Here is a 144179-nt window from a genome sequence, read left to right as displayed (position 1 = left end):
GGCAATCTAGACTTTCTGGCTCAGTGCCAACAGAAAGGAACACAGCAGAGTCTTCTGAGCAGTTCATGGTAACCATGTATAAGTCCTTCAGAACCTTTGTAACAATCCTTAATTCTATGGGAGTCATCAGTGTTGTTGTACACTCTCAAAAAAAAAGCCAGAATTCTTAGGCGTCATTAGTGGAAACATGGCTTCCCAAACTCAAGTTGGAAAAATTCTGAACAAAACATAGTGAATGAATTAGTCCATACTTATTTTTCACAGTTTCTGTATTTGTGAATTCACTTACTAAGATTAGTAACCCCCAAATCAAAACTAATGGCCTGTTCATGGGTATGTGCATGTGCAGAGCAGCAAAAAAATTTTGTCATCTGACATGTATAATCCCTGATGAAGTGGAACAAGGTGACACCTTATCTTGCCTCAGTTCTCATACTGTAAACTAGTGTCCTTTTCAGGATATATTTAGTGTGGTTTTTGCAATTTTGTGCTTTTTTTGGGTGATTTTGCTCTTTAAAATGGTCTCTAAGTATGGTGCTGTGTATTGTTCCTAAGTACCTGACAGAGAAAATATGTGTTAGATAAGATTCATTCAGGCTATGAATTATAGTTCTGTTGGCCATGAGTTCAATGTTAGTAAATGAATGACAGATATTAAATAAGGTATCTTAAAATAAGGTGACACCCTAAGGTTATGTAGTCATCAGTTGGTGACAATAATGTGACCAGAGTTTTGCAGAAACCTAATTCTGTATTTCTCCTAGGGACAATGATATAGTATTCACTAATTCAGTGTTTGAGAAACTTTAAAGAACATAACTACCACCAGTAACAAAAATCAACTAGATGTAGATATGTAGCAGTGAACTAAAAAATTAGAATCTATAATGGAATAATGTGTGCTATTACAGACTTTTTTATAGTTTGCAAATTATAAGTTAAAAAAAAATTAGTACAAAGATAAAAGACCCTCCTGCTCATTATTCAACTCAAAGTATAGGGTTGACTGTAGTGCTTTTTTTTTAGACCAAATTAAAATTTAATATGACACCAAGTTGCCACCAAACATGTAAATATCAGTTATTTAATTAACACCCGAACCTGATTAGACAGGGCTACTTAGAGAAATACTCCAGAAGACAGGCATACAACTCAAGTTCACAACAATGACCTCATTGAAGGGTGAGTGAGCCCTGCTGTAAAGCTCCTGCAACTGGTTACTGGTAGGTCCAGTCACAGGGGAGAAAGCAGCTGGGTCTCTGGCTGGTTCCCATCCCTTGGACAAGTCCTGTTTCTGGGTGTCTGGACAGGAGATTGGAAAGTAGAGGGAGCCATAGAGAGAGACAGTGACAGAAACAGACATAGAGGGAGAGGGAGAAGGGGAGAGAGAGAGAGAGAAATAAACTGAGAAGCTAAGGCCTAAATAGAGTCAAAGAAGCAGAAATACAGACAGGAAGATATCAAGCAGGAAGAGAGAACATACAGAAGAAGATAGAGTCAACAGAGAGAGACAGAGAAAGAATGAGGAAGCCAGACTTATTTTTAAAAGGAGAGAGAGTTAATCCAGGAGAGAAGATGACAGGTAAGGACACAGAAAGAAATAAAAACCAAGAGAACAGGGAGATGGCAAGACAGATCAAGAGATACAGAGAGGTAGAGAGAGAGTCAAAGAGAAATACAGAAGGAGAGGCATCCCTCTGACCCAGGGATGCCTGCTGTCAACATCCTGCAGTGCCCTGGGCTCCCTGGAGGACCACTGGCCCATTCACACCTGGAACTAAGTGCTCTCTGACTGGCCAGCCAAGGCTGAGTCACCTGGGCCCCAACACTGGGGCCCATCCTTACCCAGCCCCATTTAAGCTGCATTCCCAGGGCTCTTCCAGGTATCTGGCATGTAATAGATACTCAACAGATGGAAGAAAGGGGGAGAGAGAGGGATAGAGAAACAGAGAAACACAAAGAAAAGGGATTCTCACAAACTCCTGGGTGGGAGGCCACTTGCCCATCCCACTTTGTGAAGGAGCTGAGGTTCAGAGGGGCTTGATTATCTGTCCCCAAGTCATATGGTGGGTGAGTCACACATATTCCAATCCTTGGGCAGATGAGATGCACACACTTTCTTCAACCATTCATGTTTCATTAGATTTCTCTCTCTTTCCAGACACTTCTTCTTGGAAGTGCCTTATTTTTGATGTTTAATTCAGTTGGAACTATAAATCTAAATATTCCATTCCTCTGTAACACCTACCCATCAAATATAGGTGTGGCCCTTAAGGTTTAACCTCCTTTCCTTTTTTCTTCTATTTCCTATCATTCTTTCCAGGGTGATTTCTCATGGCCTCAAATACCACCTTTAAGTCAGAAAACTAAAACTGAAATTTCCAATCATGACATCTCTTCTGGCTCTGGACCTGAATCTCTAAATACCTGTCTGACTTACCCACAAATGTCCCTGTCACAAATCATGCTCAACATGTTACAAACAAAACTCATTTTACCCTGCATGAGCCATTTTTTTTCTGCAATATGTAACTTACCTGAAGTAATGAGCTTTCTTCCTTATTATATAAAGTTTATCCTCACAACAATCTTCTAAGTAGGTGTTGTAGTATGGATGAGGGCAGGATTGTACAGATGACATGAATTAGTCTTGAAATTATATTTGGTTCTGATACTTACTGTGTGGTCTTAAGCCAATTACTTTTTTTTTTTTGAGCCTCACTTTCATGGACAGTAGATACAATATAGGTTTTATTATTGTTCTGCTTGAAAGTGTGGTAGGTACCCAAAGTGGCAGCATCAACAACCCACAGGGGCTTTCAAAAAATACAGAATATCAACTTTACCCTAAACTTGGTGAATCAATACCTGCGACTTAATATGATCTCCCCAGGCAAATGGTTTGCATATTTAAATTTGAGCATCGATGGTCTTGCCCACCCTTGCTAATACAAGGGTGTCATCACCTTCAGGGGAGTAGATCATTCAAGAATAGAAAAAGTCCTGTCTATAACTTACTAGAGCTACTCTTCCAAGTATTGCCAATGCTCCTGTTTATCCACCCATTATCAACTATATATAGCTGCTGTAAATGGATCTTTGATTTTATCCAGAAACCTTGAAATATCTAATTTAAATCTACTCCATGTTTATTTTATTCACTAGAGAAAGGTTCATTCTTCCTTTACCATTTTAAATTGTACTCCCTCAACACTTTAAAATTTGGATTGTTCAATGAAGTTTTCTTTGTGTCCCATCCTTACAAGGAAAAATAGAAGTACCAGTCCTCACCTGAAATATTTGGAAAGTGCAACCAAATCTTTGATTCAAATAGGGATGCTTCAATAGCTTACAATTCAAGCACAAAATCTCTCATACAACAACACTGCTTAAGCAAAACTGTTTCTAGATTCTAATACTACTTAACATTTATTAAACATTCATAATATACAATGCACTGTGTGAACTGAGAAGGCTTATAGATGCTTAATAATACATTTTATAATCTAATCTTGTGTTGCTATTACCCTGACATACCACATTTCTAACAAACTCCCAGGCAATGCTTATGCTGCTTTTCTGAGGACGATACTTTTCAATAAAAAGATTGTGGAGCAAGAAGTATTACATGGAAGTCTGAGAAAGGAAGAACAAAAACAGTGATGGGGAGGAGGGCAGTAGGTGGTGGTGAGAGAAGAGAATTTGGCTTCTCTCTCTTTGAGAGTCAACTGTTAGCTCCTTAGAATCCATTATGGTAAAATTCAGTTGGGAAAAATCTGTCACTAAGAAGTTAACCATGGCACTTAGAATAGCTTATATTGAAGTAAATCCACTACTTAGAATTGGAAGGTAGCAAAATTTAGAAAGTCCAGTAACTATGTCTTTCCTAGGTGCATATTCCATTCTTCATCTAGTGTTTTTATTCCTAGTTCCTTGACTTTTGTACATCCATCCCATAACATAAAACTCATAATGTCCTTATTGTTGCAGATCCTAAATTATCACATTTATTATAATCTCCTCTTTGACCCAAAGGTAATTCATAACATTAAAAAATTCCAAATATGTGATTTTTCAGCATTTGAACTTAGTTCCTAGGCTTTTTTGCAATGTGATCATTTGTGCTTTCTAGAGATATATTAAAGTTTTCCCTGCACCTTAGTGTAAGTCACTTAGATATGTTTCAGGAAAATCTGAAAAGAATGCAAATACACACACACCTCTGAACTACTTAACTACTCTTTAACTATCTCATCTTCTCATTTACTTGACTTATTAAAGATTGTAAGTACTGAAGTCATAGTCCAACAATTTTTGCCATGTGTATTTTCTTTAATTAAAGGATTACTTTATTAATTTTAAGTACATAAAATGTACTAATTTTAAATGTACAATTTTTTAAAACATATATACATCAGTAAAACTATCACTCACAAGAAGGTATTGAACATTTATTTTACATATGAATGCTATGTTATTTGCCACATAAAGCCTCTTAAATATTACCACCTGTACTGTATGTTTTATAAATACGTTATAGCTTGAGTTCTAATAAAAATATTGCTCCCTACTTCCATTTCTATGACTTATTGTTTCCATTATCTTTAAACTCTTTTATCCTTTGCTTTATACAAATGTGAGTATCCAGGGTTATAGATTGATTTTTGACGCAATTTTAATCTCTTTAAATAGGACTATTTAACCTGTTTACGAGTGTGATGACTCATCAGTACCTGTGTCAATCTATCTTATGCCAATTTTAATGCTTCCTTGTTGTTTTTCACCACTTCCTCTACAATCCAAACAATTGGAATATGTGCCCTATTTTTATTTGTAACACATCTCATTGTCAAATTTACTTACAATGATCTACTACTACATGAAGCAGTAGGTATTGATTTTCTATAGGCAAGATGCACATAAAACAAGGTTTTAATTCATGATCTCTCCAATGAGTAATTAAAAAATTTTTTTTACACTACCAGTATTAGCATTACAGACAAATTTGCTACTTTCCCCCCTTCTATAATTAAAACTAGGGAAAAGAAAACTGTACTGACTAGTTTTCCCATTTTGCCAGATTAACATTTGGTATGCCTTTATTCTACAGTTTCTGTGCACAGTGACACAGTCCTTTTATTTTACTTATGTTTAGCTTAAGAACATGAATATCTTTATCTACATTGCATGCTAAAAATAAAACAGTATTTATTTGCTCTATATATTGAACGCTTAGCATGCCTTTTTACAGTTTATAAACTGAAATTTTAGACCCAAATTAAAAATTTTAGCATTTAGTTTTATAACTCTACCTAACAATGTAACCTTAATGCTGTTTAACTAATGCTTACCACTAATTTTTTCATACAATTGCCTCCTTTTAAGTTATTTTAATTCATGTTCTTTGTTGGCTGCAGTACATTATTCAGCAAATTTTTCAAGGATGGTACTTGAAAGATATACTTTCTCAACCCCTGTGTATCTGTGAATGACTTCCAGTTGCCTTGGTACAGAAATAATTTGGCAGGGTATATAATTGGTTTAAAATTATTTTCCCTTAAAACTGTAGATATTGTTCTACTATTTTCTGGCATTTACAGTTGCAAGAGAAAAATCTGAGGTCAGCCTAACTTTGCGCCTTTATAAGTAACTTGCCTTTTCTGTCTGGGATACTTGTAGAATTTTTTATTTATCCTTCCAATTAAAAAATATTACCAGGATATGTCTGGGTGTTGCTTTCTTTTCATTAAATTTTAATGGTACCCTGTGAACTTTTTCAATTTGCAGATCTAGCTCCTTCTTCAATTCTGGACATTTTTCTGAAGTTAGCTCCTTATAGTTTCAGCTTCATTTGCTTTGTCCTCTGTTTCAGGTATTCCTATTCTACCGTAGATTTTATCTCCTGGGCAGGTGCTCTAGGTCTCTCTTCTCTTTACTTGATTTCTTTTCCCTTTTTTTCTGCATGAAAATTTCTCTTGTTTTGCGTTAACTTCAGTAATTCCATTTTGTGCCCTATGAGGCTTGCACATTTCTGTTATCTCTGTCAGTTTCCTGATACTTTTCAACCTCTCTGGCAATAGCTTCTTTATCATTGAGCATAGGTCTTTAGGCTCCTGTGTGATAAGATAATCAATCCTTACTACCTCATCTATTTCCACCGCTATATTCAAGAGGCGGCATTTTCTCAATTACTTAGTTGTCTTTCTTCCGAACTGCGGTATTACGACCTTGAAAATAATAAACAGAACTTAATTCCCTAATGTTTGATTGAATCAGGACAAATATTCTCACTGATAATTATTCACGGTTTTATTGAAATTTTTTTTAATTTTTCCTTCTTACTTTTGAATAGTACTTAGCAATGGGACCAAAAGTGGTCCCGTTAAAGTAGATGCTCCGAAGTACCGAACAAAACAAAACAAACGTCCAAAACAGTTCCCCTACGTCATCTCTGCCCGCCTCACGTCAGGGCCAATAGACTGGTGTAGCTTTATTGCTGAAGGGGCTGTAGCGCGGATCAATTGCAATGCTGCAAACTTCAGCCTGCTAAGCCAAACCCCAGCACGCCATCGCGCTCCACCCCCGCCCCGCCCCGCCCTGCCGCTCCCTGCCGCGCCCTGCCGCATCAGGGCGGGTCACGGGAGTGCGCACGCGCAGCATCCGGTTCTTCTTCCTCCTCTCTCCGATGACTCAGCTTAGATCCGGTACCGCCTTGAAGGCGGGGCTGGATCCTAACTGCGGCCAATGGCGCACGGGGTGAGGGTTGAAGGGTGGAAGGTGCTCCTAGCCGGTTGTGCTGGTTCCTTTCGGCAGCTGTGCTGGGTTACCTGGTTGTCATGGAGGCAGTCTTGACTGAGGAGCTTGATGAGGAGGAGCAGCTGGTGAGAAGGCATCGCAAAGAGAAGAAGGAGTTGCAAGGTGACGGGGGAATGGGAACCTAGAAGTCGCCAGGACCCAGGGAAGGGTGCGTGGCGGGTCGCTTCTGGGAAATCTTGAGGGGTATCTGATCTGGATCCTCCTAAGCTCCAAAGTAGCCAGTGGTCTCTTCCCTCCCGCCTTTCCAAGGTCCCTTAATCCCCCAGACCTTCAGAAGCTTCCTCTTCTCCGGTCCGCCGCGTTCCCCCTACCCCGCGCCGCCGCCCGGGTGTGGGTGGGTTTCTGAAAACACCGCGAAGCCACCGTCTTGGACCCAGACCCCCTTTCCTGTCTCCCCTGCCTGTTCCTACCCTACTTGCCGACACTTGCCCTACTCGGTGCGTTTTGAAATATCTCACCTAAATTTTGAGGACTCGGAAGGGGTACTTGAAAGATTTAAAATTTTACTTTTTTTTTTTTTTAAGTTTTTCCTCCTCCCACACCAAACAAACTCACGGTTATGTTAATAATTTTTTTCTTTTCTTTTTTTTTTTTGAGGGGGTGTCTTAGCTTCATCTGGACCCTTCTCTGTAACTATCTGTTGTGTAATTACTCTTGCTTTCATAATTACTTTTTCTATACTCTTCTCCGTTTACCATCCCCTTATTGTTACTATTTCATATTTTTACTTAATCCCTGGGTTTATGACTTAATGGTTTTGGTGGCTTTTCAGCCAAAATTCAGGGTATGAAGAATGCTGTCCCCAAGAATGACAAAAAGAGGAGGAAGCAACTTACTGAAGATGTAACTAAGTTAGAAGCAGAAATGGAACAGAAACATAAAGAGGAGCTGGAACAATTGAAGCTGACTTCTAAGGAGAGTAAAGTAGGTGAAGTAATGTTTCTTTTTGTCTACCTTTGAAAGCAACTGCCACTTCTACTACACTGTTTATTATATAAAATCATAAAATCGGAGGGAAAGAAGTCACTTAGTCACGCTCATGCCATCACTTTTCATTGATATTTTTCCAACCAGGTTTACATGGTAGTGTGTTTTTTAAGGAAGGCCAGCAAAGAAAAGTCCACTATCTTAACTGTTGCCCCAAAGATGAACAGATTGGTAAAATGGACTAGAGGAAGCTTTACCAAATGAAAGTTGGAAGACCAGTCTCCTAGTCTCAGAATTGCCATTAACTAGGATTGTAACCTGGGCAAATTTACTTAATCTTCTTGAGCATAAGTTCTTCACATATCATATGATACAAATACTACTGCTGTTTAAGCACAAGATTTTTTTAAAGAAATGGGATAACAAATGTGAAATCATTTTTTAAGTTAAAAGTGCTTTATGAACAAGTTGTAATAAATGGAAATTTACTGATGTTTCTTGGGTAAATTGTAGCATGTTAACTGTCATCATTTTAGCTAATATTTATTTCATCATTGTAGCCATACACAATGTGTTGTATGCCACACACTTTGTTTAATATATTAATTTTCTCATAATTCTCATAATAACACACTATGAAGTATTACCTCTGAAGTAAGTGTAGATAATCCCATCTTTCAAATGGGAAACAGACTCAGAGAGATTTAAAACTTTGTTCTAAATTTATAACAGCCATTGAGTACCACAGCCTGAATTCAAAATGACAGCTGTCTTACTCCAGAATGTGAATACTGAATTCTGTTATAATTTTATCTAGAGTGGTAGCTTATTACATGGGTTTTAGATACCAAAGATCATAGACTCCATAACCTCATTCTCATTATTGATAGTTAGAAAGTTCTTATGTCTATGCAAAATTTTATCTACCATAAATAAATTTTATTTTATTTGGTTCATTTTTGGTCTGCTGTTGACAGGGAAAACAGCTTGTCTGTACTGATTTACAGTTATTGTATTAAACATAGTTTTATTTTCTTTAACTTTTTTTTCAAGAGCCTGGCTTTCCGTGACTTTTATTTCCAAGTAACAAGGCATGATGCTCTAGGTGTTTGTGTTGTTACGATCCTGGTATTCCTAATTGTCTCCCTATCTTTTCTATTAGTGAGATAGTTTTGTTTGCTCTCTCAGGCCTTTCAATTTTGAGATTTCTTTCCTAGGTTTCCAAGGACAAAAATGTTTAATTGTTAAGCTACATATTGTGCAACTGTTAAAATACAAACTCTCATTTTACTTTATCTTTTTTTTCTTAAACTGAAGCCTGTTTTCTTTCTGAATGTCACCTGAATTCTTTTGTCACTGCTTTCTCCTTTTTTTTCCAGATGCTTTTTTGTATCTTGCCTCTTGTCAGTATGGCAGTTTGTAAAATTAGCACATTCCTGTGAAAAATATAAGAATCCTAATTTCACTAAAGTTGATAACTGCTCTTTGAAGTCTTAATCTGATTTTGATATTTTGATCATTTGGTCCATAGCCTTAGGGACTGCTGACTCTGGTATTAGAGGCCTTGATATGTTTCATGTATGTGTCATACTAAAAACTAGCTTAACTTATACTTGTGGTAATAAAATATTAGCTACTAATCCTGATAGTTGTAAGTCTAGCATTTTATTCTTTAGCAAACACAAAACAGCCATTTGGTGATTAAGATTAGTTGTAATATCTTAACAATAATTATAGATTAAATTTTCTACCTAAAAGTTTTTCAGTTTGTAGATGGGAAGGGATAGAAAAATCTCAACTTCCTACCGGGGTCAAGAAGCAGTGCTCATCAGGTTCTGGCTAATTAAGATAGAGAAAGGCCTTTGCCACCACATTTGAGGTTATGAAAGTAGTAATGACAGAACCTTACATATACTATAAGTATAACATTTAGAGAAGGGAAGGGTGGAATGCTGAATGAGTTGTGGCCCTTATAGGAAGTATTTAGATGAATGGAGTAGGCATTCTAAGAAGGAAGGAAACCATGCAGGAATGAGCTTTGTCTTTGAAGAGCTATAAGGAAAGTTCCTGGGAATCTGACAGTTCTCCCTTAAATACAGAGAAAGTAGACAGAACCGTGTCTCATTTAGTATTGTGCTGTATCTATTGCTGTTACTCAAATTTGAATTGTGGGATGACACATATTTGTGACTTTTGATAATAATTTAATAATCTAATACTTTGAATAATAACTTAAAGGTCATTAACTTGTTAATGTTTTTTGTTTCCCTCAGGTAGATTGTGTTGCTGTCAATATTTCAAACTTGGTTCTTGAGACTCAGCCATTCCGGATATCAAAAGCACAAAAGAGACGGGTATGAAAGTCACCTAGTGTTTGTTAGTGCTGTGTGTGTAATACTATCTTAGGTGTTTTATTGGAAGTGAATAGAAAAAATACGGAGTTCCTTGCCAGAGGACCTGAAGTAACATTTATTAGGCTTTAGATTATATGAAATCTCATTTAGTCCCGACAGTAATCCTGTGGAGTAGGATTTCTTATCCCCACTTTATAGAGAAGAAAATAGCACTGAAGCAGTATAAAATAACATGTCCAATTTGCAGTTCTCATAGGAAGGTGGGGCTAGGAAAGGGGGTGTGCAAAGGATTTTTTTTTTTTTTTTTGCTGTACACGGGCCTCTCACTGTTGGGGCCTCTCCCATTGCGGAGCACAGGCTCTGGACGCACAGGCTCTGGACGCGCAGGCTCAGCGGCCATGGCTCACGGGCCTATCAGCTCCGCGGCATGTGGGATCTTCCCAGACCGGGGCACGAACCCGTGTCCCCTGCATCGGCAGGCAGACTCTCAACCACTGCGCCACCCGGGAAGCCTGCAAAGGATATTTTTTACAAATATATTATTCCAGACTTAATAATTCAGAGTTTGAAGAGTGTAAGCCCAGGTGATACTGATATATAGCTTTGGTTAAGAACTATGGTATTAAGTGGTAAAATAAGAATTTGAATCTAGAAGTTAAGCAAGATATAAAAATATCAGAATTATGTAGTTATATATGTGTTGGTTAGTTGTGATGAAAATTCAGAGAAGGAAAAACTCATTGTGCTGTGTTACATAGTTGGTATTTAAGGAAATATAGTTATTTAGTTAGGATATTTAAAGTCAGTGAAACAGCATGCACAAAAACAAATATGAGATTGAAATTTTGCATGATCAAAGAGCTGTAAGGAAACTGATTTATTGGACGTAATAAGTTTATGGTATCAAAATTATGGGTGTGATATTACGGTAAGGGCTTTTTGAAAAAGAACAAGGGGTTTAAATCCAACCTTTCTTTCCCAGATATTGTTTTATTAACACTTGATGTTTTCTAGGATTTAAATGTTTAAAGTAGCTTTGCATCTTATAATTTAGTAGTACATAATTTAATAGAGCATGGAATTTGGTGTCAGTCAGAGGGAGGCTTTAATCCCATTGTCGTGGCTTTGGGTAAGATTCTTAACCTTTTTAAGCCTCAGTTTCACATGTATAGAATGGGGGAAAATAATACCTACTTCATAGAGTTATTGTGAATATTAAATAATTTACTGTTTCCAAAACCCTAAAACAACATTTTTACTATCATTTGGGTCAACAAATGATAGTATTGTTCACTGTGTTAAATACTGCATAGTACACCTCTTAAGGAATTCAACCTAAGACAAGTTTTTTTGTTTGTTTGCTTGAAAGTTGCTTAAGTTGCAAATTGTCAAACATTTCTCATACTATTGTAAAATTTTGTTCTTGAGTAATTATTATAATTGTGAATTTCATAGACTGATGAAATTTAGGTTTCATGGTATTTTGGAGGTTATTTAGTTCACTAACTCTATACTTATGATATGTATTCTGTTATAGCCTTATTATTGTCATCTATTTTCTATATATCAAAAGTGAAAGGCAGAAGTTTTGCTTGGCAGAAACATAACAAAATATTTGTTGCAGTTGCCTCTACCTAGTAGTTGCTATATCTTAGAGTAGCAACTATTTAATTCTGGCAAACATGACACAACTCTTTCCTGTCCTTATCAACACTTGTTCCCCCTAGCTGGTCCCTTAGGCAACAAAACAAACTAATTCCCTTACCGTTCTCAAACATTTTGTTACTTTTCTCCTAAAATATTGCATAGCTGAAATGCATACCTTTTCCAGCTATACTCTCAAAAAATGTAGTATCTTTTATAGTCAGCTGCTTGGCAACACTTCTCTGCTGAGTCAACACTTGGCAGAGAAAACACCCTATAAGTAATGCCCAAAGTTTCTTATTGCTTTGTTATATTAATAGGATTTTGGGACAGAAAACACTGAAAGTTTATAGTATTTAAGAGAATGGAACCTGAAGACAGGGTAGATAATTGGGTATTAGACTTATGCCGAACCACTTTTTTTTTCCCCCAGAGGCACCAAGGAATAAAAAGTCAGTTAACTAATGATGTTATCTTTGGGAGAGATACAATTCTCTGGTAGAAAAACATGACAAAACTTCATGAAGATTTATTATTGGAATATTGTAGAGCAAATCCCGTATTTTCAATCTAGAAAAGCATGTGGAGTATTTTATTTACTTCAGAGAACTTCAGTGAAAACTTATTGGTATGGTGGAAAGAGCCCCAAGTAGAACTTAGAAGAACTGGGTTCCAAAAATATGAAATTTGAGAGCTGGAATGAGATCTAGTTCAATTTCTTTATTTTATAAATGAGAAAGCTGAGGCCCAGGTTGTCTCAGTGGCATGCTGAAAGTTTAATACAACCCCTGCACTAGTACCCAGCTCTTAAGATTTCTCTTCAGAGTTGTTTTTGCTGTATTACTATACTATTACTACATGACTCTAGTTTTACTGACAATGTATTTATGATTTATGTGCTATTTTCATCGTACATATATTTTCATTAGAATTTATTGGTGTCATTCTACCTCCAGGACTAGGGTTGTAGAAAGGAAGGTGCCTCATGCCACTGGAAAACTCTGCATGGTTGGGAAAACAATCCAATGTGTTTCTCACCTAGTGCCCTGAAAAGGAAATACAGTTGCTTTGTAATATTGAAGCAGAGCATGAGGGAAAAAATGAAATGACTGGATTAGTATTTTAGAGGTTTAAATTAAGGTTTTACAGATAGTATAAAGTTCCACTCTTCCAGTAACTAGTACCTGACATCATTAACTCCAGCTCCCATCTACTCCAACTTTTATTCTGATTCAGGTGCCTGGATAGAAGGAGCTCTCTGTGTTGTCCTTGGTCCCTACTCTGCTTCTAACCAGCTGTATGGCCTTTGGAAATCTTTCTGCGTGCTGTTTCCTCAGAAGAGGAAAATGAGGGGTTTTGGATTAGATGATATTCAAGGTGCTTATCCTTCCTCTCCCCTCTGAAAATGTTTTTTATAGTCTTTAAAAAAGTAACAGTGCCATCTTGTGTTTTAAGATTTTATGCCACTGTGATCCACAGTTGTAGGTATGCAGTGAAATAAATTGTTTCATGGTATTTCTGGCATGGTTGGAGTTGGGAAGAAAAAGCAAATAGGTTTATGTTTTATTAAGAAGATAATACTGCTTTTGATTCAGGTAACTTAGAAATCACTTTAGGTTTATCTGGCACGGCACATAACAGGCATGTAGTAGAAGCAGGTGGCATTAAGTGAAATTGAAATTTGCCTTTCCATTCACATCTTCTGTCCTAAGGAAAGGTTAGAGCTGGGGAAATAAAAATCTTTACCTTTTCCTTCTTTTTCTTGGTTTATCTAAATCCTTCACTGTAGTTTGCTACCAATATCAAGATTTATATTGATAGAATGTAGTTTAACTATTTTTATTCTCTTAAATTGAAAAGCACTTGCTCCCAGTATACAAGTAAAACATACCATAGAGAGTTAGAAAGATGTTCACACACACACACATGCAGGCACACACACAAAGCAAAATAAAACTTATTTTGTAATCCTACCATCCAGAGAAAAGCACTGTAAATATTTTGTGTATATCCTTCTAGTGTTGTTTTTTAAACTATGTAGGCATAGACTTAATATATATTAACTGTATACCATCTTTTTTGCCCCCCAACCTCATCTCTTGACACTTTTCTCTGGTACTCTAGCTATATGAACCGTGTTCAGCTGTGAAACATATAGTGCTTTCTGTCTTTTTCCTTGCTATTCCAAGTGTCAGGAGTTTTTTCTCTTTTTTCCCAACCTTCCCACTCTACTTCTTATCCACCCTTCATGTCACAAATCTCTCATTACCCTCTCCCCATCACATTATAACATTTGAATAAGGAAAGCAAGCTGCAGAGTGTAATGTATAATAGGACTTTTGTTAAAATACTGTTTTCTGTACATTTTCTATGAGTACATCTGTATTTATTAAAATACATAGAAAAAAAATCTAGAAGGATACACATCAGACCTCTAGAGCAGGCACTGGGATTGGCAGGGGAACTTTAGATTATCTGTAATATTTTAACTTTTTATAGCGAAGAATATTTTTATCTGTTACTTTAGTTAAATGTGTGTGTGTTTGTATGTACACATTTTTTTTTTTTTTTTAAAGCTGGATATATAGAGCTCCTATACCCTTCTAAAGACCTTAGCCATTTAATGCCTCGCTGGTGAGCTGGTGATTTAGCACATTAAGACCTCACTGGTGGAGTGATAAGTTAAAAAGTTTGGATTAGCTTGGACTTAAGTATGACAATGATGTTGCTTTAAGGCCTAGGACAACTCAGTCCTAAGATAGTACTTTGAAATCGGTAAGTAAAGTTTTTAGATACTTGGCATATAGTTTTTTTTTTTTTTTTTTTTAAAGAAGATGTTGGGGGTAGGAGTTTATTTATTTATTTATTTATTTATTTATTTATTTATGCTGTGTTGGGTCTTCATTTCTGTGCAAGGGCTATCTCTAGTTGTGGCAAGAAGGGGCCACTCTTCATCGCAGTGCTCGGGCCTCTCACTATCGCGGCCTCTCTTGTTGCGGAGCACAGGCTCCAGACGTGCAGGCTCAGTAGTTGTGGCTCACGGGCCTAGTTGCTCCACGGCATGTGGGATCCTCCCAGACCAGGGCTCGAACCCGTGTCCCCTGCATTAGCAGGCAGATTCTCAACCACTGCGCCACCAGGGAAGCCCGGCATGTAGTTTTTAAGTGGACTTCAAATAAAAATTTGGGGGCTTTCTTTTTTTTTTTTTTTTTTTTTTTTTTTTTTTTTTTTTTGCGGTATGCGGGCCTCTCACTGTTGTGGCCTCTCCCGTTGCGGAGCACAGGCTCCGGATGCGCAGGCCCAGCGGCCATGGCTCACGGGCCCAGCCGCTCCGCAGCATATGGGATCCTCCCAGACCGGGGCACGAACCCGTATCCCCTGCATCGGCAGGCGGACTCTCAACCACTGCGCCACCAGGGAGGCCCCTGGGGGCTTTCTTTTGTCGTAGTACAGAGATAGGTGCTGTACACACAGATGAGAAATAATATTTGCCTTTAAAGGAGTTCACAATATAGAAAATTCTACAAGTGATGAGATCATCAATATGAATGCTTGTGGGAGAAGGGAGAAAAATGTTTTTGAGAATCTTATATTTCATCCCCATAATAAATGTAAATTAGTCCTAATTATTAGGAATTAACTTTCCTACACTGTCCTCTTCATAGGACAAAAAAGCTGCACTGGAAAAGGAGCGGGAAGAAAGGATAGCTGAAGCTGAAATTGAAAACTTAACTGGAGCTAGACATGTAGAAAGTGAAAAACTTGCTCAAATATTGGCAGCTAGACAGTTGGAAATTAAACAGATTCCATCTGATGGCCACTGTATGTATAGAGCCATTGAAGATCAACTGAAAGAACAGGACTACAGTCTGACTGTGGCTGCCTTAAGAAGTCGGACTGCTGACTATATGCAAAGCCACGTGGAAGACTTTCTGCCATTTTTAACAAATCCTAATACAGGAGATATGTATACTTCAGGTAATTTATTTTTCTTTACTATGTCTTGTTGTGGTTGTGGTGGTTGTTAAATAAAGTGCCTCCTGGAACTGATAATAAAAATAACCTGAATGGTCCTTATGGGGGAAAAGAATCTCAACATCTGGGCAAAATTATTTTCTATAACTTTAATAGATACTAGCACATTTTGGTTTATTAAGATCTTTTAAGTACTTAACTATTTTGTAGTTAATTAATCTTTTATATATTAATCGTTTATATAAGATAGGAATAGGATTCATTATTAATATTTTAAAAAGTGTGTTAATAAGTTCTATTTCACAAAGTTAAGCTTTGACTAGTCTCTGGAAGTATAGGGCCTGAAGACCACCAGTATAGAATGATTAGGAAAACTAATTCCTCCTTTTATCCTGTAGTTTGGGAGATTTAATTTTATTCTCAATAAGCTATGATATTCAGGCAAAATTTGACTTTGCAAAACCAAAAACAGATGAGTTAATAATCTGCCTTATTATTGTCTATAATACCTTTGATAGTTGGGAAGGTAAAAAAAAAATGTACAACTAGCAAATAAAGGAGAGAGCAAGTGAAAATCTGAAAAAGTTTCTTAAAGAGAAAGGGGAGTAAGGGAGAAAATTAGTCCTTGAGATAAGTCAGCAGGTGTGTCAGTATCTACTGGGAGCAAGTCATATGGCCAGGATGTATTGAAGAGGGAGGGGATGGTTAAGGTTGACTTGTTTAATGGAGTCCCCAACTGCTAGTTGTAGGGCAGTGGAGAGGAGGTGGCAACTCAGCATGGTGAATCAGAGAAAAAGTCAAAAGACTTAATTACCTTCATTCCTTTAGACAATATTTATTGAAGGCTACAGTGTGGCAAGAACTACTCTAGGCACTATTCTGAGCAATGGATCTGAGACAGTGACTGAGACAGATACACAGGACATATTTTCTCCTAGATGCCCATAATTCTTTCCCCTTCCTCTAAACAGGAAGTTAGAGGTGTTAGTTTCCCATGTTAACTTTCTGTATAAAAGTGTGTATGCTCAAAATATGCCATTAAACTCTGCAATTAGGTCTTTTATGTCCTCTCAGGACTGATGTAGGAAGACCTTTCTTTGGCTAGAACTGATACTGATAACAAATAAAGTAAACGTTTCCAAAACATGTGAAGGCACTATTTGATGCTATCACTGGGAAAGGAGTTTCAACTCATTTTACTTTTACTCTGATTCTCTTCTCACATTTCTTACAGTGTCTTATAGTGAACCTGATATTATAAAGGATGCATTTTTAGTCTTTCAGCATATTCTTTCAGATGCAGATTTGGACTTTAAAATGTGAATATGGTGGCAATTTTGGGGTCATTGCTTGGGTCAAGAGACAGGTAGGATTGTAATGTAGTTGAGGTCGCTGGGCCTTAGGCTGAGGGAGAGAAGCAGAGATTTATTGCTTTGCTCTTCGATGGAAAGTTTGAGTGAATTAAGTTTGGATTGGGAAATGGATTAAATTCTAAAGAATATAGGTAGAGAAGGAGGAAGTTCATAACTTGGGCAGTTTCATCAGAAAGTGTGGGAGGTACAAAAGGGATCTAACATGAGTTCTAAAAATTATTAAGTACTATATTCTGATCTATTTTCTGCAGAAGAGTTTGGAAAGTACTGTGATGATATCATAAACACCACTGCATGGGGAGGTCAGCTTGAGGTAAGTTTGTTATTCATAGTGGCATTGTTAAATTATTTTTAAAAATCCCTTCTGTAGTTTTCAGACATATTTTTCAGATGATCCAAATTTCCCTTTCAAGATTCCTTTTCTTTATATATTTGCTGTTTCTCTACTGATGAAGCATTGAAAAAGGGAGTTAATATTCTTAGGCCTTTAATTTAAGTATGTACCTTTGGGAACTGAAGCACTATTTCATTTTAAATAGCCCAGTGTTTGATCATTGTGTTGCTGAGGCTAGTGTTGCATCTGCCTATTTCCATTTGTGATATTGCTACTGGCCGTGTATTTGAATTTATGGACATATGAAAGTGAAGATTTTACTCAAGTACAGTAAAATTTACCCAAGTGGCTCAACTGATGAAAATCACTATTGGAAAAGTAACATCTCTTACCTCAGAAATAGAAAACAATATTTTAATGTGAGAATACACATCAAATCCTCCCACAATACATCAATTACAATTGTGTCTTGAGTTCCTAGTTGATACTTACTGACTTGAAAGCAGTATTTGATGCATTAAAATTCACTTGTAAGAAAACAATATATTTAGTCACTTGTAGGGAGTTAATCACGATTTTTTTTAAGCTCTAATTATTTATCTTACTGTTAACTTTGTCTCATTAAAGCAAAATAAAACACCTAAGTGGTCCAAGTGGTGATAAGATAGCCTGGGGTATTAGAAATCAGGGAGTAAGAGGGAAAGACTTGGCGCTAGGTCGTGGTTTGTTTTTTGTTTTTATTTTTGCGGGTACGCGGGCCTCTCACTGTTGCGGAGCACAGGCTCTGGATACGCAGGCTCAGCGGCCATGGCTCACAGGCCTATCCGCTCCCCGGCATGTGGGATCTTCCTGGACCGGGGCATGAACCCGTGTCCCCTGCATCGGCAGGCAGACTCTCAACTGCGCCACCAGGGAAGCCCTAGGTCGTGGTTTTTCCTTGTACTTCTCAGTTTTGTGACTTTGGGGGAGTCAGCCAACCTCCTGAGCTCCATTTTCCTTACTGAATGGGGATAATAAAACCCCTATGTGTATATGGTAGGCTATTTGTGGATATGAAATAAGGCAAAGAGTATATGCATGGAAGTTTGTAAGCTAAAGTGCCAGATAGATGAATCTAGCAGTATAATTAATATTGTGTAATTATGATTAGTCATCTTAAATAGTTTGTGGCTCTGACTTTCACTTCAAGAACTATGTTGTTTGGAGATATGACATAATTGCTTCTTCGAAGTCTTTTTCTTAGCAGTACTATATTTGTACCTCTTCTGAGCCACCAGAGGGAACTGTGTCCACTTGTTTTGTATGCCTCTCCTGGGTCTCTGAAACTGGGGAAGGTTAGCTTTGTGACTACATTAGGAGTAATTAAAGATGCTTGAACCTTTTAATAAGAATCTCAAATTAATTTGAGTTCTAGAGACCTAAGTGACTCTTTTTAAATTGAGAAAAACCTTTTAAAACATCTTTTGAAGGATATTTTCTCATAAATTGTTTGTGAATTCATTTGAAATAAGAGTTGCTGTTTTCACAATGGGGTACATTTAAATTATTAAAGAGAAATTCTTTGTATGATTTCTGCAGACTTAGATGGGATATTAAGATTTCCAGAGCTTGTTTTACACCCTCCATTCCATGCTAGCTTTTAAAAAATGTTATTTTAGGTATAAGAAAAAGGTGCCTCAAAGGAATATTTTACGAGATGGAACATAGGATTAAATTTGCTACTGTGTAGCACAGAACCTTTTCCATATTCTTGAATTAATTTCTTACCTTCGTTTAAAATTTCCTAAAGGTCCATGTTCTGTTATAGTGGGGCAAATAAACAGATCAGGGCATTATGACTGAAAACTGTTAAATGATTAATTTGTGTATGAACTTGAGCTCTAGAGTCAGACTTCTCAGTTCAGTTGCAAGTCATTTTGTTTCCTTGTGCTTGACTTCTCTTAACCTTTCTCTACCTGTAATTATAGTCTTTAAAACGTATAACAGTAGTACCTGTTCCGTAAGGTTATTGTGAGGATTGGATGCATTAATACACATAAAGCACTTAGAGTGCTTGGTCAAAGTAAGTCTAAAAAAATGTTACTACCAATATTCATTATTAACTATTATTCATCCAACTTTAAGCTCTAATTTTATATCATGTGGCATGAACTTAAAATTGTATGTTAATCAGTTGGAAATTCATGAAAGGATAGTACAGTTCATAACCTAACTCATTCTACTCATGCCTTGAAAACTATAGAGCAGTTGTTCTCAACATTAGTACAGTAGAGTCATCTGAAAAGCTTTTTAAAAAAATAAACCTCCTATTCTTTCCTGCTTCCTCTGTCCTTCCCCCAGCTCCTCTCAATTGTAATTGATTTGATCTGGTGCCTGAGTAACAGTATTTTTAAAAATCCTTTATTATGGAAATTTTCAAGACATATTCAAAAGTAGAGAGACTAGTATAACGAACTCAATTTACTCATCCCCTTGCTTCATTAACTATGGCATAGATATTTCCAAAAAGCTGTTGTACATCCAGGGCTTGAAACTTATGCATTTGGTTTAGTAAACATTATATTTATTTGATTTTTAATAAATATGTATTAAGTGCCCACTATGTGCCGGGCTCTTGGTGTACATTAAGGAGCAAGAGTAGATCCCTGCTTTGACTGGGAACAGTTATTCATGCATAAATTCAGTAGTTTATGATTTGAATAAGATTTACCTCTTTATTTCCCTTACTAATATATATATATATTTGTTTGTTTGTTTTTTGGTTTTACATTTTCTCTTTTATAGCTAAGAGCCCTGTCTCACATTTTACGAACACCCATAGAGATAATACAGGCAGATTCTCCTCCTCTTGTAGTTGGTGAAGAATATCCAAAAAAACCATTAATACTTGTGTAAGTACCTAGAAATTCCTACTGTTAGTATTTTTCATGATTAAGACAAAAAGGATTATGAAAAAAATTTAGGTTATAAATGTTGATTAATCAAAACAAGTCATCTTCAGCAGCATTAATTATGCTTATTTTATGTAAAAGGCAATTACAGAATTAGAAGGCATTGACAAAATATGTGATTTAAATACTTGTTTAAACCTCTAGTGATTTAATCTTGTATATGAGTTAAGAATAAAGTCATCTCTAAAGGTTACAAAATTTTAGGATTAGTTCTCATGTTGTTCTGGTTTGACAGTAATGCTAAAAGTTTCAACAGGTATAAAAGCTGAAATACATTCATGTTGCCTGATTGTTTATTCCTTAGAGATTTTTTTTTCATATTGTAAAAACATGTTACATAATTGAGAGTTCTCTGAAACAGCATGGAGAGTTTGCCATTGGCTTTAGTGTTCATTAGCTAAGCCTACTAAGGTAGTCATTAATGGCTTGGGTTTAGGTAATAATTTAAGCTTGTTGAGCACTCAGCACCTCAGTTTTTCCTTTTTCACTCCAATGATTGTGTTTTACCTGACAAACTCAGCAGACAGAGTTATTGAACCAGATCTTACTGACTGCTGATGCTTTTCAAATGGTGTTGAACTTTTAAGTAATGAAGTCTATTGAATGATACCCTGTGAAGTGATTAATTCAAAATACTTGGTTTTATATACATAATAAACATTTATATACAATGAATTGAATTACTTTTATCTAAATTACTTATTTCTCCTTTTTTTATTTCAGTTATATGAGACATGCATATGGCTTAGGAGAACACTACAATTCTGTTAAACGGTTGGTGAACACAGCTAGTGAAAATTGCAGCTAGTCTATAAAATGTTGCTGTTATGTTTTAGAACAGTGTGCTGATCTGAGTATTAATACCAAGTGTTGGATTGTTCTAAATGTTTCTGAAAAAAATAACTACCTTAAATCAGTTTTATGGCAAAGCTACTAACAGGTTTTTAAAAAATGTGTCAAAGATAAACTTTCACCAGTGTCCCCTTAGTGGTGTTTTAAAAACACTTGTAAGTCCCTTGTGGAGAACATCATTTATAGACCAAGATGGTACCCTGTTTGCTGATATTTTTATTAAATATAGGATCCTGAACATTCTGTTCTGCGTTGAAATAGTTAAAAAAATTTTTTCTCCCTATTACTGAAAGCTTTCAGTAACCGTGTCAGTGTAATTTTTCTTGAAGAAGTGAAATGACTCAGTCTCTTTGACATTGCAATAATGTGGTGATGGTGATAGCAAATTTAATGAATGCTTATAACTGAACGTGATTTCAGTAACTTTGGTGTTGATGGGATTAATGCTCTGAAGCTTTTTATATAACCCCATCAAAGTGCAGCTAAGAAGCTTGCTTTAATAAAGAATTTAAAAATATTTATCCAGATGGGAATCAGTTGTTATGTTTTAAGAAATGAGACAAATTCATAGGTAAATATGTTTCCAATCAGATTTAAACCTCTGAAGAAGTACAGATGTCTTTTATTTGTATATAACTTAAAAAGACTCAGCAGATTATTGCCTTTCTAATTCATTTCTTATTTCTTTCTGTTTCTTAACTTCAGAATGGTTGCACCATCATCTCTTGATTATCTTAACTATAAATTTTTATATCTTTGTTGTATTTTCTCCATCACTACTCAGCTACTTTGCTTTACTTACAGTCTTTTCCACTAAGAAATAGTTTTTAGTTTCTCTTATTCTTTAACTTGTGAAAATTGAAGGAGTAGCAATATGAAAGGGTCCAAGGCCAAATTTACTTCAAATTCTTCCTCTTTTACAATTTGTCTTACAAGATCTCTCCCTTTGCTTCATTCTCTAGGATTAGAGAATGCCTTTGTTAACTTATTTTGTTAGCCTTATTAATGTCACCTTTCCTCGAATATTTGAGAATATTTGTCTCAAGTATTTGGGCATTTTTTATGTGGCTGAAAGCCACTGTTGAGCCAAGACTGTCTAATAAAATCAGTACAATACTTTTCAGTTGTATGATTTGTCTAGCTCAGATTTTAGGTTACTTGTAACAATATTCTAAGAAGATAGTACCCATATGTACAAATGTGTCTGATAATTTGTTATGTAATTTGTTATAAAAATGAGACCTTTCTGGTTTGATCTGTTTTTCTCAAATAAGAAAATAACTAGTAAGATTTTGCATCAAGTTTATAAAATTTGAATTTTTGAATTTTTTCTCCATGAATGCAACTAATTTTTATAAGTAAATATTGGGTTTTATAATATTAAAAACAGGGTATCAGTATCACATGCCCAGCAGGTGACTGTGTGGGAACCTGGCAGGAGCTGTTGTGGTCATCTAGAGCAAATAAGTACTACCTGAAGGTATTCAACTGCCAAAGATTAAAACCATTCTGCTTGCCAAACAAAATATATTCTGAAGGCTGCTTGCTTTGAAATCCTTGATCTGAATTTTTTGGGGGGTCTGAAATTTATAAAAGAATGAAATTGTAAAATACTAAGCAGCTTGGCTTTATTTTGAAGTAATCTGTTACTTTAAAAGAGAAGCATTAAGAAGTAATAAAACAAGATACAAAGAAATCTAGTTACTATAAATTCCATCTATATTTAAAGTATTCTAAAATAACTTATTGGTAGCTATTTTTTTTTCTAGCAGGATGAGTAGAATTTTCTTGATTGTAGATATATTTTTTAATTTTTATTATTTTTTATTTTTTAAATGGCCAATATGGTAATGAACAGGGTTTGTATGGTCAGCTTCTCTTCTTTCTTAAAACTTGAGATAAAAATTATATTAGCTGTAACCTAAATACTAAAATTAAAGTCTTTAAAAAATGGCAGATGTTAACTTAATAGCAGCATATACTAATTTAATTTGCTGTATGATGCTGGTCTCTTAGGGAAGTTTGATAAGCTTTCTTTTGTCCTAACTCAGAAAAGTATGTGTCAGAGTTCTGGAATATGTCTTTAGCCAAGAATTTTATCCACTTAAATATGTTTTTTTAACTTATATAAAGCAAAAAAGAATGTGTGTAACTATAGTGAGCAATAAAATTTTGTTCATATTATCTGATGTTTGCTAAAAGAAAAATAAAAGTTGAATGAATTAAATCAACATTTGTTCAAATTGTTATTCTTTAATAATTTTAGAATTTAGAAGTAGAGAAAACTTTTGTTTTAGAATTTTATTCAGCCTTTATTTTGTCCTCATATATAATTGAAAATAATAGTCACAGATTCTAATATTTATAACATTTATATTATTTTAAAATAATGAAAGGCAAATTAATTAGAAAAATATCTAAAACTCTTGGGTGTTAAAGAAGAAAAGAAAAATGAATAAACATTTGTGTGTAAGAATATGAAGCAGTAAGAAGGAAATCTGTGCAAATTAGTTCTGCCACATATTTGTTAATACATTGTCTTGGTATAGGTTGTCATGAACTAGCTGAAGGACAGTTTTTTTCTGAAAATTTAGTTTGTAATTTCATACTGTTTTTACTTTTACTGAACAAATGAGAGAGAGATGTTTCTTCATGTCCGTGTGTTTTTACATACATTGATTCTTCTAAGTCTTGTTTGAAATATAGCTTTCTCTATCTTATGGAAAAAGTGGAACTCACAGGGTTTCTAATTCATTTTTTAAAGTAAGTTTTAGAAACATCAGTTCTTGTTCTTTACCCCTTCTTGTTCCCTCCTGTAAGGCCTTTGAACTGACATTCGGAGTTGGGTGCAACATGCTTCAACCTAGCTTACTGTCCTGGTCTCAGCTTGAATAGCACTGACCTAGGTAAGCTCCCCAGAGTTCTCCTACCTGGGCTGGGTTAGGTACCCCACTTGATGCATGTTGCTTTCTAGTAACTATACACTTAGAATTAGTTATTTACATTTAGTTGTTTATTATTGTTGTTGTTATTATTTCCCCTTAGTCTTTAAGTGCTTAGAAACAAGGACTTGCTGATTACTATTAAAATATCTAGCACATTGCTTGGCCTATATATTAAGTGCTTAATGTTTGTTGATAGTTGTAAGATCAGCTGAGGGGATAGGATATGACTCTGAGGAGTTTCATTAGGCTAATGGGCCATTAAGAATAGAACAAGACAGTGACTTAGAATTCTGCTTGCTCACAGAAGGGCTGCTTTCTAATTTATATTACCCTTGGATGAATTCTTAAGTCTTCTGGTTAGTTGAAAGGAAGAATGGAACCCAAGAGAGCTTTCTTTTTTCTTAACTCCTGATAGTGTGAGCTTTCTTTTTTCTTAACTTCTGATAGTGTGTTACAGTTAATTTACCTTCATGTGTCAATTAGGACAATTTGATTTTAACGAATCTAAAAAATATAATGGTCCTCTAAAATAAGTATATGGACCAAAAAAAAGGAAAAGAAAACCTTGGTTAATATACTGACCAGGAAGAAGATTACAGTTGTCTTATTTCAGTGTAATCAGGATGACTAGTATACCTTACTGAAACAAATTACTGCCTTTGTACAAGCCTGCTGAATTTATTATTTTTCTGAACAGGAATGACTTATAATCTTTCTCCTGATTTTGCTTAAAATACGAACCCCTGCCTTCTGTAAGGACTAAATAAGTACACTTATATAAAGAATTTAGTACACTGCCTGACACAGTAAATTCTCAGTAAAGGTAGTTATGTTTTCTTTTGTACAGCTTCACATAGACATTTAAATCAAGATCTTCACCTTTTGTTAAATGTAAAGTGTGCAAGGACTACTCTTGGGGCTGATAGAAGGTGCTAACATATGCCTCTTGCACCAAGGGCTTGTCTCCCTGCTGTGTGTTAGGTTGAAGTAGTGGTGGATAAGGAAGAGGATAGTGGAGCTAAGGTCCAGCAGGGGTTGGTATGCCCAATACCCTGTTTTCATAGATAATGGGGATGAGACTTGAAGAGGTTAAGAATGAATAACTTGCTAAACCATACAGCTAGTAAACGGCAAGGCTGACCATAGAAGGCAGGCCTTTGAGAATCCAAAACCCTTTAAATCAAAACTTCCATTTCCATATTTAAACAGAATACCAAGAGAAATCCAATACCCTTGTTTATTACAGAAGAGAGAATTACAGTAGATTTCTAATACATGAAGCATCTGCTTATGTTTGGAAACTTCTACCTTGGGACTATCTGTGCCCCAAGTCTCAGACCACATTTTAATCACAAAATAAGCTTGCCAAAACAAATCAAATAAGTATTGGTTTCTGCCATAAACTGTATTTATGAACTCCAGTTTTCCATGCTTTTTTGTAGCATTCAAAGCCTTTTTAATTTGTCATAGGGACCCCTATAAGAGTAGGAATTACCCAGGTTCTCCGTATTATAGAGTATTAATAAATGGAACAAGCCCTCGCTGTGTTAATAAAATTAGTGAATTTTTTTTACTTTAAGGTCCTTGAGATTCTAGAATGCTATATGGTTTAGCATTCTTATAGCACTTTATACTTCCACAGTAGTTTACAGTCATTAGTTAGATATTTCTCACACATCTCAGTGGAATAGTTTGGTATTCTTTCTTGTTTTACTGATGACAAGACAGATACAGCTTAGTTTGACTGACTTACTTAAGTTTCCATAATAAGTCAGTTGCTCCGTTTGGATTAACATTCAATTTAAGGTTCCTGTCCTGTGCTGAATTCACAGGATGATGCTGTCTCAAAACCTGGTAATTTTTCATCAGATTATCCTGCCAAATAGATTGATTTCTGGTTGCTAGGAAAGCTCTGGATGCTGACATTCCACAAAGCTAACACATACAGCAAAGAGATTAGTGACCCTTTCAGCTGGGCTTCCGTAGGGAATGCATTTAAGATGCAGGTCAAAACTCAAAACGTTGAAATGGTAAACCCCATCTCCTTTTTCACTTTTCCTATGTCTTCATAAAGCTGGACCTGTGCCACAGCCTGACCGTGCCCAACTCTCATTTCCCCGCTCACATCCTAAATTATGGTTCATCCCATCTAATGTACCTATGAGATCAGGTTCTAGTCACAGTCTCACCCACATTATGCTTTATCATTTCCTCTCTATCCCTTTTTCTCTTTCACCTAGAAGAGTACAGAAGCCTCATAATTGCTGTCCCTCCTCCAGTCTTAACTCTCATAAACTCTCCCTTCATGCTGTTGTGAACTGCCAGAAATGCAAATCTGGCTACTGTTTTCCCTACCTAAACTTTCCAGTGGCTCCCCATTCCTATGGGATGAAGTCCACATTCCTTATTGTGGCATTTAAAACAGGTCCTTCACGACTGGTCCTCATACCTCTCCAGCATCAACTTCCATCACTCCTTTCTTTAGACTTATGCACTAGAATTATTTATATTCCCCATGGCCCTGTGTATTTCATGCCGTGAACATTTTTCCATGCTCCTTTTATTTAAATTCTTTCACATTTACTTCATCAACTAGTTAGTCCTTTTAAACACATTATGAGTGGACTCAGCAGTCAACAGCAGGAAATCTTCCTTGAACCAACAAATCAGGTTCTTTGCCACTTTGTGTATTTATTTAAATTAGCATTTATTATATTGAAATGTTGGCTTCATGAAAGAAATGACCTATCTTGTTCCTTACTATGTCCCCCATGCTGCAGTGCTATAATGCTGCCTAGGCATGTAATGGGCACTTGATAAATATGTGATTATTGTAATATTTGCAACATATACGTATACCAAAGCATTATGTTGTACACCTTAAACTAATACAATGTTAACTGGAAAAACTGGAGGCATCTAGTGTTAATATCACTCATCCTGTTGCTAGTCTACTGGCTCACTTCACTAGTGTGAATTAACAGTTGAGCCTGTAGCTTCTCCCACTTCTGTTGGATTTTTTTCCTTAAGCATCTCAATTCTGGGGCAGGCATAGCACCAGACACAAAAGCAACAGACCTACACAGATGGTTTAACCAGCTTCTATAATTACCTAAGGTCAAAGTCTATATGATTCCTAGTTGGTCTTTTTCTCTGATTGAACCCTGATACAGAATTTGCTGCTATAACAGATTATCTAAACCACGTAATGGGCTTTGGGTCTGGGCCTCGGGTGTAAGTAAGAAAGGCCTTGAAGAGATTGTTAGCAGGGGCCTGTTGTCAGTTCAGGAGGCTGTTGGTGAGGGTTTAAAGGGATATGAGGAAAATGTTATTGGAACCGGGAAGAAAGGTGACTACTCTTACATAGTAGAAGAAAGTTTAGCAGTGATGCCAGCAGCATTAACATGGAAAATAAGAAGTATATCTCATCAACTGGATGATCTACCTAAGTAACTATCTGGATTCTTCTAGCTGCCTATAGTAAATGACGGGAAAGGCAAGCAAGAGGACAGATTATTAAATATAAATGAGCCACAAATTTTGGGGTTTGAAAAACAAAACAAAACTTTCTCATTCCTAGCCTCTCCAGACAGTAAATGATGCTAAAATTAAGGAATGAATTCCAGATAGGGAACTGTCACGAAAATGACCTCCAAATATTAAGGCAAAGGCATGACTGTAAAACGCTTTGTTAAGACCTCAGGAAGATTAAAGACATTTTCTAAACAACAGATGAGAGAGTTTCTAAAATTCTTAAGGCTATTGTCCCACAGTAGTTTCACATGGGAACCCAGAATAGAGAAAGGCTATTGCAAAGAGATTTTTGGGTGTTGTTTTGTCTGATGGAGTGAATTATGAACTGTTTCAAGGCAAACATACAAAGTTTTTAAAGGGATTGTATCGGTTTGGGTCAAAAGTGACAGTATAAAGTGAAAAGATGAACCCTCATATATTGCTGGTAGCAATATAAACTGATGCAGCCACTTTGGGAAACAGTCTGGCAGTTCCTCAAAGGGTACCATATGACCTCTCCTATATATATGCCCAAGAGAATTGTACACAAATATTCATAGCATTATTTGTAATAGCCAAAAAGTATAAACAATCTAAATGTAAGTCAACTGATAAGTGGATAAATATAGTATAGCCATATGATTGAATATTTTTAGTCAATAAAAAGGACTGAAGTACTGGTACATGCTATAACATGGATGAACCTTGACAATGTTATGTTGAATAAAAGACATATTATATGATTCATCTATATAAAATGCCCAGAATAGGCAAATATATAGAGACAGAAAGGAGAGTAGTGGTTACTAGGGCTGGGTGGACGGGAAGAATGGGCAAGTGATTGCTAAAGGATCCAGGGTTTCTTTTTGGAGTAATAAGAATATTCTAAAACTGATTGTGGTGATGGTTGAACAACTTGGTGAATATACTTAAACCAGTGAATTATACATTTAAATGGCTGAATTGTATGATATGTGAATTATAATTCAAAGTTGTTACCAAAAAAGAAAAAAATGAAGAGAAGCCTTTGGACTCTTCTATGGACAGGAAGCAGTCTGAGGAAATTCAGCAAACATGGGCTGTGTTTTATGGAAAGAGACAACTCAAGAGCCCAGAAAGGGGAACCAAGAGCTAGTCCCAGGCAGTAGGACTGAACGCTAATCAAGGAACTGACAGCATATATCTAGCTGGGTTCCAGAATTGCTATGATCCAGTGGCTGCTTTGTGCCTCTAATTTTCTCCTTTTTTGAGTGGAACTGTCTATTGCCTGTTCCATGTTTCACCAGTTGTTAAATTCTGGTTATGTGGGGACAGATATCTTGTCTCTTTAGCTCATAGGTCTCCAGATCAAGATGAACTGTACTTGAGCTGGACTTAAGGAACTGCCCCCTGAGAAGCCACATTCACTTTGTACCTGATTTAGATGACAAGATTTTGGGATTTGATGCTCTAAATAACTGAAACTTTTGGGGAGGTGGGCTCTTGGTAGAAAGCAACTCTATTTTGTGTGTTGGAGGAATGTATGTAACTCATGGCCAGGGATTAGACTTTTGGGTTTTAAGACATGTCTACTTACCATCAAGAGGCTGGGTCTAATTCTTCTTCCTTTGAATATGGGCTGGCCTCAGTGACTTGTTTCTAATGAATAGAATGTGGCAGAAGTGATGCCACATGACTTCTGAAGCTAGGGTAATATAACTTCTGCTCCACTTGCTCTTGGGATGCTCTCCATTAGAACCAAGCCACTGTGTTGGGAGGAAGCTCAGGCCACATAGGAGAGGCTACAGGTAGGTGTTCTGGCTAACTGCCCTAAAGTTCCAACCAACAACCAGCACCTACCACCAGATATGGGTGAATGAGCCTTTAATTTCTGCCCCAGACCCCAGCTGTCACCAAGAGGAACATTGACAAGCTGTCCCCGTTGAGCCCTGCCTAAATTGTAATTTGTGAATAAAATAAATGTTTTAAGCCATTAAGTTTCACAGTAGTTTGTTATTCAGCAATAACTGGAACAGGCAGTATTAATAGGATTGATTGCATATTGGAAGTAAGACAGGAGGAGGAATTAAGAATGTTTACCAGATTTTCTATGTTAAACAAATTAATAGAAAAGCAGTATTTGATGGTGGTGGCCTCTTTACCCATTTAAAGCAGGAAGAAATCACCAGTGTTTAGATAGTGTCAGCTGGGGTACAGGCCATACCGTGTTACTTTAGAGGAAATGAGTGTCCATGAGACTTTTTTAAAAAAAAAAAGAACCAAAGCTTTATGATCACTTTGTTTAGATAGTAACAGCATGATTGTTCTTAGGAAACTAAAAGAATATCAAAATAAAGACATTGGAAGATAGGTTTGGAAGAGATAAATAGAGCAGTGATTAAGTATCTGAAAAATGATTTTATCATTTTAGCAATTGGAAATCTATTAATCAGAACCTCTTTTTTTACTGTTATGATATTGATGTTCATTATAATGGCCTGTTATAAATTTAATGATTCTTCTTTAGGACTTTGGCACTTGCTTTGCCCTCTTATTGGAAAAGCTCCTGTCTCTGATAGTACTCTCGCAGTAAAGCCTTCTCAGGTCATCCTAAAATTGCAAACTCCTCACTCCCACACTTCCTAGTTTTTTTTTTACCTGTTTTTATTATTTTTTCCTAAGCACCCAACGCCATCTAATGTACTAAGTTTACTTGTTTATCTTGCTTGCTTTTCTCCCCTTTCTAGAATGTAATTTCATTGAGAGAGGGGTTTTTGTCATTTTAATTCACTCCTCTATCTCCAGTGCCTGGAACAGTGTCACACATAGTAGCTACTCCTAAATGTTTGTTGAATGAATGAATAAAGGGATTTGTGAATTACAAAGGAAGATGGAATTGTGTTCTGACTACTTTCAATGTGGAATACATTTTACAGTATTCATGTTTTTGAAAATCAGCAGTCTAAATGTGATATATATATGTAGCCCAAATGCCTCCAAGCCTCATAACTGGCCCAAATGGGGTTCTAGTCAAATATCATTGGCTTCATCTCCTCTCCCTTACTCTTTTGTCTTTGTCCGAATCTTTCACTTGGAAATTTTCAAATATTATACAAAATATAATAAGAATAGTATAATCAACCCCTATGTACCCATTACTGAGCATCAATAATTAACAATGTTTGGTCAATCTTATTTGATCTGTTTCTTCCACCCACGTTTCTGCCCTGCTTATTTAAAAAAAAATTCAAGACATCATGGCTTTTCACTTGAAAATTCAGATGCATTTCTAAATGTTAGGTACATTAAAAAAAATACTACCACCATGTAATTATTACACATAACAGAATTAGCAATTCCTATCATCTAATACCCAGTCCATGATCAAATTTCCTCAGTCGACTTAGAAATATTTTTATTCAAATAAGGATCCAAACAAGATTCACAGATTGCATTTGACTGTTATTTTTCTTAAGTCTCACTTCATAACAGTTTCCCCTTCTTTTTATTAATGACATTGATTTGTTGGTTAAACATTGTGTCATTTGCCTTGCAGAATTTCCCATGTTCTAGATTTGGCTGACTGCTTGTCTGAGATTAATTTAGCTTGTTTTCTAGTCCTCATATTTTCTGTAAATGGTATTTAGATATAGAAGCATGATTAACTCAGATTCAGTTTTTAGGCAAGAATATTTTATAGGTGGCACTGTGTAATTTTTATTGTATGACATCATGAGACTTAAAAAAATATGTGATTGTCTCAATTTTAGTGGTGCTAAAATTGATTAGTAGGTTAAGTTATTAGCCTGATTTCTTACTTGCAAATTTCCTCATCAACCTTTCACCTAATGCTTTTAGCACCCAATTATGATCTTTACGTATATCCATTATTTTATTAGATTTACCAAAATGGTGATTTTTTCTAAATCTGTTTTTTTTCTTCCTCATTTATTGGCTTCTATTTTTCTATGAGTAAGAACTTTATTAGGTTACACCAAAATGCAGTTTGTACTGGAAAAGCAGAATGAATGCTTCATTTTTTTTTCCTTTATCATTTTTCAGTCTTATGAGTTGGTTCCCTAGCAAGTCCCAAGATAGTCAATGGGTTTCTTTTATTTTTATAATACCATTATGAATTCTTAGATTTTAATTATTTTGATGTTTCGGTCCACTCATCATTCTTTCTGATTCTCAAATATTCCCATTTTAGACTAGTGGGAGCCCTTAGAAGTGGCTTCTGTGTCCTTTGATGTAATCTCATTAGTCCTTGGTAACTTTTGTCTCTGGCACAAGATATTCTAGGCTCATCTTGTACATTTCCTGCCCCAAACCCGGAATCAGTTATTTTCCTTCCATACCTTATACACAGGAAACTATCTAATGCCTCCCACCTTCAACATGGTAAATCTCAGAATGTTTTTGTTTCCATGACACACCAATTCTGCAATTAGAGGTTCTAAAGATGCGTAATAAAGAAGGTATTTCTCTTCCAAGCCCATGGCTGAAAGGTTGTTAATAAGAGCACTGAAGGGCGATAAAAGCACTAAAATTGTTAACTTAAATGGAAAGAACATGACAAAGGTGCCCTCAATGTTAGAAAAACTGCCTGGCTTGAAGACTCTAGACCTTCAGAAAAACCGAATCCCCAAAGTGTGCCCAGAGATAAGCACCTTGACCCAGGTGAGGAACAGCATTATCTTTTTCAATTGAGGATGGAAAATAGGAAGAGAGAAAAGAGTTGAGAAAACAAGAAGCCTTCAATCTCTGGAGACTTAGCTCCCTGAAGACTTAAAGTGGATGGTTGCTGGAAAGGGATCAGAAGGTTTTCTCCCTTAGTGAATTACATATGGTAGGGAGAGAAGATGTTTCAACTTATCCATGTGTTCTGTGACCCACATTTGGAATCAGAGGGTTAGGTCTCTGCCACACTCATCTTTCTGGAGGCTGTCATCTGGAAAGGGGTTGGGAGCCTGGATCTACTTGTCTACCTTGGGGGTTCCATCTGTAAGTGGGTTTGAGGATCCTGGAGATGCTGTTCACCCTAGGGACTATCCTGAAGCTTTTGCATATGGAATGAAGAGCTATGTCTGATGTAAGAAAGGAGTTCTTTTCAATCTCCTAGAGCAGGCTGAACATTGAAATGGAGTGTTGGCAGGAAATGGGAAGGAAGGAACATTCATTTCTTCTGAAGTAGTCTTTAAAAGAAGGTTAGTATTTTAAATAAAGAATATCCTTAAAGAGCAACAGAATGAATCCCAGATGCTTGTGTTAAACATTTCTGCTGAACAATGTGAAACTCCAGCTGCTAAAATCTTGAGGTTGGGAGAAGGCAAGGGATATTAACTTTGCAGTTTTCTTTTTCTTCACTTCTAAACTGTCATCAGTGCTGCAACAACCTTATAACCAGCCAAGTCACTGTAGTTCATTACTCTTGAGTTCAGAGTTATATATAAAAAAAAAAAAAAACTATTTTCTTACCTTCACCAACCTCATTTCCTCTTAGGTTTACCAAAATTATTTGAGTCTGTAGTCTGTGGCCATATCTTTCCAAGAAATACGGTAATACTCAAAAAATCCCCCTTTAATAATAGCTTCCAAAAGTGCATTTGTAGAACAGATTTGGACTTTTTCTTCCCTGAATTTTATTTATTTATTTTTATACAGCAGGTTCTTATTAGTTATCTATTTTATACATATTAGTATATATATGTCAATCCCAATCTCCCACCACCACCACCACCCCCTGCTTTCCCCCTTTGGTGTCCATAAGTTTGTTCTCTACATCTGTGTCTCTATTTCTGCCTTGAAAACCAGTTCACCATTACCATTTTTCTAGATTCCACATATACACGTTAATATATGATATTTGTTTTTCTCTTTCTGACTTACTTCACTCTGTATGACAGTCTCTACATCCATCCACGTCTCTACAAATGACCCAATTTCATTCCTTTTTATGGCTGAGTAATATTCCACTGTATGTATGTACCACATCTTTATCCATTCATCTATTGATAGGCATTTAGGTTGCTTCCATGACCTGGCTATTGTAAATAGTGCTGCAATGAACATTGGGGTGCATGTGTCTTTTTGAATTATGTTTTTCTCAGGTTATATGCTCAGGGGTGGGATTGCTGGGTCATATGGTAGTTCTATTTTTAGTTTTTAAAGGAACTTCCATACTGTTCTACACAGTGGCTGTATTGGTTTACATTCCCATTAACAGTGCAAGAGGGTTCCCTTTTTTCCACACTGTCTCCAGCAATTAGTTTTACTAGATTTTTTGGTGATGGCCATTCTGACCTGTGTGAGGTGATACCTCATTGTAGTTTTGATTTGCATTTCTCTAAATATTAGTGATGTTGAGCAGCTTTTCATGTGCCTCTTGGGCATCTATATGTCTTCTTTGGAGAAATGTCTATTTAGGTCTTCTGCCCATTGTTTGATTGGGTTGTTTGTTTTTTTTGATATTGAGCAACATGAGCTATTTATTTACTTTGGAGGTTAATCCTTTGTCTGTTGATTCATTAGCAAATATTTTCTCCCATTCTGAAGGTTGTATTTTCATATTGTTTTATGGTTTTCTTTGCTGTGCAAAGCTTTTAAGTTTTATTAGGTCCCATTTGTTTATTTTTGTTTTTATTTCTGTTACCCTAGGCAGTGGGTCAAAAAAGATCTTGCATGATTTATGTCAAAGAGTGTTCTTCCTATGTTTTCCTCTAAGAGTTTTATAGTGTCCGGTCTTACATTTAGGTCTTACATTTAGGTCATTTTGAGTTTATTTTTGTGTACAGTGTTAGGGAGTGTTCTAATTTCATTCTTTCACATGTAGCTGTCCAGTTTTCCCAGCACCAATTATTGAAGAGACTGTCCTTTCTCCATTGTATATGCTTGCCTGCTTTGTCATAGATTAGTTGACCATAGGTGCATGGGTTTATCTCTGGGCTTTCTATCCTGTTCCATTGATCTATATTTCTGTTTTTGTACTGGTACCATATTGTCTTGATTACTGTAGCTTTGCAGTATAGTCTGAAGTCAGGGAGGCTGAGTCCTCCTGCTCCATTTTGTTCCCTCAAGATTGCTTTGGCTATTTGGAGTCTTTTCTGTCTCCATACAATCTTCAAGATATTTTTGTTCTAGTTCTGTAAAAAATGCCATTGGTAATTTGATAGGGATTGCACTGAAACTGTAGATTGCTTTGGGTAGAATAGTCATTTTCACAATATTGATTCTTCTAATCTAAGAACATGGTATATCTCTCCATCTGTTTGTGTCATCTTTGATTTCTTTCATCAGTGTCTTATAGTTTTCTGAGTACAGGTCTTTTACCTCCTTAGGTAGGTTTATTCCTAGGTATTTTATTCTTTTTGCTGCAGTGGTGCATGGGATTGTTTCCTTAATTTCTCTTTCTGATCTTTCTTGGTTAGTGTATAGGAATGCATGAGATTTCTGTGCATTCATTTTGTATCCTGAAACTTTACCAAATTCATTAATTATCTCTAGTAGTTTTCTGATGGCATCTTTAGGATTCTCTATGTATAGTATCATGTCATCTGAAAACAGTGACAGTTTTACTTCTTCTTTTCCAATTTGTATTCCTTTTATTTCTTTTTCTTTTCTGATTGCCGTGGCTAGGAGTTCCAAAACTATATTGAATAATACTGGTAAGAGTGGACATCCTTGAGATATGGACTTTTCTAATGAGACAGAGGAGTTTCTTTGCAAAGGAATTTAAAATTTGACTGAACCAAGAGCCAATTCTCCACCTCTGCTTGAATTTTTTTTCCATTAAAATAACAGTGCATTGTTTTAAGAAAATCAAATAATATAAACGGTTTATAATAAAAAGTAACTCTCTTCTGTTCCACTCCCCCTCACCCACAATTTTGACCTTTATTTATAACCACTTTTAATTCTTTTGTTTTCTTGATTTGTCCATTTTCGATATCATGCTTCTTCATCTTCCAAATATGTTTGTATTAATATGTTTAGTTTCTCCATAGTTATCTTTTGAATTTAATATTATTACACCTTTGTTTCTTTTTTTAAGTTAATTTTTATTGGAGTATAGTTGATTTACAATGTTGTATTATTTTCTGCTGACAGCAAAGTTAATCAGATATACATATGCCCACTCTTTTTTAGATTCTTTTCCCATCTGGGTAATTACAGAGTATCAAGTAGAGTTCCCTGTGCTATACTGTAGGTTTTTATTTCTTATCTGTTTTACATATAGTAGTGTGTATGTGTCAATCCCAATCTCCCAACCTTTGTTTCTTTTTTCATCAACTACAATCTCTTTTTATTCCCCACTTAGTAAGATGGCAATGTTGGCATCTGTAATCCACTTTCAGCTCTCCTTCCCTCTTCCTCTTCACAAATTATAAACTTCTTACTTTTATGAGATGTATAGTATTTATAATCTATTCAGTTATCACCATGATTAAATCTTTGTCTCATGGAGAATTCTAAGACGTATACTGTTAATAAGTAAATATCATTTATATGGAACCAATTAATGTACTGTGATTATACTTTCTTCCTCATATACCATTTTTGTTCCCTTGAAGTTTCTAATTGTCTTTCACTTATTCTTGTGCCTTTTGCCTTTATCATGGCCTCATTTTATTTTAAACGTGATCATATTACATACCCTATCAAATGTGCTTTTTCCTTGAGTAACTTCCTTCCAGGAGCCTCTGTCTTCCTGCCCCAATTTAAGCTGATTACTATCTAGGTTTGCTGGATACTGTCAGCCTGGATATCCCTTTGTGGCTCCAGAATTGGACCCACTGCTTCCTGGAACCATGTTTTCCCTCTTTTTTGTTTTACTCACTTACTTTGTAGAAATAACTCTCCAGATAGCACCCTAGTCTAGATATGTGGTAATTAAATTTTTTGAACTCTTGCATATCTGAAAACATGTATCCTTCTCTCCTGTTTAATAGTTGTTTAGTAAAAAAGTTACAGATTGTAAAATATACTCCCTCAGGAAAAAAAGCTGAAGAGTCTGATCATTATAATTTTGTCTTCTTGTGGATACCCCATTACTCTCCTCCTCATCATTTGACTATTTAGAAGAGACCCTAAATTTTGACTTCCCAATTCAATTTCCTTAAACAGGGTGTTGGCACAGCTCAGCCCTTATTTTGAAAGAAGAAGTCACGTTTTACTTTTAAAGAAGAATTCAACTGATTAGAAACTAGGCTTCTTGTGGTCTATCTTTAAAGTGCTTTACAAGTCAGACTCGGGCTAATGGCATTATTGTTTCACTGCTATGAACTAGCAATTTTTTTCATGTAGAGTTTCTAATGTTGTGGAGTTTTGAAAAAAATCTGTTTTCCCTTTATAATGGGAGTTCTAGAAGCAGCTTGAATAAAATGTGCTAGAAACCCTCAAAAGATGGATAGAGATTATTTACACAGTTCAGAAATGCTGCTCATTCTCCCAGCTGCAAATAGAAAGGGAAGACAAAACTTTCAGAAAAGAGAGAGCTTAGAGAGCTGCAAAGAGCCCTGGAAGAGTGTCTGCAAGTCCTGGTACTTCAACCTTTTCAGCCACTCACCAACTAAACAAGATATTTAATCTCACTGGGCCTCAATTTCTGCCTTCATTTATTCAAAGCCACACTTAAGTATTGAGCACCATCTGTGTCTCTGGTAATTTGGCAATTAAAAGAAAAAACAAATGAAAATACCTGCCTTCATGGAGCTATGTTCTAGTCAGAAGAGATGCAAGAAAGAAACATGCAAAACAAGTGGGATGTGAGGTAGTATTAGTACTAAGGAGAAAAATATAGCAGATAAAGCAGGCAGGGTGCATTGTGGCATTCAGCTGAAATGCTGCCAAGTGTCCTTGTGGTCTTCATATCTTGGTGATACTTATGTCATACTTATGTCATGGTGATACATGATCATTCAAAGATGATCATGATTCTTGCTCTAACAATTTTCTATAAAATCCCCGAATGTGTTTTTTAAAAGTTAGTTTGAATTCTTTCTTGTGGTGCTACAGGTCGTGCTTTTAATAATGACTGAAACTCCCCCTATCTATTTTTTTTTTCTTTTAGGTCTATACTGTGCTTGACTTTTAGTGTTAGTCTTTCTTTTATCATTATAGGAAGTCCAGTTTGCCCCCAATATACTGATTTTTTGGGTTATATTTGCCACAGAATGCACAGAATTAAAATAGTCTTGATATTTAACTTCCTAAAACAAAAGTAATACTTAGAAAATTTTTGCACTCACAAAATGGTATCAAATAGAATAACAGCATCCACCATACTCTGAGAGCTAGGCACAATGCTAGGAACTCTTTGTTCATTTTCAAGGAAGTTATAATTATCACTCTCATATGGTTAATAAAATTTATGATTCAGAAAGATTAAGTCATTTGCCAAGGTCAACCAGTGAATACAAGTATAAAATGCGGTCTCTCTTTTTTTTTTTTTTTTTTTTTTTTTTGCGGTACGCGGGCCTCTCACTGTTGTGGCCTCTCCCGTTGCGGAGCACAGGCTCCGGATGCGCAGGCTCAGCGGCCATGGCTCACGGGCCCAGCCACTCTGCAGCATCTCCGCCACTCCGTGGGATCTTCCCGGACCGGGGCACGAACCCGTGTCCCCTGCATCGGCAGGCGGACTCTTAACCACTGCGCCACCAGGGAAGTCCTGAGGTCTCTTTTGAGGTTATTTTCAGCTGTATTGTCTTATTATTCTATACACTTAGTGAAATTCACCAGGGTGTGTTGTTCAATTTATAGTTCCTAAAAACAAAAATTGGATTGCCTAAAGGTGGCAGGTTTGAACAATACATGAATTGTTCCCACTCTCCATTTGTTTACTATCCATTCTTTTGACAAATATTTACCATTCATCTTCTTGTGTCTATGGTGGTCCTGAGGACACAGATGTGAAAAAAAAAGTAAGGTCTTTGTCTTCATTTGGGAATTAAATTAAATGTTAATATATGTAAGCTCAATGCCTGACATTGAAACTTTGAAATAAATTAGAGTTGCTATTGTGGTCTAACTAGCAACAATGATAAAATGGAAGGAGATTCTTTAGAGAATACAGATTCTATTCTTTTTTTCTTTGCTAATTTGACTAATGAAACTGGAAATTTTCAGTCACTTCTAATGACATGAAAAAAAATGGATTAATGTCCTATAAGTTATGGTGAATGCATTTGGCCTAGGACTAATGAAGTGCTGGTATATCAACAATTTTCAAAGATGCACTTTATTATAACTCTTGAGGGTGGAGACCTTGTCTTGTCCCTAGTGATCATGATAGGTTTAAAATCTCCAAAGAAACAAATAGCCATTATCTCTAATTGTGTACAACATTGTTGACATGCATCATAAAGTCCAATGGTAGTACAGCAATGTTCACCTTAAGTGGTTCACACGTGTAGCTGCCCAGGACAAAGATGTGGTCTGCCATAGCTTTTTATTTGACCGTAAACAATTGACAGTAAACAAAGGCAACTCTAAGCAGAGTTGGGTAGTTTGTAAATTGTTATTGCGTCCCTAGTCTCTCCTTTTCATACTTTTACTGTCCTTTTGGATGACCCCCTAACCCAATCACCCCCCTCCCTTACTCCTTCCCTCCCTCCCTCCCTTCCTGCCTTCCTTCTTTTCTATGTTTAACAAATAGTTATTGTGCCTGCTAGGAGTAGACTAGCAGTCTGCTAGATGCTGATAATACAAAAAAGAATGAAAACATCATGTGTCCCTACTCTCAGGTTTAGTGGGGAAAGGTAATCAAATATACAAATATATGTAAAATTATAATTGTGAAAAGTGTCATGAAGAAGAATTATATTGTGTTATGAGGAGTTGTAGTCAGAGAAATCAGGGAAGGTAGACCTGAGAAGTGCAACTGAGGTAAGATCTGAAGGATGGGAGTTATACAGAGGAACACAAGAGGAAAAGCATATGCAGCAACTTTCCCCATCTCTCCCTCCTTGGGCATTCTGGGTCTCACTAAGTCTGGCAGAACAGAAAGGATCTGACATCGTTTGTACTGTTTGTCAGCATCAAGCCTGTCCTTTCTCCTGTCCCATCCATTGGAAATGTGCTCTTCCTCCATCAAGTAGGTAATGCCTCCTGTTTTCTAAGCCTGGCTTTGCTATAAAAACAGGGCTTTCTTATACTTGTTTATTGTATCCTGTCCTGGCACACAGGCACCTAGTGAATTCATTCTACACTACTTTCATTCCTCCTTTGCCTCTGCTTGTATGCCCAAGCTTGCATTAAGCCTCTTGAACCCCTACTGGAACTTTTGCTTCTTCCTCTAGCTGTCAGATGTCTTGAAGAGCCCCAACCCTCTTCTCTCACTTGCCAACTGAGCACATAATCTCTCTGTGCCTCCCTTGATTTATCTCATATATAGTGTCTTAACCATGTTGGTTACTCAGAAAATTTTAACCTCTACCCCGACTCAAACATAGAAATGCGTAGTTCTTCCAAACACTTGAAAGTTTTACATTTTACTTGAATGAGTTTTGTGTTGCAATTCCCCTTTTCCAAGATTTAGAACTCTTATACTTGCTTCTTTAGTCTTTCCTTTAGAAGATTCTGACAGGATGCTAAAGGGTAATGCCTTGTTAATGCTTCTGCTGTGAATGCCAGAGATTCCTTGTAATACTGTTGAGTAGGAAGTGCCAATTTCATGACACTGGGATTAATTTTGGGCTCTAAGGGAGCAGGTCTTAGAGGTCACAGGGATTCTCTAGAGATTAGTTGGACCTTGAAACTATTTCCAATGAAACTATAATTGTTTTGAGAAATCTGACTTGATGTATTGGGTTGGCCAAACAGCTCTTTCATTTTTTTTTTTTTCTGTAAGGTGACTCTAGTAGCACTTAGTTGTCTTTAACTTCATTCAAAACAACTTTGTTAGACTGTATTGTGACAACTGTAATATCAGCGTGCATTAAAAAAAAATACTTATCAAAATTGGTGAATTTTTACCCTCAGAATGGGAGAAAATATTTGCAAATGAATCAATGGACAAAGGATTAATCTCCAAAATATATAAACAGCTCATGCAGCTCAATATTAAAAAAAAAACAAATAACCCAATCAAAAAATGGGCAGAAGACCTAAATAGACATTTCCCCAAAGAAGACATACAGATGTCCAAGAGGCACATGAAAAGCTGCTCAACATCACTAATTATTAGGGAAATGCAAATCAAAACTACAATGAGGTATCACCTAACACCGGTTAGAATGGGCATCATCAGAAAATCTACAAACAACAAATGTTGGAGAGGGTGTGGAGAAAAGGGAATCCTCCTGCACTGTTAGTGGGAATGTAAATTGATACAGCCACTATGGAGAACAGTATGGAGGTTCCTTAAAAAACTAAAAATAGAATTACCATATGACCCAGCAATCCCACTACTGGGCATATACCCAGAGAAAACCATAATTGTAAAAGAGTCATGTACCACAATGTTCATTGCAGCACTATTTACAATAGCCAGGTCATGGAAGCAACCATTGACAGACGAATGGATAAAGAAGATGTGGTACATATATACAATGGAATATTACTCAGCCATAAAAGGAATGAAATCGGAGCATTTGTAGAGACGTGGATGGACCTAGAGACTGTCATACAGAGTGAAGTAAGTCAGAAAGAGAAAAACAAACAAATATCGTATATTAACGCATATATGTGGAATCTAGAAAAATGGTACAGATGAACTGGTTTGCAAGGCAGAAATAGAGACACAGATGTAGAGAACAAATGTATGGACATCAAAGGGGGAAAGCGGGGGTGGGGTGGTTGTGGTGGTGGTGGTGGGATGAATTGGGAGATTGGGATTGACATATATACACTAATATGTATAAAATAGATAAGTAATAAGAAAGTACTGTATACAAATATTAAATTAAATTTTAAAAATTGGTGAATTTTTGTATAGCTATTTTAATATTGAAGATGGAAGAAAAAAGCAACATTTTCAGCATAGTATGCTTTATTATTTCAAGAAAGGTAAAAATGAAACTGAAACACAAAAAAAGATATGTGAAGTATATGGTGAAGGTGCTGTGACTGATCAAATGTGTCAAAAGTGGTTTGGTGAAGTTTCGTGCTGGAGATTTCTTGATGATGCTCCACAGTCAGGTAGACTAGTTGAAGTTGATAGTGATCAAATCAAGACATTAATTGAGAACACTCAATGTTAAACAACATGGGAGATAGCCGACATACTCAAAATATCCAAATCAAGCGTTGAAGATCATTTGCACCAGCTTGGTTATGTTAATTGCTTTGATGTTTGGTTTCCACATAAGCTAAAACAACCTTCTTGACCATATTTTTGCATGCGATTTTCTACTTAAACATAACGAAAATATTCCGTTTTTAAAACAAATTGTGACGGGCGATGAAAAGTGGATACTATACAATAATGTGGAAAGGAAGAGATCGTGGGGCAAGCGAGATGAACCACCATCAACCACACCAAAGGCTGGTCTTCATCCAAAGAAGGTGATGTTTTGTATATGGTGGGGTTGGAAGGGAGTCCTCTATTATGAGCTCCTTCCGGAAAACCAAACAAGTAATTCCAAGAACTGCTCCAAATTAGACCAACTGAAAGCAGCACTTGATGAAAAGCATCTGGAATTAGTAAACAGAAAATGCATAATCTTCCATCAGGAAACACAAGACTGCATGTGTCTTTGATGACCAGGCAAAAACTATTACAGCTTGGCTGGGAAGTTCTGATTCATCCGCTGTATTCACCAGTTATTGCACCTTCGGATTTCCATTTATTTCAGTCTTTACAAAATTCCTCTTATGGAAAAAAATTCAATTCCCTGGAAGACTGTAAAAGGTACCTGGAACAGTTCTTTGCTCAAAAAGATAAAAAAAAGTTTTGGGAAGATGGAATTATGAAGTTGCCTGAAAAATGGAAGAAGGTAGTGGAATAAAACGATGAATATGTTGTTCAGTAAAGTGCTTGGTGAAAATGACAAATGTCTTTTATTTTTACTTAAAAACCGAAGGAACTTTTTGGCCAACCCAATATTAAGAATTAAGAAGTTACTGAAAAATTAGGGCTTCCCTGGTGGCGCAGTGGTTGAGAGTCCTCCTGCCAATGCAGGGGACACGGGTTCGTGACCCAGTCCGGGAGGATCCCACATGCCGCGGAGTGGCTGGGCCCGTGAGCCATGGCCACTGAGCCTGCGTGTCCGGAGCCTGTGCTTCACAACGGGAGGGGCCACAGCAGTGAGAGGCCTGCGTACTGCAAAGAAAAAAAAAGTTACTGAAAAATAATAGTTTTGAAATTAGCCAAGTTATTCAAATAAATTCTTTCAGGACCAGCTGGACTCAGAAGATGCATTTGGCAATTGTACTGCACTGCAGTGCTAGATTCCTAAAAAAAACGGTATTTATAAGAATAAGCATGTAGAAAACAAACTATGATTACCAGGGGGGAGGGGGGAGGGATAAATTGGGAGATTAGGATTGACATATGCACACTACTATATATAAAGTAGATAACAGGGAACTCTACTCAATACTCTGTAATGGCCTATATGGGAAAAGAATCTAAAAAAGAGTGGATGTACATATATGTATAAGATTCACTTTGCTGTACACATGAAACTAACACAACATTGTAAATCAACTATACTCCAATAAAATTTTTTTAAAAAATTGTCCATTAAAAAAAAAAGAATTAGCAGAGTGAGCCCTAATGCTGCTCTGTCCCACATACCTTGGCCATATACATAACTAATTAAAAAATGTAAAAGTCTTATTTTTCTTTTATTAATTTGATTCAATTATTATTTTTTTAACTAGTTTACAGAATGTGACACTGTATTATGTACTATTTAGGTACAGTGAATGGAAATATTCCCTGTCTTTTAAGGAACTTAAGGATTAATATTTCAAATACCAGCTCAAACATATTTGTACATGTTACAGGTGAATGATTTAATAGTTTGTTCCAAAATGGTATCACCAAGCCATAATTTATTTTAGAAAGACTTTCCGATAAAAATGGACATTTGAGCTGGTATTTTTTACATAAAAAAAAAATTATCCAAGTTAGTCATGGAAATCATTTTAAAAATCAAAAAACTAATTGAAAGATAAAATAAAGAGCATAGAGTTTTCTAGTGATAATTAATAGCTACAAGCACAGCATAATTAAATGTTAGGATAAGTTGCCTGGCTCAAGTCCTAGGCATACATATGATAGGCATCACATTGAATTGATTATAGGGGTTATTGAGAATGAGCAGATGGTTAGAATAAAGAAGGCATGCAGCCCATTAGAAGAAAGTGAATCCAGCTGGGTAGATTGGCACTGACTGAGCTCAATAGATACTTGATTTTGAAAAAAGACAAATGATATGGAGCCATAATGAGTATCTTCACAGTTTGAACCATTAGCTTATTAAAGAAATGGTCTAAGCAGACAGCATTCAACTAATATTTATTGAACAGCTATTGTATTCCAGACACTGTTTTTTTGTATGCTGGATGAATTACAGAGACCCTATCATTGCAAAATTTCCAACTTTATAGTAAAGGTAAGATATATACATGAGTCACTATAATACACAGCAGAAGATAATAATTGGTCATAGAAAGTACACAGTGTTATGCAACTACAAAAGGAGGATGGCTTCCAGGAGAAAGTGATATATGCCAAGGGGGAGCATTAAACACAGAAATCCATTATAATAATTGGAGAACCAAGGTATAGTGATAGTTTAATGGAAAGAGGATCCTGAGCACATTATCACTGTAGAAATAATTTTTAAAAATCCAGCAAAATTAACTGATTAACAGAAAGTCATTATTCCTGTGGCCAACAGAATAACAGAGGTAATTTTCTCTTTCCTGAAAATGTCATTCATAAGTGGCTGTGAATTTAGAAATCTTTGAAAAAAAGGAGTTAGAAATCATTAAGAAAACAGGTTTAAAAATTGAAAACTGAGTCGAAGTGTCAACATATATACTATATGAAGCATTCCTAACATCTTGTTCCATGGTCTTCTCCTGAGTCTAAAAGATTATAGTTAGCATTTCATAATATCCACTATTTGCCAGGTACTTCATTATATTGTCTCTAATCCTTAAGGCAGCCCTGAGAAGTTGATGCTAGTATCTCCATTTAAAAAAAAAGAAAGAGAGACAGGAATTTGAGTGACTTTCTTGAGATCCCATAGTGAGTACATTGCATAGCAGATGGTCTCCAAAGCGTGTGCTTTTGCCTATTGCAAAATACTGACTAAATGGTATAACCCACAGAACAAGAATATTTAAAATGAGAAATCCATATATTGCATACAATTCTATTGTGTGTGTTAATGGGTGTATGTGTGTATGAATGAATGTATATATTATGTGCATATATATGATCATTCTGAGCAACAATAAATTCTTTTTATAAATAGTTTAAAGTAAATAGTGTAATGAAGAAATTAGGAGTATAGGCCATTTAGTGAAGCTATGTTATTTCACCGTAAATCACAGCTTGTACCTCAGATCCCTTTTCTGTAAATTAGGGGTAACTTGAAGTCCACCTGAGGCAATGTACAAGGTTGCATGGCACAGTATTTGGCACATATTATATTCTATTTAGATGTTAGTCATTAGTATTAATAAGTTAATCAGTATTTTTTCTTCTCAAACTTCTTATCCTCTTCTCTCTTTATCCAAAGATTGCTACACATTAAATCTAGAGTCTATAACCCAAAGGCATCAATGGACACTGACATGCTTACCTCATATCCAAGATGTAAGAGGAAAGACACACATCCATTTCAAGGCAGGCTACAGACAGGTTATAACTTAGAAGTATGAGTAGGCCAATGCAATTAAATAAATCAAATCAAATTTAGGACGAGTTGCGATACACAGACACTATTTGGGACAAGCATACAAAGATGTGGAAAAGGCTACAGGGAGCCAAGAAACATTTAGGACATACTAAGTAGGGAAATTCCTCATGGACTGATTATTTGGGCAACTCTTTAGATATAATCCAGTAGGACAGGTAAAAGGAGTTTAAATGATAAAATAGTCCATTCTTTACATTCTTAAGTTAGGTAATGCTACAGGCAGCCAGTAATGAGGACTAGTGTTAGGGTAATTGCAATGAGAGTTGGAAAAGTTGCATCTAAGAGGCATTTTAAGAATAGGACTTGGTTACTGATTGAATTTAGGTGGCGAGAGAGAGAGAGAGAGAGAGAGAGAGAGAGAGAGAGAGAGAGAGAGAGAAGTTCTAGGTGATTCCAAAGTTTGGCTACCATATGATTATGAGAAAGATGAGTGCATTAGCCAAAGTGGGGAGGGGAAAAACAGATCTCATTTGTCCACTGACATTGTCTAGTTTAGATTCTGAACTTAGAGTGACAACATCACATCCACTTACGTCTTTTGAGCCAAAACCAACAAGATGAAATTTTTACAGGGATAACTGTAAATTCCTACATTTAAGTTAAGAAAAGCATTCAATTGCACAAGTTCAGGATGTGAGTTATCTCCTTGACAGTAGGTTTTTCTTGGCCACAGACAAAATTAATTATGTACCAACCATGTGCCGCATTTCTGAAAGAGTGCATGTTGTAGCCATGTTAGGCTGCAACAGAAGTGTAGTCATCTGCCTGAGGCAGATTCCATGGTCCAAACGGATCTATGTTATGAGATCACATTTCCTGTCTCACTCTAGGTACCATGTTTCTAGAGAGGAGTACTTAGAAAAATTAGAGTGTAACCAGGATGGTAAAGGGTCTGGAAGTTATGTCCTGAGGGAAATGGTTAAGGAAGAATGGAACAAATTCAAGGGGAAGTTCCTTCTCTCATCCAGGGCTATCACCCATTTGTATTTTGGATCCTATCCTTGCTCGTCTACTAAAGGATTTTGATTCTGCAATTATCCCTGTCCTTGTATCATTAGTTTCTCACTATCTACAAGATTATTTTCATCAGCATATAAATAAGCTGCACTATATTTTATTTTAAACAAAATACAAACCCTCCAGCTCCCTCCTAATTTTCTAGTGTCCCTTCATAACAAAAGTTCTTTAAAGAATTGTATTTTAGTCATTGTCTTCACTTTCTCACATTTTCTCCACAGCATACTTCAGTTTCCTCCTCAGCACTTCACCCCTGTTATCAAGGTCACCAATAACTTTCTTGTTGCTAAGTCCAGTGGTTACTTGTATGCTTTTATTTTACTTAACCTTCCTTTAAGATTTGACTCGAATCTTCCTCCTTAAAATAGGGGTGTGTTGGGGACCCCTGGATTAGAGGATCTAGAGGATCTTTCTAACTCCTTTTATGTGTGGTCCTTCCTATGTCTGACCAATCTGATGTTAGTAGGTACATAGGGCAGATCTTCCCTGCCCTACCATATCATGTCAATAGTTTCTCTTATGAACTTTGTGATCACAGAGTGATGTTAAAGGCCTCCCTCCCACCCCACCCCCATCCATGTATTATAGAAATCTTATTGGCCTAAGTGAAAAAGCTCATTTGGGATTAGTATGACAGAAGGACCTCAGATCTTCAGCTAATTTCTGATTTCAGGAAATTAGCCCCTTTGCTGAATTTTTAATGTTAGGATACTCCTGAGTTGCTCAAGTGACTTATGAATGGATCATTAATTATGTTTTTGAATACCTGTGAAATGGTTTGTAATACAATTTTAATGAAGTTAAGTACTTTAATTGAGAATTAAATTGTGCTTAAATTAACATAAAGTGTTTGAACATGAACTCAAATGACCTTTATTTATATAGATAATTTTAGGTACATGTGAAATAATTAAGATTATGTTGATTTTTTTAGGTTATATGTATCTCAGCAAAGGGGCTTAATTATTTCTTTTTTCTCATGTAAAGTGGATAATGTATGAGTTCATTAAATCTCTATATGTTTGCAGTTGACAGCACTAAATCTGGGAAACAACCTTTTGGAAGAAGTTCCAGAAGAGATGAAATACCTTACATCCTTGAAGAAGCTCCATTTATTTGGAAATAAGATTCATAGATTTGCATCTGGAGTATGTGGTTAATCAAAGAAGAGCATAATTATAGTGTCAAACTTAATTTCCTTATATTGAACAATTTGAAAGTAAAGTGAAAAAGGAATTTTACGTTTTAATCTTTTTTGCTTGGAGATATTTACACTTGAAATTAGGGAATTTGTGTAACAACTTTTTTTCTGACTACCATATTATATATTTCTTTACATATAGATTTAAGAAAATAAGTAAGCATTAGTGTTAGTAAATTTTCCCCTTTTCAGAATCAGTGTACATTTAGACTCTCAAATCTGGACACCCTTTCTCTGGGCCAGAGAGAAAACTAGTTGAAAATCAAATCAAGAAAAGCTCTACACAGCTCTCCTCGTTCTTTATACTTTTTACACTGTCTCAAACACTAAGTCACAATCTTTGCTCAAGATGTTAAGCTTAAATCAACTTGGGGAGAATTTTAAAGAAAAGATATGAGATTCAATAAATGGCATTTTTTTCTTTGTGTTTCCCTTAAACTAATAATTTCTCCATTTAATATGACATTTTTCCTATTTAATATAGGTAGAGTATGCTTAAGAACAGAACACATGACAGAGATCCAGATAATTTTTATAGGTTCATTAACTCATGTAAGGCATTTTACTACTTTGTGTCCCCAATAGTAAAATTAGAACTATATAATGGAATTTATAAAGTTCTGTGAACTTTTGAGGCATGGGTGCTATATATCATCATTGTTATCATTGAGCAGCATTTATTAAGGGTATTATTTCATGGGTCCTCAGTTAGAGGTATATAGGAAAGAGCACAAGCAGATTCTGGTACTATCTCTTTAAAGTACTTTAAAATATTAGCTCATGTATCTTGCAAAAATATTTTTCCACAAAAAATGAAACTCAAGTGCATAGTCCCCTAGTACATCGACTTTGTCTTGAGCTCCCTGCAGAAGCTGGTGACCCAAGAGGACCTGTTCCCCACTAAATACATCAGAGAATTCCCGAACTCCGTCCAGTCTCCGGTGAAGAAGATCAGCAAGTAGCTGTTTCACGCACCAGCGCCCATATACTCCTTCCACTTCAAGGAGACTCTGGCTCTGGAATAGAGTTGAACACACTCTACGTCCACTCCACCCTCTTCGCCAGGGAGTTGTGGGCCGTGGTGTGTTGGGCTGGTTTCCCGTGTGGTTTTCCTATTTGGTGGATGAGTTCGGCTTGTCAGGAAGACTCTTTGGACGTCATTCATGCATTTCGCAAACATTTATGGGACTACGGTTCTGAGTTTCAAAAACAAAACTAAAACCCTAGGTTCCAGTGCCTTTTATAATAGTTTCCGGTTCCAGTTTGTGGTGAGTTTGGCTGTACCGCTCTATCCTCAGGTGCCAAGACTTAGCTTTCTAACTGGGATAAACTATGCCTTTTTGATTAAGTTAATCTGAGAGGGTATCAGTTACCAGCAACCCAAAGAGCCTCGGCCAAGGCAAGAAACCAGAAGGAAAACAAAGGTGTACAGAAAAGTGACTAAAATTATTTTCTAACAGATGGCTTACAAAATTTGATCCTGCTTAATCTGAACAACAATCAGCTTACAAGGATTCCTCAAGAAATCGGCAGGTAATTTTGTTTTTACTGAGAGCTGGTTACCACTACTCCCCCCCATGCCCTCCCCACCAAACTGCCATTTCTCCCCATCCTGGTCATTTGAACACGGTATGCCTAGCCTCAAGTCCTTGTGGGATTTATACATAACAAAGAGGCACCTGAAGGACTGAGGCAAGCCACTGATTTTAAGCAGATGATTCTTTAAACACTTCAGAGAAATGAGAAACAGCATGACTTGGTAGTCTAAGTATGAAAGTGAGGGTTTGAAACAAAGTTCTAAAGTTGATTGTGTTATTGATTTCCTAACTGGGGAGTTCTTGGAGCTTGCTCTGCTACAGAATTGGGGACATTAAACTTTACTGTAAAGCATTTTCAGCTTGATGGAAAAGGTAATATGAAAGCAAAGACTTTAAAACCTATATGTCGTTTTCATAAAAAAAACACATTTTATTATCATTAACAAAAACAAAAACAAAATGCTATTTTTCCTTACCCTGCACATTTGCACAGATGGGCTGCTGTTACAGTGACTCTCTGGAGCCAGCTGAGGGCCTTGTCCTTCTGCAGGCAAAACACCCTCTTGGGCTTTTCTTTTGACAGATGGAGACAGAACCCTACTCAGGTTTACTTTGGAGACTCTCTTTATTGCCTATCAAACAGAAACAGATGTATTACAACATAAGAACATCCAGATTTTTAAAGGATACAAAACTTAAATAGTTCTCAACAAAGGGCTTTCTGCAACACCTAAAGTTTATTCCAATTTACTTGTCTATAACTCTAGCTAATGTATTTTTCCCCAAATAGATTTTTACAGAAAAAGTAATGTTTTAAATCAGAGCAACTAGAAAAAATTTTGAAGCTATCTAATTTATGAAGAAGAGGAATATTTATGGTAATGAAAATGCCAATAGTTGTCTGCTTGCTTTTTCAATCATTCAGCTTATCAACTGATTTATGTGTTGGTCATGTAATGAAAAAAGGACACCTTGGAAGATCTGGTGAACTAGGTTCAGATCATAACTTTGTGCAACTAGCCTTATGACCTTGGCCAAGTAATTTAACTGTCTTGGACCTTGGTTTTCTCATCTCTAAAGGAAGAATTGTGAGGAGATGAACTTTGAAATTCTTGCAGCTATAACATGATTTCACAATTTAGTAAGCATAGAGCTCCGTTTGGAGAACAAAGTACAATATTGTCTTTTGTTAAATGTATTCTTAACAATTTTAAGTGTTTTTTTATGTTATTGTAAATGGAATTTTGAAAACTTTTATTTTCAGTTGTTAGTGGCTACAATATAGACATAAAATAGATGTTTTAATAGTGACTTTGTAGTCTGTGACCCTGCTTTTAGTTCTAGTAGGTTTGTTTGGTTTTTTTTTGCAGTACCTCTCTTTAACATTTTAACATTTTGATTTTTAATTTTGAAATACTCTCCTCTCATACCTTTAGAAATTCCTTGTTAACCAGGTTCATCTATTTTTCTGCTCATGCCTTCTCTGGGTGCCTTTGGTTTTTGTTTGTTTGTTTGTTTGTTTGTCAGATGTTCATATTTCTCAAGAATCTTTTCATCTGCTTCCTCTCTATCTCCTTCTGTTCTTTTGTTGTTGTTATTCTTTCTTTCAGTCTCATGTATTCACATGGCTTCCACGATCGAGTTCATAGAATCTTCCCCCAAATCTCTTTCACTAGCACTGACTATTGTCGTAAGCAACAGTCCCCCATTTTAAACTGTCTAGAAATGTCACCTCATTATGTTACTAATTTAACTTCAACAGCTTGAGTGCATTATAAATCTTGATTCTTAGCTTTGCAAGAAGACACATCTGCATTTGAATCTTTACATGGTTTTCTGATGTTTAAGTTGGGCAAGTTATTCACTGCTTCTGATCCTTTATTTTCCTCATTTCTGGATTAAGGGTAATAACTCCAGCCTTAGGGTTGTGCTGTAGATTAAATTTAATGCACAAGTACATAGTTGGTGCTCAGTAGTGCTAATTTGTTCCTGCTTCTTTATTCAAAATGCTAATATTTTCTCAGTTCACTATGTCTTCCTGTTGCCCTAATTTTACAGGTTCTATTATTCAAGGCCAAGTTCAAAATGTTGGTTCTTCCAAAATGCTTGTGAGGGGCCTCAGGTACTATATCTGCAATTATAGACTCAAATCTTAACCCTTTTCTCCTTGTTTGTTGGCATTTTCTATCCTCATTTTATGGCTCTATCTAATATCTCCTTCTAGACAATGATATACATAAAGGGAGAATTTGTGGCTGATCTGTCTTTGCATCTTCTGTAGCAACTAAGTGGTACAGGATGTATAATCTATATCTAAATCTATACCTATCTATATCCATGTGTGTGTATATGTTCTCCTTTGTCCTCTGGCTTCCTCTTCAGTATAGCTACTGTATATGTACAAAGAATGAAGATAGAATTTTCTTTTTCTTAAATCTAAGTTTTGATTAGATAAAATTTTAACTTTTAACATAAACCATCTGATTATAAAATATCTTTAAAAGTTAAATTACAACAAAGTTTTTTATGCTCAAATGATTCATAGTAGTTGTGAACACTTGACTGAAGAAAAGCTCAGGTGAGCTACAAAAAATATGAATTGATACGTGGCTCTGATAAGTGGGGTCTGTACAATGGGCTTTCTTATTCTTGTGAATTTCATTCATACACTTTGTTTATTTTTTAGATTAAAAAGCCTTACATATCTGAGTATAAATCATAACCAGCTAGCCAGCATTCCTAGAGAACTTTGTTTCCTTGAGAATCTTTCTGACCTTCAACTTAACTACAATCAGCTCATTTGCATACCCAAAGAGATTAATTTCTTGAAGAAGCTCCAGAAACTTCTTTTGGTCAGGAACAACATTGAATCTTTGCCAGAGGTAAGCAAAAGATGGAACCAAATTTTCTTTTGTTGGTGAAGAACTCATTACACCATGATAAGGAGCAGTTGTAGAATAGATTTGGGCATCTGAGTACAAGAGGGCATTTGCTTTCCGTCTGATTAGGTATAATCAGTTCCCAAATCCCTATGACAAAGGAAGGTTATAACTTGGATTTTTTCACAAAGCTAGGGATGCCAGATTTAGTAAATAAAAATACAGAATGCTTAAATCTGAATTTCAGATTACCGATGAAGAAATATTTTTAGTATAAGTATGTTCCAAATACTGCATGGGACATTCTTATATGATTTAAAAATCTTATTTTTTTTTTGTCTGAAATTTAAATTTAAGTGAGTGTCCTGTATTTTATCTGGCAACTCTATATACAGCACAAAATATTAGTACTTTTTGGTTTTCAAGTATGTGCTAGTTATCTTCCATTTTTTCTTTACATCCACTCTCCCTCCTTTTCCACCCTGCTCTGTGCCTGGGAGACTGACCCGTATGGGCATCAATGAGCTCCTTTGTCCTCAGGCTTCCTCTAGGATATGGCCAATGAGGGGAAATAGCAGGAGGTGAAAGGGCAGGGGGATATTGAGTACCATATAGTTTTCCTCTGGTGTTCTCTCTAATAGGGTGCTGTGAGTTACCTTCATGCTTTTCTGGAGGATCATAGCAAATGTCAGGTGATCCTCAATGGACATTATTACATTCCCTTGACTCTTTAGGCCTGTGGTATTAAAGAACTCCCTGCTGTTGCTAGCTTTTGGGAACCTTGTGGTTTTAGGGAACTACCTTTCTTGGTTTAGGGAACCTTGTTGATTTCCCTGAACCCTGTCAAACTTTTATAAATAGTGGCTTTATTAAACTCTCCTCAAATTTCCCAGTTTAAAAGTACCGTTTCCTGTTAAGAACCTGTCAACTGAGCCTGCGTGCTCTGGAGACTGTGCGCCACAACTAGAGAGAAGCCCGTGTGCTGCAATGAAGAGCCTGCACTGCAACTAAGACCCGATGCAGCCAAATAAATGAATACATTTTTTAAAAAAAGAATATATTCCCTTTAAAAAGTCTGGGCACCCTGTAATGTGATATGTAAAAATATACCAAGGTATAGGCTATAAATAAGTATATTTCAAAAATTTTATTATTATATTCCTTAAAAATTCGACTTACTATGAACAAGTAAGAAAATGTCTTGGAATTACAGATTAAACCTATTAAAAGCATGTCTCCCTTATTTGAGGGAAAAGCAATAACAGCAGCAATATGATCATCATGAAGCATTATATTATTTAGTGTTCATAACGACTTTATAATGTATCTCTTATTATACCCATTTTAGAATAAATATCAGAGAGGTTATGTGACTTGAACATAGTTTGCAAAAGTCAGGAAAATAGCTCAGATCCATGTCTGTCTAACTTAAACGTCCATATTTCAAATCAATAGTCTTACCACAATTTTATAAATCCAAGGCGTTTAGACTTTAAAAAATTTGCATGCTAGTAAGTCCTGTCCTGAATTATCATGTAAAGAATGCCTATAATCATTTATGTCCTAGTACATTTAATACGATTCAGTCTCATTGTTCTTTTCAGTCTGAATTATAAATGATAAGGCATTACAGAAAATACTCATTATTTTTTGTTACTGAACATATTATGAATCATTTTCTGGTACATTATAAATTATGTGTATGTCTGCACACATGCATATGAAGGTATATGCCCATCCAGTTACATTGGGCATGTGGCTAGACTAACAGATTTCCCTTATAAGGAAAGGGTTGTGTTAGCACAATGCCACACAAAAGGTGGATGTGAAATAAATGCCAGTGGAATTGTTGATAGAAATAGCTTTCTAAGATTACGTCTGTGCTCTGTCTCCCAAAGGTTCTTTCTGTTTTAATGATAGAAATGTTTACTAAGTGCTCACTATGTATTAAGCCCTTTAGTAAGTACTTTTGATTAGTAATTTATTTAATGCATTCAGCATCCATATTGAAGATAGTGGCTTCCATGAACATTTCCATGTTACAAATGGAGAAACTAAAGTACAAAGATTAAGAAATTTGCCTATAGATATATAGTAAATGTTGGAGGTGAATTTGAACCTACAAATAGTTACTAGAAATAGTCTAGTTCTTGGTCACCATGTTATGTTACCCTGGAGTGGTCAGAGGAAATGGAGAATTGAAAGAATCTGGTGATCCAGACATAGTGATCTCCCTGGGGAGATATACTGAAGAATTGACCAGGTAATTAGGAAAGGTGGTCAACTGCATCAAGTTTAAACTTACAAGAAATGTTTGTGATTCTATATATTAGACTTTTAAAAAGCTCTCTCCCTCTTTTGTTTCCTGACACAGGGACTTTGTGATCTTTTCAACCTAAGGATCCTAGACATAGCTGGAAATGTTATTCAGATGTTTCCACCAGGAGTAAGTAGAGTCTACTTGAAATATAATTGAAAAATAATTTTTTTTATGCTATTGGGAATAGAAAAAATAGGCAACCAGTAAAACCTATAGTAACTGGAACCTTGAATTATACAGATAACTCAAAGATTTGCTTTGTTCTAGAATTTCAAGACCTGTTCTTTCCCATTCCTTCCTTTGTGTTCTGTGCCTGCTGAACTTGTTTGAACTGAGTGAACTCTGACTGTTATCATAAATATTTTAATATATTAGTTATGGTTAAATTTTTTTTTTAAATCATATACTGTTTTTGGTTACCTCAGACTTTTTGAAAATAATATGTTCCAGAGCATAAATTTTTATCCCTTGCAATTAATCCAAAAGAGACACTTCTATTAGTTGTTTTTAAGCCATAAACAATGAAAAATGAACTTTTTTTTTTTCATTTGGAGATGAATTTTGACTTTGCTTTATTTCAAATAACTGAGAAGTAGTTGGTCTTAGCAACTTTTAACTTCTGGGAAAGAAATGGCAGTTTTTCATGTTGGGGTGAGCATGTTTCCACTGCAAAGTAATAATTAGAAGCCCATCAATCCACAAGGTATTCAATAAATAGTTGTCGATCCATTAATCACTTTTTATGATTGATCAACACAAAATTGAGATTTCAGTCCTTTTAACCCACTGAGCAATATTTTACACTGAAGATGACTCAAATAGGAAAAATGAGTGTAATTTCTGTGTTTCAGAAAAAATGTAGAGTTTTTTTGTGGTAAATTATACATAACATAAAATTTACCATTTTAACCATTTTTAAGTGTGGCACTATGTATATTCATGTTGTTGCACAACCATCATCACCACCTATCTCCAGAAGTTTTCTATCTTTTCAACTGAAACTGGACCCATTAAACACTATAACTTCCCATTCCTCCCTCCCTCTAACACCTGGCAACCACCATTCTACTTCTTGTCTCTAAGAATTTGAGCACTCTAGGAATCTCATATGAATAGGATCATACAATATTTGTCCTTTTGTGACTGGCATATTTCACATAGTATAATGTCTTCAAAGTCTGTCTATGTTATAGCCTGTGTCAGATTTCCCTCTTTTTTATGGCTGAATAATATTCCATTGTATGTATATGCCACATTTTGTATATTCATTCATCTGCCCATGATCAATTGGGTTGCTTCCTCCTTTTGGCTATTGAGAATAATGCTGCTTTGAACATGGGGTACAAATATCTGTTCCAGTCCCTCCTTTCACTTCTTTTGGGTATATACCCAGCAGTGGAATTGCTGAGTCATATGGTAATTTCATGTTGTAATTTTTTTAAGGAATTGCCAAACTGTTTTCCAAAAATACAGTTTTGAATGTTTAATAAGCACTGGATGTTGTTAATGTTGACCTGGTAAATTCTGCAATATTTTATTCATCCTGCTACAAGATATTATTCATGTCTTAGTTTAACTCTTTTTCTGCCCTATGATGTCTTCTCTGATTGCCAAAGCAGCCTTCTGATGCTAATTCTTCTCTGGTACCATTATAGTTTGTACATACCACAAAGTAGAGTAAGTCTTTTCAAGTCTGTCTTCCCATTAGACTGTAATCTTACAGAGGAAGGGAGTACTCTTTTTAACCTTTATACCTGCAGTGTCTTAAATTTCAATTGAATAAATGTTAAACAAATAAAAATAATGTTCTTAAACTACATTCAGTGTTTGCCTTAGTAGTATCGTGAATTCACAGTTTCTTCTACAGTGATTCTGTACTTACAATTTTGATTAAAAAAACATTATTTAGATCCCATTAATTTAGAGTAATTTTGGCAGAATCTGAGTTAGTATCACCTTTGTAACATCTATTTCAGAATTTTCTGAAAACTCTGAAGTAAGATATTCTGTGAATTCATCTGAGCTTTGGTCCAACTGGTTCAAGTTAATAAAATTTCCAATAGGCAGAACACTCTATGACATTAATCACAGCAAGATCCTTTTGGACCCACCTCCTAGAGAAATGGAAATAAAGACAAAAATAAACACATGGGACCTAATGAAACTTCAAAGCTTTTGCACAGCAAAGGAAACCATAAACAAGACCAAAAGACAACCCTCAGAATGGGAGAAAATATTTGCAAATGAAGCAACTGACAAAGGATTAATCTCCAAAATTTATAAGCAGCTCATGCAGCTCAATAACAAAAAAACAAACAACCCAATCCAAAAATGGGCAGAAGACCTAAATAGACATTTCTCCACAGAAGATATACAGACTGCCAACAAACACATGAAAGGATGCTCAACATCTTTACTCATTAGAGAAATGCAAATCAAAACTACAATGAGATATCATCTCACACCAGTCAGAATGGCCATCATCAAAAAATCTAGAAACAATAAATGCTGGAGAGGGTGTGGAAAAAAGGGAACACTCTTGCACTGCTGGTGGGAATGTGAATTGGTACAGCCGCTATGGAGAACGGTATGGAGGTTCCTTAAAAAACTACAAATAGAACTACCATATGACCCAGCAATCCCACTACTGGGCATATACCCTGAGAAAACCATAATTCAAAAAGAGACATGTACCAAAATGTTCATAGCAGCCCTATTTACAATAGCCCAGAGATGGAAACAACCTAAGTGTCCATCATTGGATGAATGGATAAAGAAGATGTGGCACATATATACAATGGAATATTACTCAGCCATAAAAAGAAATGAAATTGAGCTATTTGTAATGAGGTGGATAGACCTAGAGTCTGTCCTACAGAGTGAAGTAAGTCAGAAAGAGAAAGACAAATACTGTATGCTAACACATATATATGGAATTTAAGAAAAAAAAATGTCATGAAGAACATAGGGGTAAGACAGGAATAAAGACACAGACCTACTAGAGAATGGACTTGAGGATATGGGGAGGGGGAAGGGTAAGCTGTGACAAAGTGAAAGAGCGGCATGGACATATATACACTACCAAACGTAAGGTAGATAGATAGTGGGAAGCAGCCGCATAGCACAGGGAGATCAGCTTGGTGCCTTGTGACCGCCTGGAGGGGTGGGATAGGGAGGCTGGGAGGGAGACGCAAAAGGGAGGGGATATGGAAACATATGTATATGTATAACTGATTAAATTTGTTATAAGGCAAAAAATTAAAAAAAATAAAAAATAAAAAAAATAAAATAAAATTTCCACATTTTATTAGATGGGACAAGTAATGGGGAAATGATGAACACAGAGGATAAATGACTGGCTCTAGGTTATGCCATGATTATCAGTGAAAGAGAGTAAGTTTCAGAATAATGGTAGTGAACTTTAAAAACAATTAGACCATCCTTTTCAGGAAGCAACATAGTATAGAAATGAAGAACATGGACTTTGGGGTCATATACACATGAGTTTAAAGTTCTAACTTTCTATTTTCTAAATTTGTAATCTCTAACAAGTGGCTTAACTTCTCTGAGTTGCCATTTTATTTGTCAAATGTGTATATTAATACCAATAACTTTGGGAAGGTTGTTAAGTTACATAATGATTTAAAGCATTTTGTACAAAGTTGGCATTCAAGGAATGGAAGCTCTTATGATTATATGTTGTATGTACAATATATACCAAGAGTGAAATACTACTAATATGTATAATTATAGTGATCATCCACTGTCTACTAGCATTAATAGGAAGAATTAACCTTGTGAGGTACATGTTCTAAAAACTTATTTTTATTATAAAATTTTCAAACATACATAAAAACAGAGAGAAAAGCAAAAGGAAATTCCATATACCTATTGCCCTGAAGTGTAGTATTAACCCAAAGATTTGAAAATGTGCTCTGTAGAAGTGTCTTTAAGTGGCTTATTGCTTACAGTTATTGCTTTTTCTTTCTTTCTTTCTTTTTTTTTTTAAATAGGGCTCTATTTAAATTTGTTGCTATTTTATGACCTGAAAGTTGGTATGCTATTTGGAAAATGCAGTTGTTTCACAGAAGTTTAGTTTTTATTCATATGGCTTTTAAATATTTGAAACTGAATTTTCACCAGGATTTTTATATAAGAGAATACATTAAATGGAGATCTGCAGTAAGACAATGGGACTGTTATAATTATTTGTTCATATGTGTTGAATCAAAAGAATTTCTAGATTATTAAGAAAAATGCCGTCATGATCAGATAGTGAGTTAGCTGTATTAGAAATGCATTGGTTCTTTTATTACCATGTAGTCAGATATAGTACATTGAGACTTTAATTTCTTTCCTTCTCTTTTTTTCTCTTCTTGATTTAAACTTAAAACTTTTTTTGAAAGTTGTACAAATTGTACATTCTTCTTAAAGTTTCAAACAACAAAGAAATACAGAATAATAATAAAAGTATCCATTCCAGGACCTCTACATGTGTCTTCTTTAGAAAAGTCTGTTAAATCATATATATATATATATATATATATATATATATTTAAGAATTTTAAAGGAGTTTATTGCCAGAAAGTGCCAGTGTCTGAAAAGAGAACCATAAATGCTCCTAAGCAAAGGTAATCACCATCCTTTCAAAATATGCCAACAGGAAGAGAGGTGCCAAAGCAATGTAGTTCCAGAAAGGGAGTCTTCCTCCTGCTTCCTTGAGGTGTGGCAGGAAGGTCCTCAAAATCAGGCTGTCCCCTGAGGACTTCATTCTAATACAGAGCAGGAAGTCACTTCACCTCTCCATGCCCCTTCTCGTTCTCTATCTTTCAAATGGAAGGTCTTTTGGTTATAATTATATTGTTTATCCTTTCCTGTGTATTGTGAGCTTGTTGGGATGATCACATTCATCATATCGCTGGACCATTTATCATTTGCTGGGCCATGAGGAGCCACATTTGAAACCCACCAAGAGGAATTCACAGCCTACAGAGATCTTAAACTCAGAGCACAATTCAGAAACTGGACATGATTTTGGTATTTTTCTTTGAGAAGAGGATGATGCATTTTCAGTTGGGCATAGGTATTTGAATGAGATTAGATGTGCCATTTTTGTAATTAGATATATGGAAAAACGAAAGTGTGTAGATGTGGGCACTGAAGAAGGTGGTTAATAATGAATAATACGTTTTTCACATTATACTATGTCTGGATTGGTTTCATAATACTTAATTTCCCAGTATAAATTTTCTTATTTATTTATTTATTTATTTATTTATTTATTTATTTATTTATGGCTGTGTTGGGTCTTAGTTGTGGCACAGGGGATCTTTCGTTGTGACACACGGGATCTTTCATTGCAGCACACAGGCTCCTCTCTAGTTGTGGTGCGTGGGCTTCTCTCCAGTTGTGGAATGTGGGCTTCTCTCTAGTTACAGTGTGTAGGCTCTCTAATTGTAGTGTGCAGACACCAGAGCACATGGGCCCTGTAGTGGCAGCACATGGGCTCTCTAGTTGTGGCATGCAGACTCAGTAGTTGAGGCACTCAGTCTTAGTTCCCTGGAACCCATGTCCCCTGTTTTGGACAGCAGATTCTGAACCACTGGACCACCAGGGAAGTCCCTGAATTTTCTTTTTAACGAAGTACCATCTAAGTATGTAAAAGGTGTCATTGGTAGTAGAAAGATCAGTAGAGAGAAAGCAAAACTCTGGGGCTGATTTCTTGATTTGATATACCATTGTACAATTTGAGGAAATTTTCAGTACCTCAGATAAAATTATTTGATATCCAATTCCTATCTAAGACATGTCAAACTTATTCATTTTAGTAGTTTGTAAAGTGTCCTGTGCTTCTTGGATGAATAGGGATTGTTAAGATATTTTTAAAGATAACTTTTTTTCTCCCATTTATTCTCTTCTCTTCAAATAACCTGTGTAAATAGCATTTTTCTGATTATAGAAGTAATTAATTAATTGTAGAAAATCCATAAAATAAACAAGGATAGAAAGGGCCAAATACAAGGTATCTTTAGGTTTGCCTCCCAAAGAGTATTTATTGCTGTTTTTTTTTCTTCAAGTATCTTATTTTTATATGTGCACTTAAAAAATTGAAAGCATATTTCATAAGAAATATGTATCTTGTTTTTTCTTCTAACATTATATATTGAGCACTTTCCTTAAATGAAAGTTCTTAAAATATGTGATTTTTAATGACTGGGTGTCCTTTTACCTTTTTTAATCATATCTTCCCTTTTTCTTACATTTTTTATTATATTGATGGACTTGGATGTGGATTTTGAATGAACAAGCCTTTGAGGAAAAGGACGATCTGAAACAAAAAGTCTTTTATTTGTATCTCTTTTTGGGAGAGTAACAATTTTGAGACATGGCCTGTGATGGACAGTGAACCATAAGGAAATATTGCCAGTTGCTCAGATGGTGGGAGAAACAGTGATGCTTGGTTTACGAGTTTCCTAGTCCTGCTGTAATGAGGTACCACAAACTGGGCATTAAAATAACATGTCACATATCTCTGTTATCTTGTAAGGACACCAGCCCTAGGATTAGGGCCCACCCTAATCTAGTATACTCTTGTTTTTACAAATTACATCTGTAAAACCTCTTTCTAAATAAGGTCACATTCTGAAGTTCTAGGTGGACATACATTTGGGGGTATGTCTCATTATATTTGGGTAGAACAACTCATTATATCTGGGTAAAACAATGAGTTTTAGTACTCTATCTAGCACCTGTATGTGTGAGAGATATAACTCTCCTAAGTGAGGCTTATATGACAATTCAGTTCAATCAAGCTAAACTCTCTTCTGTGTTTTGGTCATGAAGATTTGAAGAATTTCTATCCTCAGGAAATTCTGGGGAGACAAATAAACAAATATGAATGTTGTCCTCTAAGAACTTTGGATTTCATGTTTGAAGTACACCTTAGGGAGATCATAAGAAAAATATAAAGACAGAAATTTAAAAGTAGAAAAATTAAAGAAAGTGGCATTAATTAGCTTGGAAAGAAAAGGGAGGTAGGTAGGTGCTAATTTCATTGTTGAGTTCATTATATGAAGGGAGACAGCAACCAGCTGCCTTAATAACTTTTTTTTTTAAAATAACTTTTAATGATGGAGAAAAAAAAACACACTGTGATTTTATGCAGAAAGGCTTTGGATTAAGATATTATAGAGGGATTTCTAGGAGGAACGTGTTACCAAACTCTCTCTAGATTCTAAAAGAAAGAATAGAAAACAGTCTGAAGTAGTTATGATTCAGCCATTTCAAAAGGGAGAAAAGTAAGTCACTGAGTTTTTTAGTTACCTTGAAGCAATTATTTATATATATTTTTTTATCTTTTTATTATTATTATTATTATTATTATTAGTTTCTGCTTTATAACAAAGTGAATCAGTCATACATATACACCTGTTCCCACATCCCTTCCCTCTTGCGTCTCCCTCCCTCCCACCCTCCCCATCCCACCCCTCCAGGCGGTCACAAAACACCAAGCTGATCTCCCTGTGCTATGCGGCTGCTTCCCACTATCTATCTACCTTACGTTTGGTACTGTATATATGTCCATGAATCTCTTTCGCTCTCTCACATCTTACCCTTCCCTCTCCCCATATCCTCAAGTCCATTCTCAAGTAGGTCTGTGTCTTTATTCCTGTTTTATCCCTAGGTTCTTCATGGCATTTTTTTTTAAATTCCATATATATGTGTTAGCATACGGTATTTGTCTTTCTCCTTCTGACTTACTTCACTCGGTATGACAGACTCTAGGTCTATCCACCTCATTACAAATAGCTCAGTTTCGTTTCTTTTTATGGCTGAGTAATATTCCATTGTATATATGTGCCACATCTTCTTTATCCATTCATCCGATGATGGACACTTAGGTTGTTTCCAGCTCCGGGCTATTGTAAATAGAGCTGCAATGAACATTTTGGTACATGTCTCTTTTTGAATTATGGTTTTCTCAGGGTATATGCCTAGTAGTGGGATTGCTGGGTCATATGGTAGTTCTATTTTTAGTTTTTTAAGGAACCTCCATACTGTTCTCCATAGTGGCTGTACCAATTCACATTCCCACCAGCAGTGCAAGAGTGTTCCCTTTTCTCCACACCCTCTCCAGCATTTATTGTTTCTAGATTTCTTGATGATGGCCATTCTGACTGGTGTGAGACGATATCTCATTCTAGTTTTGATTTGCATTTCTCTAATGATTAATAATGTTGAGCATTCTTTCATGTGTTTGTTGGCAGTCTGTATATCTTCTTTGGAGAAATGCCTATTTAAGTCTTCTGCCCATTTTTGGATTGGGTTGTTTGTTTTTTTGCTATTGAGCTGCATGAGCTGCTTATAAATTTTGGAGATTAATCCTTTGTCAGTTGCTTCATTTGCAAATATTTTCTCCCATTCTGAGGGTTGTCTTTTGGTCTTGTTTATGGTTTCCTTTGCTGTGCAAAAGCTTTGAAGTTTCATTAGGTCCCATTTGTTTATCTTTGTTTTTATTTCCATTTCTCTAGGAGGTGGGTCCAAAAGGATCTTGCTGTGATTTATGTCATAGAGTGTTCTACCTATGTTTTCCTCTAAGAGTTTGATAGCTTCTGGCCTTACATTTAGGTCTTTAATCCATTTTGAGCTTATCTTTGTGTATGGTGTTAGGGAATGATCTAATGTCATACTTTTACATGTCCCTGTCCAGTTTTCCCAGCACCACTTATTGAAGAGGCTGTCCTTTCTCCACTGTACATTCCTGCCTCCTTTATCAAAGATAAGTTGACCATATGTGCGTGGGTTTACCTCTGGGCTTTCTATCCTGTTCCATTGATCTATCTTTCTGTTTTTGTGCCAGTACCACACTGTCTTGATTACTGTAGCTTTGTAGTATAGTCTGAAGTCAGGGAGCCTGATTCCACCAGCTCCGTGTTTCTTTCTCAAGATTGCTTTGGCTATTCGGGGTCTTTTGTTTTTCCAAACAAATTTTGAATTTTTTTGTTCTAGTTCTGTGAAAAATGCCAGTGGTATTTTGATAGGGATTGCATTGAATCTATAGATTGCTTTGGGTAGTAGAGTCATTTTCACAATATTGATTCTTCCAATCCAGGAGCATGGTATATCTCTCCATCTATTTGTATCATCTTTAATTTCTTTCATCAGTGTCTTATAATTTTCTGCATACAGGTCTTTTGTCTCCTTAGGTAGGTTTATTCCTAGATATTTTGTTCTTTTTGTTGCAGTGGTAAATGGGAGTGTTTTCTTGATTTCATTTTCAGATGTTTCATCATTAGTGTACAGGAATGCCAGAGATTTCTGTGCATTAATTTTGTATCCTGCTACTTTAGCAAATTCATTGATTAGCTCTAGTAGGTTTCTGGTAGCATCTTTAGGATTCTCTATGTATAGTATCATGTCATGTGCAAACAGTGACAGCTTTATTTCTTCTTTTCCAATTTGGATTCCTTTTATTTCCTTTTCTTCTCTGATTGCTGTGGCTAAAACTTCCAAAACTATGTTGAATAAGAGTGGTGAGAGTGGGCAGCCTTGTCTTGTTCCTGATCTTAGTGGAAATGGTTTCAGTTTTTCACCATTGAGAATGATGTTGGCTGTGGGTTTGTCATATGTGGGCTTTATTAGGTTGAGGAAAGTTCCCTCTATGCCTACTTTCTGCAGGGTTTTTATCATAAATGGTGTTGAATTTTGTCAAAAGCTTTCTCTGCATCTATTGAGATGATCATATGGTTTTTCTCTTTCAACTTGTTAATATGGTGTATCACATTGATTGATTTGCATATATTGAAGAATCCTTGCATTTCTGGAATAAACCCCACTTGATCATGGTGTATGATCGTTTTAATGTGCTGTTGGATTCTGTTTGCTAGTATTTTGTTGAGGATTTTTGCATCTATATTCATCAGTGATATTGGCCTGTAGTTTTCTTTCTTTAGGACATCCTTGCCTGGTTTTGGTATCAAGGTGATGATGGTCTCATAGAATGAGTTTGGGAGTGTTCCTTCCTCTGAAATTGTTTGGAAGAGTTTGAGAAGGATGGGTGTCAGCTCTTCTCTAAATGTTTGATAGAATTCGCCTGTGAAGCCATCTGGTCCTGGGCTTTTGTTTGTTGGAAGATTTTTAATCACAGTTTCAATTTCAGTGCTTGTGATTGGTCTATTCATATTTTCTATTTCTTCCTGATTCAGTCTTGGTAGGTTGTGCATTTCTAAGAATTTGTCCATTTCCTCCAGGTTTTCCATGTTATTGGCATAGAGTTGCTTGCACTAATCTCTCATGATCCTTTGTATTTCTGCAGTGTCTGTTGTTACTTCTCCTTTTTCATTTCTAATTCTATTGATTTGAGTCTTCTCCCTTTTTTTCTTGATGAGTCTGGCTAATGGTTTATCAATTTTGTTTATCTTCTCAAAGAACCAGCTTTTAGTTTTATTGATCTTTGCTATCATTTCCTTCATTTCTTTTTCATTTATTTCTGATCTGATTTTTATGATTTCTTTCCTTCTGCTAACTTTGGGGTTTTTTTGTTCTTCTTTCTCTAATTGCTTTAGGTGCAGGGTCAGGTTGTTTACTCGAGATGTTTCCTGTTTCTTAAGGTGGGATTGTATTGCTATAAACTTCCCCCTTAGAACTGCTTTTGCTGTGTCCCATAGGTTTTGGGTCATCGTGTCTCCATTGTCATTGGTTTCTAGGTATTTTTTGATTTCCTCAGTGATCACTTCATTATTGAGTAGTGTATTGTTTAGCCTCCATGTGTTTGTATTTTTTACAGATCTTTTCCTGTAATTGATGTCTAGTCTCATAGCACTGTGGTCAGAAAAGATACTTGATACAATTTCAATTTTCTTAAATTTACCAAGGCTTGATTTGTGACCCAAGATATGATCTATCCTGGAGAATGTTCCACGAGCACTTGAGAAAAATGTGTATTCTGTTGTTTTTGGATGGAATGTCCTATAAATATCAATTAAGTCCATCTTGTTTAATGTATCATTTAAAGCTTGTGTTTCCTTATTTATTTTCATTTTGGATGATCTGTCCATTGGTGAAAGTGGGGTGTTAAAGTCCCCTAGTATGAGTGTGTTACTGTCGAATTCCCCTTTTAGGGCTGTTAGTATTTGCCTTATGTATTGAGGTGCTCCTATGTTGCGTGCATAAATATTTACAATTGTTATATCTTCTTCTTGGATCGATCCCTTGATCATTCAGTAGTGTCCTTCTTTGTCTCTTCTAATAGTCTTTATTTTAAATTCTATTTTGTCTGATATAAGAATTGCTACTCCAGCTTTCTTTTGATTTCCATTTTTATGGAATATCTTTTTCTATCCCCTTACTTTCAATCTGTATGTGTCTCTAGGTCTGAAGTGGGTCTCTTGTAGATAGCATATATATGGGTCTTGTTTTTGTATCCATTCAGCCAATCTCTGTCTTTTGGTGGGAGCATTTAGTTCATTTACATTTAAGGTAATTATTGATATGTATGTTCCTATTCCCATTTCCTTAACTGTTTTGGGTTCGTTATTGTAGGTCTTTTCCTTCTGTTGTGTTTCTTGCCTAGAGAAGTTCCTTTAGCATTTGTTGTAAAGCTGGTTTGGTGGTGCTGAACTCTCTCAGCTTTTGCTTGTCTGTAAACATTTTAATTTCTCCATCAAATCTGAATGAGATCCTTGCTGGGTAGAGTAATCTTGGTTGCAGGTTTTTCTCCTTCATCACTTTAATTATGTCCTGCCACTCCCTTCTGGCTTGTAGAATTTCTGCTGAGAGATCAGATGTTAATCTGATGGGGATTCCCTTGTATGTTATTTGTTGCTTTTCCCTTGCTGCTTTTAATATGATTTCTTTGTGTTTAATTTTTGACAGTTTGTTTAATATGTGTCTTGGCGTATTTCTCCTTGGATTTATTCTGTATTGGACTCTCTGTGCCTCCTGGACTTGATTAACTATTTCCTTTCCCATATTAGGGAAGTTTTCAACTATAATCTCTTCAAATATTTTCTCAGTCCCTTTCTTTTTCTCTTCTTCTGGAACTCCTATAATTCGAATATTGGTGTGTTTAATGTTGTCCCAGAGGTCTCTGAGAGTGTCCTCTGTTCTTTTCATTCTTTTTTCTTTATTTTGCTCTGCATCAGTTATTTCCACTATTTTATCTTCCACCTCACTTATCCATTCTTCTGCCTCAGTTATTCTGCTATTGATCCCAGCTAAAGTATTTTTCATTTCATTTATTGTGTTTTTAATCGATGCTTGATTCATCTTTAGTTCTTCTAGTTCCTTGTTTACTGTTTCTTGCATTTTGTCTATTCTATTTCCAAGATTTTGGATCTTGGAACTAGAATCTTGGATCATCTTTACTATCATTATTCTGAATTCTTTTTCAGGTAGACTCCCTCTTACCTCTTCATTTGTTAGGTCTGGTAGGTTTTCATATTGCTCCTTCACCTGCTGTGTGTTTTTCTGTCTTCTCATTTTGCTTATGTTACTGTGTTTGGGGTCTCCTTTTTGCAGGCTGCAGATTCGTAGTTCCCATTTTTTTTGGTGTCTGTCCCCAGTGGCTAAGGTTGTTTCAGTAGGTTGTATAGGTTTCCTGGTGGGGGGGGACTAGTGCCTGTGTTCTGGTGGTTGAGACTCGATCTTGTCTTTCTGGTGGACAGGTCCACGTCTGGTGGTGTGTTTTGGGGTGCCTCTGGCCTTATTATGATTTTAGGCAGCCTCTCTGCTAATGGGTGGGGTTGTGTTCCTATCTTGCTAGTTGCTTGGCATAGGGTGACCAGCACTGTAGCTTGCTGCTCTTTGACTGAAGCTGGGTGTTGGTGTTGAGATGGAGATATCTGGGAAATTTTCGCCACTTGATATTATGTGGAGCTGGGAGGTCTCTTGTGGACCCATGTCCTGAAGTTGGCTCTCCCACTTCAGAGGCACAGCACTGACTCCTGGCTGCAGCACCAAGATCCTTTAATCTATCTGGCTCAGAATAAAAGGGAGAAAAAGTAGAAAGAAATAATTAGTAGAAGAAAGAAAGAGAGAGAGAAAGAAAGGAAGAAGGAAAGAAAGGAAGGAAGGAAGGAAGGAAGAAAGAAAGAAAGAAAGAAGGAAGGAAAGGAGGGAGGGAGGGAGAAAGGATGGAGGGAGGGAGGAAGGATGGAAAGAAAGAAAGAAAGAAAGAAAGAAAGAAAGGAAGGAAGGAGAGCAGGAGGAAGGATGGAAAGAAAGAAAGAAAGGAGGGAGGGAGGGAGTAAGGAAAGAAAAAGAAAGAGTGAAAGGATGAAGGTAGGGAGGGAGGGAGGAAGGAAAGAAAGAAAGAAAGGAAGAAAGAAAAAAGAAAGAAAGAAAGAAGGAAAGAACGACAGGATGGGGGAGGGAGGGAGGGAGGAAGGAAAGAAAGAGAGAAAGAAAGGAGGGGCGGAGGAAGGGAGGGAGGAAGTGAAGGTAGGAAAAAAAGAAAGAGAGCAGATAAAGTAAAATACAATAAAGTATAATATGTAGTAGTGTTATTAAAATTAAAAAGTAATTATTGAAAAAAATAAATGGACACATAGAACCCTGGGATATATGGTGGAAGCAAAGCTATACAGAGAAGATCTCACACAGAAGCATACACATACACATTCACGAAAAGAGAACAGGGGGAAAAAATCGAAAATCTTGCTCTCAAAGTCCACCTCCTCAATTTGGGATAATTCGTTGTAAAAAGAGGAAAAGGGGAAAAAGTCTGAAATCTTATTCTCAAAGTCCACCTCCTTAATTTGGGATAATTTGTTGTATAAAGAGGAAAAGGGGAAAAAATCTTAAATCTTGTCCTCAAAGTCCACCTCCTCAATTTGGGATGATTCGCTGTCCATTCATGCACTCCACAGACGCAGGGCACATCAAGCGGACCATGGAGCTTTAATCCGCTGCCTCCGAGGCTACACAGAGAGATTTCCCTGTCTCTGCTCTCACAGCTCCCGGGTCTCAGCCTTGGACCTGGCCCTGCCTCTGCGCGTACGTCACCGGAGGGCGTCCATTCTTCGGTCAGACAGGACGGGTTTAAAGGAGCCACTGACTTGGGTGCTCTGGCTCACTCAGGTCGAGGGTAAGGAGGGGCACGCAGTGCGGGGCGGGCCTGTGGCGGCAGAGGCCGGCGTGACGTTGCACCAGCCCGAGGCACTCCATGCACTTTCCCGGGGCAGCTGTCCCTGGGTCCCGGGACCCCGGCAGTGGCGGGCTGCACAGGCTCCGCGGCAGGGGGTGTGGACAGTGACCTGCGCTCGCACACAGGCCTTGTAGCGGTGGCAGCAGCAGCCCCAGCGTCCCGTGCCCGTCTCCGGGTTCTGCGCCTTTAGCCGCGGCTCACGCCCATCTCTGGAGCTTCTTTAAGCAGCGCTCTTAATGCCCTCTCCTTGCGCACCAGGAAACAAAAGGGAAGAAAAAGTCTCTTGCGTCTTCGGCAGCTCCAGACTTTTTCCCCGGACTCCCTCCGGGCTAGCCGTGGTGCACTAACCCCTTCAGGCTCTTCCTGCGGCAGCCCCAGTCCTCTCCCTGCGCTCCGACTGAAAGCCGATACCCGAGCCTCAGCTCCCAGCCCCGCCCGCCCCGGCGGCCGAGCAGACAAGCCTCTCGGGCTGGTGTGTGCCTGAGGGCACCGATCCTCTGTGCCGGAATCTCTCGGCTTTACCCTCCACACCCCTGTTGCTGTGCTCTCCTCCACTACTCCGAAGCTTTCCCCCTCCACCACCTGCAGCCTCTGCCCGTGAAGGGGCTTCTAGTGTGTGGAAACCTTTCCTCCTTCACGGCTCCCTCCCACTGGTGCAGGTCTTGTCCCTATCCTTTTGCCTCTGTTAATTCTTTTTTCTTTTTCCCTACCCAGGTATGTGGGTAGTTTCTTGCCTTTTGGGAGGTCTGAGGTCTTCTGCCAGCATTCAGTAGGTGTTCTATAGGAGCAGTTCCACGTGTAGATGAATTTCTGATGTATCTGTGGGGAGGAAGGTGATCTCTGCGTCTTACTCTTCCGCCATCTTCCTCCGTCCAGCGAGGTACATCCTTAAAGAATAATTATATGGCTTGCAAGGTGGCTCTGGAAAAATCCTTTAAGAAGGATAAATTGAAAATAATTGGAATATTAAAAGGGGCAGGGACTAAGGAGAGAGTAAGGCAGCTGTTGGTGTGATCGAGGTAACACTTTCAAGTAGAGTGTCTATATTTTTATCTTTAAGAAAGATTTTTCTCTGGCTCCTCTTTCCCTCAGGAGACTGGTTATTTTTCAAGCTGCAGTCATTTGAAAAGAAGTTGACCTGACAAAAGGGAGAAAAAGTTTTAATGGTCATTATCATGTGGTATAATGATGATTATTTTTGATGTGAAGTTTAGAACAAAATATTATAAAAGACAAAATAGACTTTAAAATAAAGACTATTACAAGAGACAAAGAAGGACACTACATAATGACCAAGGGATCAATCCAAGAAGAAGATATAACAATTGTAAATATTTATGCACCCAATATAGGAGCATCTCAATACATAAGGCAAATGCTAACAACCATAAAATGGGAAATCAACAGTAACACAATCATAGTAGGGGACTTTAACACCCCACTTTCACCAGTGGACAGATCATCCAAAATGAAAATAAATAAGAAAACACAAGCTTTAAATGACACATTAAACAAGATGGACTTAATTGATATTTATAGGACATTCCATCCAAAACAACAGAATACACTTTCTTCTCAAGTGCTCAGGAAGTATTCTCCAGGATAGATCATATCTTGGGTCACAAATCAAGCCTTGGTAAATTTAAGCAAATTGAAATCATTATCAACTATTTTTTCTGACCACAATGCTATGAGACTAGATATCAATTACAGGAAAAAAAAACTGTAAAAAATACAAACACATGTAGTCTAAACAATACATTACTAAATAAGCAAGAGCTCACTGAAGAAATCAAAGAGGAAATCAAAAAATACCTAAAAACAAATGACAATGAAAATACGATGACCCAAAACTTATGGGATGGAGCAAAAGCAGTTCTAAGAGGGAAGTTTATAGCAATACAATCCTACTTTAAGAAACAAGAAACATCCAAAATAAACAACCTAACCTCACACATATAGCAATTAGAGAAAGAAGAACAACAACAACAACAAAAAAAAAACACCCAAAGTTAGTAGAAGGAAAGAAAGCATTATGATCAGATCAGAAATAAATGAAAAAGAAATGAAGGAAGTGATAGCAATGATCAATAAAACTAAAAGCTGGTTCTTTGAGAAGACAAACAAAATTGATAAACCAGTAGCTAGCCTCATCAAGAAATAAAGGGAGAATACTAAAATCAACGGGATTAGAAACGAAAAAGGAGAAGTAACAACTGACACTGCAGAAATACAAAGGATCATGAGAGATTACTGCAAGCAACTCTATGCCAATAACATGGAAAACCTGGAAGAAAAGCACAAATTCTTAGAAAAGCACAACCTTACAAGCCTGAATCAGGAAGAAATAAAAAATATAAACAGACCAATCACAAGCACTGATATTGAAACTGTGATTATAAATCTTTCAGCAAAGAAAGCCCAGGACCAGATGACTTCACAGGTGCATTCTATCAAACATTTAGAGAAGAGTTAACACCTATCCTTCTCAAACTCTTCCAAAATATAGCAGAGGGAGGAACACACCCAAACTCATTCTACAAGGCCACCATCACCCTGATACCAAAACCAGACAAAGATGTCACAAAAAAAGAACACTACAGGCCAATATCACTCATAAACATAGATGCAAAAATCCTCAACAAAATACTAGCAAACAGAATCCAGCAGCACATTAAAAGGATCCTACACCATGATCAAGTAGAGTTTATCCCAGGAATGAAAGGATTCTTCAATATATGCAAATCAATCAGTGCAATAAACTATATTAAAAAGTTGAAGGATAAAAACCATATGATCATCTCAGTAGATGCAGAAAAAGCTTTTGACAAAATTCAACACCCATTTATGATAAAAAAATCTCCAGAAAGTAAGCATAGAGGGAACTTACTTCAACATTATAAAGGCCATATATGATAAACCCACAGCTAACATCGTTCTCAATGGTGAAAAACTGAAACCATTTCCACTAAGATCAGGAGCAAGATAAGGTTGCCCACTCTCATGACTATTATTCAACATAGATTCAGAAGTTTTAGCTACAGCAATCAGAGATGAAAAATAAATTAAAGAATCCAAATCGGAAAAGAGAAGTAAACTGTCACTGTTTGCAGCTGACATGATACTATATATAGAGAATCCTAAAGATGCTAGCAAAAAACTACTAGAGCTAATCAATGAATTTGGTAAAGTAGCAGGATACAAAACTAATGCAAAGAAATCCCTTGCATTCCTATACACTAATGATGAAAAATCTGAAAGAAATTAAGGAAGCACTCACGTACCATTGCAACAAAAATAAAAAAAATACCAAGGAATAAACTGACCTAAGGAGACAAAAGACCTGTATGCAGAAAACTATAAGACACTGATGAAAGAAATCAAAGGTGATACAAACAGAAGGAGAGATATACCATGTTCTTGGATTGGAAGAATCAATATTGTGAAAATGACTATACTATCCAAAGCAATCTACAGATTCAATGCAATCCCTATCAAACTACCAATGACAATTTTCACAGAACTAGAACAAAAAATTTCACAATTTGTATGGAAACACAAAAAATCTCGAATAGCCAAAGCAATTTTGAGAAAGAAAAACAGAGCTGGAGGAATAAGGCTCCGTGACTTCAGATTATATTACAAAGCTAGAGTAATCAAGACAGTATGGTGCTGGCACAAAAATAGAAATAAAGATCAATGGAACAGGATAGAAAGCCCAGAGATAAACCCATGCACATATGGTCACCTTATCTTTGATAAAGGAGACAAGAATATACAATGGAGAAAAGATAGCCTCTTCAGTAAGTGGTGCTGGGTAAACTAGACAGCTACATGTAAAAGAATGAAATTAGAACACTCCCTAACACCATAAACAAAAATAAACTCAAAATGGATTAAATACCTACGTGTAAGGCCAGACACCATAAAACTCATAGAGGAAAACATAGGCAGAACACTGTATAACATAAATCACAGCAAGATCCTTTTTTTTTTTTTGCAGTACGTGAGCCTCTCACTGTTGTCGCCTCTCCCATTGCGGAGCACACGCTCCGGACATGCAGGCTCAGTGGCCATGGCTCACGGGCCTAGCCGCTCCATGGCATGTGGGATCCTCCCAGACCGGGGCATGAACCCGCGTCCCCTGCATCGGCAGGCAGACTCTCAACCACTGCACCACCAGGGAAGCCCACAAGGTCTTTTTTGACCCACCTCCTATAGAAATGGAAATAAAAACAAAAATAAACAAATGAGACTTAATGAAACTTCAAAGCTTTTGCACAGTAAAGGAAGCCATAGAGAAGAGAAAAAGGCAACCTTCAGAATGGGAGAAAATGTTTGCAAATGAAGCAACTGACAAAGGATTAATCTCCATAATATACAAGCAGCACATGCAGCTTAATATCAAAAAAACAAACAATGCAATTCAAAAATGGGCAGAAGACCTAAACAGACATTTCTCCAAAAAAGATATACAGATTGCCATCAAACACATGAAAGGATGCTCAACATCACTAATCATTCGAGAAATGCAAATCAAAACTACAATGAGTATCACCTCACACCGGTCAGAATGGCCATCATGAAAAATATCTACAAGCAATAAATGCTGTAGAGGGTGTGGAGAAAAGGGAACACTCTTGCACTGTTGGTGGGAATGTCAATTGATATAGCCACTATGGAGAACAGTATGGAGTTTCCTTAAAAAACTAAAAATAGAACTACCATATGACCCAGCAATCCCACTACTGGGCATATATCCTGAGAAAACCATAATTCAAAAAGAGTCATGTTCCACAGTGTTCACTGCAGCACTATTTACAATAGCCAGAATATGGAAGCACCCTAAGTGTCCTTCGACAGATGAATGGATAAAGATGTGGCACATATATACAATGGACTATTACTCAGCCATAAAAAGAAATGAAATTGTGTTATGTGTAGTGAGGTGGATGGACCTAGAGTCTGTCATACAGAGTGAAGTAAGTCAGAAGGAGAAAAACAAATATCGTATATTAACGCATATATGTGGAATCTAGAAAAATGGTACAGATGAACTGGTTTGCAAGACAGAAATAGAGAAATAGAGACACAGATGTAGAGAACAAATGTATGGACACCAAGGGGGAAAGGGGAGGGTGGGATGAACTGGGAGATTGGGACTAACATATGTACACTAATATTTATAAAATAGATAGCTAATGAAAACCTGCTGTATAGCACAGGGAATTCTACTTCACTTCGCTGTGCAGTAGAAACTAACACAACATTGTAAAGCAACTATACCCCAATAAAAATAAATAAATAAATAAATAATCTCTGGAGTGCTTGTTAAAACCCAGATATCTGGGCCCTACCCCTAGAGTTTCTGATTCAGTAGTTTGGAGAGTCCAGGAATTTTCATTTCCATTAATTTCTTAGGTGATCCTGTTGCTTTAAGTCTGTGGACCACACTTGGAGAGCCACTGGTCTGACGTATAGAGCTGTGGTAGAGCTTGGACTTGTACTCAAGATTTTTGCTGCAAGCCCATATTAGAACCCTGCCTCTGAGAGAAAATAAATGCTGAGGAATCTATTCTTTGTCTCAGGAGTGACAAGGCAGGGGCAATCCCTGTTATGTTACACAAATAAATAAGACATTTCTTTCATCTCAGTGAGTATTTGGTTTCTGAAGATTTCCGTGTCCTTGACTAAAATGATACTCAAGAACTATAGAATTCTTGTGTACTCTGGAAAGTACTTTACATAGAAACTAGGAGTTTGGTATGTGAGCACAAGGAATGCCTATAAAGTTGAAAGCTGAATCCTCTTCAGCCACTCTGGATGTACTTGGTGCATATATGCCATTACATAACCTCTTAAACATGTATTCATCAATCTAAAAATTGGAGAGGTTTCTAGCATGTGACTTTAAACACTTTTATTTTGGAGAAAGTTTGGCAAGGCCAAATCTTTACCATGTAACTTTTAGTTGTTTCTGAGTTTTGTCTTCATAAAGTTTCCTATTTACATGGGATCTAGAAGTGAAACTCAGGTTTAGCTAAAACATTTACAAGGACACGTATAAGTATGACAACTTGTGAGAAAGCACTTTGTGGTGAATAGACATTGAAGAAATGTCCTTAAAATATATAAATCACAGCCAACACTACATTTTCTAAAGTTGCTGCTATTTCAGTTTCAAATTCATATTAACAATATTCATTTGAATCTGTGCTGTCCATAAACAGATTCTGTGTCAGAGTTAAGAATCTTAAGTATTTGTATATCCTAAAGTTTTGTGGGCACATAGTGTTTTTATGAGAAAAAATATGTTTGGATTATTTAAGGGGGATAATGGTTATAGTACCTAGTCTATTTCATCAGTGCCCCTTTTTTCCTTCAAGAAACACCAGAGTTATCATAAATCAAATTTGAGAATAGTGTGAGCACTTTCCCTTTTACAGTATGAGAAACACAGGAGAGAAAAAATAAAATGTAAGCAACTTTCCCAGAAGCACAAATCGTTTGAATGAAGAGAAGATTTGAATATACTGTTCCCAAACAAAAATTAAATATACCTAGATTATCAATTTACCAGTTGTGTGACCTTGAGCACATAACTCAATTACTCTTTGCCCCCCCCTTCCCTCTGTAACTTGAGGATATTAATAAACACCTTATCATAACATTGCTGGGAAAGTATATGACACAACTGTTGGCACTTAGCAAATATAGAATGAACAAATGATTAAATAAGATAACATATATAAATCCTTTAGTTATTTTCTTTTAATTTTAAAGTTTGCTCTGAGCTACCTGCTGCTGAATCCATCCCAAATTCAGGGATGTCTTTTAAAGCCATGAGAGCACCTGAAAGATTCTAACTTGCAATTTGCAGGGTAAAAACTGTTCTGTATGTAAGGGTATAGGGGGAGGTGGGGGAGTGCAGTCTCTGTTAGCAGCACACTATTTGGGGTTATTTTCCTCTACAGACCAACTTACATTCTTCTGGCCTACTTTGGTTAATCAACAAAATAGTAGTAATAAACTATCTCTCTGAAAGAGGTCCCTCTTTCCCTGCAACTTAACCTTTGATTCTCTGTTTATTTCTGTCTCATCCTTTCCCCCTTCCTCCTGGCTGACTTGATTTCTGATTGTCAAATGAGATCCCTCTGAAAACAGGACCCCTTAACTGAATTCTCCTTTTCTTAGACCCTTTACACAACTTGTCACCTACTACTTATCTCTATGTCCTTTCCTTCCTTGAATACTTTTAATTTAAAATTTCTCTGACATAGAGAATGGACTTGAGGACATGGGAAGGGGGAAGGGTAAGATGGGACGAAGTGAGAGAGTGACATGGACAGATATACACTACCAGATGTAAAATAGATAGCTAGTGGGAAGCAGCCGCATGGCACAGGAAGATCAGCTCGGTGCTTTGTGACCACCTAGACGGGTGGGATAGGGAGGATGGGAGGGAGATGCAAGAAGGAGGAGATATGGGGATATATGTGTATGTATAGCTGATTCACTTTGTTATAAAGCAGAAACTAACACACCATTGTAAAGCAATTATACTCCAATAAAGATGTAAAAAAATAATTAGACAATTATTATTGAAGATCATGTGTGATCAATTATGTGAAGATCATAAAAGAGAAGGGAAAACTGAGGAATGGTCACAGGTTGGAGAGACTATGGAGACATGAGAACTACATGCATTGTGTGATCCCCAGACTCAACCTTGGACTAGGAAAAGGAAATTAGTGGGAATATTTGTGAAATTTGCATAAGGCCTGTGTATTAGTACAACCTATACTATTGTATCTGATAATTCCCTGGCTTGGGCCATGTACAGTGCTATTTAAGATAATGACATTTGTGGAATTTTAGTGAATGGTTTATGGGACTTCTTGGTATTTCTTTTGCAACGTTCTGTTATTCTGATGTTGTTTCAAAATGAAAATAAAAATTAAAAGTAAAAATAAATAAATAAATAAAATGGTTTCTCTGTTCATAAACAATGCTGATTGATTTTTTTTTTTTTTTCACGGTACGCCGGCCTCTATCTGTTGTGGCCTCTCCCGTTGCGGAGCACAGGCTCCGGATGTACAGGCTTAGCTGCCATGGCTCACGGGCCTAGCTGCTCCATGGCATATGGGATCTTCCCAGACCGGGGCACGAACCCGTGTTCCCTGCATTGGCAGGCGGACTCTCAACCACTGTGCCACCAGGGAAGCCCCTGATTGATTTTTTTTTAATTGAAGTATAGCTGATTTACAAAGTTGTGCCAACCTCTGCTGTATAGCAAAGTGACTCAGTTATACACATAGAAACTTTCTTTTTTTTTAATATATTATTTTCCGTTATGGTTTATCACAGGATATTGAATATAGTTCCCTGTGCTATACAGTAGGACTTTGTTGTTTATCTATCCCATGTATAATGGTTTACATAATCCCACACTCCTAGTCCTTCCCTCCCTTAGCCCCCTTCCCCTTGGCAACCACAAGTCTGTTCTTTACGTCTGTGAGTCTGTTTCTGTTTTGTAGATAGGTTCATTTGTGCCATATTTTAGATTCCACATATAAGTGATATCATATGGTATTTGTCTTTCTCTTTCTGACATACTTCACTTAGTATGATAATCTCTAGTTGTATCCATGTTGCTGCAAATGGCATTATTTCATTCTTTTTTATGGTTGAGTCATATTCCATTGTATATTTGTACCACATCTTTATCCATTCATCTGTCTATGGACATTTAGGTTGTTTCCATGTTTTGGCTATTGTATGAATAGTGCTGCTATGAACATAGGGGTGCATGCATGTTTTTGAATTATAGTTTTGTCAGGGTGTATGCCCCAGGAGTGGGATTGCTGGATCACATGGTAATTCTGTTTTTACTTTTCTGAGGAACCTCCCCTGTTTTCCATAGTGGCTGTACCAACTTGTGTTCCCACCTACAGTGTAGGAGGGTTCCCTTTTCTCCACACCCTCTCCAGCATTTGTTATTTGTAGATTTTTTAAAAATAAATTTATTTATTTGTTTTTGGCTGCACTAGATCTTCGTTGCTTCATGTGGGCTTTCTCTAGTTGCGGCTAGCGGGGGCTACTCTACATTGCAGTGCATGGGTTTCTCATTGCGGTGGTTTCTCTTGTTGTGGAGCATGGGCTCTAGGCACACAGGCCTCAGTAGTTGTGGCACTTGGGCTCTGTAGTTGTGGCTCACAGACTCTAGAGCTCAGGCTCAGTAGTCGTGGCACATGGGCTCAGTTGCTCCATGGCATGTGGGATCTTAGTTCCCTGACCAGGGCTCGAACCTGCATCCCCTGCATTGGCAGGCGGATTCTTAACCACTGCACCATATAGAACATGGTTTAGTGTTGCTCTTGGCTTCATATTTATCTAATTTCTAAAGCCTAAATATTTCACAGATGCTCTAGTGCCTTTTTTTTTTACTTTTTTGTGCTTAATCCAAAGTCAAGTGATGAAAGCCATTTTATTTTTGTATGATTCTCATCGTTTCCAAATGAGCTCAACTGACTTCAGTAGAATTATTTCCAAGTGTGAGCAGTTACACACAGATATGTTCACATACACACAGGGAGGTCATTTAGCTTTGGATTAAGATAAATATTTTTGTGAAATAGACTGGACACTTTGAGAATTGTTATATACAGTTTCAACATGTCTATAACCAAAAATGTCCTTGAGTGGTCAAAAGCCCAAGACGGTTGTGGGAAAGGCACTTGGGAAAATGAAATTGTGATGTTTGACTTGTACCAAAGTTTCTATCAAAACTTTTGAAACTCTTTTGCAAGTATAAAAGTGATATTCAGGAGGGCTTCCCTGGTGGTGCAATGGTTGAGAGTCCGCCTGCCGATGCAGGGGACACGGGTTCGTGCCCCGGTCTGGGAAGATCCCACATGCCACGGAGCGGCTGGGCCTGTGAGCCATGGCCACTGAGCCTGTGCGTCCAGAGCCTGTGCTCCGCAACGGGAGAGGCCACAACAGTGAGAGGCCCGTGTACCGCAAAAAAAAAAAAAAAAAAAAAAAAGTGATATACAGGGAAACATTCATAAAGCTGTGGACAAGAACATCTCCAAATATCTCCACATTCTAATGATTTGGTTTGACGTATTCACTCTGCTCAAATAGCCATGAGATATTCCAGTTGTCTACCTCCGTCCCCTTTGCTTTTCTGCCACTTTTGAATAGCAACATTAGAGATCAACTTTTTTGTTGTTCCATATTTATAGTTTATTTTCTGTCTCAGTTGAATATTAAGGAAAACTATACCTTATCCTTGAAGCTGATTACATCCTCTCTAAAATTTGACTTTAATTTGAAAACAGTATGTTTTTCTTTGTCAGTACTGCCTTCAGTGACTCAATTTATTAGGAGATACACATGCAAAACAACATTCAATTACCTTTAAAAAATGGGACACAAGTCAATGCTTGACTAATGAAAACCCCTTGTGGGCTCTATCGTTTTATGTAAGTGATGTAAGCTTAGCTAATATAGAATTAGTGAGTTCCAAAACTTGACTACATTCTTTGCCTGTCACTACTTTTATGAGAATGAGATTATGTTTTCTGCTTTCTTATATGGGGGGGGATGTGGTGGGCAAGGACAAGGATGTTGGATTATATGTGATTTCTTCTTTTGCCATTCTAATTTTAAAATTTCATGAGATAGATGTTTTGAAATGAAAAACATAGAGAAAATCCATAAAATATTACCCTGGATGCCTTGAGGGTTTTGTTAAAACTCTGATCCAAAAATTGAGGGACTTAAAAAAAATCTAAGTTGGGGGTATAAAAGTTTTTCCCTGTTTAGTTAAATTAAATAATCTGGGTTCTGCCTTTCAACGTCTATATGTGCTATGGAATTAAAGACAGGCTAAGCTGGTCCTGGATGCCTGTAAGTGCTTCAAAGGACCCTATTCCACATTTATGGTGGTTGGTGAACAGTGTTTAGCTATCATTTAGTTATTCTTGGAAACTTTTTTCTTCTAGTCAAGTATATAAAGAAAATGATTGAAGAGATAAAAGTGACACTGCTTATCTTCAAAACGGGGATTCCAAAATTTAAGCTACACCCACTTCACTTGTTGGGAGAAAGGGAGGTTAGGGTTATTTGCCCATAAAGAGAGTCAGAGCTGCTATCTTTTATGTTTTGTGATAAAAGTGGAGTTTAAATGATTTCAAAATGAGGGCCAATATTTTTCAAGGAGTAAACATAATAAAAAATGAGAAAAATTGTAAAGAAAGGCTTTGATTGAAATCCAGTAATGCAACTCTTATGAAGCCTATTTAGGCATTGGTTTTCATTTAGATGATGAGTCCTTTCTATTGACCCCTCCCCCCATACCTCCATCAACAATGTAAATGTAAGCTCTATGAAACCCTGGTTTTAGGGATTTACTATTTATTCCTTTATGGTTTTCCAGGCTATAATTCTTATAAAATATATCCTATCAAATAGATTTTAGAGTTCATAAGAATCATCAGTGGTGCTTATTAAAATTTTGATGTCTTGACCCCATGCCCATATATTCTGAATACGGCTAATGCTTTTTGCTTTAAAGTTTAGTTTTCTTATATTAATTTAGCTATATCAGCTCTATTTTGATTCATATTTGCAGGATACATCTATCTTAATTCCTTACTTTCAACCTTTTTATATCCTTAGGTTTTAGATATATTCCCTATAAATAGTATATGACTCTTCATTTTTTAAAATCCAGCATGATAATATTTGTATTTAAATTGCAGCATTTAGTTCATCTGAGTTTAATGTAATTGCTGATTTATTTGGGGCTAAATCAATTTATTCCTATATATATTTAATTTGTTCCACTTGTTCTGTATTCCTTTTTCTAACTTTTCTTCTTTCCTTTTGAAATGATTGGATATTTTTACAAATCCATTTTAAAATCTGTCTAAGGGAATTTTGTACAAATTATTTTTTTAATTGACTACCTTAAAATTAAAAGAAATCTTACTTGCTTTATGAAAGTTAATTATTAATTGGTACTTATACTCTTCATTTTAGACAATGCAAGAACTTTATGACAGTTTTAATCTATTTACTCACCTCCATTCTTTGATATTTGGTGTGTATTATAATTCTTTTTGTATTTTCAAAGATTTTGTTATTATTTTACACAAATAATATTCAGTTAGATTTATCTGCAGGTTTAACATTTTTGTTGTTATTCATTTTTTCCTGTATCTCCAATCTTCCTTTAAGGATCCTATATTTACCTTCAGCTCAAATTTCACTTTTGAGCCTTTCCTTTAGAATGAGTCTACAGATAATTTATTATTCCAGTTTTGGTTTGAGTTAAACTATTTTTATTTTAGCATATTCTTGAAGAATAATTCTTACATGGTATACAATTCTGAATTGACAGTATTATATTTCACTACTTCCAAAATTTCATTTCACTATCTTCTAGCTTCCATCTTTGATGTTGATGTCTACTGCAAACACTACGGTTTTTCCTCCTTAATCTGTTTTTCTTTTCCTGGCAGCTTTACAATTTTTCTCATTATCTTTATATTCTGCATTTAATTATGATGTGTGTAGGTGTAAATTTCATTTTATTTATCCTGCCTGGAATTTATTTGCTTTCTTAAATATGTAGATTGACGTATTTCATTATTTTTGAAAAAGTCTTAGTCATTGTCTTTTCCAGTATTGCTCTGCCTTCCCCTCTCCTTCTTTGGTAATTCTTATTCCCTATATGTTATTACTTCTCACTTTATCTTTTTTTGTCTTATCTTTCCCTTCTCTGTTTTTGATCATTTTGTCTCCCTGTACTTCATTCTAGATAGTTCCTCCTGATATATTTCACAGTTTAATAATTTACTCTTCCCCTGTGTCTAATGTGCTATTTAAATTTTATTGATTTCAGTTTTATTCAGTGTTACAATTTCTGGTTGGTTCTTTTTCAAATCTGCTACGTTACTTTTTTTTTTAAGATTTATCTATTATTTATTTATTTAATTTATTTTTGGCTGCATCGGGTCTTAGTTGTAACATGTGGGATCTTTGTTGAGGCATGCAGGATCTTTCATTGTGGCGTGTGGGCTTCCCTCTAGTTGTGGCGTGTGGGTTTTCTCTCTCCAGTTGTGACGCACAGGTTCCAGAGTGTGTGGGCTCTGTAGCTTGTGGCACGCAGGCTCTCTAGTTGAGGCATGTGAGCTCAGTAGTTGTGGCACGTGAACTTAGTTGCCCCACGGTATGTGGGATCTTAATTCCCCGACCAGGGAATGAACCCACATCCCCTGCATTGTAAGGCTGATTCTTTACCACTGGACCAAAAGGGAAGTCCCCTACTATGTTACTTTTTATATTTTTCAGTTATCTACTGAAATTGTTAAGCCTGGCTTTTATTTCCTGGAACATGTTATGTGTAGTTGTTTTGATGTCTGAGTCTGATAGATCCAATATCAGAGAGTACTTTTGGGTTGATTTCTGTTCTCTGTTATTTGTGAAGTTTCATTTATCTGTATCAGAGTTCTCCAGAGAGACAGTATTCAACACAGTGCACCATAATTTCTTCTTACATGCTTGTTTAGATTTGATTGCATCCTGGACGTTGTATTTGAAAAATTATTTTTGAAAATAACTTGAGACCTCAGATGATGTAACTTCCTAGAGAAGTTTTCATTTGCTTTTGCCATGCAGAAGCAATATGATACCTCTTTAGTAAGATGGAGACATTAATAATTTGGTACTACTTTAGTCTAGTTTCAATGCTTAAGAGTCACCTAGAAAATTCAAAGCTGGGCTTCTATCTGTGGGGGGGCTGATTTACTCTTATTCTTATGTGAAAATCCCTTTCTGGTCTCAGTGTGGTAAAGTGGTTTTAAATGTAGGACTCATTTCTCTAGATATCTGTCAGCTCCTAGATTTTGTCTTGGTTATTCCTGATGGTCTTATTAGCTCTTTGATGCCCTTAAGAAGATTTTTAATATATTTTTACTTATGTAAAATGTACTGGGAGGTTTTGTCTGAGTTACCTTATTTTCCATTACTGAGAATTGGGCATTTTTGATAGATTTCATTAAGATACTGAGAAAACTTGTGTAACTTCATTCTGAAAAACTTACTTACCTTCCTCAATAACCTATACATTTCCTTTTCTTTAATGAACACTCACCTCTGCTCATTTCTAGGACTCTTCTACAGGTATCAAAATTTGAAGTAGCAAAAAACTCTTACTCTGGCTCAAACCATTCTCTTGGTGACGCATAGGTACTAGGTCTGGTTCTCTAATTAAGTGGCATTATCATCTCCTTCTCTCCTGCCTCTCTGAGGAATAATAATCTTCTCTCTGATTTTCCTATTGCTGGCTCTTTTGTATCACAACAGGTCTCAGGTCAAATATTAACTCTTCAGAAAAATCTTCCCTGACCACCCAACAAAGTAGCCATCTATCTAATCATTCTGTTAAAACAGTTTAAGAATTTTCTTTAAGGCACTTACTATTGTTATAAATATGTTTATTTATTTATTTGTTTACATGTTTATTGTTTGTCTTCATGCTCCATTCTTTTATTCCCAATGGAATGTAGTTCCCATGAGAACAGGACACTTGCCTGTTTATTCATTGTTATATCCTTATTGCCTAGAATAGTGCTTGGCAAATAGTAAGCATGCAATATATATTTGTTGCATGAATAAGTGACTGAATGGCATGATCTTAGCCATTGTTTGATTTTCCTACTCTTCTTCTAATGCCCATAAGTCACAAGCATTGAGAAGGTCTCAAGAATCTTCTGTTTGGTGTGAGAACACTTATCTGCATTTTGTCCCTAAACCTCCACTTTATTTGCTTGGTCAGATACTGCTTTCCTGCTCCATTTATCCTCCAGAGGACTCCGTGTTCCTGTCTTCCAGACTTATTTAAGGTAAATCTCTGTTTAATGGCTGCATTACATTTCTATTAAAGTACTATTTCCTTTTTGATTTTAAAAGATAATAAAAATTATAGAAACCCTTTAATAATATTTTTGCCTTGGATGCCAAGAAGTTCAGAACAACATTTAGAGATTACAGTTTTAGAATCATCTTTTCCTATATTTTTGAACTCTAATTTTATTGGCATTAATGTATAGGTCTTCTTTATATAATAAACCATCTAAAGTTCTTGGAAGATAATTGAGAATATATTAAAAGACAAACAAAAACAAAAATAAAAACTCAAGTCCTGACTGAGAAGGTATCCCTAAGAACCTAGGGGCAGGACGGGAATAAAGACACAGATGTAGAGAATGGACTTGAGGACATGCAGAGGGGGAAGGGTAAGCTGGGACGAAGTGAGAGAGTGGCATGGACTTATATATACATCCAAATATAAAATAGCTAGTGGGAAGCAGCCACATAGCACAGGGAGATCAGCTCGGTGCTTTGTGACCACCTAGAGGGGTGGGATAGGGAGGGTGGGAGGGAGACGCTAGAGGGAGGAGATATGGGGATATATGTATGCATATGTATAGCTAATTCACTTTGTTTTAAAGCAGAAACTAGCACACCATTGTAAAGCAATTATACTCCAATAAAGATGTTAAAAAAAAAAGAATTTCAAAGCTCTCTGTGTAAAATTGCATGGCATTTCAGAACATTTTATTTGTAATCGGCAATCAGGGTAGGTGGGAGGAGCATCAATTTTCTCATTATTCCTAGGATTTTTGTGAAGTGAGGATCAAATAAATTCCTCTAAGTGCCATTAAGCAGAAAATCACACTGTAGTGTGCAGAGAAGGCATAATGGTGAGACAGGTATAGTGATTAGTGACAGTAAAGACAGAAGGTTCTAGAACATAATAAAGGGAAAAAGTCATTTCTCTATCAAGAAGACAACTACCCAGAAGTGTCAGAGAACTAGGCCCAGAAGGCACATAATTCATTCTTTTGTTAGAACTAGTGCAGCGTTCCTTTAGGAAACTCTGGCAAGAAAATTCCATGGATAATTAGGGAAAAACCATCAGGGATAGGCAAAGGCCATCACAGGAGAGATATACTCAGGATTATTAGTGAGAGTTTCATCTACCTAGGTCACAGATGCTTGCTAGAAACAGTACTATGCTAAGGGAGATATGTAAAAGTTACTATATAAAAACAAACAATAATAAATAATATTCTTTGAAAAGTATGTGGTTGGTTTTATGCTAATCACTTTAGGACCATCATCTTATTTAATCCTCATTATAGTTCTATAAACTAGGTACTATTACTATTGACATTTTACAGATGAGAAAATTGAGCTTTGGAAAAGATTAATGTACTTTTCCCAACATTATATAGCAGAGCTGAAATTAAAACCTAGATTGCTTCAAAGCCAAAATATACTTAATTACTAGTAGTACTTTTAGAAACATACCATGCCAGATTATCATATATTGTTCCTGTTTGTTAAGATTGTATGTTCTTTTAATTATTTTGGAAGGCATGGCTGAGCTGAACTAGCCAGAGCAAGGACTGATCTCTGAAACCTCTTTACCCTGCTGCCTAGCCCCCTATACTCCTATAGTCTCTAGCTTACTTTAGAAAACTGAAGTCAAGACTCCTGGAAATGTGTTCTTTAGGAGAACTAAAAACATAGGTTCATTTGAGGTGAGGAGTTGAGATTAGCAGTTGACTCTGAAAGCTCTTGCTGAAACAGACTTTTTGTGCCTGGTAATTAGGAGGAACAGTTGGTAGCATCCGGAGTCCCCCCTGCAAAAGGAACCTCTAAATTTAACTGTTGAGAGGAAGAAAGTATATTGGGGCTGGACAGTATTTTCAGACACCATATCTGAGAGTCTGTTGCTGGCATTCCTGGCATAAAGGGGAACTTCAAAGAGATTCCAGGTGTGTCTTTCTAGGAGGATACACGTAACAAGAAAGCAGAGCTATAAATTAAGGAAATAATTACAAACAGAAGACACTGTGTTAGTAGAAGACTTAGACAATTAAGCTGTGCAGTGGAAGTCACGGAACTGACTCAAAGATGTGAAGACAGTAGGTGACACTGAGGAAAGTTGAATGTGTTAATGTGGGAAGAGAGTGAGGCTTTTGATATTGCAGTTTCTTGTTTCAAAATATAAAAGTTTTGGGCTTCCCTGGTGGCGCAGTGGTTGAGAGTCCGTCTGCTGATGCAGGGGATACGGGTTCGTGCCCCAGTCCGGGAAGATCCCACATGCCGCGGAGCGGCTGGGCCCATGAACCATGGCCACTGAGCCTGCGCGTCCGGAGCCTGTGCTCCACAATGGGAGAGGCCAGAACAGCGAGAGGCCCACGTACCGCAAAAAAAAATAAAAAATAAAAAATAAAATAAATAAAAGTTTTACTTACTTTCCCTTTCTTATGTTTTAAGTAGGGTGTTGGTACTAATCTCTTAAAATCGCTTGGTGGCTAGATTCTTCCAAGTGTTTGAGTGGTTATCTGTTCGTAAGACTTTCTTCCATGTGTATCTCTGTCCCAAGAATTACAGCTGCATCAAGTCACATGCACAACTCCAATAAACACATGCAGTTAATAAGTATTCCAGTTCTATGTAATATTGGATATATATATATATATATATATATATATATATATATATATATATATATATATATATACTTTTTTTTTTTTTTTTTTTTTTGCGGTATGCAGGCCTCTCGCTGTTGTGGCCTCTCCCATTGTGGAGCACAGGCTCCGGACGCGCAGGCTCAGCTGCCATGGCTCACGGGCCTAGCCACTCCACGGCATGTGGGATCCTCCCGGACTGGGGCACGAACCCGCGTCCTCTGCATCGGCAGGCGGACTCTCAAACACTGCGCCACCAGGGAAACCCTATTAGATATATTTTGATCTTTCTTTTTTACATTAGTGGAAAAGCATTGCATGATGGGTGAAAACAGCAGACAGACAGAATCTGGAACCAGACAAGCCTGGGTTTGAATTCTGGCTCTGACACTTATGTTTGATTTCCTATGATTCCTACAGATAACAGGCCATTGCAAGAGATCCCTGAGTTGGCCATAGAAGAAGACAGGTTTTTCTTGGTGGATTTACAAGTTAGCTTTCTAAAGGAAATGTGGTGAGTCAAGATTTTGGTAGTGACTTCTTTTTTAGGTCATAACAGAATGAAGAGCAGCTAGTGTGCTGTCTTCATTGGAGGCAGCATTGTGTAGTAGAAGACACAGGAACTTTCATGGGCTGTATGTGAATTCCAGTTTCGGAACTTCCTAGTTGTGTGACTATAGGCAAGTTTTCTAAAGCTCTGAACTTTAGTTCCCTTATCACCCCCCCAAAAAAAGGGATATTAATACAGATGATACTGACTGCTGTGATAAATGGCTGTACTAGCAAATATAAATCACCAGAAACATAGCTAGTGCTTTATGTGTTATTTTAGTCCTAATTCCTGTCTTTGCCTATCACCATCAAAGCACAAGCATGTTCTCCCATCCCATACACACTATTACAGTGATGTGAGACTGCCACCATGATGTTGAGGTCTTAAGAAAAGTTGTGCTAGAAAGTGTAATTATTGCTTCCTCCCCTACTTTTTCTCCTAGGGTTAGGATTCCTTACATATTCCTTACATATACCTGGGTCAATCTGACCCAGACTGTGAACGAATGAATGGGAAAAAGGGTTGGGAAAAAATTGAACACCGGATGAATATTGTTGAAAATCTAATTTAACATTAGAAGTTTTAAAAAAAAAACTGTATGGCAAGAAGAGGAATTATAATTTATGTTCCTGGATCAAAGACATACTCTGTAAAGCAAGAATAAGATAAAATAAAACAAACAAACATATATCTAGTGTTTAATATTAGAGTGGAAGCAGCCACTTAATGAAATTCTTTTACAGCACTCCCATATAATTTGTATTCAGGTATTCACTGTTTTAGAATACAAGTTCCACTGAATGTCTTTTGGGGAATAACAAATAGAGTCAGCCCAGCACTAACTCCTCCTCGGAGTAAGTCCAGGACTGCCAACCATGAGCTGTCTTTCAAAGGTTCTGCTCCAGCCCATTTTCATAGACACAGAGTTGGTTATAAATTCTGTTGCTCTCTTTCCCCACCTATATCCCGGTGACCTTGCCTGCTTTGCTTGTTGAATAGTCACAAGTTTTAGTTTTTATTTGCTTCACCCTGGTTGGGCTGTGATTCTTGTTCAAAGATTTAGAGATTTGGAAATTGGCGAAAGCAAAACAAGGGCATCATGCTGAAAACTCAGTGAGTTCCACAGAAGCAGCCAAATAAAGACTGCTCATAGGGAGAGAAGACTGGATAGCTCACATATGTGCTTTTAGCATTAATAGAGACAAGGAAGTGGGGTGGGAAGGAAATATCCAGTGGTTTGCTGGCAAATGTTTAACAACCAGCTCTCTGGTCAGGGAAGGGAGCCCTGATTTGTGGCATCTGCCAGTTGCTGGGAGTAAATATTTCCAACATAGACTGTTTCAAGTTACCAACATGATATCACTTAAAGCTAGGTTGCAGATTGATGCTCATAATTAGCTCTCCTGAGCCAATACCAGTCAGCACATCAATAGTAGTAGCCTTGGCACTGCTGATTGAGATAAGGAGGATCTGGTATGAATTTTAAAAGATAATGTCTTTCTTTTGTGTCAGAGATTTTTAAAATATTAGCTTTGCCACTTATTATCTGTCTAATCTTGGGTAGAAATCCTTAAATTCCCCAAGCCTAATTTCCTCTTTCAGTATTTCATTTATTCAGTATGCATTCACATGTTTTTGTATGCCAGGAACTGTTCTAGACAATCTGAAGACAGAGTTGAATAAAACAAACTCCTTACCCTGTTAGAGCTTACATTCTAGAAGGGAAGACAGATAATAAGCAAGTAAACAAAAATATTATAATTTTAGGTAGTTTATAAAGAAAACACATGGGGCACTGTAAGCCCAGGAGAGCACATTTTGTGTGTTTTGTGCACCTCTCTATTCTGAGTGCTTACAACAGTGCAAGAACAAATCAGGACATAAAGGAGGGGTCTGCTACTCTAAGTGGGACTGTCAAGAAAGGCACTTTCAGGGGCTGATATGTAATCAAAGAGACTTAAGTGCTTTTGGGTAGCTGGTTGAAGCCCCCATCTCCAACCCTCTTCTCCTGAACTACTTACAGGGGGAGTGACCATGTGTCATAGCTCTGGCCAGAGAAAAATAAGTAGAAATCTTTTGGGTGAGACTTCTAGGAAAACTTTTATTTTCCCAGTAAAATTGGACAGACTTATCTGGTTCGCACTAATCTCTCTTACCTCTCGCCAACTTAGATCTTTCCTTCTCTAAGTTGCTTGGACTTGATTGAGAATTAACAGCTATTATGAGACTATAAAGTGACAAACATGAAGATAATATTATAATGCATACTCAATATTATAATTTATTAATATATCTTAATTAATGCATGTTCTTCATATTATAAAGGACTCAATAAGTGATAAAAAATGGTTAAGTGTTTTTAATCCCTAATTTGTGCTTTATTACAGGAGTCATAATAATGTGAATGATTCCAGAGTCAATTTTAAAAAACTTTGTCTAAGATCTTGGGGTAATGTTAATAGCTATAGGTATACACTTCTTCAAAGCTTTAAACACTTATATTTGCAAGCAAAAAGCAATACAATGCTTAGAAAAAAATCTAGCACTTTATAAAATATTATTTTTGGTCTAGAAAGTTCAGTATAGAAGCGAGCTATTGAAGAGCAAATGATAGAGCTTTCTAACACAAAGAAACATGTGTACATGTATGTGTGTGCACATGTATAATTAAAAAATAAAAGTAGTGAATACTTTTATTCTAAGTTCTAACCAAGAGAGAGGTTATAAGAAAAAAAAAAAAGAATTTGAGTTTTATGTTCTAAAGCTGAACCAGTGTTTCTCAGCCTTTTTTTCATTGTCCTCCTCACCTCCAGGAGAATTTTAGACATTTTCCCCCCAATAGCCCCTCCCCAACCCCATTAAATTTTAGTACCAGATATATACTGTTTATGTGTTTATACTGTCAGGCAGGATTGAGTTTTGAGGGCCACAAACCATTGTAATATGTAATATTTTTATCTCCTCCCCCCAAACCAATTTTCACCTCCTTGGGGGGTGCTGTCAGCTCCAACCCTTACTGTTGAAATGTATGAGCTGAACCAGCACAGGACTTGAAAAAATATTTCTTACATTCCTACTTTTATACTTCATGGGCAAGATACGTGGGAGAGTTTCCAAACTTCTGAGAAAATCTTAGAATAACCACAGATGTTGAGATAGCTGTCTTGAAATCCTTGAAATAGTTTTAGCCCTGGGAAAATTTTATTCACTTCGGGGTAGTTGTATTTCCAGTCTTTTAACCCAGGATAGGATGAGTCTGTGTCTTCTACTGCCATTCCCAAATTTATCTTCTGAAGGTTTGCAGATTGGTAATCAGAATTAGGGTAATGTAAGTTATATCATTCCTGGAAAAACATTTAAAAATGTCTTTTCACTGTGGTTTATTTCTTCCTGTTCTTCCAGGTTTTTTTTTTTTTAAGTCTGTGAATGCATGTGTACACATGCACATATAGTTTTATTTCCCCAAAGTGGAATATTCACACATGTTAATGTGTTAGTATTATTAATATTATTGTATTAGTGTATTATTCATGTACGTGTTTCATAACATGCCTTTCCAGTTTTTATTGTAAACATTTCCCCATAGTTTAAAGTGTTTTCCTATATCATTATTTCTAATGGCTGCATAGCATTAATATTGTATATATTTAAGCAGTCCTCTATTTTTTGACAGGTAGGCTATTTCAAACTTCTTGCCACAATAAAAAAAGCTTCAATGTAAGCCATTGTAGCTTACCTTTGTACAGAACATTGATTACTTCCTTAGGAAAGATTTCTTGAAGTGTTGTCCCTGGATCAAAACTTGTGCATACATTTACTGACTTGATAAATATTGCCAAATTTTGATTCAGAAAGCTTATATAATTCAGCATTTCCAAGTTTTAAAATTGGTTCTTATTCTTCTTTTGAGCAAGCAACGTTTCACATATCTAGTTTGAAGATATTAATTATACTATTTATTTTACAGTCCTGTCCTATTAGTTTTATTTCCTGGTATAAATTCTTACATCCGTTATCTTTAATGATATTGGCACTCAATGATTATCAGGTAATTTCATATTTCAATTTTCAGCTTATTTAATTTGAGACACTCAAGATTACCTGAAAGACTGCTAGCTATCTTTTCAGTTCAAGTTATGGGAGAAGAAAAAGTTCTTATAGGAGCTTGCATTGGTCAGTGTATTGAGAGTGCAAAAATGGTTGGAATAGTCCAGCAGGTATACTGCATTCTGATAGGTCCTCAGTCTTCCCTTATGTTGCTAGCCCCGCAGGGCCCAATCTCACATTTCCTCTAGTCTTTCAATAATAAATTTATTTATTTATTTATTTATTTATTTATTTATTTGGCTGCGTTTGTTATTCGTTGCTGGACGTGGGCTTTCTCTCTATTTGCGGCTAGCGGGAGCTACTCTTCGCTGCCACGTGTGGGCTTCTCATTGCGGTGGCTTCTCTTGTTGCAGAGCACGGGCTCTAGGCACATGGGCTTCAGTAGTTGTGGCACGTGGGCTCAGTAGTTGTGACTCGCAGGCTCTGGAGCGCAGGCTCAGTAGTTGTGGCACACGGGCTTAACTGCTCCACGGCATGTGGGATCTTCCCAGACCAGGGCTCAAACCATGTGCCTTGCATTGGCAGGCAGATCCCCAACCACTGAGCCAACAGGGAAGCCCCTCTTTTTTTTTTTAAATTGAGGTATAATTGTTTTACAATGTTGTGTTAGTTTCTACTGTACAGCAAAGCAAAGCAGAGTACCCTGTGCTATACAGCAGGCTCTCATTAGTTATCTATTTTATACATATTAGTGTACATATGATAGTCCCAATCTCGCCATTCATCCCAACCCCCTTTTCCCCCCCTTGGGGTGCATAAGTTTGTTCTCTACATCTGTGTCTCTATTTCTGCCTTCAAACCAGTTCATCTGTGCCATTTTTCTAGATTCCACATATATGCATTAATATACAATATTTGTTTTTCTCTTTCTGACTTACTTCCCTCTGTATGATGGTCTCTAGGTCCATCCACATCTCTAAAATGACCCAACTTCATTCCTTTTCATGACTGAGTAATATTCCACTGTATATGTGTACCACATCTACTTTATCCATTCATCTGTCAATGGACATTTAGGTTGCTTCCCTGACCTGGCTATTATAAACAGTGCTGCAATGAACACTGGGATGCATGTGTGTTTTATTTTTTAAACAACTTTATTGGAGTATAATTGCTTTACAGTGGTGTGGTAGTTTCTGCTGTATAACAGAGTGAATCAGCTATACGTATACATATATCGTCTTATCCCCTCCCTCTTGTGTCTCCCTCCCACCCTCCCTATCCCACCCCTCTAGGGGGACACAGCACTGAGCTGATCTCCCTGTGCTATGCGGCTGCTTCCCACTAGTTATCTATTTTATATTTGGTAGTGTATATATGTCAATGCTACTCTCTCACTTTGTCCAAGCTTACCATTCCCCCTCCCCATGTCCTCAAGTCCATTCTCTAGGTCTGCAACTTTATTCCTGTCCTGCTCCTAGGTTCATCAGAACTATTTTTATTTATTTATTTTTAGATTCCATATATATGGGTTAGCATACGGTATTTGTTTTTCTCTTCCTGACTTACTTCACTCTGTATGACATTCTCTAACTCCATGCACCTAACTACAAATAACTCAATTTTGTTTCTTTTTATGGCTGAGTAATATTTCATTGTATATATGTGCTACATCTTCTTTATCCATTCAACTGTCAGTGGACACTTAGGTTGCTTCCATGTACTGGTTATTGTAAATACAGCTGCAATGAACATTGTGTTACATGACTCTTTTTGAATTATGGTTTTCTCAGGGTATATGCCCAGTAGTGGGATTGCTGGATCATATGGTAGTTCTATTTTTAGTTTTTGAAGGAACCTCCATACTGTTCTCCATAGTGGCTATATCAATTCACATTCCCACCAACAGTGCAAGAGGGTTCCCTTTTCTCCAGACCCTATACAGCATTTATTGTGTAGATATTTTTATGATGGTCATTCTGACCAGTGTGAGGTGATACCTCATTGTAGTTTTGATTTGCATTTCTCTAATGATTAATGATGTTGAGCATCCTTTCATGTGTTTGTTGGCAATCTGTATGTCTTCTTTGGAGAAATGTCCATTTAAGTCTTTGTCCATTTTTGGATTGGATTGTTTGTTTTTTTGACATTGAGCTGCATGAGCTGCTTGTATATTTTGGAGATCAATCCTTCGTCAGTTGCTTTGTTAGCAAATATTTTCTCCCATTCTGAGGGTTGTCTTTCATCTTGTTTATAGCTTCCTTTGCTGTGCAAAAGTTTTTAAGTTTCATTAGGTCCCATTTGTTTATTTTTGCTTTTATTTTCATTTCTCTAGGAAGTGGGTCAAGAAGGATCTTGCTGTGATTTATGTCATAGAGTGTTCTGCCTATGTTTTCCTCTAAGAGTTTGATGGTGTCTGGCCTTCCATTTAGGTCTTTAATCCATGATGAGTTTATTTTTGCGTATCATGTTAGGGAGTGTTCTAATTTCATTCTTTTACATGTAGCTGTCCAGTTTTCCCAACACCACTTATTGAAGAGGCTGTCTTTTCTGCACTGTATATTCTTGCCTCCCTTGTCAAAGGTAAGGTGACCATATGTATGTGGGTTTGTCTCTGCCATATGTGCATGGGTTTATCTCTGGGCTTTCTATCCTGTTCTATTGATCTATATTTCTGTTTCTGTGCCAGTACCATACTGTCTTGATTACTGTAGCTTTGTAGTATAGTCTGAAGTCCGGGAGCCTGATTCCTCCATCTCCGTTTTTCTTTCTTAAGATTGCTTTGGCTATTCAGGGTCTTTTTTGTTTCCATACAAATTGTGAAATATTTTTTCTACTTCTGTGAAAAATGTCATTGGTAGTTTGATAGGGATTGCATTGAATCTGTAGATTGTTTTGGGTACTGTAGTCATTTTTCACAATGTTGATTCTTCCAGTCCAAGAACATGGTATATCTCTCCATCTGTTTGTATCATCTTTAATTTCTTTCATCAGTGTCTTATAGTTTTCTGCATACAGGTCTTTTATCTCGTTTGGTAAGTTTCTTCCTAGGTATTTTATTCTTTTTGTTGCAATAGTAAATGGGAGTGTTTCCTTACTTTCTCTTTCAGATTTTTCATCATTAGTGTATAGGCATGCAAGAGATTTCTGTGCATTAATTTTGTGTCCTGCTACTTTACCAGATTCCTTGCTTAGTCCTAGTAGTTTTCTGGCAGCATCTTTAGGATTCTCTAGTTATAGTATCATGTCACCTGCAAACAGTGATAGTTTTACTTCTCTTTTTCCCATTTGGATTCCTCTTATTTCTTTTTCTACTCTGATCTCTGTGGCTAAAACTTCTGAAACTATGTTGAATAAGAGTGGTGAACGTGGGCAACCTTGTCTTGTTCCTGATCTTAGTGGATATGGTTACAGTTTTTCACCATTGAAGATGATGTTGGCTGTGGGTTTTTCATATATGGTGTTTATTATGTTGAGGTAAGTTCCCTCTATGACTACTTTGTGGAGGGTTTTTAACATAAATGGGTGTTGAATCTTGTCAAAAGCATTTTCTGCATCTATTGAGATGATCATATGGTTTTTCTCCTTCAATTTGTTAATACGGTTTATCACATGGACTGATTTGCATATACTGAGGAATCCTTGAATTCCTGGGATAAACTCCACTTGATCATGGTGTATGATCCTTTTAATGTGCTGTTGGATTCTGTTTGGGAGTATTTTGTTGAAGATTTTTGCATCAATGTTCATCAGTGATATTGGTCTATAATTTTCTTTTTTTGTGTGATATTTTTGGTTTTGATATCAGGGAAATGGTGACCTTGCAGAATGAGTTTGGGAGTCTTCCTTCCTCTGCAAATTTTTGGAAGAGTTTGAGGAGGATGGGTGTTAGCTCCTCTCTAAATGTTTGATAGAATTTGCCTGTTAAGCCATTTGGCTCTGGACATTTGTTTGTTGGAAGATTTTTAATCACAGTTTCAATTTTAGTACTTGTGATTGTTTTTTTCATATTTTCTATTTCTCGCTGGTTCAGTTTTGGAAGATTATACCTTTCTGAGAATTTGTCCATGTCTTCCAGGTTGTACATTTTATTGGCATATAGTTGCTTTTAGTACTCTTTTATGATGCTTCCTATTTCTGCGGTGTGTGTTGTAAGTTTTTCATTTCTAATTTTATTGATTTGAGTGCTATCTCTCTTCTTCTAGATGAATCTGGCTAAAGGTTTATCAGTGTTTTTTATCTTCTTGAAGAACCAGCTTTTAGTTTTATTAATCTTTGCTATTGTTTTCTTTGTGTAAATTTCATTTATTTCTGATCTGATCTTTATGTTTTTTTCCTTCTACTAACTTGGGGTTTTGTTTGTTCTTTTTTCTCTAGTTCCTTTAGGTGTAAGTTTAGGTTGTTTATTTGAGATTTTTCTTGTTTCTTGAGGTAGGATTGTACTGCTCTAAACTTCCCTCTTAGAACTACTTTTGCTGCATCCCATAGGTTTTGGGTTGTTGTGTTTTTGTCATTTGTCTCTAGGTATTTTTTGATTTCCTCTTTGACTTCTTCATTGATCTCTTGGTTATTTACTAGCATATTGTTTAGCCTCCATGTGTTTTTGTTTTTTACAGTTTTTTTTTTCTGTAGTTGATTTGTAATCTCATATCGTTGTGGTCGGAAAAGATGCTTGATACGATTTCAATTTTCTTAAATTTACTGAGGCTTGATATGTGACCCAATGTGTGATCTCTCCTGGAAAATGTTCCATGTGCAGTTGAGAAGAAAGTGCAATCTGCTGTTTTTGGATGAAATGTCCTATAAATATTGATTAAATTGGTCTGGTCTATTGTATCATTTAAAGCTTGTGTTTCCTTATTAATTTTCTTTCTGGATGATCTATCCATTGGTGTAAATGAGGTGGTACAATGGTTAAGATTCCACAGTCCCAATTCAGGGAGCCAGGGTTCAATCCCTGGTGAGGGAACTAGGTCCCACATGCATGCTGCAATGAAGAGTTCACATGCCACAACTAAGGAGCCTCCAAGCCACAACTTAGACCTGGTGCAACTAAATAAATAAATAAAAACTTTGGACTTCCCTGGTGGTGCAGTGGTTAAGAATCCACCTGCTAATGCAGAGGACACAGGTTCGATCCCTTGTCCAGGAAGATACCACATGCAAAGGAGCAACTAAGCCCATGCACCATAACTACTGAGCCTGTACTGTAGAGCCCATGAGCCACAACTACAGATCCCACATGCCTAGAGCCATGCTCTGCAACAAGAGAAGTCACAACAATGAGAAGCTTGTGCACGGCAGTGAAGAGTAACCCCTGCTCACCACAACTGGAGAAAGCCCACATGCAGCAACGAAGACCAAACACAACCAAAAAAAAGGCCCCCACTATTATTGTGTTACTGTCAATTTCCCCTTTTCTAACTGTTAGCATTTGCCTTATGTATTAAGGTGCTCTTATGTTGGGTGCATATATATTTATAATTGTTATATCTTATTGGATTAATCCCTTGATCATTATGTAGTGTCCTTCCTTGTCTCTTGTAACACTCTTTATTTTAAAGTCTATTTAACCTGATATGAGCTTTGTTACTCCAGCTTTCTTTTGATTTCCGTTGGCATGGAATATCTTTTTTCATCCCCTCACTTTCAGTCTGTATGTGTCCCTAGGTCTGAAATACATCTCTTGTAGAGTGTATATATGGCTCTTGTTTTTGTATCCATTCAGCCAGTTGACTTTTGGTTGGAGCTTTTAATCCATTCACATTTAAGGTAATAACCAATATGTATGTTTCTATTACCATTTTCTTAACCGTTTTGGGTTTGTTTTTGTAGGTCCTTTTCTTCTCTTGTGTTTCCTGCTTAGAATAGTTTCTTTAGAATTTGTTGTAGAGCTGGTTTGGTGGTGCTGAATTCTCTTAGCTTTTGGTTATCTGTAAAGCTTTTGATTTCTCCATTGAATCTGAATGAGATACTTGCTGGGCTATGTAATATTTGTTGTAGTTTATTTTCCCTTTCATCACTTTAAATATGTCCTGCCATTCCCTTCTGCCCTGCAGAGTTCCTGCTGAAAAATCAACTGATAACCTTATGGGGATTCCCTTGTATGTTATTTGTTGCTTTTCCCTTGCTGTTTTTAATATTTTTTTTGTATTTAGTTTTTGATAGTTTGATTAATATGTGTCTCGATGTGTTTCTCCTATCCTGTGTGAGACTCTCTGCACTTCCTGGATTTGATTTGACTATTTCCTTTCCCATGTTAGGGGAAATTTTGACTATAATTTCTTCAGATGTTTTCTCATACCCTTTCTCTTTCTCTTCTTCTTCTGTGACCCCTATAATTCAAATGTTGGTGAGCTTAATATTCCAGAGGTCTGCAAGAGAGCCCTCCATTCTTTTCATTATTTTTCTTTATTCTTTTTATATTTCCACCAATCTATCTTCCAGCTCACTTATCTGTTCTTCTGACTCAGTTATTCTGCTATTGATTTCTTCTAGAGTACTTTTAATTTCAGTTATTGTGTTTGTTCATTACTGTTTTTTGCCCTTTAGTTCTTCTAGGTCCTTGTTAAATGTTTTTTTGTATTTTCTCCATTCTATTACTAAGATTTTGGATCATCTTTACTGTCATTACTTTGAATCCTTTTCAGGTAGACTGCCTTTTTCCTCTTCATCTGTTTGGTCTTGTGGGTTTTTACCTTGCTCCTTCATCTGCTGCATATTTCTCTGTCTTCTCATTTTAACTTACTGTTTTTGGGGTTTCCTTTACACATGTTGCAGGTTCCTAATTCTTCTTACTTCTGGTGTCTGCCCCCAGGTGGTGAGGTTCATTCAGTGGCCTGTGTAGTCTTTCTGGTGGGGGGGACTGGTGCCTGTGTTCTGGTGGGTGGAGCTGGATTTTGTCCCTCTGATGGGTAGGGCCGTATCTGGTAGTGTGTTTTGGGGTGTCTGTGAGCTTTGTATGACTTTAGGCAACATGTCTGCTAACGGGTGGGTTTGTGTGCTTGTCTTGCTAGTTGTTTTGCATGAGACGTCCAGCTCTGGAGCTTGCTGGCCATTGAGTGGAGCCAGGTCTTTGTGTTGTGATGGAGACCTCTGGGAGAGTTCTCAATGATTAATATTCCATGAGGCTGGGAGTTCTCTGGTGGTCCAATGTACTGGACTCGGCTCTCCTACCTTGGAGGCTCAGGCCCTATCCCTGGCCAGAGCACAAATCACCACAAGCTGCATGGCATGGAAGAAAAAGGAAAAGAAAAGGAGAGAAAAAAGAAAAGAAAAGAAAAGAAAAGAAAATGAACAAACAAAACCCCAAGACAGATGGTAAAAGCTAAACTGAACAGACAAAAACACATAAAGAAACACACATCCACACTGAGAAAAATAAAGAAAAAAAAAGTGAAAACAAAAAAGAAGAAAGCAACCAAACCAATAAACAAAGCCAATAATGAAAACAAATGCTAAAAACTAAACTAAACAAAAACAAAGAATCTAAAACAAATCAAATGCAGAACAAACTAAAAAAAGGAAAGAAAGCATAAAAGAAACATACAAAAACGATCAAAAAAAGTAAAAACAAAAGAAAGAGGAAAATAAAAAGACAAATAGAAAACAACAAAGAAGTAAAAATAGAAAAATGTAAAATGTAGTTAAAAATAAGACAAAAACAAAGAAAAACGAAGGAAAAGAAACAAGGAAAAAACACAATGTAATGAAAAAGTACAGTAGAATAGGAAAACAATAAGATAAAAACATATTAAAAATAAAAGCATAAAAGAGGGGAGCTTCCCTCATGGCACAGTGGTTGAGAGTCCGCCTGCCAATGCAGGGGACATGGGTTCGTGCCCCGGTCCGGGAGGATCCCACATACTGTGGAGTGGCTGGGCCCGTGAGCCATGGCCACTCAGCCTGCACATCTGGAGCCTGTGCTCTGCAACAGGAGAGGCCACAACAGTGGGCCCGTGTACTGCAAAACAAACAAACAAACAAACAAACAAAAACATAAAAGAGAAAAGAAAAAGTAAATTAAAAAATTAAAAGAATAATAAAAAAATAACAATAATAGAACAAAATGGAAAAAAAAAGTATATATAATAGTAAGAGTAGTTATATTTTCCTGTGGCCTTGGTTATCAGTATCCTTGTCCCCACAGTGAGCCACTGCTATTCCCTTCCTACCCAGGAAATCCTCCAATACTTCTAAGTAGAACTCTGGCCCTGCTGTGGGCACTGTGGGGCCAGCTCAGACTCTGATCTGGCCTTACTTCCCCCATGTAATTGCTTCTAAAGTCCACAGTTGCTCCCAAAGTCCACAGCCTTGACTGTGGGAATACTCACTGTCTATTCATATATTTCACAGATGCAGGCATTACCAAGCCAGTTGCAGGGGTTTAATCTGCTGCTCCTGTGGCTGCACAGAAAGATTTCTCTTTGGTCCCACAGCCCCTGGAGTTCAGCTTTGGTTTTCGCCCTGCCTCTGTCTGTTGGCCACCCTCAGGTGTCTGTTCCCTGCCCAGGCAAGAGGCGGTGTAAGCAGTGGTTGATTAGGGCTCATTTGCTCTCTCAGGACTGGTGAGGGGAGGAAGGGATACAGCAGTCACAATTGGGATGTGCAGGGAGTGCCTGCAGAGACAGAGGCTGGTGTGAAGTTGCTACAGCCTGAGGTGCGCCTTGTGTTCTCCCCTGATCGTGGGACCCTCAGCAGTGGTGGGCTGTACAGGCCTCTGAGAAGGTGTGAGCAGTGACTTGCGCTTACACACAGGACACTTGGTGGCAGTGGTGGCAGCCATTGCTTCCTATCATGTCAGAGATAACAGCCACGGTTCGTGCCCACCTCTGGAGGTCACATAGGTGGTGCCCAGCTGTCTGTGAGTGCACGGAGCAGGAAGCTTCTATGGTGGGCCCACCTCTCTCCTCATGCAGACCACAATAGTTTCCTGACTCTCCGGCAGGCCTGGGTTTCTTCCCAGACACCCTCCCAGCTAGCTGTGGTGCACCCCAGGCTGTCTTCAGGCCGCCAACCCCAGTCCTCTCCCTGGGGTCTGACCTCCGAGGCCCGAGCTTCAGCACCCATCTCCCACCCGCCCCGGCAGGTGAGCCAATAAGCGTCTCACTCTGGTGAAATCTGGTCAGCACTGATCCTCTGTGCAGGATTCTCTCCGCTTTCCCTCTGCACCCCTGTTGCTGCCTTCACGTCTGGGGCTCCCCTCCCTCTCATCTCCTCCAGTGAGGGGACTTCCTAGCATGTGGAAGCTTTTCCTCCTTCACAGCTCCCTCCCAGAGGTGCAGGTCCTTTGACTCTTTTTCTTCTTTTTTCTTTTGCCCTACCCAGTTATGTGGAGAATTTCTTGCCTTTTTGGAAGACTGAGGTTTCTGCCATCATTCAGTAGGTGTTCTGAAGGAGTTGTTACACATGTAGAGGTATTTTTGATATATTTGTGGGGAGGAAGCTGATCTCCACATCTTACTCCTCCACCATTTGAAGCTCCTCCACCTTTCTCTATTCAAAGCATTGTTCTTACCAGGCTATAGGTGTGTGGGATTCAGGGAAAGGAGCTATAGGAGTGGGAGGTAGAGTGCAGCCATGGGGCTGAGAGTGGGTGGGTGAGTTCAAAGTGTCTGCCTGCTTCTGAAAGAGTACAGTAATATTGCTGTTTGTTGTTCTACTATCCCATACTTCTCTAGAGGCCTTTACTTACTCTGTGTATTGAGTTACCTCAATTCCATTTCTTTGTAGGAATTCTTCCTTGGGCTTCCATGTTCATTCTGGGTTGATGCTTCCTCCTTCACTTGATACTGTCTACACATAGTTTCTGTTCCTGTGAGAATTTATTATCCTGTTTTTAAGTGGTTGTTTATTTTCTTGAAAGTTATCTTCTTATCATTTCTAGGATTTGGCATGGGAGAGGGAGAGTGCTAAATGTGCTTAGTTTTGCCATCTTGAAACTAGAAGTACATGTATCAGTTTTCTAATAGATTTGCAGCATATGAAATTGCCTTTATCCTTGTCTGGTAGAGCTTAAATGAAGCAAAGTAATGAAAAAAAATGGAAGACAAAATATTGGCTGGCCCTAACAAGACTCTTCTGTTGAGAGAAAAGTAATAAATATGACTTGCCTACTTTAGACAATGGACTACATGTTGGTGTAGTACCTCATTTTTCTAGGATGCCTTATAGTTTACTAAGTACTTTATACATTCCTTATTTGATCTTTAAAATCCAGTGAGATGGATATTATCATATCTATTTATACATGAAGAACAGGCTCAGATATTTGAATGACTTGTATGGAGGGGTTGTGTGGATGAAATGGATTTGAAACCAGTCCCCAGCATTTGAGACCAGTGTTTTCTCTATTCTACTATTAAGTATAGATGAAGTTATATGAAAAGCTTAAAAGAAAAGAATGTTTGGTTAAAACAGCAGTCACGTAAGAGAAGGTAAATAAAAACAGTCAAGAATCCCTTGAAACAGTGATAGTTAATATGAATGAAGAAGAACAAAGATATATCAGGAGGAATTAAAGGTGTTATTCCTTTGAGAGGCTTTATTTAAAACAACATTGGGGCTCATTTGGAAACCAAGGGAGAAGCTACAAACTGACGTTCTTTCTGCGGTTCCCAACATGAATCTGATCACTCAAATTTAATTTCCTGTCAGAATAAAAAAATAGAAGACCAAAGATCTCACAATTGGTTTTCAGACCATAAACAGCTTTCACAAACTCTTTGAATATCTTTCTTCTAGTTCAGTGGTCTGAATTGTTGCTTGGTCTGAATAAATTTTAAAGTGGAATTTTTCAGTTTAAATTGTAGACTATCCCAGGGCAGGGGTTGGGAACTTTGAATTCTTTGTTACTGCCTTTTATAGTTTGATTAGTACTAATTTATGCTTCTTCTCTGTAACCAGGTCTGTGAGGTTTAGAAATATGGGTGAAAAAGCATCTCTAGATATATGGCTCCCCTATCCAGTGGAGAGGTACTAATTATATATTTTGTTTTCAAAACCTGAAAAGAAGACTCTTTCTAAAGAGTGAGTGACTAAAGTTTGGAAGTCTTAGCTAGATTTAGAGAAGGAAGAGGTAGATTTTTGTGTTTTGCAAAGGAGGATTCACAGAAAAGCACATAAGAAGGTTACTTTGAGCAATTCAGAGACATTAGGATTGTCTATCTGCTGATGGTAGGGCAAGATAATTCTATTATGTTGAAATTCATGTGCATGTTTTCTTTTGGTTCTTTGGCTGCAATTTAAATGGAGTTTAATTAAAGTTTCAAAGGGAAGAGTAAGGAGGATCTCATGGGTATTCAAGCAGGGAATATGGTAAGGCTGGGCAGAGCTCAGAGATACTGGGGCAAGTGTGTGGTTCTCAGGTCAACAAGCTTCTGGGATTCTTAGCAGCATGAACTGTTAGTTCATCACACTTATTATACTGTTGGAATAATGTAGCCATATTCCAAATGCTTGCTCTACTTAAACCTTGTTTCTGTTCCCCTTTAACATCAATCTATACATAGCCCACTGTGGACTCTCCAGCTCCTTGCCATAATAGTTGTTCTGGTCCAGTTTCCAGAGCTAAATGGCAAATTTCCATGTTTCTTGGTTCAAATTCCACAAAGAGTATATGTGATTAGTCCAGCCTGTTGGATCCCAGATGATTGATTGGTTCAGGCCTGTGATTAGCTTTCTTTGGCTCAAGAGCCAAGTCCCTGTTCAAGTGTCCAAGCAGTAGAATCATACCATGTAAAATCTGTAGAGGAAAGGGTCCTTGGGTAGATGATTTCACGTAGAAAGTGTGTGTGTGTGTGTGTGTGTGTGTGTGGAGTAGGAAAAGTTTGGTGCTTCTCGTATGTTTAACAAATTCAAACAAGGCAATTTGATTTCTGAGTCTATCTTCTCTTTCTATAACATTTTATATTACATATTAAGCCCTGTACTAAGAACTGCACGTTTAATGGTGAGGAAACAAGACAGGGTCTCTACTCTCCCTGTACTATAGGGGAAAAACATATTAATCAAATAATTAACATTATGAATGTATGATTACAAACTGAAATCAGTACACCAAAAGAAAGGACCACTGGTCTATGAAAGAGAAAAGGAGCCTGACTAAACAGGTAATTTGGGGAAGGCTTCTTGGAAGGAGTGACAAAGCTCAAGTCTGAAGAATGAGTAGGAATCAATTAGATGAAGGAGAAGGACCCATTCCAGACAGAGTGAACAGCATGTGGAAAGGCCCTGGTATGGGAGGGAACATGGATTGCTCAGGGAATTGGAAGGAATTTAAGAAGGGGCCATGACCAAGGAATTTGCTAAGGATTTTGATTTTGATTTGAAGAACAATGCAAGTCTAAAGGGTTTTAGGTAGGAGGTGACATAATCAGATCTGTATTTTGAAAAGATCATATTTCCGAAGTGCACAGGACACTGGAAGGGAGGACAAAGGGAACGGGGTGGACTTCTGATAGACTTCTGCTGAAACCACGAAAGAAATGACAGTAACTTGGTCTAAGGTGGAAGTTGGAATGGAAAGACCTGAACAGATTCAAGTGACATTTATGAGGTAAATTTAGAAACAGTGATGGGCTTGTGAGCTTTCGATAGTCTAATATAGAAAACACTGGATAAAGACCAACTCTAGGAGGGCAGATCATGAGTTCAGTCTTAGACACAGTGAATTTAACATATATTTTAGACATCCAAGTGAAGATTTTGAGTAAGCAGTTGGCTGTAGGGTGTGGAACCAGAGTCACTGGCATAGAGATTTCTTTGAGTCATGGAAATGGTTAAGATTGCCAAGGGAAAAAAAAAATAAAGTGAAAAGAGAATGTGCTAGGCTCAGGGGAGAACTATTTCATGGTTGGGCAAAGAAAGATGAGCCAGCAAAGAAAACATGGAGTTGTGTTGACTAAAGGAGAATTTCCAGCAATCACTGAGGGCATATTGGAAGTTGGTGAAGATGAATTTATTGTGATTCTTGCCTGCCCTAAGGTGTAACTGCAAACAGCACTTATTTGCTTGTGTACAGAGATATGGAAAGCTGATGGCATGGATGACCCAGGTTTAGGTTTTGCTAGACATATAGATTGAAAAGGCAGAATACCTGAATATTACATGTGTAATATAACTTATCATATATTTTTTTAATATAGGAAAGTATTTTAAAATTTTAAATAATTCTGAGAAACACATATTTTGTAAAAATATTTGCTCCCATTTCAAATATTTTTTTGGATGAATTCCTATCAGTAGAATTAACAAAGAGTAAAAACAATTTTCACGCTTTTTAATGACATTGCAAATTTTCTTTTTTTTTGCAAAAAACAGATTGCCCCAATCTTGTTTGTATTGGGGCAGTGTGTGTGCGACTTTTTATTCTTTGCATTTTGACAGGCAAAATGAATGTATTACCCAAATTCTTGGTTTTTGTTACTCTCTTTCAGTTACTGTGTCTTGAATAATTTTCTTTGGTTAAAGTACATAGCTCATGCATGTGAGAATGTCTTTCCATTGCCTTTGCACATTAATGAAAATTTGTCTGGTTATCAAATCCTTGGGTCATAAATGTTTCCCATCTCAAACTGCTAAACATATGATTTCATTTTATTCTGAGTGTTAATGGTATGTACAAATCTGAGACCAAAGTGTTCCAAGAATAGGGAAGTGCAAAGGTCCCAAGGCAAAAAACGCTTGGAAGGAAAGCCAATGTTGCCAGAGGGGAGAGAGAAATAAAGAGAGAGGGAGGGAGAGGGAGAGGGAGGAGGGGGAAGGGGAGGTGGAAAGGAAGAGGGATAGGCAGAATGGTAGGATATAAGGTCAAAGAGATTGTACAGGGTCCAATCATAACAGAGTCCTGTAGGCCAGCTTGAAGGCTTTGTATTTCATTTTGAATGAGAAATGAGATGGTTTTGAGCAAGGTAGTGCTGGATGGTTTCGAGCTAGGTACTGCTGTGATCTGATTTACATTGTAAGATCACACTGTTGGAGGTGGAACATACAGGGCAGAGTGGAAGCAGAGGCCTCTTCAGTTACTGGTTCTCAGGTGGTTCAAGGATAGAAGTGGGGTCTTAAGCAGGTATGGATGGGGATTGTGAGGCAATAACAAATAAGTCCTCCCAGATCAATTTTCCTTTTTACAATGATGTTTAAATCAAGAGGCTGAAGAGGATGCTGGAGCTACTCTCCCATCAGCTATAAGGCCCAGAATATTGAAGGCAGGGAGAAGCATGAGCTTAAGGGCCTTCAGCTGCTTCTCCCTGGTCACCAGAATGAGGAAGGGGTGTGTGTGTTTGTGTGTGTGTGTGTGTGTGTGTGTGTGTGTGTATGTTTAGATCCTGGGGGTTCAGTTATCTCCTTCTCTCCAGACTTCTCTTGGCCGCTTCTCTACATCTGCATCTCTATTCTTACTCAGAAGATAGGTTCATCTGTACCATTTTTCTAGATTCCACATACATGCATTAATATACAATATTTGTTTTTCTTTTTCTGACTTACTTGACTCTGTATGACCATCTCTAGGTCCATCCACATCTCTACAGATGACCCAATTTCATTCCTTTTTATGGCTCAGTAATATTCCATTCTATATATGTACCACACCTTCTTTATCCATTCATCTGTCTATGGACATTTAGGTTGTTTCCATGTCCTGGCTATTGTAAATAGTGCTGCAATGAACATTGGGGTACATATGTCTTTTTGAATTATGATTTTCTCAGCAATCCCACTGCTGGGCATATACCCTGAGAAAACCATAATTCAAAAAGATATAATATGAATATAAGATAATTCCTTTTTTTTCTACTCAAGGGGTAGAATCCAGCTGAATTTAGGTTTTCTTCATAGAATATTCAATATCCTTGTGAATTATATATTTTTCTTTTTTATTTTCATTGTACACAACAGAGAAATCAACTGTACTTCAATATAATGAGAATTTTTTGATGTTCCTCTGTTTCCCTTACCTTCCTCACTGATCATAAATGAATGAATCATAAGACAGTATTTGAGACCTAGATTTTGGTGTATATTAGAGTGTTATTTTTCATCATACTTGGTTCCTAACAAACATATTATTTGCAAACTGTTCCCAACATTTGATTAATTAACCTCTCTTCTATTACTAACAATTATCTGATCCTGAACAACTTTTCTCAGCTGTCTAGTATGGGGGATGTCACCAGTGACCTCTAAGGTCATTGCCATCCATGCCAACATAAAGAGTCTTATGCTTCTGATAACTAAAGTATGCCCTGCTGTTAAAATACTAATGTGGAATATGTCATAAATAAAGTAATTTTAGTCTAATTTTATTGAAGATGTAGGCTCAGAAATGAAGTTTATTTTGTTGTGTAGTGAAGTTTTTATTTTGTTTTGAAAGTTTCAAGATCTGAAGTTGAGGGAGTTCTACTGTGAGGGAAACCCACTGTTCCTGAAGCAGCCGGTTAATGCTGTATAACACGAGGACATCTGGAGTCTACAGGTGAAGCCTTATAGCATTCACACAGATCTTCAAACTAAAGCCATGATTTAAGTTTTAAAGAGTTTTCTTCTAAAGCATTCTTGCCAAGCCAGAGAACGATTCATACAACCATAATCCATTGCCATTGTGGACCCTAGTCATAAGCTTTTTGACTTGCTTGCAGAATCCAGTGTAATCCTATCTGATTTCCAGGGTGACCAAATTCAGAGACATTTAAACATTTTATTGGATGAAAACATTTTGTTGAAAACAAAGGAATTTGTTTTCACTTTAACCTCCAAGTATTTTTTCACTATTATCTAAGGATATGTTTGATTAGTTCTTACTGGGGTGTTTTGTCTCTTCCATCCCCTTTTCACTTGTCCCCATTCCTAGTGGATAAATGAATATGATCCAGAAACTGTGTTCCCTTTAGTCAACAAGTTGATGATATTAAAGGAAGGAATAGGGAAATATATTACGAGACTCTCTTTGTGTGTATTTTGGTGATAGATGAGTTAAAGATTTCAGATCTTTCCACATTTGAGTATGAGTCTCCATCGTGAATTTGGACTTCTCAGGTCCTTTTAGGTCTGTAGCTGAACATGCAGAATTGTCTTAAAACTTTCGAGAATTGCATAGGATTCAAGTTTCCTGGTTACAGTAAACAACCAACCTTGTTTGACAGTTTAGTTTAAAAAAACAACATTTTCCCCTTATTGCACCAGTAATATATGTTTAATACAGAAAAGTAGAAAATACAGATGAATGAGGAACAAAATATTAATTATAATGCCATACTTATTAAAAATTTATTATAAAACTAATATAAACTTATTTAGAGAAGTTAGAAAAAAGGCAATAGTAATTGATTAAAATAATACTCAGAAATCCAATATGCAGAGTTACAATCACTGTTCTCTCTGACATTTATTCTGCTAGAACTTTCCATAAATCCAGAAGTTTCTGTTATCAAAGATGATTTCAAACTCCACATACTATTTAGAGACTTGCTTTTTTTTACTCAAAATAGTGTGAATATCTTTCCAATCAGTAAGAAATATGTCTATGACATCTTTTTTTGATGAATATATAATAATATTCTGGTATATGATTACACCATAATATTTTAACCTACTTTCCTACTGTTGGCTGTTTAGATTATTAATAATTTTATAACTTTGGGGCCTTTATAAACAAGGCTATGATGACTGTCCTCTTCTTATTTCTATATTATCCCTGTGAGTGACATTGCTGGGCCAAAGAACTTTCATCTTTTAAAGTCTGATTAACTCTTTTCAAATTCTTTTCCAGAGAATCAATCTATATTTTCACAAACAGTATTATTTCCCACTCTCAAGTCAAAAAAAAACTTACTTGATGTTTAATTGTAAATGATTTTAAAAAACTGAAGTATTTAATTTGTTTAATTCCTTATAACCTAATTATCTCCTTGAATCGAGTATTTCAGAATAGTAGTAGTAAAATAATAACAATAATAATAGACAGCTAACACTTATTATGCTTACCATGGGCAAGGCATTGTTCTAAGCACGTAACAGGAATGAACTAATTTAGTCCTCGATTAACGCTTGAAAGGTAGGTACTGTTATTGTCCCCTTTTATAGATAAACTGAGACTCGGAGAGGTTAAATAACTTGTCCAAGTTCATAGAGCTAGTAAGTTTTGGAATGCTGATGCCATTCTAAGCAGTTTTGCTCCAGACTCCATGCCTCAGAAAGGGGCTTCCAGAAACTGAGGGAAAGGGAAACAGGGGTAGTCTCTGGTTGGAAGAGGTTCTGGCTTGTGGAGAGGACTGGATGAGCGGTTAACCCAATGTGGCAGGTGTCTTACAGGGAGCACTTGAGAGCAAGAATGTTACCTTGTGCCTGGGACCCAGGAGCAGGGTGAGAGAGCAATACTTCTTCCTTCTCATTTCAAAACTAAGGACCCAGAAACACAACAGTTTTGGGTTTTTGTTTTGTTTATTTAGTAGAAGTAATGATTTTTACTTACAATATATAAATGACTTGGGTATTTTTGAAAGTATCTCTAAGAATTTTTCTCAGAAAGGTGATATATTTATTATACATTTTATATTTGTACTTAAAGTAAAAGTCATTTCTACTAGATATTTGGTTAACATTACTGATTAAATTACTTGGGCTGTCAAAAAACTATAGGGATTGTTTCAGGCTCTGCATTGGTTAAGGTTTTTTAAAGACTTTTCCTCACCTCAGAGATTTCTGAACTAAAATTTAATATTGATAATTACATTATAACAAAATATTAGCTAGAATATACTGCATCAGCAGATGCCAGACTGAGTTTTACCTGTGTTATGTAATTTAATTCTCTGAACTCTATGTGATAGTACTGGAAAAAAAAAATCCCTATTTTACAGATGAGGTATCCAAGATCGGAGAAGTTAAGGACTTTTCCAAATAGGGTCACACTAATAGGTCACAGAGACAGGATTTGCACCTATTTATCTATCTGATTCTGACTCAGTATCTTTGCTCTTCATGCTACATTTTAGTGCCTATCATACAGTAACAGTTGATCATACGATAGTTTCAAAGTTCAATATTCATTCTAAGGATTCACATTTGTTTTTACATTTTATATTTTTTATATTTATATAAATATAATTTGTATATGGATAATTTTATAATTCAAATGAAATCATCATATGTAAGGAAAAATAAAAGAAACACCTGAAACTAATTTTAAACTATGATGGTTTAAACACAGAAATAATCTCTGACCTACATATAGTTAGCTAACAAATATTCTAACAGAATAACATATAAACTATTTAAAAGGAGCAATTTATTTGTCACAGAAGATTCCTTGACTTTTAAATAACATCGAGATTAGGCCATCATTAAGTTGTGTATTCTCAAAAACTGCATTGCATGTATCTTTACGAGTTTTCCTGAAATTTACTATTGGTCATGCCAAAAGTATCTTATTTTATATACACTTGTATTTTCAAGTAATAACTTTATATTTCGATGTTATATGTTATTCTTCCACAGCAACATATTGGCAGCAAGTAGGAGAAGGATATAAATATTGGGTAATGTAAGAGTTGTCAAGAGACATTCTGAGTGCGACAAACATGTTTGGTTCCAGAAATCATAAGTGGAAAAAGTGAACTGTATGAGTTGTGGCCTATTTATTCATCCCATGTACTTCAGCAAATTCTACCACCTGCTATTTTGGGGTGTGAATTCTTGTCTATTAGTTTTCTGCAGCTTTATAGTGAGACTAGCCATTGAATTCTGGTAGCTAAAACTTACCTCTAAAATCAGTGTTTCATTCAGAATCACAATCTATGCTTTGTGTAAGTAGTTAAAGAGGAGTGATAATAAATATCTAATTTAGGAGTCCTGTAATATTAGTGTGAAAGGGTAATTCTTTCAGAAAGGATGACCTCATTATGTAACCATCCCTGAGAATAAGCTGAAGTGTGTAGGAGGTTATGCTGTTGAAGGATCAGGAAGTTAGGAACCAATGCTCAGAGCTGTTTTTGTATAATGGCACATTTCCCAGATGTTTGTTAAGTGGAATGGATAGAGAAATAAGGGACAGGGACACAGGAATTTATAGGATTTTGTTATTATTTAAAATATTTAAATTGGGATAGATGAGTGAAAGATTATGTCTGTATGTATTGTGTTGGCCAAAAAGTTCCTTTGGTTTTCAAGTAAAAATAAAAGACACATTTTTCATTTTCACCAAGAACTTTATTGAACAATGTATTCATCGTTTTGTCCCACTACATTATGCCATTTTTTAGGCAACTTCATAATTCCATCTTCCCAAAACTTTTTATCTTTTTGAGCAAAGAACTGTTCCAGGTGCCTTTTACAGTCTTCCAGGGAATTGAAATTTTTTCCATTAAGACTATTTTGTAAAGACTGAAATAAATGGAAATCCAAAGGTGCAATGTCTGATGAATATAGCAGATGAATCAGAACTTCCCAGCCGAGCTGTAACAGTCTTTTCCTGGTCATCAAATAAACATGCGGTCTTACGTTATCCTGATGGAAGATTATGTGTTTTCTCTTGACTAATTCCAGACCTTTTCATTAAGTGCTGCTTTAAGTTGGTCTAATTGGGAGAAGTTCTTGTTGGTATTAATACTTTGGTTTTCTTGAAGCTCCCTTCCAATCCCACCATATACAAAACATCACCTTCTTTGGACGAAGACTGGCTTTTGGTGTGGTTGGTGGTGGTTCATTTCACTTGCCCTGTGATCTCTTCCATTCCACATTATTGTACAGTATCCATTTTTCATCGCCTGTCACAATTTGTTTTAAAAATGAAATGTTTTTGCTACGTTTAAGTAGAGAATCAATGCGGAAATATGGTCAAGAAGGTTTTTTTCACTTAGCTTACGTGGAGCCCAAACATCAAAGCAATTAACATCACCAAGCTGGTGCAAATGATTTTCAACGCTTGATTTGGATATTTTGAGTATGTCAGCTATCTCCCATGTGGTTTAATGTTGATCGTTCTCAATTAATATCTCGATTTGATTGCTATCAACTTCAGTTGGTCTACCTGACCGTGGAACATCGTCCAGCGAGAAATCTCCAGCATGAAACTTCGCAAACCACTTTTGACATGTTTGATCAATCACAGCACCTTCACCATACACTGCACAAATATTTTTTTTGCATTTCAGTTGCATTTTTACTTCTCTTGAAATAATAAAGCATTATATACCGAAAATGTTGCTTTTTTTCTTCAATCTTCAGTGTTAAAATGGCTACACAAAAACTCACCAATTTTGGTAAGTTTTATTTTAAATGCACGCTGATATGACAGCTGTCACAATACAATCTAACAAAACTGTTTTGAACGAAGTTAAAGACAACTAAGCACTACTAGAGCCATCTTAGAGAAAAAACCAAATGAGCGGTTTGGCCAACCCAATATGTATGTATGTATGTATGTATTTCCAAAGATTCCTATCAGAACCTGATGTGGACTACCTTAATACCACTGAGAAATATTTCACTTTGGCAAGGAAAAAAGTCTTATACACTCTTAAAATTCATGCAGTGTTTTTGTAACATTTACACAGAACTTCATGCTATTGGCACAACAATAAGGGGCATTTAATGGAGTAAATCAAATGTTTATTTTGTTTGCTTGGTCAGTGAAGATATAGTTATGTATTATATATATATATATATATATATATATATATTACTTTAAGCTGATGATGTTGATGGTCATCATGACCATCCTCACCACCCCTTTTATTATTTAATATTATAATATTATTATTATCTAAAGTGAAGTATCTGGAAATATTTATGTGGATAGGTTTAATACATACTGAATTCAGAGATTTGGATAATAGAAATCAGTACTCTTTACCAGTCTGTCTCAATTCAGGTACTCAATGCAGTAGATAACTTAGTCCAGCGCTTCTCAAACTTTAACATACATACAGAATACCCGGGGAACCTTGTTAAACTGCATATTCTGGTTCAGTAGGTCTGAAGTGCAAAGAAGTCTGAATTTCTAATAAGCTTCTAGGTGATGCAGATTCTACTGATCCATGATCTACAGTTTAAGTAGTAAGGGTTTAGAGCTTAGTAAATATGACAGACTCAGTTTTGGGGTCCAGTCTGAATATTTGTACTGTCCTTGCCTATTGTAATGAGAGGTACAAAATTTGAACCTAAACTTTATCTAATAATGTAAATTTATTGTAACTTGAATTCCTGTATGTCAGAGACATAGAGATATTACAATGGAAGTAACTTCCTTTTCATATAATGTTGAACACTGAACTTACAATGCCAGTCATTGACAATATAATTCATTATATATACTATAGAAAACTAATTTAACAGAAACTGTGAGGAATAAGCCAAAAATATAAATTAGTGAAATGGGAATCAATGTAACATAAACCAGTTATTTTGAGAATAATCTGAGGAATCATATTCTTTTTTAATCTAGGAAATAACATCAAGATTTATAATGAATCAGCTAGCAGAAAAGAATCCTTTCCTAATGCAAGCCATAGAATGGTATCCACAGATCAGGAACATAATCTCTCAGGGAAGAAAATGTGCAATATGTGAAAAGTCCTTTTTAACCACATGGCTGGAATGTGTTGAGTTTTTTCCTCCATCAAAGGTAAATGTTTTTTTGTGTGAATATGAGCATAAGACTTCCTCTTATTCTTTGTCCTTATCTAAGTCGACCAGTACTGACTTCATTTGTATCTAAGAATTGACCTCTATGATGATATAATTTTTTTCCAGCTTTATTGAGATATAATTGACAGATAATATTGTGTAAGTTTAAGGTGTACAATATGTTGATTTGACACATTTATAAATGCAAAATGATTACCACCATAGAATCAGCTACTATCTCCATCCTGTCACATAGATATCATTTCTTTTTTGTGATGAGGACATTTAAGATCTACTTTCTTAGCAATGTTCAAATATGTGATACAGTATTATTAGCCATAATCACCATGCTGTACATTAGATCCTCTAACTTGTTATCTTATAACTGGAAGTTTGTACAGTTTGACCAGTATCTCCATTTCCCCCAGCCCCCAACCCCTGGTAACTACAACTTTACTATTTCTCTAAGTTTGTCTTTTTTAGATTCCACATATGTGTTATTGTGCAGTGTTTATCTTTCTCTGTCTGATTTATTTCACTTAGTATAATTCCCTCAATGTCCATCCAAGTTGTCATAAATGGCAGGATTTCCTTATTTTCCTTGGCTGAATAATATTCAATTATATATATATAATATTCTTTATCCATTCATCTGTTAACAGACACTTAGGTTGTTTCTATATCTTGGCTATTGTGAGTAATACTGCAGTGAACATGAGAGTGAAGATATGTCTACTAAATCCTGATTTCAGTTTCTTTGGATATATAATAAGAAGTGGGATTGCTGGATCATATGGTAGTTCTATTTTTAAGTTTTTGTGGGACCTGCATACTGTTTTCCATAGTAGCTGTAAAAATTTGCATTTCCACCAACAGTGCACTAGGGTTCCCTTTTCTCCATCCTCGTCAACACTTGTTATCTCCTGTCTTTTTGATGACAGCCATTCTAGCTGGCGTGAAGTGATACCTCATCATGGTTTGGATTTGCATTTCCCTGATGATAAGTGATATTGCAAACCTTTTCACATACCTGTTGTCCATTTGTATGTCTTCTTTGGAGAAATGTCTATTCAGTTCCTCTGCCTATTTTTAAATTGGGTTGTTAGATTTGTTGCTATTGAGTTGTGTGAGTTCTTATTATATTTTGATATTAACCCCTTGTTAAGTATATAATTTGCAAATACTTTCTCCCATTCCATTGGCTACCTTTTAATTTTGTTGAGTTTCTTTTGCTGTGCAGAAACTTTGTAGTTTGCCTTAATCCTGCTTATTTATGTTTGCTTCTTTTGCTCATATTTTTCTGTCATATCCAGGAAATCACTGCTGAGACCAATGTCAAGGAGTTTTTTCCCCTATGTTTTCATCTAGGACTTTTATGATTTCAGTACTTAAATTTGAGCCTATAATTTATCTCAAATTCTTTTTTGTGAATGATGTAAGATAGGGCTCTGATTTCATTCTTCTGCATGTAGTTATCCAATTTTCCCAAACCATTTATTGAAGAGAGTATCCTTTCTTCATTGTGTATTCTTGGCTCCCTTGTCAAATATTAGTTGACCTTATATTCAGGGGTTTATTTCTGGACTCTCAATTTTGTTCCATGGGTCTATGTGTCTATTTTTAATGCCAGTACTGTACTGTTTTGATTACTGTAGCTTTGTAGTATAGTTTGAAGTCCAGAAGTATGATATGTCCAGCTTTGTTCTTCTTTCTCAGGATTGCTTTGGCTATTTGGGGTCTTTTGTGGCTCCATATAAATTTTAGGATTATATTTTCTATTTTTGAAAATATCATTGGGAATTTTGAAAAATGTCATTGGAATTTTGATACGGATTGCATTGAATCTATACACAGCTTTTGATAATATTGACATTTTGACAATATTAATTCTTCTGATCCATGAACATGGGATATATTTCCATTTGTTTGTGTCATCTTCAATTTCTTTCTCCAAAGTCTTGTAATTTTCCACATACAGATTTTTTACTCCTCAGATTTATTCCAAGAACTTTATTGTTTTTGATGCTATTGTGAATGGGATTGTTTTCTTTATTTATTTTTCATATATTTTGTTGTTAGTGTATGGAAATGCAACTACTTTCTGTATGTTGATTTTGTATCCTGCAAGTTTACTGAATTTGTTGATTAGTTCTGACAGTTTTTTGGAGGAGTCTTTAGGACTTTGTATATATAAGATCATATCATCTGCAAACAAAGATAGTTTTACTTCTTTCTTTTCTGTTTGGATGACTTTTATTTTATTTTTTAGCCTGACTGTTCTTGTTGGGATTTCAACTAGTATGTTGAATAGGAGTGGTTAAAATGGGCACCCATTATATAGAGAGAGCTTAGCAGAGTGCTTGGTACATATTTTATTTCTAAGAATGACTGATGAATCACAAGAACTGGATTAAAATAAGTTTTTAATTTTTTTCTTTTATTTATTTATTTTTGGCTGTGTTGGGTCTTCATTGCTGCACATGGGCTTTTACTAGTTGTGGCAAGTGGGGGCTAGTCTTCATTGCAGTGTACAGGCTTCTCATTGTGGTGGCTTCTCTTGTTGTAGAGCTTGGGCTCTAGGCACGGAGGTTTCAGTAGTTGTGATGTGCATGCTCAGTAGTTGTGGTTCATGGGCTCTAGAGTGCAGGATCAGTAGTTGTGGTGCATGGGCTTAGTTGCTCCATGACATGCGGATCTTCCAAGACCAGGGATGAAACCCATGTCCCCTGCATTGGCAGGCAGATTCTTATCCACTGCACTACCAGGGAAGCCCAAGAACTGGATTTTAATACCAGCTCCTGTGTTCTATTAGGTTATTAATATGTTACATCAAATGATTGTAGAGAAAAATATGGCAGAGCTGTTGCCAATGAGGGATAATGTCAAGGTGAAATAATGGTTGAGGAGAAATTTAAAAGTTAAACCAGCTGGACATTAAGCACCAAGAGAAAAGAGAGACCATCAGTGGAAAAATGAAAATTGAAATGTATGTTGGTTCTCAAGATGGGAATATATCTGTAATCTTGATTGCTTATGTAACCTATCTGTGAATTAGTCACATCACCATCTGGAATAGATTGTTATATTCCAATCTATATTCTGGAGTAGATTATTACACTAATGAGTATAACACATGTCATATTATTTGGCAGAAGTTTCCAAAACACTCTACTTTTCACTGGCTATAACATGAACACCTTCAACAACTTACCATGTTCATTTTTTCCCAATGAATATCTTTCTTGGGAAAGATGTTCTTGCTCTGATAGATTTCCAGTCAAAATCATCTGATGAGCTGCTAGTCTCATTTCAAGTAGAGTAATTGCAATGTTATAATAGCTCTGGCCCTCCAGGAACTTACATATTCCTAGGAGAAGTGATATAGTAAGGTAATTGAAATCTGACCAATTGGGCATGATGACAAGCCCTACAATTTACCACCTGTGTCACCTTAATTTCCTCTTTGAGGCTAAGTTTTCATCTATAAAATTGGTATAAAAATAGTACCTCTCTCACAGAGCTGTTATGAGTGAGACATGAGGTAGACAGTGCTTAGTACAGCAGGTGCTTAATAAAGGTAGTACATAGTAGCTACTTAATAAGGGTATTTTTAAAAATCAATACCTTTAGAAAAGAAAGAGTGATTATATTCTTGTGATAGGTATTGTGATAGAGGTGTGCACAGGGTGCATTATAAGAAGGAATCTCAATTAAATGGGAACATTCTCTGGTGTATCTCTGAGTCCTAGCACAGTGATTGTGCTTGGTACTTGGAGAATACCTAATGCACATTAAAATTATTTTAATAGGCATTGCTTGTAAATGTGCTTTGAATGATAGGGAGGCATCAGAATAGATAAAGAACCAGTGGACAGGCATTTTAGGTGCAGGAACTGCCTGTTCAAAGGTAATAATGTGCAAATAAATTGTACAGTGAGTACAGGGAACTCACTGAGTGTGAAGTATGGGAAATGAGGTTAGAGAGAGGTATGAGTTCAGGATGGCTCTTGTATGTAAAGTTTGAACTTAATTTCAAAAGCTACTATATTAATTTGTTACAGCTCTCATAACAAAGTACCATAGACTGAGTAGCTTAAACAATAGAAATTTATTTTCTTACAATTCTGGAAGGTAGAAGTTCAAGACCAATGTGTCAGAAGGCTTGGTTTCTTCTGTGGTCTCTCTCCTTGGCTTGCTGATGGCTGTCTTCTCCCTCTGTCTTCATATTATCTTCCTTCTCTACAAATGTGTGTCCAAATTTCATCTTCTTGTAAGTACAGCAGTCATATTGAATTAGGGCCCACCCTAATGACATCATCTTAACTTAATTGCCATTTTAAAGATTATCTCCAAGCACAGTCACATTTTGAAGTACTGGGGGTTAGGACTACAACATATGAATTTTAGGGAGGATACAATTCAGCTACTTATAGTTGTTGAAGCAGTGGAGTAGCAAGATGAGGCTTTGTTTGTTTGGTTTTTGACAAAGAATAGTTGGAGCTTGTGATGTGGATTAAAATATTGTTTATGTAAGTGTGACACTTGAAGCCATGGGAATGAATATTGCCTGAGGAAATTTACACAGTGAAGTGAGAAGGCCAGAAGGACAGAATCCTTGAAGACAACAGTGTTTAAATGGTAGGCAGAAGCAGGACTCAACAAAGGAGAATAAGAAAATGCAATCAGTGGGGGAGGGGCAAAACCACATAGAGTGCCCAAAAATTTTAAAGCTATCGGACGTGGAGATCACCTTCCTCCCCACAGATACACCAGAAATACAGCTACATGTGGAACAACTCCTACAGAACACTTACTGAACGCTGGCAGAAGACCTCAGACCTCCCAAAAGGCAAGAAACTCCCCACGTACCTGGGTAGGGCAAAGCGGAGAGATTCCCGCACAGAGGATTGGCGCCAACTGGCACTCACCAGCCCAAGAGGCTTGTCTGCTGACCCGCCGGGGTGGGCGGAGCTGGAAGCTGAGGCTCGGGCTTCAGTCAGAGCGCAGGGAGAGGACTGGGGCTGGCGGTGAGAACTCAGCCTGAAGGGGGCTAATGTGCCACAGCTAGCCGGGAGGGAGTCCGGGAAAACACTCGAGCTGCCGAAGAGGCAAGAGACTTTTTCTTCCCTCTTGGTTTCCTGGTGCGCGAGGAGAGGGGATTAAGAGCTCTGCTTAAAGGAGATCCACAGATGGGCGGGAGCTGCGGCTGAAATCCTGGAGCCCAGAGAGGGGCATGGGACGCTGGGGCTGCTGCTGCTGCAGCCAAGAGGCCTGTGTGCAAGCGAAGGTCACTGTCCACACCGCCCTTCCGGGAGCCTGTGCAGCCCGTCACTGCCGGGGTCCCGAGATCCAGGGACGACTTCCCTGGGAGAATGCACGGCGCGCCTCAGGCTGGTGCAATGCCACGCCGGCCTCTGACCCTGCAGGCTCGCCCCGCACTCCGTGCCCACCCTCCCCACTGGCCTGAGTGAGCCAGAGTACCCAAAGCGGCTGCTCCTTTAACCCTGTCCTGTCTGAGCGAAGAACAGATGCTCTCCAGTGACCAACATGCAGAAGCGGGGCCAAAACCAAAGCTGAGACCCGGGAGCTGTGAGAACAAAGAAGAGAAAGGGAAATCTCTCACAGCAGCTTCAGAAGCAGCGGATTAAAGCTCCACAATCAACTTAATGTACCCTGCATCTGTGGAATACATGAATGGACAACAAATCATCCCAAATTGAGGAGCCAGGAGTCAGTGCTGTGCCTCTGAGGTGAGAGAGACAACTTCAGGACACTGGTCCACAAGAGACCTCCCAGCTCCACATAATATCAAATGGAGAAAATCTTCCAGAGATCTCCATCTCAACCAGCACCCAGCTTCACTCAACGACCAGCAAGCTACAGTGCTGGTCACCCTATGCCAAACAACTAGCAAGACAGGAACACAACGCCACCCATTAGCAGAGAGGCTGCCTAAAATCATAAAACGTCCACAGACACGCCAAAACACACCACCAGACGTGGACCTGCCCACGAGAAAGACAAGATCCAGCCTCATCCACCAGAACAAAGGCACTAGTCCCCTCCACCAGGAAGCCTACACAACCCACTAAAGCAACCTTAGCCACTGGGGACAGACACCAAAAACAATGGGAACTACGAACATGCAGCCTACAAAAAGGAGACCCCAAACACAGCAAGATAAGCAAAATGAGAAGACAGAAAAACATATAGCAGGAGAAGGAACAAGATAAAAACCCACCAGACCTAACAAATGAAGAGGTAATAGGCAGTCTACCTGAAAAAGAATTCAGAATAATGATAGTAAAGATGATCCAAGATTCTAGTTCCAAGATCCAAAATCTTGGAAATAGAATAGACAAAATGCAAGAAACAGTTAACAACAAGGAACTAGAAGAACTAAAGATGAATCAAGCATCAATTAAAAACACAATAAATGAAATGAAAAATACTCTAGATGGGATCAGTAGCAGAATAACTGAGGCAGAAGAACGGATAAGTGAGGTGGAAGATAAAATAGTGAAAATAACTGTGGCAGAGCAAAATAAAGAAAAAAGAATGAAAAGAACAGAGGACAGTCTCAGAGACCTCTGGGACAACATTAAACACACCAACATTCGAATTATAGGGGTTCCAGAAGAAGAAGAGAAAAAGAAAGGGACTGGGAAAATATTTGAAGAGATTATAGTTGAAAACTTCCCTAATACGGGAAAGGAAATAGTTAATCAAGTGCAGGAGGCACAGAGAGTCCCATACAGAATAAATCCAAGGAGAAATACACCAAGACACATATTAATCAAACTGTCAAAAATTAAACACAAAGAAGTCATATTAAAAGCAGCAAGGGAAAAGAAACAAATAACATACAAGGGAATCCCCATCAGCTTAACAGCTGATCTCTCAGCAGAAACCCTACAAGCCAGAAGGGAGTGGCAGGACATAATTAAAGTGATGAAGGAGGAAAACCTGCAACCAAGATTACTCTACCCAGCAAGGATCTCATTCAGAAATGATGGAGAAATTAAAACGTTTACAGACAAGCAAAAGCTGAGAGAGTTCAGCACCACCAAACCAGCTTTACAACAAATGCTAAAGGAACTTCTCTAGGCAAGAAACACAACAGAAGTAAAAGAACTACAATAACGAACCCAAAACAATTAAGGAAATGGGAATAGGAACATACATATCAATAATTACCTTAAATGTAAATGGACTAAATGCTCCCACCAAAAGACAGAGATTGGCTGAATGGATACAAAAACAAGACCCATATATATGCTGTCTACAAGAGACCCACTTCAGACTTAGAGACACATACAGACTGAAAGTAAGGGGATGGAAAAAGATATTCCATGCAAATGGAAACCAAAAGAAAGCTGGAGTAGCAATTCTCATATCAGACAAAATAGACTTTAAAATAAAGACTACTAGAAGAGACAAAGAAGGACACTACATAATGATCAAGGGATCGATCCAAGAAGAAGATCTAACAACTGTAAATATTTATGCACTCAACATAGGAGCACCTCAATACATAAGGCAAATACTAACAGCCATAAAAGGAGAAATCGACAGTAACACACTCATAGTAGGGGACTTTAACACCCCACTTTCACCAATGGACAGATCATCCAAAATGAAAATAAATAAGGAAACACAAGCTTTAAATGATACATTAAACAAGATGGACTTAATTGATATTTATAGGACATTCTATCCAAAAACAACAGAATACACATTTTTCTCAAGTGCTCATGGAACAATCTCCAGGATAGATCATATCTTGGGTCACAAATCAAGCCTTGGTAAATTTAAGAAAATTGAAATTGTATCAAGTATCTTTTCCGACCACAATGCTATGAGACTAGATATCAATTACAGAAAAAGAGCTGTAAAAAATACAAACACATGGAGGCTAAACCATACACTATTTAGTAACGAAGTGATCATTGAAGAAATCAAAAAGGAATTAAAAAAATACCTAGAAAAAAATGACAATGGAGACACGACGACCCAAAACCTATGGGATGCAGCAAAAGCAGTTCTAAGGGGGAAGTTTATAGCAATACAATCCTACCTTAAGAAACAGGAAAGATCTCGAATAAACAACCTAACCTTGCACCTAAAGCAATTAGAGAAAGAAGAACAAAAACATCCCAAAGTTAGCAGAAGGAAAGAAATAATAAAAATCATATCAGAAATAAATGAAAAAGAAATGAATGAAATGATAGCAAAGATCAATAAAACTAAAAGCTGTTTCTTTGAGAAGATAAACAAAATTGATAAACCATTAGCCACACTCATCAAGAAAAAAAGGGAGAAGACTCAAATCAATAGAATTAGAAATGAAAAAGGAGAAGTCACAACTGACACTGCAGAAATACAAAAGATCATGAGAGATTACTAAAAGCAACTCTATATCAATAAATTGGATAACCTGGAAGAAATGGACAAATTCTTAAAAATGCACAACCTGCCAAGACTGGATCAGGAAGAAATAGAAAATATGAACAGACCAATCACAAGCTCTGAAATTGAAACTGTGATAAAAAATCTTCCAACAAACAAAAGCCCAGGACCAGATGGCTTCACACGCGAATTCTATCCAGCATTTAGAGAAGAGCTAACACCTATCCTTCTCAAACTCTTCCAAAATATAGCAGAGGGAGGAACACTCCCAAACTCATTCTACGAGGCCACATCACCTTGATACCAAAACCAGACAAGGATGTCACAAAGAAAGAAAACTACAGACCAATATCACTGATGAACATAGATGCAAATATCCTGAACAAAATACTAGTAAACAGAATCCAACAGCACATTAAAAGGATCATACACCATGATCAAGTGGGGTTTATTCCAGGAATGCAAGGATTCTTCAATATATGCAAATCAATCAACGTGATACATCATATTAACAAATTGAAGGAGAAAAACAATATGATAATCTCAATAGATGCAGAGAAAGCTTTCGACAAAATTCAACACCCATTTATGATAAAAACCCTGCAGAAAGTAGGCATAGAGGGAACTTTCCTCAACATAATAAAGGCCATATATGACAAACCCACAGCCAGCATCGTCCTCAATGGTGAAAAACTGAAACCATTTCCACTAAGATCAGGAACAAGATAAGGTTGCCCACTCTCACCACTCTTATTCAACATAGGTTTGGAAGTTTTAGCCACAGCAATCAGAGAAGAAAAAGAAATAAAAGGAATACAAATCGGAAAAGAAGAAGTAAAGCTGTCACTGTTTGCAGATGACATGATACTATACATAGAGAATCCTAAAGATGCTACCAGAAAACTACTGGAGCTAATCAATGAATTTGGTAAAGTAGCAGGATACAAAATTAATGCACAGAAATCTCTGGCATTCCTATATACTAATGATGAAAAATCTGAAAGTGAAATCAAGGAAACACTCCCATTTACCATTGCAACAAAAAGAATAAAATATCTAGGAATAAACCTACCCTAGGAGACAAAAGACCTGTATGCAGAAAATTATAAGACACTGATGAAAGAAATTAAAGATGATACAAATAGATGGAGAGATGTACCATGTTCTTGGATTGGAACAATAAACATTGTGAAAATGACTCTACTACCCAAAGCAATCTACAGATTCAATGCAATCCCTAACAAACTACCACTGGCATTTTTCACAGAACTAGAACAAAAACTTTCATAATTTGTATGGAAACACAAAAGACCCCAAATAGCCAAAGCAATCTTGAGAACGAAAAATGGAGCTGTAGGAATCAGGCTCCCTGACTTCAAACTATTCTACAAAGCTACAGTAATCAAGACAGTATGGTACTGGCACAAAAAGAGAAAGATAGATCCATGGAACAGGATAGAAAGCCCAGAGATAAACCCATGCACATATGGTCACCTTATCTTTGATAAAGGAGGCAGGAATGTACAGTGGAGAAAGGACAGTCTCTTCAATAAGTGGTGCTGGGAAAACTGGACAGGAACATGTAAAAGTATGAGATTAGATCATTCCCTAACACCATACACAAAAATAAGCTCAAAATGGATTAAAGACCTAAATGTAAGGCCAGACACTATCACACTCTTAGAGGAAAACATAGGCAGAGCACTCTATGACATAAATCACAGCAAGATCCTCTTTGACCCACCTCCTAGAGAAATGGAAATAAAGACAAAAATAAACACATGGGACCTAATGAAACTTAAAAGCTTTTGCACAGCAAAGGAAACCATAAACAAGACCAAAAGACAACCCTCAGAATGGGAGAAAATATTTGCAAATGAAACAACTGACAAAGGATTAATCTCCAAAATTTATAAGCATCTCATGCAGCTCAATAAGAAAAAAACAAACAACCCAATCCAAAAATGGGCAGAAGACCAAATAGACATTTCTCCACAGAACATATACAGACTGCCAACAAACACATGAAAGGATGCTCAACATCTTTACTCATTAGAGGAATTCAAATCAAAACTACAATGATGTATCATCTCACACCTGTCAGAATGGCCATCATCAAAAAATCTAGAAACAATAAATGCTGGAGAGGGTGTGGAGAAAAGGGAACACTCTTGCACTGCTGGTGGGAATGTGAATTGGTACAGCCACTATGGAGAACGGTATGGAGGTTCCTTAAAAAACTACAAATAAAACTACCATATGACCCAGCAATCCCACTACTGGGCATATACCCTGAGAAAACCATAATTCAAAAAGAGACATGTAGCAAAATATTCATAGCAGCCCTATTTACAATAGCCCAGAGATGGAATCCACGTAAGTGTCCATCATCGGATGAATGGATAAAGAAGATGTGGCACATATATACAATGGAATATTACTCAGCCATAAAACGAAATGAAATTGAGCTATTTTTAATGAGGTGGATGGACCTAGAGTCTGTCATACAGAGTGAAGTAAGTCAGAAAGAGAAAGACAAATACTATATGCTGACACATATATATGGAATTTAAGAAAAAATATCATGAAGAACATAGGAGTAAGACAGGAATAAAGACACAGACCTACTTGAGAATGGACTTGAGGATATGGGGAGGGGGAAGGGTAAGCTGTGACAAAGCGAAAGAGCGGCATGGACGTATATACACTACGAAACGTAGGGTAGATAGCTAGTGGGAAGCAGCTGCATAGCACAGGGAGATCATCTCGGTGCTTTGTGACCGCCTGGAGGTGTGGGATAGGGAGGGTGGGAGGGAGACACAAAAGGGAGGGGATATGGGAACATATGTATATGTATATCTGATTAAATTTGTTAAAATAAATAAAAATAAAGCTATCAAAGACAGATGTGTAAGATATAGGATTATTTTTACTTTTTCTTCTGCTGGATCCAAAGGCCCCACCTCCTAATAAATTAGTCATGACGATTTCAATATAGGAATTTTGTGGGGGACACAAACCTTCAGCCTATAGCAGAAGGCTTAAGGGAAACTTCCCTGAGAAGGTCACATTTGAGTAATGTGAGTCCCAGTCGTCTTTATTAACCTTGTGACTTAGTTTTCATTGTCTCCATTCACAGGTGAGGCAACTAAGTTAGTTAAATAGTTTCTTCACAAGTTTCATATCTATGAAATAACAGAATTAGAACTTTAGTTTACACCTCCTGATAGCACCTTCAAGTCACTTTTTGCTGCACTGTAGATTGCATGCACGTTTTTATTTTGAACGATAAGAGAAAGTGTAAATATATTCATTGATTGATGGTGATATCAATACAATTACTCAAACAGCTGTCTTCTTATGTTTAAAAGACTATCATATGAAAGAGATATGAGGCTTTTCTTCTCTTGACTTCTGGAGTGAAACATAGAATGACTGGTATTCAGGCCAGATAAATGGAAGAATTTTCCTTCAGGATTTCACCCATACACACTCACACACACACACACACACACACACACACACACACACACACACACAAGTGTGTCCACAGCTTAACATTAGTCATCACTGAAGAAACAATAAGGATGGAAGAAAGAATAGGAGAATAAAGAGATTTGGTATCTACATAATTTCATTTTAAAAATTAAAAGGAAAGTAAGAATACATTTTAATCAATTAAATATGTCTGAGTGCATTATAAATACTGCAACACAGTGGCATAAGAATATAGCATGGTTAAAAACATAATGGTTAAAAAACCCCAAAAGATTCTGTAGGTTGCCTTTTCATCTTGTTTATGGTTTCCTTTGTTGTGCAAAAGCTTTTAAGTTTAATTAGATCCCATCTGTTTATTTTTTGTTTTTATTTCAGTTACTCTAGGAGAAGTATCCGAAAATATATTGCTCTGATTTATGTCAAAGAGTGTTTTTCCTGTGTTTTCATCTAGGAGTTTTATATCATCTGGTCTTACATTTAGGTCTTTAATCCATTTTGAGTTTATTTTTGTGTGTGGTATTAGGGAATGTTCTAATTTCATTCTTTTACATGTAGCTGTCCAGTTTTCCTAGCACCACTTATTGAAGAGGCAGTCTTTTCACCATTGTGTATTCTTGCCTCATTTGTCATAGATTAATTGACCATAGGTGTGTGGGTTTATCTCTGGGCTTTCTGTCCTGTTCCATTGATCTATATTTCTGTTTTTGTGCCAGCACCATACTGTTTTGATTACTGTAGCTTTGTAGTATAGTCTGAAGTCAGGAAACCTGAATCCTCCAGTTCCATTTTTTCTTTCTCAAGATTGCTTTGGCTATTCAAGGTCTTTTTGTTTCCATAAAAATTAAAAATTTTTTTTGTTCTAGTTCCATAAAAAATGCCATTGGTGATTTGATGAGGATGGCACTGAATCTGTACATTGCCTTGGATACAATGGTCATTTTGACAATATTGATTCTTCCAATCCAAGAACGTGGTATATCTTTCCATCTGTTTGTGTCATCTTCAATTTCTTTCATTAGTGTGTTATAGTTTCTGGAGTTCAGATATTTTGCTTTCTTAGGTAGGTTTATACCTAGGTATTTTATTCTATTTGATGTGATAGTAAATGGGATTTTTTCCTTGAATTTTATTTCTGATCTTTCGTTGTTAGTGTATAGGAATTCAGGAGATTTCTGTGTATTAATTTTTTATCCTGCAACTTTACCGAATTCATTGATGAGCTCTAGTAGTTTTCTATTAGCATCTTTAGGATTTTCTATGTATAGTGTCATGTCATCTGCAAATAGTGATGGTTTTACTTTTTGTTTGCCAGTTTGGATTCCTTTTATTTCTTTTTCTCCTGTGATTGCCATGGCTAGAACTTCCAAAACTATGTTGAATAAAAGTGGTGAGAGTGGGGCTTCCCTGGTGGTGCAGTGATTGAGAGTCCGCCTGCTGATGCAGGGGACACGGGTTCGTGCCCTGGTCCAGGAAGATCCCACATGCCACGGAGCAGCTAGGCTCATGAGCCATGGCCACTGAGCCTGTGTGTCCGGAGCCTGTGCTCCACAACAGTAGAGGCCACAACAGTGAGAGGCCCATGTACTGCAAAAAAAAAAAAAAAAAAAAAATGGTGAGAGTGGACATCCTTGTCTTGTTCCTGATCTTAGATGACATGCTTTCAGCTTTCCACTGTTAAATGTGATGTTAGCTGTGGATTTGACATATATGGACTTTATTATGTTCTCTCTATGCTCACTTTCTTGAGAGTATTTTTTTTATCATAAATGGATGTTGAATTTTACCAAAAGCTTTTTCGGCATCTATTGAGATGATCAAATGTTTTTGATATTTCAATTTCTTAATGTGATATATCACACTGACTGATTTGCAGATGTTGAAAAATCCTTGCATCCTGGGGATAAATCCCACTTGATCATGGTGTAGGATCATTTTAATGTATTGTTGGATTTGGTTTGCTAGTATTTTGTTGAGTATTTTTGTATCAATTGCAGCACTATTAACAATAGCTAAGACATGGAAGCAACCTAAATATCCATCAACAGGTGAATGGATAAAGAAGGTGTGGTATGTTCATACAATGGAACATTACTCAGCCATAATAAAGAATGAAATAATGCCATTTGCAGCAGAATGGATGGACCTAGAGATTATCATACTAAGTGAAGTAAGCCAGAGAAAGACAAATATCATGTGATATTGCTTATATGTGGGATCTAAAAAACAATTATACAAATGAACTTATATACAAAACAGAAACAGACCCACAGACACAGAAAACAAACTTATCATTTCCAAAGGGGATAGGGGGTGAGGGGAGGGATAAATCAGCATTTCAGGATTAACATATACACACTACTCTATATAAAATAGATAACCAACAAGTACCTACTATAGAGCACAGGGACCTTTACTCAATATTTTGTAATAACCTATAATGGAAAAGAATCTGAAAAGATGGACATTTATGTTTGTATAACTGAATCACTTTGCTGTATACTTGAAACTAACACAACATTGTAAATCAACTACACTTCAATTAAAAAAAGAAAGAAGCAGAGACCTGGGTGTAAATTCTTATTAATGGAATAAAATATTAAAATATTGAAGAAAGACTTGATCCCTCACATTGAAAAAGCACATTGAGTGCCAAGTAGAATAAGAATAAATCCATACCTAGACACATTTTGGTAAAAATGTACACTACCAAAGGGAAGCTATTTAGAGCAAAAGGTAAAATTTTAAGAAAATAGATCACCTACAAAAAAATGACAATGAACTGAAAGCAGATTCCAGAAAAAAAGATAGCATAGTATCTTCAGTGTACAAAGGGAAAATAGCTCAAAATATAGAGTTATATTCCTAGATAAGTTGACAGGCAGAGTACCTGGAAGTGTTGGAAAATTGGTGAGAAGAAAATTTTGTAAAGGAAAATTGCTGTGAAACAATCACTGATTCTAACCTTTAAAATAATTGAAAAAGTTAAACAAGTAACAGTAAGTATATGTAGTGAAAAAATGTGTCATGTAATTCCATGACAATGGAATTACAATTAGAATAAGTGTATAGTATGAATTTATAAATTATGCTAAATAAATGTAAGGATATTTAAAAATGACTAACAATTGGATAAAACTTTAGATTGGAATATATATTACTAGAGGCTTGGCAATCAAAACATTATTTTAAATTATTTTTAATTAATTAATTTATTTTATTGAAATATAGTTGATTTGCAATACTGTCTCAATTTCTTCTGTACAGTAAAATGAGTCAGATTATATATATATATATATATATATATATATATATATATATATATATATATATATATATAGTTTTTCTTTTTCATATTCTTTTCTGTTATGGTTTATCACAGGATATTTAATATAGTGCCCTATGCTATACAGTAGGATCTTGTTATTTATCCATTCTATATATAATAGTTTGCATCTGCTAATCCCAAACTGCCAGTCTATCCTTCACCCCCCCCCCCTTGGTAACCAAAAGTCTGTTCTCCATGTCTGTGAGTCTGTTTCTATGAAACATTATTTTAATGGAGTTGTTTAGTTCCCTGTTTCTAGAGTGAGAACATACACAAAATACATAGGGATGATAATCAGATTAACCGTGTTATTAAAAAGTTGCTTTTGCATACATTTTGAATACATTTGCTATTTTTCTATTTAAGGGAGAGTATACAAAGACTAGTTTGCCTAGAAGCCTCCCTTTCTGTTAAAAAGAAATTCAGCTTTTTACTATCTTTTCAGGATGCCAACCTTTAGAGTTTAGCATGAAGGAAGAACCCAATTTGATAATGCCAACATCTAGTTACCCTGTTGTGCTTTACAGAATGTTCTGTCTCTGATGGGTTTGTTATCTGAGGGCACAATTGAAGAAGGGAGACACGATGACAAATGGGCCTTTGTTCTTGATATAAAAGGCTAGACACAGCCAAATATCCAATTGTAATTGCTTCTATTCAGGTGAATGTGAAATTATGCCATGCTTATCTTATGAATTAGTGAGAAGAGGATTGGAAATAGTTGATGAAAAATTTTACACAATCTCAAATATTAACTTTTACCATAATTCATTCAGATGCTTTTGTCTTTTTCAAATGTTATAACCCTTGCCATTCAATTAGTCCTTACCAATTACAGAATTGTCAATAATTTCAATGTAATTGATATTTAAGTATTAACTACTAATGATATAATGCTTCAAAACAGCAACAAAAATTAATCTTATTTAGTTACTACCAACTTGGGTCATAATTGAACCAGTGACTTAGAGGTTACTAAATAGTCTCATAAAATTCTTTCCAAATACTTGAGTGATCCAGTGCCCAATATATGCATTTGATATTTTCATTCCACATAGTTACACTAGTTGAACATAACATTTCCCTAGATTCCTTTAAAGTTGAAGGGTTTAGGGATGGAACAGTATGGAACATGAACTCTCAGCCCTGTATTGAATGATGTAATGTAATTAAAACTTCATTCAAAAGAGATTAGATTGAGTAGGTTTCACTATAAATGAGTGAAAAAGCTGATCTACTTTATGAAAATAAATGAAAAATTGCAGTCTTAATTCCTTTTTTATGACAAGCTGTCAGTAATGAAACATAAGATTACATTTAATAATTTTACTCACTACTTACAGAGCAAAATCTTCCTTTGCAATAAAATGTTATTACTGTTTATATACCACTGACATTCATTTATGAAACTGATCATTTCAACCAGTCAACTGTGAAAATAAATGTAGGTCTTAAAACATGCAATGGTTAGTTAATTTAATGTAAATTGGACACCTAGAGGATCAGAAGGCATCACATTTATAATTCTAAACAATCATGAAAATAATGTGTATTTATTGTTCAGAAAAATTGAAATGGCATGAATGATTCTTATCATTTTATTCAGAAAACAGCAAAACAATTAGAGTATAAATGATCTCACACACTGTCTCTTGATTGCTTCTACTTCTATGGGAATTCACTGAATTCCCCTTTCCCTTTAGGGAATTCTCCCTTTTGTTCTTAAACTGCTAGGTAGAGTTAACAGTTGTATTCAGTATACATGATTTATTTTTTCTGCTAAATAATCTTAAGTTGTATTCACTGCAACACGTTTATCTGAAGCTGTGCATAACCAAAATGTTTGAACCTCCCACGTGAAATTCAAAGGACACTGATTATGCCAAGATGGTGATGAAGAGCAGAATCACTCTGTAGTGGAGTGAATGCTGCATTAGCTGGATGGGTGGCTGGAACATGAGCAGGATTTTCTTTCTGGTTTCTGCCCGTACTACAGTCCAAACTATGCTAAGGGTGGAATGACCATATATAATGTATCATCTAAGCCAAGAGGTTTTTGAGAGTGAAAGTGGGTAACATTATTAATAACGGGAAAATCAGCAGGAAGCCAGGACTGTCCTAGGCAATCCTGAATGTATGGTTACACTTCCTAAATGGAGCAGTTAACTTTAAAAGAGTGCTCATTGCTGGCACTTATCACTGATGGAATAGAGGAGTTGTCATTCTGAGTGTTCATCTTGTATTTTTAAAATTACTTTCAGTCATTCCATAAATATTTGAGAACCTGTTTAAAGAAGGGAACTCTGGGTGCTAAGTACAATGCAAATAAATAGGGAACTTAGTTTGTCCCAGTGGTTAAAATCTAAGAGTTTAAACTCTGTAAAGATGTAAAAGATACTAGTTATAAAAACAAAATGTTAAATGGGACCAATTGCTTTAGGGCTTCAAAGTGTAAGGTGAGATCACTGTAGGTTGTCAGGCCTAGGAAGTGCCCAGGCAGATGCTGGAACTTGTACAGGGCCTTGACATAGATAGAATTCAGATACATGGAGAAGGAAGCTGAGAAGATATTTTAGGAGAAGAGAACAATTTGGAGAATGAGTCATGTTCATAAGGAAGTAAATCAATTAAGTTGGTTTGTGGCTGGGAGTGGGAGAAAGACATAAAAAAAAATAGGGACAAATTCTATGAACCTGTCAAAGGATAGAATAAAGAGTTTGAACTTGATCCTGTTTGGAAACGGAGTCCTCCTGAATGTGTGGGGACAAGTCAATGATACAAAAAAAAAATGATGTACTTTACAAGGAATCATTTGGCAGTACTGTGCTGGGTTAATTGGAGTTTGAAGAGAAGAGAAACTGAGGAACAGAGACCTGTTAGAGTGCTTGCCTAGTGGGGTATAAGGGGTAGCAGTAGAAATGCAAGGAAAGAAAGCACCATGAGGGAGTAATGACAGCAGAACTTGGCGATTGATTGAATGTGGGAAACCTCAGAGGGTGTGAGGGAGAAAACCAGAAGATTCCAGATGGAGCTGATTTGGGAGGCAGGAACTCAAGTTTCATTTTAGACTTGTTGAGTTTCAGTTGATGGGTGGATAATTCAAGTGAATATGTTTAGCCATCAGTTGGAGACAGACCAGAACAGCAAAACAATATGCTTCTTCTATGCTTTATTTGAAAATATGTGCACTTTCAAATAACTGTTCATTCTTGCAAACATTTTTGCAAATTATTATTAAACTATAATCAAAACACTACATTGGTGAAAGAAGCTGAGAAGCATAATATGACTAAAAATGATCTAGAATTTAGAGAAATTATATTGTAGTCATGTCTCTGCTTCGAACTATGAGGTCTAAGGTAAGTCACCTTACGTCTCATTATATCTGGACAATGAAGTGATTAGACCAAAGTCTCTTCTAGCTCCAGAGTGCCTTGATTCCATAATGGGGAGAGGGGCTCTCATAGTCATGCCTTTCTTGGTCCTGCTAATTTGGAACATGATGCTAGTATTAGTTTTCTATTGTTGCTGTAACAAATTTCTATAATCTTGGAGTCTTAAAAACAAAATTTATTATCTTATAGTTTAGTAGGTCGGAAGTCCAATATGAGTCTTATTGAGCTAAAATCAAAGCATCAACAGGGCTACATTCCTTTCTGGAGACTCCAAGGGAGAATCTATTTTCTTACTCTTTCCAGCTTTTAGAGGCTACCCACATTCCTTGGCTCATGGTCTCCTTCCTGCATCATCAAAGCCAACATTGGCAGATCTAGTTCTTCTCAGACCCCATCCCTTGGAACTTCTCTTCTGCCTCCCCCTTCCACTTTTAATGATCCTTGTGATGGAATTGGGTCCGGCTGGATAATTCAGGATAACCTCCCAATCTCAAGATCCTTAAGTTAAAAAAAAATCCTTATGTCAATCACACCTGCAAAATGTGATTAACTTTTCCCATGTAAGGTAACATATGTAGGCACAGGACCTAGACATCTTTGGGGAGCCTTTATCCTGCCTACCATTATAACATTTTTTGAGAAAACAGGAAACCATCTATCACTTCTTTCCTAGTCCTTGTGCTTCATGTAATATTGAAACCTTATCCAAAGCTTTACATTATACTGTATGATATAAATATATATGTTGATAATTTTTGATTTCTCAAAGTTTAAAGTATGGTAGTGATTATCACTTAGGCATATGTTAAAAAATCTCTCAATTCCACCATTCAAAAAATATAAAACTTAGTAAACATATATATTCAAACTTAAAGCACAAGACTAGTTTTCCATAAAATAGAAAGAGGATTATAATCATATGTTTATTTGTTTCAGGAAATAATGCATTTCACTGTAAAGAGTAAAGAGTGAAAATTAGACTCTATATAGCATTTCACATTTTAAAGCTTTTGGTAAAAAGATATAAAAGCATGTCTAATCATAGACAAACTCCTTTGTCTCTTCTATGACTTTGGCTTGACAGAAAGGATCTTTTAGTGTTTCAGTTTCTAACTCTAAACTGACCAAAGCAGTACTTATCTTTGTCAGAGTTGTGAGGTTTTATTAATTGAGGTTTGTGAAGACATGTCTACTATAAGAGTGTGTGTTGTAATTCCTTTGTAAAAGCTTATTTCAAATGGACATATTTTATACTGGTAGAAATATATGTCATACTGGAGATGATGCCACAAATGGAAATAGAAACTTAAATGGATATCAAGAGATAACATATTAGAGATGTTCTTTTCTCATATAACATTATTGAGTTCGATGTCTCTAGGTGGAAAACTATGTTACCAAGGAATTATGATGAGCCCATTTTTCCCAGTAAAATTTACAGGAAACAATTACAAGCCATGAGAGATATTGTATCAGAAACAATAATTATTAAGTTAGAGAATTATTACATGCAAAGATTCCTATTCAATACAAAGCTGATAATGGCCTTTGGTAAAATATGTTCCCAGCCAACATCATTCTCAATGGTGAAAAACTGTAACCATTTCCTCTAAGATCAGGAGCAAGACAAGGTTGCCCACTCTCACCACTATTATTCAACATAGGTTTGGAAGTTTCAGTCATGGCAATAAGAGAAGAAAAAGAAATAAAAGGAATCCAAATCAGAAAAAAAAAGAAGTAAGACTGTCACTGTTTGCAGATGACATGATACTATATGCAGAGATTCCTAAAGATGCTACCAGAAAACTACTAGGACTAATCAATGAATTTGATAAAGTAGCAGGATACAAAATTACTGCACAGAAACCTCATGCATTCCTATATACTAATGATGAAAAATCTGAAAGAGAAATTAAGGAAACACTCCCATTTACCATTGCAACAAAAAGAATAAAATATCTGGGAATAAACCTACCTAAGGAGGCAAAATACTTGTATGCAGAAAATTATAAGACACTGATGAAAGAAATTAAATATGATACAAACAGATGGAGAGATATACCATGTTCTTGGATTGGAAGAATCGACATTGTGAAAATGACTACACTACCCAAAGCATTCTACAGATTTAGTGCAATCCCTATCAAACTACCAATGGCATTTTTCACAGAACTAGATCAAAAAATTTCACAATTTTTATGGAAACAAAAAAGACCCTGAGGGCTCCCCTGGTGGCACAGTGGTTGAGAATCTGCCTGCTAATGTGGGGACACAGGTTCAAGCCCTGGTATAGGAGGATCCCACATGCTGCGGAGCAACTAGGCCCATGAGCTACAACTACTGAGCCTGCACGTCTGGAGCCTGTGCTCCACAACAAGAGAGGCCGTGATAGTGAGAGGCCCGTGCACCTCAATGAAGAGTGGCCCCCACTTGCCACAACTAGGGAAAGCCCTCGCACAGAAATGAAGACCCAACACAGCATAAATAAACTCCTACCCCCAACATCTTCTTAAAAAAAAAAAGACCCTGAATAGCAAAAGCAATCTTGAGAAAGAAAAACGGAGCTGGAGGAATCAGGCTCATGGACTTCAGACTATACTGCAAACACACAGTAATCAAGACAGTATGGTATTGGCACATAAACAGAAATATAGATCAATGGAACAGGATAGAAAGCCCAGAGGTAAGCCCACACACATATGGTCACCTTATATTTGATAAAGGAGACAAGAATATACAATGGAGAAAAGACAGCCTCTTCAATAAGTGGTGCTGGGAAAACTGGACAGCTACATGTAAAAGAATGAAATTAGAACATTCCCTAACACCATACACAAAAATAAACTCAAAATGGATTAAAGACCTAAATGTAAGGCCAGACACTACAAAACTCTTAGAGGAAAACATAGGCAGAACACTCTATGACATAAATCACAGCAAGAAACTTTTTAACCCACCTCCTAGAGAAACGGGAATAAAAACATAAATAAACAAATGGGACCTAATGAAACTTAAAAACTTTTGCACAGCAAAGGAAAGCTTAAACAAGACGAAAAGACAACCCTCAGAATGGGAGAAAATATTTGCAAATGAAGCAAATGACAAAGGATTAATCTCCAAAATTTACAAGCAGCCCATGTAGCTCAATATCAGAAAAACAAACAACCCAATCCAAAAATGGGCAGAAGACAAAAATAGATATTTCTCCAAAGAAGATATACAGATTGCCAACAAACACATGAAAGGATGCTCAGCATCACTAATCATTAGAGAAATGCAAGTCAAAAGTACAGTGAGGTATCATCTCACACCGGTCAGAATGGCCATCATCAAAAAAATCTACAAACAATAAATGCTGTAGAGGGTGTGGAGAAAAGGGAACCCTCTTGCACTGTTGGTGGGAATGTAAATTGATACAGCCACTATGGTGAACAGTATGGAGGTTCCTTAAAAAACTAAAAATAGGGGCTTCCCTGGTGGTGCAGTGGTTGAGAGTCCGCCTGCTGATGCAGGGAACACGGGTTCGTGCCCCGCTCCAGGAAGATCCCACATGCCGTGGAGTGGCTAGGCCCGTGAGCCATGGCCGCGGAGCCTGTGCTCTGCAACGGGAGAGGCCACAACAGTGAGAGGCCCGCATACAGAAAAAAATTAAATAAATAAATAAATAAATAAATAAAACTAAAAATAGAACTACCATATGACCCAGCACTCCCATTACTTGGCATATACCCTGAGAAAATCATAATTCCAAATGAGTCATGTACCACAATGTTCATTGCAGCTCTATTTACAATCACCAGGATATGGAAGCAACCTAAGTGTCCATCGACAGATGAATGGATAAAGAAATTGAGCACATATATACAACGGAGTATTACTCAGCCATAAAAAGAAATGAAATTGAGTTATTTGTAGTGAGGTGGATGGACCTAGAGTCTGTCATACAGAGTGAAGTAAGTCAGAAAGAGAAAAACATGTACCGTATGCTAACACATGCATATGGAATCTAAAAAAAAAAAAAAAAAAGGTTCTGAAGAACTAGGGGCAGGACAGGAATAAAGTCACAGTAGTAGAAAATGGACTTGAGGACACAGGGAGGGGGAATGTTAAGTTGGGACGAAGTGAGAGAGTAACATTGACATATATACACTACCAAATGTAAAATAGATAGCTAGTGAGAAGCAGCCACATAGAACAGGGAATTCAGCTCGGTACCACCTAGAGGGGTGGGATAGGGAGGGTGGAAGGGAGGTGCAAGAGGGAGGAGATATAGGGATATATGTATACATGTAGCTGATTCATTTGTTGTACAGCAGAAACTAACACAACTTTTTAAAGCAATTATACTCCAATATAGATGTTTCAAAAAATATTAATGTAACTGGTGAATGACTGCTTGAAGCAGTCAAAATGTTTGAACCTATACATAGATTACCATGAAAGTGACAACTATAAATACAGATTGGTACCACAAATTAAAAAAAAAGTTTAATAAAACATTGTATTCTAGTTAACTAAACAATAATAACCCCAAGTAGGGGAAAGAAGGACACAGATATTTTGCATTTCCGCTTGCAACAAGAACCAAGGGAAACTCTGCCCATACAATTTCTTAATGACCTAAGGGAAAATAGCTAAAACCACAGTGCAAATAGAAAATGCCTTTAATAATTTCTATTATAAACTTTTCACCTCATGGAGAAACTGGACAAAGCAAATCTGATAGCTGTATGGCCACGTTTACTTCCTTGGTGTATGTTGTCTTTTACCTCCTCTGTCCTAGTTTCTTAAACAGAAGTTGAGTGAAGTTCATGTAGCATGGTTTATTTTTATAGCCCTTTAGTTCTAGATGAGATATGTTACAGTAGTGGACAAGAATAGCTTGTTGGATGAGAGGGTTATCTACTATGTACACGGAAAAGGAAAAGGCCACATTTAGGTTTTGGCTTTTGTCACTAGTTCTTCAAGCACAATTTTAACCTTAAGCCATTATAATCTAATTAATCAATATGATCTCATATAAAGTAGATCTGAATTATTACACATAATGTGTCTATCATTGAGCAACTACTTATGAATTCTTTTTGTCCCTGGACTAATATATTTATTGTTGATATCCCATGACAACATTTTATGATCCATTTATTGTTTATACTGTATTTTTTCCCCAGCTACCAAATGCATATTCTTGAATTACTGCTCTCATAATTCACCTTTTCTAAATGTCCTTTTGTACCTTTGCCAGGTAGCCACATCCTGGACATGCCTCAACATCTAGTTCACCATTTTGTTATAATGTAAAGTCTTGCTTAATATGCAACCTGTGGTGGTGTATCCTTTCTCTGTACTCATATAGAACCTATCATTGTATTGAGCCTTATGTTTCTAGTTATTTTATTTTATTTATTTTTTTTGTTTTGTTTTGTTTTGTTTTTGTGGTATGCGGGCCTCTCACTGTTGTGGCCTCTCCTGTTGTGGAGCACAGACTCCGGACGCGCAGGCCCAGCGGCCATGGCTCACGGGCCCAGCCGCTCTGCGGCATGTGGGATCTTCCCAGACTGGGGCATGAACCCGTGTCCCCTGCATCAGCAGGCAGACTCTCAACCACTGTGCCACAAGGGAAGCTCTCTAGTTATTTTTTGTGTTTATGTCTTATCTTTCCAACTAGATGCTGAAAGATTCTTAGAGGTAGGAATTGTTTGTTATATATCTTTGTATCTTTGCCACTTTGTCTAACGGGGTGCAGGTTTTTGGTTGCTTGTAATTTTTCAGAACTCCTGGTTGCAAGTTAAAGAAACCAAACACTAATTCAAATAATGAAGAAGGTCCAGGGATGGGTCTGGATGAATATTTATTCATGCTGGATCAGGTATCCAAATTTTTCATCAAGAATTTGTCCTCCTGCTTTCCTTTGTCTTGGCTTTGCTCTCAGGTGAGAGCTCCCTAAAGTATGCCTTCTGGTAGTAGAGGAAGAGCTTCCTTCTCTCAGTAGATTCAGGGAAAGCTTTGGGGCTGATGATTATTGGTTTTATTGGACTGTCTTGGGTCATGTGCTCGGCCTGAGTTACATGGTTATGTCTTGAGACGGGGGGTGGGATCAGTTGCCCTCTCTCTTTCATGACATTTGCACTGAAATTGGAGAATGGGTAGTTCCTTAAAGGAAAAGGTGGGCTTTTGTGCTGGCAGATGGGAAATGGATGCTGACAGGCAGAAACAAGATGCCCATTGGGAATTTCAGTAAATGTTTCCTGGTTGATCACATAAACTTCTAGGAAAGAAGTCAGATTCGTAGAGATTCAATTTTTTCACCTTCATCCAAAATACTTATTGTTAGAATAGTGCCGTGTATTCTCTGAGCCCTTCATAGTCACTGTTGGAGGTGGATGTAAATGTGATATGATGTATGACTTTGGCTCCCCATTGATTTATCACCAGAGCTGAAAGGTTATTAGTCTCTCAAGGATGGATTAATAACTATGCTTAGGTGCTTGAACCTTTGAATAGGCCCTCAAAGTTCTTTTGTGGAAGAGTGAACAGAGCAGTAATGAAATCTCTCACTGTGGATTGTGATGATGATAGCCCAGTGGGTTATGATAAAACTAAGTAGCATTATCAACAAATTAAACTGTGACTCTGTTTTGGATTCTCTCTCTGAGAGCTATGTTGTTTATAAACAACTTCAAAAGTTGTTTATAAAACATATAAATGGTAAGCTTTGAGGTTGCCATTATTTCAGATATAGTGGTCAGGACATGTACACTAAGTTGGCTGACAGGTTTTTTGGCTGCCTTTTTTTTGTACATTGAGAAGTTAAGATCAGAGATATTTTAAGTACAAAAACTTAAGTCATATATTGGTCAACTTGCCTGAAACCCAGCCAGTGAAGATCTTAATGAACATTGCAGAAAATGAACAGAGTATTAGCAAGATTAATTTCCATGAGAAATGGATGCTAGACAGGTAAAACTGAGATGTCTACTGAGTGTTCAATTAATCTATGCTGATTGATCAACTTAACATCCCTGTAGATCAGAATCAGGTTTGTGTGGATTCTGTATATTTTTTCACCTTCATCCCAAACACTTTACAGCTAGGCAATGTAATAATATCTTTGGATAAAAGTGTAGATAATCTTTTATCATTGAATTTTGTTTAGTGTTGCATATGCCCTTCTTAGCTAGCTGTTTGTTTACTTGTATGTGGGAAAAGAGCAAATCAAGCATAAATACTTTAGTGTGTTCTTTAGAAATCAATGTCCTGAAATCTCTGAGATAGTTAATATTTATTTTATTCAAACATATTTATTGAGTACTGCCTTAATTTTATTCTTAATCTTTACATTTTAGAACTGGAAAATAAGCAGAAATCTACAGCTGGTACCACTTCGAATATTAATTTGTTCTTACAAATGTTTTAATCAACGCAAGCCTAATCTCTTCGGAATTGCTCAAGTGTAGAGCAGGTAAGAAGCTCATTTAGAGCCTCACATGACTTGCCCCATCACCTCTGCACAGTCAGGTTATGCTCTACTTAGTATACCATGCTCTTCTCTTTGTCAATACATTGAGTAAAGGAAGAAAAATAATTTAATTGTGAAGGTCCCAATTTAAGCACTACAGTATACCTTTAGATTGTTTAGACTCTAAGTGTGCTGTTTCTTCTTTGACTTAAAAACAAAATTAAAAAATGGAAAAATAAAGATCAATGTGGCAAATGAGTATTATTTTCTTCTGTCATTTTATGAATATCACCCTCCTTTTCTAAATAGTATTAAGGACTTTGATGGGGAGAAGTGTTTATTTTATGCATGTTTTGCAAATGAAAAATAATCACTTTTTAGTGCTAGATAGTTCAACTATATTTGTATGATTTCATTTGAGCTCTTATTTTCTAAGTGACACTAACGTCTTTTTTTTCTTTCTTTTATTAAGGTGACATTAGTTTATAACATTAAGTTTCATGTATACAACATTATATTTCAGCTTCTGTATGCCCTACTGTGTGCTCACCACCAAAAGTTTAGTTTCCATCCATTGTCATGCAGTTAACCTGCTTTACCCATTTCACCCTCTTCCACCCTACTTCCCTTCTGGTAATCACTAATATGTTCTCTGTATCTGTCTGTTTGTTTTTGTTTTGCTTGTTTTATTTTATTATTTTTTGTTTTATATTCCACATGTGAGTGAAATCATATGGTATTTGTCTTTCTCTGACTTATTTCACTTAGCATAATATGCTCAAGGTCAATCATTGTTGTAGCAAATGGCAAGACTATGACTGAGTAGTATATATATATATATATATATATATATATATATATATATATATATATGCCACATCTTCTTTATCCATTCATCCATTTTTGGGCACTTAGGTTGTTCCCATATCTTTGCTATTGTAAATAATTCTGCAGTGAACATAGGGGGCATATATCTTTTCAAACCAGTGTTTTTATATTCTTCAGATGAATACCCAGAAGTAGAAGAGCTGGATCATGTAATAGTTCTATTTGTAATTTTTTTAAAAAAAATTTATTGGGGTACAATTGATTTACAATGTTCTGTTAGTTTCAGGTATACAGAAAAGTGAATCTGTTATACATAGACATATATTCACTCTTTTTTAGATTATTTTCCCCATAAGCCATTACAGAGTACTGAGTAGAGTTCCCTGTGCTATACAGCAGGTCTTTATTAGTTATCTATTGTATATATATACCATTTGCAGCAACATGGATGGACCTAGAAATTCTCATACTGAGTGAAGTAAGTCAGACAGCGAAAGACAAACATCATATCATATCACTTATATGTGGAATCTCAAAAAAGGCTACAAATGAACTTATCTACAAAACCAAAGTAGAGTTACAGATGTAGAAAATAAACTTATGGTTACTGGGGAGTAAGAGGTGTGGGGAGGGATAAATTGGAAGATTGGGTTTGACACATACGTATTTTTAATTTTATGAGGAACCTCCATACTGTTTTCCATAGCAGCTGCACCAATTTACATTCCCACCAACAGTGCATGGGGCTTCCCTTTTGTCCACATCCTTGCCAACACTCGTTTCTTGCCTTTTTGATAATATCCATTCTAATGGGTGGGAGGTGATATCTCATTGTTGTTTTGATTTTCATTTCCCTAATAATTAGTGACGTTGAACATCTTTTCATGTGCCTGTTGGTCATCTGTACGTCTTCTTTGGAAAAATGTCTATTCAGATCCTCTGTCCATTTTTAAATCAGGCTTTTTGTTGTTTTATGAATTCTGCATATATTTTGGATATTAACACCTTATTTGATATATGATTTGCAAATATCTTCTCCCACTTAGAGGTTGTCTTTTCATTGTGTTGATGGTTTCCTTTGCTGTGCAAAAGTTTTGAGTGTGATGCAGTCCTTTTTATTTTTGCTTTTTTTTCCCTTTGCCTGAAGAGACATATCCAGAAAGATGTTGCTAATACCAGTGTCAAAGAGTGTGCTGCCTATGTTTTCTTCTAGGAGTTTTATGGTTTCAGGTTTTACATTCAAGTCTTGATGTTTATTTTTGTGTATGATGTAAGATAGTGGTCTAGTTTCATTTTTTGTATGTAGTTGTCCAGTTTTCCCAACACCATTTATTGAAAAAACTATCCTTTCTCAATTGTATGTTCTTTGCTCCTTCGTTGTAAATTAACTGTCCATTTATGTGTGAGTTTATTTCTGAACTCTCAATTCTGTTCCACTGATCTGTGTATATGTTTTTCTGTCAATACCATGATGTTTTAATTATTTTTGCTTTGTAGTGTAATATGAAGTCAGGAGTGTCATACCACCATCTTCTTTTTCCTAAGGGACACTAACATCTTATTGACTAAGATAAAACCTTCATTCCACTTAAAAATGAGTAGAAGCTGAAAACCCAGGCTTGGTTACTCCTAACATCACTTTGTTCTTGCTTCTAAAGTTTAAAAAAAAAATTTTTTCCACAAGGGAAACTGACAGAAACCAGGCAAGTAGTGCTGGGATGAGAATTTGACTCCTTTTCTCTGAAGGACAACAGAAAAGTAGGGGAAAAAATTATGAAAATATATATACAGTTTGCATAGACCAGTAGTTTTTGGAAGTGTGGTTCTGTCCAGCAGCATCCACATCACTTGAGAACTTGTTAGAAGTGCAGATTATCTGTCCCCACCCCAGACCACTGAATCAGAAACTGGGGAAGTATGGCCCAGCAGTCTGTGCTTGAACAGCTCCTCCAGGTGATTTTGATGCACACTCTTATTTGAGAACCCCAGGGACAGATTAAGATAAATTTGCTGTGGGTTCAGAAAAGCAAGAAATTTAATTATAATTTATATTTAAACCCCACTAGAAATATGTTTCTTCGTGTAACTATTTGGTAGTTCTTCTTGTGGAAAGCTGAGTGATTTCTCATCTTACATATATTTTATTACCATGTTACCTTCCTAACTAGGCCCTTTATTAGTTCACTTCAGGACATACTCCTTCATGCATCAGCGTTGCCTCTGGCATACCTGGGAAGCTAAATCAATGGAGCACAGCTGAGAGGCTATCAATTCCAAAGAAAGCAAGGGTCAGTACCCACTGAGACAGAGTCGGGGCCTCGAGGTAAATTTCTAAAGCCTCCATTAACCAAGAATGCATTTTAAACAAAAATAAAAAACAAGGTACAAATGAAAGTCATAGGAGCTCACTTAAAAATGAGTTACAGGAATAAACTGTATGTTTATTGGGGGGAAACTACTGAGAAAATTGATTTTGATTAGGGAAATATTTTTATACAACCTATGTTGTTGAAAATAGTGTTTTGTTTACCATTTTAATCTCATGATTTCAGCTGCAATTTATGTGCTGTCTTCGTTCTGGGGAGAAAACTGTATTCATTTATCTATGTACTCATTTATTCAACAAATATTTCAGGTACTCTTGAAGCTCAGGAGACATGAAGAGACTCTTGACTCTCTGCCTTACATTTTCACCCCATCCTCTTCATATCTCAGGGCACCGAGACTTAGTTTCTGCCCTATTCTAAAACTGGTCTTTCAGAGGTCATCAGTGACTTCCTACAAATCCAGCTACTCCTTATCTGGCTGTTCTTCTCTGTAGGTTTGGGCTTGATTGACCATCTTCTGCCTCTTGGAACTGTATGCCTTAGGATCATTCTTTATTTCTCTGATGGCCTCTTCCCCATACCTTTAACTGAATTCTCTTCTATACCTTCAGTCAAAAACAAGGGTTCTATGAGATTTCTCTACTTAGTCCCATTTTATTATCTCTTAGCACTTTTTCTTTAACTGAAGGAACTCACCTACTCTTATCAGTTTCATTTAGCTTCATTTATCACACCTAGGTGGGTAGCTACTAAATCTCTTTCTTCATTTTTAACCCATGTTTCCAAGCTCTTCAATTTCAACATATCTAAAATAGAGTTGATTCTTTTCTTCACAAATTATTTATTCATGTATTAAGCAAATATTTATTGAGGGGTTACTGTCTATCAGGCACTGTTTTCTGTTCTAAAGATATAGCAATGAACAAAGCTGACAGGGTCTCTGATTTCAGAAAGCTTATGTTCTGATGCTGTGGGGGAGGCAAACAATAAAACCAGGAAAATAATATGGTGATATGTGCTTTGAAGAGAAGTAAAATAAGATTCGAGAGATAGAGAAATTATGAGAATACATTTTATACAGGGTAGTCTGTGTCTGATAAAGTAATATTTGATAAATAACCTGAAACAAGTGAGGGAATGAGTTCTGTGGGTATAATGAATAGGAATCAATTGAGTGTTTGAAAGGCATAAAGTTCAGGATGATGCTAGAAAGCATCAAATAACTGAATGTGTGCTAAAGAGAAAGCATGACTCTGAGGTCAAGAGATATAGTGTTGCTGGATGCATGGTCATGCATCAAGTGTCACCATGGAAACTAGACTGGGGAGGATGCATCTGCTTCTGCCCTGTGGGATGACCCTGTGTTCTGAATCATTATTTAATTAAATCAGAAATTAATCTTACTCCGCATAAATGTGGGCGTCTGTATGCATGTGAGTTTGTGGTCTCCTTGCCAATCTATAATCCTTCTGAAACGTTGGAATCTGAAACACTGCAAAATATTTTTATTTTCTAACAATTACAAGCAACCTTTATTTATTCAAGTGAAGTTGAAGCAATTGGAGCATTAACTTTTTGTGAATTTTTTGGATTTAATACTTTTCTTTTTTTGTCTTCTGTGGGTACTCTCTGGAATTTTTTTGGTTCACTCACATTTGCCTCATAAAGACATAGGAGAGCTCTTGGAGGAAGACGCGGTCGCTGCTGCAGCGGAGCCTCAGGCCACCCACTCATGCTCCTGACTCACCGCTGTTCGCCCTCGCTGAGGAAAAAGTTGGTCAGGAAGCCGTGCCACAGCCATGGCTTTACAGATACTGGAAACACTGCCGTGGAGCCAGAGGTGGCGATTCACCGGATTAGAATCACCCTCACCAGCCGCAACGTGAAGTCTTTGGAGAAGGTATGTGCTGAACTGATCAGAGACGCTAAGGAAAAGAATCGTTCAGATGCCTACCAAGACTCTGAGAATAATTACAAGGAAAACTCCTTGTGGTGAAGGTTCTAAGACTTGGGATCGTTTCCAGATGAGGATCCATGAGCGACTCATTGACCTGCACAGTCCTTCTGAGATTTTCAAGCAGATCATGTCCATCAGTATTGAACCAGGAATTGAGGTTGAAGTCACCACTGCAGATGCTTAAATCAACATTTTAAATAAATTGAATTGTTTAAAAAAATTGTTAAAAAAAAGAGTAAAAAAGAGAAACTCAAGTCTCTTTTACTGTTATACATTGTTATCATCTGTGTTGTGGGGAAGTAGTTTCAAAGAGAAAAATATATATATTTTAGGATTAGTAATAATTCAAGAATAATTTCTGATTATTAACATTTCTGTGTTTCCTTTGTTTACATAATCCAAGATAGATTTTTTCTATGTAATTACCCAAGAGCTCCAACAAGTTTTCAGAATGATGTTAGTTGAATCCAGTTGGTAAATAATCAGGAGATCTTGGGACTTCCCTGATGGCACAGTGGTTAAGAATCCACCTGCCTGTGCAGGGCACATGGATTTGATCCCT

General features: G+C 36.6%; 2 protein-coding genes and 1 pseudogene across 4 annotated transcripts; all 3 read left to right on the top strand.

The window, feature by feature from the left end:
* The first annotated feature begins 6750 nt into the window (after positions 1-6750).
* Positions 6751-23433, top strand: OTUD6B (OTU deubiquitinase 6B). 2 transcript variants are annotated; one of them, XM_082600978.1, is made up of 7 exons: positions 6751-6918; positions 7589-7744; positions 10021-10097; positions 15407-15719; positions 17341-17402; positions 20208-20314; positions 21098-23433. In XM_082600978.1, the coding sequence occupies exons 1-7, from the start codon at positions 6837-6839 to the stop codon at positions 21180-21182; spliced, it is 882 nt and encodes a 293-aa protein (XP_082457104.1). In that variant the 5' UTR covers positions 6751-6836; the 3' UTR covers positions 21183-23433. The 2 variants fall into 2 exon arrangements, with proteins under 2 accessions (XP_082457104.1, XP_082457105.1); XM_082600979.1 differs by lacking the exon at positions 10021-10097 and having other exon boundaries at positions 7589-7740.
* Positions 23434-32160: 8727 nt separating this feature from the next.
* LRRC69 (leucine rich repeat containing 69) lies at positions 32161-138700 on the top strand (the record flags this gene model as incomplete). The annotated part of the gene is given in 9 exon segments (XM_082600975.1): positions 32161-32343; positions 47585-47711; positions 49218-49290; positions 51982-52177; positions 54549-54620; positions 106169-106243; positions 106247-106270; positions 112238-112417; positions 138393-138700. Coding segments are annotated over 9 exon segments (1041 nt in total). The 3' UTR covers positions 138504-138700.
* A 4692-nt stretch (positions 138701-143392) lies between these two features.
* On the top strand, positions 143393-143857 carry LOC309791989 (small ribosomal subunit protein uS10-like; annotated as a pseudogene). The gene has a single exon. The product of its transcript is annotated as a small ribosomal subunit protein uS10-like (transcript).
* The last annotated feature ends 322 nt before the right edge of the window (positions 143858-144179 follow it).

The sequence above is a fragment of the Mesoplodon mirus genome (genome assembly GCF_964341445.2).
Source record: "Mesoplodon mirus genome assembly, chromosome: 16".
In the NCBI taxonomy this organism is placed as follows: Eukaryota; Metazoa; Chordata; class Mammalia; order Artiodactyla; family Ziphiidae; genus Mesoplodon; species Mesoplodon mirus.
This window is presented reverse-complemented; position numbering and strand designations above follow the sequence as displayed.

Excerpts from the sequence above, each read along its gene's own strand:
- OTUD6B (XM_082600978.1), top strand. The coding sequence starts at position 6,837 with ATGGAGGCAGTCTTGACTGAGGAGCTTGATGAGGAGGAGCAGCTGGTG. Across the intron at positions 6,919-7,588 it reads AGAGAAGAAGGAGTTGCAAG|CCAAAATTCAGGGTATGAAG; the intron begins GTGACGGGGGAA and ends GTGGCTTTTCAG. Across the intron at positions 20,315-21,097 it reads AAAAAACCATTAATACTTGT|TTATATGAGACATGCATATG; the intron begins GTAAGTACCTAG and ends TTTTTATTTCAG.